General features: G+C 39.9%; 1 protein-coding gene across 1 annotated transcript; it reads right to left on the bottom strand.

The window, feature by feature from the left end:
* Positions 1-75329: 75329 nt before the first annotated feature.
* Positions 75330-133411, bottom strand: CUL4B (cullin 4B). Its single transcript, XM_059679717.1, has 21 exons — positions 133258-133411; positions 131837-132382; positions 129634-129749; positions 101637-101740; positions 100219-100288; positions 98941-99014; positions 97298-97460; positions 97060-97149; positions 96678-96760; positions 95190-95257; positions 94140-94258; positions 92866-93058; positions 91352-91456; positions 89989-90099; positions 89450-89535; positions 88041-88148; positions 87079-87192; positions 86298-86403; positions 84588-84760; positions 82877-83029; positions 75330-76672 (listed from the first exon to the last, which is right to left on the bottom strand). Exons 1-21 carry the CDS (start codon positions 133283-133285, stop codon positions 76577-76579), a joined length of 2706 nt encoding a protein of 901 aa, XP_059535700.1. The 5' UTR covers positions 133286-133411; the 3' UTR covers positions 75330-76576.
* Between the last annotated feature and the right edge of the window lie 10768 nt (positions 133412-144179).

Here is a 144179-nt window from a genome sequence, read left to right as displayed (position 1 = left end):
TAGCAGAGCCAAATGCTAAACACTGAAAGTTGCAGTGGAGAAATATTAGTTATTTTATTATAAACTAGAGGCCCAGTGCACAAAATTCGTCCAAGAGCAAGCCTTCACAGCCCTGGCCGCCCTCTTAGCCCCAGCCACCCTTACAGACCCGGCTACCTCGGCCCTCGCAGCCCCAGGTTCATCCATCTGGAAGGTCGTGGGGATGGTCATTCCACTGTTCAGCTGTTCAGTCGATTTGCATATTACCCTTTTATTATTATAGATGACAACACTCAGGAGAATGGGAAGCTGATGTTCAATACCCCCAACTGCCTGATGGCATGTAGGTTACAGGTAATAAAGGGCAAAAACACAATACACTTGTATGTTAGGGGTTTAGGGTCGTACTGGGTGCTGATTGATCAGAGGTGAGGTAAAGGTAATAAATCATTTCTTCTAGTCTTGAGGATAGTTCTGAGATCTGTTCCTGTGTCCTTCTATCTGGTTTCTTTGGAAAGTAGCCAGGGGATCATTCCACCTGAGGGACTGGAGCCGAAACATAACTTAGGTCAAGATGTTATCTTTAGCCTGCCAGAGGTCCAGACCTTGACACCATTAGTCAGGACTGAGTTCTGTCTTTTGCTGCCTCATGGGTTACTGATTTTGGGGCAGGGGGAAGGATAGGTCTCTGGGGGGGTATATATACATATACAGAAAGAGACATGATTTGTAGAGCTATGATTTCAAGCTAAATTTAATCAATGTCATAAGGACCCTCAATTTCATAGACAATGAAATGTTTGAGTCAGAGGAAGGAAATTAGCAAAGATACAGAGATTTATAATTTTAAAATGATAAATATGAATTAACTCAATGAATGAGTGGCCCTAAGGTGTTGCTGTCACCTACTTGCCATCTTATGGCTTTTTTTTATCTTCATTCTCTCTCTGCCATTTTTCCTTTCTTGACTCATCCTTGTTTAGTTTCTTCTATACTCCTTTTACCTTTCTCTTTTTATAAAATATATTTTTATTGATTTCAGAGATGGGGGGAGACAGAGAAAGAGAGATAGAAACATCAATGATGAGAGAGAATCATTGATCGGCTACCTCCTGCATGCCCCACACTAGGGATCTAGCCCACAACTCGGGCATGTGCCCTGACCGGGAATTGAACTGTGACCTTCTGGTTCATAGGTCAACATTCAACCACTGAGCCATGCCAGCGTGGTTCTCCTTCTAACATGTTCCCCTTTTCTAGATAATGCCTTCAAACTGTGGCAGTACGGTTATCATTTAACCCCAATGTAGAGGTCACAGTGAGCTCAAGGGGCTGCCAACCCTTGACCAAGAGCTCGCTGGGTGCATAGGGACATGTCATTTTGAATTATTAGTTTTCCCCAGGAGGATTCTTCTCAAATCCCCCTTCCCCATCCCCCAACACCACCATCAAAGATCTAGTCTAACCTGCTAAAATGAAATGATTCTCAACTTTGAGCATGCATCAAAATTACCAAGGGGCTTTTTACAATACAGATTACTAGGCCCCGATATGGAGGTTGAGCAAATCTGGGGTGAGACATGAGAATCTGCATTTCTAGCAATTTCTCAGATGATCCTGATGCTGCTGTTCTAGAAACCACACTGAGAAACCAGGCCCCAAACTCATGTCCGTGGTTAACTGTCCTCTAGGGATGGGATTAAGAGGTGGGAGAGAGGGGACTTTTATTACCTTGTGCTGTATTGAAATTTTTACAGCAATTGGATTGTGTTTGTAATAATGATTTTTAAATTAATGTATACAAATCATTAAAAATTGAAATACTTTTACCTAGCTGGCTTGGCTCAGTGGTTGAACATCAACTTATAAACCAGGAGGCCACAGTTAGATTCCTGGTCAGGGCACATGCCAGGGTTGCAGGCTCACGGGAGTCCTCCCACCCTCATACCCCCACCCCCAACCCCGTGCAGGAGGCAGCTGATGTTTCTATCTTTCTTTCCCTCACACTTCCTCTCTGAAATCAATAAAAATGATTTAAAAAGATTGAAATAATTTTAAAAGATATAAAATCTAAAGGAAATACCCTTTCCCCTCCCTTGGACCCCAGTCCCACTCCTCAAAGTAATAACTGTTGCCTGGTCTGCATGGTTCAGTGGTTGAGTGTCGACCTAGGAACCAGGAGGTCATGGTTTGATTCCCAGTCAGGGCACATGCCTGGGCTGTAGGCCTAACCTTGGCCATGAAGAAAAATTTAAAAAGTTGTTCTCTAAAGCCACTTGGTGTCCTTAACCAATTGCATCTCTGCTAAGAAGCAAGAGGCATTGTTGGCTGAATGAATAGAGGTATGTTTCAGCCCTGAGATATTTGAGTTGAATAGCTTGATATTTATTGAGCATTTCTCTGATGATTTTTCCAGTTACCCTTGAAATTTCTGTGTATTGTGTTTTTGGGAAGTGAGGTGTGTTCAGTTTTAAAATCTAACAACTACTTTTGGGGACTTGCCCACATCTCTGGGATTTGAATGGGGGTTTGTGTCCCATTTTGCTGTCTTTTAAGTTTACATTTAACATGTTTTTCTGCATCCCTTGCCCACCGGGGACTCCTGTTTGGCTCCTTAAAGTTTGCTGCTTAGCGTGAAAGTTCAGCAGGCAGGTGATCATGCTGCAAGTTCTTGTTGGCCTTCTGACAAAGGGAGTGGTCAGTGAAGGCCATCGCTACCTTGAGATCTGCAAGGCTGGGTGTTTTTGGTACCTGCTGTCCACAGATCTCCTCTGTTATCAGAATACTTTGCCAGTGCACTAATCTCCTTAGAGATAAAATTCATTAGCGTGGTAGTAAATGTTAATTTTCTTTTGCAGAATATACGTACCATGTCTGAATTAATTATTAATATCTAAACTATTTCATTCTTTAACACCCTTCATTTGCTTTGCCTACAGCCTATTCAGTTCCTTTGTTTGGCAGAATTCTGCAAAATGTGTGTCACCCACTACTGAGCTTGTTCAGCCCCTGATGTAATTGTATTGACTTGTTGATGGTGGTAGTTTGTCCTAAAATGTGTGTAGAAAGCAGGTATTTTATAATAAATTGTTGTGTAATGCATGCTCTGTGTGAAATTCAAAGAGAAACCCAGATTCAGTGATTAACAATGCCAAAAATGCAAGTAACTAGCCATTGTTCAAATAACAGTGGTGCTATTTTTCTTTTGTGGCCTTTAGACTTCTGTTGCCCTAAAATTCCATTTTATTGAAAACCCATTTTCCACCTGGTCTTTCTTGACAGGGTTTTTTTTCTTTTTCTACTTTAAGCAGTTTCTAAATAAAATTCTGTATTTCAAGAAAAAAAAAGCAATAACTGTTAATAGTCTCTTTTTTTACATGCTCAGGTAAAAATATGCATATATCTGCATATATATATATATATATATATATATATATATATATATATATATATACTTTTTTTTAATTAGACAAATGCGAGCCTGCTCTTCATATTGTTTAGTGGCCTGCTTTTCTCACTTATTTACATATCTTGAAAATGTTCCTTAAAACTTATATGGCTTTACCTCATTCTTTTGGATGGCTTTAATTATGTAGCTGTATCACAATTTATAAAAATACCACAAATATTCTTAAACTCCTGCTTCCCCAAATTCCTACATTTGTCTGCAGCATAACCACGTGGTTAACATAGAGATTGCATGACAGCACACCACCATTAATATAGGGGAATTTTAATAAACCATTTGGATTTATGGCACTGATTTGAAAACCGGATACTTCCCATAAAATAAGCTTTGCTGGTGTGACCAGATCAAAGCGGGGCCCAGCAGTTGGGATGCTGAAGTGGATTTTTGGAACCCATTCAGCCATCAGATTGTCATGCAACCTTAGGAAATTCACTTCCTGCTCTTTGTGCATCTGATCTCCCTCTCAGCACACACATGAAGACTATCCTGCCCTAGCTGGTTTGGCTCAGTGGATAGAGCGTAGGCCTGGGGACTGAAGAGTCCCAGGTTTGATTCCAGTCAAGGGCACATGCCCAGGTTGTGTGCTCGATCCCCAATAGGGGCCATGCAGGAGGCAGCCTATCAATGATTCTCTCTCATCACTGATGTTTCTAACTCTCTCTCCCTCTCCCCTCCTCGCTAAAATAATAAAAATATTTTTTAAAAAGATTATTCCTTGACCCGCCCCCAAGCCCACTTGGAGGAGACAGAGACATAGTCAGCTGATGGCAAGCAGTTGCTTCTTATAAGAAGAAGGAGTTAAAACACTAGTTGATCTCTGTGTGTATCACTTTAATCTTGTAAAGAGGGGCAGTACAATGTAGTAGTCACAAACCAGGGCTCTGCCATTGGGCTATTTGGATTTGATTCCCGCCTCTACCACTTAATAATTGTGTGACCTCTGGGCCTTAGTTTTTTTATCCATGAATAAAGATGATAATAATTGTGCTTATCATGGAGGATTATTGTAAGGATTAAAGGGGGTGCCTGGAAAACACTGACATGTAGTAAGAACTCAACAAATATCCTCATTACTGTTATTATTAGTAATAATTGCAGTGTTCTTTTCTCTCCCTGTTAGTGTGTCACAAAGCTAAGTAAGTTCTCATTGGTGCTCACTGATTAAGAGAGGGCCATTGTTAATATTATTTGGCCATAAAAAAAATGAAATCTTATCATTTGTGACAACATGGGTGAACCTAGAAAGTGTGCTAAGTGAAATAAGTCAGTCAGAAAAAGAAATACCATATGATCTCACTTATATGTGGAATCTAAAGAACAATATAAATGAACAAACAAAACAGAAACAGATTCAGAGATACAAAGAACAGACGGATGGCTGCCAGAGGAACAAGGGGTTGGGGGACTGGGTGAAAAATGTGAAGGGATTGAGAAATACAGATTGTTTGTTACAAAATAGTCATGGGGATGTACAATACAACATAGAGAATATAGTCAATAATATTGTGGAGGTGGGGGCAGAGTGGAGGTGGGTCAATAGGGTAAAAGGGGGACATCTATAATACTGTTAACAATAAATTTTAAAATAACATTATAATTACTATATATGGTCCTAGGTGGGTATTGGAAATGTCAGGAGGAACACTTTGTGAAGTTTATGATTATCTAACCACTATGCTGTACATTTGAAAGTAATACAAAATAATATTGAATGTAAACTGTAATTGAAAAAATTAAAAAATTTTGAAAATGGATAGCTATTGGTATCCTTTATATTTTAACATTATTTCTATATAAATGTAATATATGTCCAGTGAAGAACATTTGAAAAACACTGCTAAGCACAAAGAAAATAATTAAAATAACCTGTAGTTCTACTTCTGCCTAAAGCATTCGTTCTCCTTCTCCTTCTACCTCCTCCAACACCAGGCTGGCTTTTGCTTCTCCTTCAGGTGACATGACTTTCTCCAAAGAAGCCTTCTTTAACAAACCAAGGATGAAATTTGGGAGGTTTCACCTAATCCCTGGACTTCCCTCATCATGGCATTCATCATACTGTAATTGTCTGTTCGCTGGGCCAGAACCCATAGCAGCCTGTGAACTTCTTTAAGATTGAGAACATGGCCACTAGTCTATTCTCATAGTAAGTGCTCAGTAAATGTTTATTGAATTAATAAATAAATGGCAGGTCTAAGAATAGGTTCTGGCTTTTGGAGACTATATTACCTAAGTGCTGAGCTGGTGGAATGGCCTTCCCAGCAATTTGCCCCATCTGTCTCACATCAGCGAAAGTGGCAGGATATATGCCTTCTTTCCACTAGACTTGGCAGCTGACTGTTGACATACTTCTGACTTCTGCTTCTACCACTTTCTCCTTGTCTATAATATATTTCTCTCTTTAACTCTCTCTTTACTGTGTTCTCTCTCTCTCTCTCTCTCTCTCTCTCTCTCTCTCTCTCTCTCTCTCTCTCTCCACACACACACACACACACACACACTTGTATACCAGCCTTACTTATCTCTCCATTGTAATCTGCACATTCTCCTTCCACTCAGTAGATTATGAAAGGAGAGTGATCCCAGGATATTGTGACTCATGAAACTGAAGTGATGTGTTGCTTAGGAAATAATCATATTGTTCTCTTCCTTTGCACTAGTGGTTTAGAGGAGAGAGTTCAAATTCAGAAATCATTACCTACTCTTTATGACACTATTGATGATGACAATGACCTGACTCTGCAGGTGTAACTGAGAAGGCTGCAGCCAACTCTTTGCCTTAAGATGGCAGCCATTAGCTGTGGACTTTTGATATGGAATAAAAGACATTTTAAAACAGAAGAGTCCCAGTTTTCAATGGTCTCAAGACTTGAGTTTCTCATCTAACCCTATAGAGACCTGCAAGCCTGGACAATGATTGTGGGGTGCTTTGAGGCCCTGGCTCCATTTTATAAGCTTCTCCACCTTACCCTCCCATGGAACACTCAAGTTTCACAAAGCCTGTCTAAAACCGTCTTCATCTGCATGGAAGCATGGATCAGAGTGTGGAATCTTGGAGGGAAGGAGGGGGAGGGTGGGTGGGTGGGAAGTAATTAACCAAAGACCTTCTATTCATATATGCATAACCCATGGACACAGACAATAGTGTGGTGAAGGCCTGGGGCAGTGGGCAGGAGCGGGCTGGAAGGGGTCAGTAGGAGGGGGGGGGAGAGATATATGTAATACTTAAAACAATAAAGATTAATAATAATAATAAAAAAACTATCTTCACCTGATAACTTCTTTCTAACTCAGCAGCTGCACATGCACTCAATACTTTTAATTTGCAGTATGGGTGTTTTTTTTTATACTTGCTAACATCTTGCTTTGTAATCACATATCTAGCCATTTATTCATTTAAGCAATAAACTTTGCTTCTCTTCATCCATGTCCGTTACCTTGCTTTTCTTCAGTTACAGTCCCACTCCAGGGCCTTTATACCAGCTGCTTTCTCTGCCTGGAACATTCTTCCCTCAGATGTCCAGATGGCTAACTCTCACTTCCTCCAAGTCTTTGCTTACCTGTCACTTTCTTAATGAGGTCTACCCTGACTACCCAATTTTATACTGAAGCATACACATGCATGCACTTTTCAAACTCTCTTTTCTTGCCCTTCTTTCATAGAACTTATCTCCTCCTAACATAAAATATAGTTTACTTATTCTTATGTTTATTGTTTAGGGTCTCTCTCCTCCCCTCCCCAATTAAAGTGCTGGTAATACAAAATACAGAGACTTGTGCCTCTTATGTTCACTGATATATCCTGAGCACCAAGGACAGTGTCTGGTGCATAGTAGATACTCAGTAACTATTGTTGAATGAGTGAATTAATTCTCTTTTCTGTGCTAATGTTAGGCCAGATCCTGGGGTAGAGTTATAAAAGAATAAGACACTGTGTGACTTAGAATCTACCTGGCCAATATTGCACATGGGTTTGATTTTATTGTACTTGGCTGGGCTGTAAACACTTGAAGGCATAAGCATTCTTACTTTCCTCCAGTACCCTGGAGCTCAGCCCCTCCCCCCCCAAAAAAAACCCTAATTGCTAGTGATTGCCCATTATCTTCAAGTTGCCTCTACTCAGTGGAGAGGAACGAGTGGGAAGGGAGTTAAATCATTCCTTTCCCTGATGGAGGAACTTGTGGATATATATGATGTTGAAGTGCTTTGGAAAAACACAAAAGATGCTTAGAACAACAGTTTATAGGTTTAGAGCTATTTCAAATATACATTTGTATGAAACCCTCAAACAACTCCCAAATTAAAAAAAAAAAAAAGTTCAGGCGTTCTTTATCTTTAGCAAACCCAATAAATGTGAACTCAAAAACTTCTGCAGGGGAGCAGAATCTGCCACCCCAAAATGTGCCACTTTGGCATGTGGATTGTTTTGAGCAGAAGGCACTTAAAACCCAGCAGACTCAGGAAATGCTTCTTACCTCCCCCTGAACTGCCTAAAATGATCTAGATATGGGTCCTGTACCCAGTAGAGGGCTATTACCAGAGATAACTTTTTATACCAGAAAGACTTGTGTGCATGGCATGGCAAACATTTATTTATCAAACATCTGCACGTTCCATCTTCCTGTGAATTGTTTTCTTCCCCCTTTGAAGCCCCAGAGTCCTACCCCCTTCTCCTTAGCTCAGGATGGCATATAAAGTTCAATTGCCTGACTGCCTGTGGGTCTCATATTCTTATAGGACACCTATGTATACTAGTAAAATTAAATGTTTTTCTCCTGTTAATCTGTCTTATGTCAATTTGATTATTAGGCCAGCCAAAGAGCCAATAAGGGAAAAGTTTTTGTTATAGGCAGTTAGATATGAGCAGAGCAAGGACTATGGGCCAGGTACAGAAGGTCACCAGGGCAGAAAGCCCCAATGTCTAGGAATGTGGAAAACTGGGAAAACAAGAACCTCACCCCCAGGGTAACCTATCCTCCCCTAGCATATCACTAGTCATGTGGTTAGACCCCCTGACCCTTTCCTCCCTAAAGATAACACCTAGGCCTCAGTTGTATTTCAGTTTCAGGCTCAGTAAAGCAACAAAACCAGACAAGTGAAGAGGTGGCTGCCTGAAGACCAGCTGCATTGACTAATGACCCCTGGCGCTGACCAATCAGTGGAGACCACAACCCTGAAAGAGCACATCTGGAAAGCTGATGAATTATGAGTCCCTCCACTGAGACTTCCCCTAAGATTCCACCTACAAGAGAGATAAATACTCTCAGGATGAAAAGCCCAGCATGCACTTTCCTCCAGGGGAGCATGCCTGAGCCATTCCCCTCCCCCTTCTTCCCTCTAAGCCCTAGAATCTAAGGGACCCCATGAGAATTACCACCAGGGGAGCAATGGGCAGTGGCAGTTCATCCCAGACTAACCCCCTGAACTTGTGTCCAAGGCCCCCTTTTCTCTGACTTCTGAGTGAGCCAAACCAGCCCAACCTAGGCTCTCCTGTTACTTCTTCTATGCATCTTCCTTGTTTCACTGTCCAAGTATATTTTTGTTGTGGGCAATAAATTCTAACTTACTTTGCTACACTTTGTCTCTTGATTGAAATCTTTCCTTCCAAAAGACAAGAACCAAGATCTTCTTGTCATCTCGCCAGTAACAGGTCTGGAGTAACTATTCACATTTCAAAGGCTGCCTCACTACACGAAAGAATTTACAACAAAGTTATTTTAAACCAGAGGCTCGGTGCATGAAATTCATGCATGGGGGGGTGTCCCTCAGCCCAGCCTGTACCCTCTCACAATCCCGGACCCCTTGGGGCATGTCTGATTGCAGGATGGGGCCTAAACTGGCAGTTAGACATCCCTCTCACAATCCGGGACTGCTGGTTCCTAACCACTGGCCTGCCTGATTGTCCCTAACCACTCTGCCTGCCTGCCTCATTGCCCCTAACCACTCGCCTGCCTGCCTAATCACCCCTAACCACTCGCTTGTCTGCCTGATCGCTCCTGCCTGATTGCCCCTAACTGCTCACCTGCCTGCCTGATCTCCCCTAACCACTCGTCTGCCTGCCTGATCACCCCTAACCATCTCTGTCTTGGCCCCTGCCATGGTGGCTTCGTCCAGAATGACATCCAGAAGGTCGTTTGGCTGTCCAGTCTAATTAGCATATTACGCTTTTATTATTATAAATACTTGGCTCAATTGAAAATATCGAAGTTGGATGTTTCAAAATAGAAGATTAAATGATGCATGTTACATTCAGACAACAGACTATTAAACAGTCATTAAAAGTTATGCTCCAACTCATAAAACTTAACAAAAGGAAGATAAACAATCCAATAAAAAAAAAATGGGCACAGGACCTAAATAGACACTTTTTGAAAGAGGATACAAAAAAGGCCAAGGGACATATGAAAACATGCTCAAAGTCACTAATCATCTGAGAGATGCAAATCAAAATGACAATGAGGTATCATCTCACACCTGTCAGAATGGCTATCATCAACAAGTCAACAAACGAAAAGTGCTGGTGAGGATGCGGAAAAAAAAGGAACCCTTGTGCACTGCTGGTGGGAATGCAGACTGGTGCAGCCACTGTGGAAAACAGTATGGCATTTCCTCAGAAAATTAAAAATGGAACTCCCATTTGACCCAGTAATACCACTTCTAGGAATATATCCCAAGAAACCAGAAACACCAATCAGAAAGGATACATGCACTCCTATGTTCATAGCAGCACAATTTACAATAGCTAAGATTTGGAAACAGCCTAAGTGCCCATCAACAGATGAGTGGATTAAAATCTGTGGTACATCTACACAATGGAATACTATGCTGCTGTAAAAAAGAAAGAATTCTTACCATTTGCAACAGCATGGATGGAACTGGAGAGCATTATGCTAAGCAAAATAAGCCAGTCAGAGAAAGATAAATATCACATGATCCCACTCATTTGTGGAATATAATGAACAACATAAACTGATGAACAAAAATAGAGCTAGAGAGAAAAAAATAATACTTTAGAATATAATAGAAGTAATCCTGTTATTTGCAGATTTTTAATATTGCCTACAACTTTTGTGATATCATACTATGTTAGTACAGTTTTGGTAATAATATACTTAAAATCGTTTTTCTTGAGATATTGTTTATTGCATGTATTATTATATTTAAGATCATTTTTCTTAAAATATTAATGTCTATTGCATGTAACATTATTATATTTAAAATCATTTTTCTTGAAATAAAAAAGTTAAAAAAAGTTATGCTCTTAATACAATGGGAAAATGCTAACATTGTAATGAAGGAAAATAAGTTGGAAATACTGGTGAGGATGTGGAGAAAAGGGAACACTTGTATCCTTTTAGTGGGATCATAATTGGTGCAGCCACTCTGGAAAATGGTATGGAGATTCCTCAAAAAATTTAAAATAGAGCTGCCATACAATGCAGCAATACCACTTCTGGGTATTTACCCAAAGAAAACAAAAATATGAATTTCAAAAGATATATGCACTCCTATGTTCATTGCAGCATTACTTACAATAGCCAAGATATGGAAGTAACCTAGGTGCCCATTGATATAGGAATGGATAAAGATGTGATACATAGCCCTAGCTGGTTTGGGTCAGTGGATAGAGTGTCAGCCTGGGGACTGAAGGGTCCCAGGTTCCATTCCAGCCAAGGGCATGTACCTCCGTTGCAGGCTCCCGGCCCTGGTCAGGGTGCATGTGGGAGACAATCAATCGATGTGTCTCTCTTCTCTCTCTCTCTCTCTCTCTCTCTCTCTCTCTCTCCCTTCCACTCTCTCTAAAAATCAATGGAAAAATATCCTCAGGTGAAGATTAAATAAATAAATACAATTTTAAAAAGATGTGATGCATATAGACAATGGGATATTATTCAGCAACAAAAAAGAATGAAATCTTGCCATTTGCAACAACATGGATGCACCTAGAGCAGTGATGGCGAATCTTTTGAGCTCGGCATGTCAGCATTTTGAAAAACCCTAACTTAACTCTGGTGCCGTGTCACATATAGAAATTTTTTTGATATTTGCAACCATAGTAAAACAAAGACTTATATTTTTGATATTTATTTTATATAATTAAATGCCATTTAACAAAGAAAAATCAACCAAAAAAATGAGTTCGCGTGTCACCTCTGAAACACGCGTCATAGGTTCGCCATCACTGACCTAGAGGGTATTATGCTAAGTGAAATAAGTCAGACAAATACCGTGTGATTTCACTTATATTCGAAAGCTAAAAGAAAAGAAAAGAAAAGAAAAGAACAAACAAAACAGAAACAGACTCAAAGATACAGAGAACAAGCTGATGGTTGCCAAAGGGGAGGAGGTGGGGGGATGGGTAAAAAGGGGAAAAATTACAATGGTTTTAAAAAATCCATAATAAAAAGACTGGAAGGCAAGACATCAAATTATTAATAAGGATAATTTCCAAGTGTTGAAATTATAAATAATTACCTTTTTGTCTTTTGAATTGTCTGGTTAGTCACATTTTCTAAAATAAATATGTATTATTTTATTATAAGATTAAAATAAATTTAAAAAAACAAAAATCATGTTTTAAGGTCTAAAAATTCAATTTGCACAACATTTTTCAGAATTGTCATTATTGGAGTATACCTGTGGAGGAGACAGAAAACAATTCCAAGAAAACTATCAATTCTTTATCTAATTCGTTTATTTGCTTAGGAATAGGTCTGTAATACTCCAGAACGAAAGTAGGGGGGGGGGGAGGAGGCGGGGAGAGACACACCTGATTGATGATTCTTTTAAGGAAATGTGTGGCAGTTCCTCCCCTGGGGAATGAGGGAGGAGACTGTGTCAAGTGATTATTTAAATCCCTATATCATTTTGCGGGCTTGAAATGAATTAAATAGGTGATTTATTTGTTATTTGTATCAAATGGGAAATTCTGCTTAAATGTTAAAACTGGTAGGTAGAGTTATACTAGTACAAGAAAAGGTGAAGGCGGTGATGACAAACCAATAAAATAAAGGAGGCTGAATGTAGAAATCGCTGAGTCGAGAGTCAGGAAGTCACGTGAAGTTTTAGTAAAAACGAAACTTAACCAGAAGTAGTTGGCTTTCCCTCCCCTTCCCACCTTTTTTTGGTTTTGTTACTGGCGCCCAGAGCCTCCGTTCAATCTATTCTTTGGATCCTGGACTGGGCGGACCTGGGCCGGCCAGAGCGAATGGGTAGGGGAAGGAGGGGGATCTGGGCTGGCAAGCCGCGCCAGTGGACTGTCAGCGTTTCAGGAACGCGAACACACCGATCTGGGTGAAACATTAGCTTTTTGTCTTTCCTGCTTTTGGTACCCTTGGAGAGCTGGCTGCAGCTGTGGAAAACCGCACTATCAGCCAGCGGTCAAGGAGACCTTGCTCCGCAAAGAAACTCATTGCACTCTGACAAAGTGACTTGGACACTCTGTCGCCTCTAGGCATTCTTCCAGGAGCTTTCTCCCCCTAGAGGCCCGACCTGTAAATGCAGTTTGTTTTTACAGTGCGATGCTGCTTTAGTCTTGGCGTTGGCGCCAAGAGTAGCATGTAATCCTTACCAGTTAATGATGGCCTCTCAGAGAAAAGAACAATAAAGTGCTGTCCTTTATGTCTAAAGTTGGTGCTTCTGAGTTCACTGGCAGTAGTTGCTTTGAAGTTTTTCTCCCCAGTACTGACTCACCTGTTAGCCTTTATGACCACAGGAACCTGCACCAAAGCCTGGTGCTTTCCTGGGTTGGCTATAGATGGATGACTTCGACACAATAGACACCACCATCATTTTGTTATAGGCAGTCAGATAGACATGAGCAGAGCAAGGATGATGGGCCAGGTACAGGTCACCAGGGCAGAAAGCCCTGGGTGCCTATCAACTGGCAAAACAAGGACCTTGCCCCCAGGGTAACCTTTCCTCTGCCAGCATATCCCTGGTAATGTGATTTTGGACACCCCTTCTCCCCCCGACCTTTCCTCCTTAGAGATGACATCTAGGCCTCAGTTGTGTTTCAGCTCCAGAACTAGAAAAGCAGCAAAACCCAGTGGGTGATGCCAAGACCAACTGCATTGACTAATAAGCCCCCTGCTCTGGCACCGACCAATCATCGGAGACCACAAACCTGAAAGAGCACACTCAGAAAACCGATGAGCATTCTACTGAAAACCTCCCCTGAGCGCTCCCCTAACATTTCAACCTACAAGCTAGAGAGAAAAACACTCAGTACAAAGAACCCAGCCTGCGCTCTCCCTCTGGGGAGCACACCCACACCGTTCCAATCCCCCTCTCTTTCCCCCACAGGCACACATCCCCTAACTCTGTGGTCGGCAAACCACGGCTCGCGAGCCACACGCGGCTCTTTGGCCCCTTGAGTGTGGCTCTTCCACAAAATACCACGTGCGGGCGCGCACGTACAGTGCGATTGAAACTTCGTGGCCCATGCGCAGAAGTCGGTATTTTGTGGAAGAGCCACACTCAAGGAGCCAAAGAGCCGCATGTGGCTCGCAAGCCGCGGTTTGCCGAACCGCAGGTTGCCGACCAATGCCCTAACTTCTTAGGGACCCCAGGAGACTTGTAACCCGGGCAGCAATGGGCAGCAGCAGCTCCTGCTGGGCTAACCCTCTGAAACTGTCTCCAAGGCCCCCTTTTCTCTGACTTCCCAGGAGCTAAAGCAGCCCATCCTAGGCTCTCCTGTTGCTTCTTCTATGCTAAGCCCTTCCTTGTGTCACTGTCCTGAGTGTGCTTTTGCTGCTGCCAATGAATTCTTGCTTGCTTTGCTGCACAGTCTCTTGACTGAATTTTTTCCTTCAAGAAGAACCTAGGTCTCCTTGTCTTGGTAGTAACAATTTCATGCAGTTACATATGTCATAACTTATCAAATCATACACTTTAAATATGTGTTGTTTATTGAATGTCTATTATACCTCACTAAGGCTTTTCTTTTTACTGTGAAGTAACTGTTCACATCTTTGCTAAATTTTATTATTAATTTGTAGGACCTCTTTCTATACTCTAAAAAGTAATAATTCGTATAATTACAGTAAATAGTGTCTTCAGACTATTATTTTACTTTTTATTTATGATGTCTCTTGTAAAAACAGAAGTTTTGAACCTGAAAAATAATCTGGCAATCTTTTTCTTTATGACTTCTGGGCCAAAGAAATAAGTGAAGGTGTAAGGCTTGTTGATCACTATTTATAACACATTTCCCCCCTCTTTATTTAATCCATCACCTTACCCCCTCCCTTTGGCAATCATCAGCTCATTTTCATAATGTGTCTGTTTCTGTTTTGTTTGTTTTGTGTTTTAAAATGCCACATATAAATGAAATCATACATTTGTCTTTCTCATCTGATGTATTTCACTTAGCATAATACCCTCAAGGTCCATCCATGTTACCACAAATGGCAAGATTTCATTCTTTTTTTATTGCTGAGTAATATTCCATTGCGTGCATGTGTCTGTGTGTGTATATCACATCTTTGTACATTCATCTGTTGAAGGACATCAGTAAGTCCATATAAAAGGAAAACATTCAGAGGATTAAGTAATAAATGATAATTAACTGATAAAATATAAAAATATATTTCCCTTATCTATGTCATTGACTAATGAAATATAATACCTATTATCTCCTTTTGGTGAGTTAACAGTAATATATTTTAAAGCCTCATATTTCTGTAAATATAGGCACATGGTTTTACTTGCACAGTTTTTCCTAAATGAGGGTGTTCCATTAATATTTTATTTACTACTAGAGGCCCAGTGCATGGATTCATGCATCGGTGGGGACCCTTGGCCTGGCCTGCGGGGATCAGGCTGAAACCGGCTCTCTGACATCCTCTGAGGGGTCCCAGATTGCGAGAGGGTGCAGGCCAGGACAAAGGACCCCACCAGTGCAAGATCGGGGCCAGGGAGAGCCTGCGGGAGGGCCCCAGGGCATGTCTGGCCCATCTCACCCAGTTCTGATCAGCTGGACCCCAGCAGCAAGCTAACCTACCGGTCAGAGCATCTTCCCCCTGGTGGTCAGTGTGTGTCATAGCGACTGGTGGAATGGTCAAACGGACTGTTGGACACTTTGCATATTAGGCTTTTATTATATAGGATGGCTGTGTAAACACAAAGCCATCATGCCTCAAAAAAAGAAAAGAAACAAAACATCACAGCACCAGAGTCAGAGGAGCCTGGCCAGAGAGTCAGGCTGGCCTAAGTCTGAACTCAAGCTGCCATTCATTAGCTATGGGAGCAGAAGCAAGTTTCTTTTCTCTGTGGTTCATTTTCCTCCCAGAGTCCTGAATGAATCAGGGTCAGCAGAGGAGGAGCAGAAAGAGACATCATTTGGTGGAAGCCTTGACTCTAGGTGGGCCTCAAATCTGGGCTGCTGCCTGGTTGTAAATTCGTGTGGAATTGCTAGGAGAATGGGCATCACAAAGTTGATCCTAATTGAAATTCATGGAACCCTAGCACTAGATGTTGGGAGGTTAGTGAATGTCTTCAAAATTTGAACTCTTCCCTAGCCATGAGAAACTTTAAGGAATCCTATCTAATAAAAGAGAAACATGGTAATTGGCGTACGACCGATACCCTTTTCATTGGCTAATCAGCGAGATATGCAAATTAACTGTCAGCCAAGATGGCGGCCGGCAGCCAGGCAGCTTGAAACTAACATGAGGCTTGGTTGCCTCAGTGATGGAGGACGCCAACGTTCCCCGCCTGCCTGCCGCTGCCTCTGAGCGGGCAGTTTAAGAAACTCTGTAACAAATACGCCCAACTTCAGCCAGCAGATTGGCAACATTGTAAGCAAAGGCCAGAAACCTACTTTCAGCACCGGAGGGAGGCCGAAGAGCTGGAGCCAAGCCTCAAGCTAAAGCTGGCCCAGAATTAAAAAAAAAAAAAAGGAAAAAAAGGAAAAAAGGAGCGTTTGGGAGTTCAGTCACCCCCAGCCTGAAAACAGCCCTCAGCCCCTCACCCAGGCTGGCCAGGCACCCCAGTGGGGACCCCCACCCTGATCCAGAACACCCTTCAGGGCAAACCAGCCGGCCCCACCCATGCACCAGGCCTCAATCCTATATAGTAAAAGGGTAATATGCCTCCCAGCACCGGGATCAGCGGAGCCGTGAGGCCTCCCGGCACTGGAATCAGCATGACAGGCGGCAGCGCCCAAACCCCCTGATCGCCCTGCGGCTCTGTGTGTGACAGGGGGCGGGGCCACAACCTCCCTATCCACCCTGCTCTGTGCCTGACAGGGGGGAGCTCCCCCCCCCCACGGGCCCTGCTCTGTGTGTGACGGGGTAGAGCCATAACCTCCCCATCGGCCCTGCCCTGAGTGTGAGAGTGGCGGCGCCCCAACCCCCTGATCCGCCCTGCTCTGTGGGTGATAGAGGGCAGCACCCCAACCCACTGATGGGCCCTGCTCTGTGCGTGACAGGGTACAGAGCCCCAACCCCCCTGATGGGCCCTGCTCTGTGTGTGACAGGGGGTTGCTCCACAACCTCCCCATCGACCCTGCCTTGAGTGTGACAGGGGGCGGCGCCCCAACTCCCCAATTGGCCCTGCTCTGAGCCCGACCAGGGGCTGCACCTAGGGATTGGGCCTGCCCTCTGCCACCCGGGAGCAGGCCTAAGCCAGCAGGTCGTTATCTCCCGAGGGGTCCTAGACTGCGAGAGGGCACAGGCCAGGCTGAGGGACCCCCCCTCCCCCCCCGAGTGCACAAATTTTTGTGCACCGGGCCTCTAGTAAATGAGATAATAGTGAAAGCTTAAAACTGTACCTGATACCTGGTCAGTACTATACTAAGTCAATGGTACTTGCTTTCATTTTGTTACAAGAGACCTGGTGCACAAAATTTGTGCATGGGTGCGGTCCCTAGGCCTGGCTGGTGATGGAAGTGCTAGCATCTGGCACAGCACTGGGCAGCACCTGGGCCCCTGGACCCCCACATGCCACCCTCTGCTGAGTCATTGGGCCCCTGAACAGCTCCCTCAGCACCTGGGTCAGCACATGTCATAGCAAGCAGTCAAACTACCTGTTGAATTCCCAGTTAAGGGGATAATTTGTATATTAGGCTTTTATTATATAGGATTATTATTGGTGGCGGTAAAACCACCTACATCTTAGTATTGTGAGCAGAGTACTAATGAAATAAAGCAAGTGAAGTTCCTAGAAGAGAGCTTGAGGCATAATGATATTAATTCTCTTTCCTCTTCTCATTCCTTACTTTGAAATGTTCACCTCAAATTCAGCCCACTCCATGAAGCCTTCCCTGTTTCATGTCCCCCACCTCAACTCATATGGCTTTTTCTGTGCCCATGGGTCAGGATACAGGGAAGCATGCTGTGGGAGACCTGGATTGGGTCACTAGGCACTATGCTGCAAGGAAGCATCCAAGTTTGCACTGAGATTGCCCTGGACTTTGTGGACTTAAAAAAAATTCCAACTTTATATATACATATATATGTATATATTATTGATTTCAGTGAGGAAGATAGAGGGAGAGAGAGAAGCATTAATGCTGAGAGAGAATCATTAATTGGCTGCCTCCTGTATGACCCTTACTGGGGATCAAGCCCAAAATCCAGGCATGTGCCCTGACTGGGAATCCAACCATGACCTTATGGTTCATACATCGACATTCAACCACTGAGCAACACTGGCCAGGCTCAACTTTATACTTTTAATATAGAAAAGTTTAAAGAAGAGTACAATGAACATCTATCAGTGGTTCTCAACCTTCTGGCCCTTTAAATACAGTTCCTCATGTTGTGACCCAACCATAAAATTATTTTTGTTGCTACTTCATAACTGTAATCCTGCTACTGTTATGAATTGTAATGTAAATATCTGATATGCAGGATGGTCTTAGGTGACCCCTGTGAAAGGGTTGTTCAACCGCCAAAGGGGTCGCGACCCACAGGTTGAGAACCACTGAATAATTCCAACTAAGATTTAATATCAACATAACCTTAACATAAAATAATTTTAAATGTTAACACCAAAATAAAATATATTTTCAGTATTATTTTATATTGGTTTTAGGTGTACAGCATAGTGATTAGACAATTATATGCAAGTGTTCCCCCTAATATTTTCAGTACCTACCTGGCACCACACATAGTTATCACAATAGTATTGACTGTATTCCCTATATTGACTCTTCTGCAACTACCAATTTGTATTTTTTAAATATATATATATTTTATTGATTTTTTACAGAGAGGAAGAGAGATGGATAGAGAGTTAGAAACATCGATGAGAGAGAAACATCGATCAGCCTCCTCCTGCATACCCCCCACTGGGCATGTGCCCGCAACCAAGGTACATGCCCTTGACCAGAATCAAAGCCAGGACCCTTCAGTCTGCAGACCGGCGCTCTATCCACTGAGCCAAACTGGTTAGGCCAACTTGTACTTTTTAATCCCTTAACCTCTTTCACCCAGTCCCCCCAACCCCCTCTCCTCTGGCAATCACCGGTCTGGTCTCTGTATCTGAATCTTTCAATTTTGTTTGCTCGTTTATTTTGATCTTTAGGTTCCACATATAAGTGAAACCATATGTTGTCTTCCTCTAACTGATTTATTTCACTGAGCATAATATCCTCTAGGTTCGTTCATGCTGTTGCAAAAAGTAAGATTTTATTCTTTTTTATGGTTGAGTAATATTCCATTGTATATATGTGCCACTACTTTTTTTATTCACTTGTCTATTGATTGGCACTTAGATTGCTTCCATTTCTTGGCTATTGTAAATAACACTGCAATGAACATTGGGGGGTATATATTCTTTTGAATAAGTGTTTTTGGGTTTCTTCAGATAAATACCCAGAAATTGAATCACTGTGTCAAAAGGCAGTTCCATTTTTAATTTTTTGAGGAAACTTCATACCGTTGTCTGTAGTGACTGCACCAGTCTGCATTCCACCAAGGGTGCACAAGAGTTCCCTCTTTTCCACATCCTCACCAACACTTGTTTGTGGATTTATTGATGATAGCCATTCTGAAAGGTGTGGGGTGATATCTCATTGGGGTCTTTATTTCTGATGATTAGTGATGTTGAACATCTTTTCATATGTCTATTGGCCACCTGTATGGCCTCTTTGTAGAAGTGGCTATTCAGGTCTTCTGCCCACTTTTTAATTGTTTTTTTTGTTTGTTTGTTTTTCTGGTGTTGAGTTGTATGAGTTCTTTATAAATTTTGGATATTAACTCCTTATCAGATGTATCATTGGCAAGTATATTTTCCCATTTAATAGGCTGACCTTTCATTTTGTTGATGGTTTCCTTTGTTGTGAAAACACATTTTAGTTTGATGTAGTCCCATTTGTTTGTTTGTTTTTTCTTCTGCTTCCCTTGCCCAAGAAGATATATCATTAAGAAAAGATATATCAGCGGAGCATACAGATGGAGGGGGAACGATGACTACAAACAAGATGGCCTTCTTCCCCGACCTGACCTCCTTCCCAGGCACTCACATGCCCTCCTGTCCAAAACCCTCCGCGTGTGTGGTACCTGACCAGAGTCGCAGTCTGTCTGCTGCCTTCCCGCTGCCATTTCTACTTCTCAGGAACAATGGAAAGGTGAAAAGGAACGAGGACTACAAACAAGATGGCTGCAGAGGGGCGTACAACCTGACTAGTAGCCAATCTCATGAGAATAGTCATGGGGGAGAAACCAAGATGGCGGCATAGGTTAACGCCGGAGATTGCTGCCTCGAACAACCACTTCAAAAAACAACTAAAAGACAGAACAGACATCATCCAGAACCACAGGAAGGCTGGCTGAGTGGAAATTCTACAACTAGGAGGAAAGAGAATATCATACCCAGACTCAGAGGAGGTGCAGTGCCGAAGTGAAATACTAAGGTGTGGACTGCACGCACGGAGCGGGCTGGAGGCGGAGGGCGTGGTTGTTGCTTTCAATCAGGAGGGAGTTTCAGACTCTGAGCTCCAGATCCAGGCGAGTCTCTAGGGACCCAGACTCAAACGGGAGAAGCGGGACTGTCTGGCTTTGGTCGGAACTCAAAGGCAGCTTTCTCTCCGAGGTTTGCAGCGGTTGCTGGGACTCTGTGAGGCAGCCTGCAAAGTTTCTGTTAAATCAGCTGACAGTCGTATGGGTATTCCCTTGTAGGTAACTGGGTTTCTTTCTCTTGCTGCCATAACTGCTCACTCCGGCCCGCCCTGTAGATCCCCGGAGACCCGCCCTGCCCAAGCCCTGCGCAGAGCCATTTGCCAGATAGCCTCAGGCAAACGCTAGATTAGCACCGCCCTAGAGATCCAGCACAGAAGCTCTCCCACTGCAGACACAGCTGACTCTCATAGCCAGTTAGCCTGGAGGTCTAATCACCCCCAGTATTGCCGACAACAATCAGACAACAATCAAGCCTTAACTAAAACAAGACTGCCCACAAAGACCACTAGGGGGTGCACCAAGAAAGCATAAAAAATGCGGAGACAAAGAAACAGGACAAAACTGTCAATGGAGGATATTGAGTTCAGAACCACACTTTTAAGGTCTCTTAAGAACTGTCTAGAAGCCGCCGATAAGAATAGTCATGGGGATGTAAGGTACAGTATAGGGAATGTAGTCAATAATCTAATAACTATGTATGGTGTCATGGGTATGAGATAGGTATGAGATTTATTGGGATGATCATAGTAAATGATATAATCTCTACTCACTGGGGTGTATACCTGAAACTAATATAATACTGTATGGCAACTGTAATTGGAAAATAAAAAGTGATTAAAAAAAAAAGATATATCACCGAAACCAGTTTGGCTCAGTGGATAGAGCATGGGCCTGCGGACTGGGAGGTCCCAGGTTCGATTCTGGTCAAGGGCATGTGCCTGGGTTGCAGGCACATCCCCAGTGGGAGATGTGCAGGAGGCAGCTGATCGATGTTTCTTTTCTTTTTTTTTTTAATTAAATCTTTATTGTTCAGATTATTATATTTGTTCCTCTTTTTCCCCCCCATAACTCCCCTCCTCCCAGTTCCCACCCCACCCTCCGCCCTCACTCCCCACCCACTGTCCTCTTCCATAGGTGCACGATTTTTGTCCAGTCTCTTCCCGCATCTCCCACACCCCTTTCCCTCCCCAAGAATAGTCAGTCCATTCCCTTTCTATGTCCCTGATTCTATTATGATCACCAGATTATTTATTCACTTGATTCTTAGATTCACTTGTTGATAGATGCATATTTGTTGTTCATAATTTGTATCTTTACCTTTTTTTTCTTCTTCCTCTTCTTAAAGGATACCTTTCAGCATTTCATATAATACTGGTTTGGTGGTGATGAACTCCTTTAGCTTTTCCTTATCTGTGAAGCTCTTTATCTGACCTTCAATTCTGAATGATAGCTTTGCTGGATAAAGTAATCTTGGTTGTAGGTTCTTGGTATTCATCACTTTGAATATTTCTTGCCATTCCCTTCTGGCCTGCAAAGTTTCTGTTAAATCAGCTGACAGTCGTATGGGTATTCCTTTGTAGGTAACTGGGTTTCTTTCTCTTGCTGCTCTTAAGATTCTCTCTTTGTTTTTTGCTCTTGGCATTTTAATGATGATGTGTCTTGGTGTGGTCCTCTTTGGATTCCTTTTGTTTGGGGTTCTCTGCGCTTCCTGGACCTGTAAGTCTATTTCTTTCACCAGGTGGGGGAAGTTTTCTGTCATTATTTCTTCAAATAGATTTTCAACATCTTGCTCTCTCTCATCTTCTGGCTCCCCTATAATTCTGATGTTGGTACGCTTGAAGCTGTCCCAGAGGCTCCTTACACTATCTTCATATTTTCGGATTCTTTTTTCATTTTGCTTTTCCAGTTGGGTGTTTTTTGCTTCTTCGCGTTTTGAAACTTTGACTTGATTCTTGCGCTCCTCTGGTCTGCTGTTGGGTGTCTGTATAATATTCTTTATTTCAGTCAGTGTATGGTTAATTTCTAGTTGGTTCTTTATCACAACATTGAGGGTCTCATTAGATTTCTTGAGGATCTCACTACATTTATCGGCGGTCTCACCAGTCTTTTCGAGGGCCTTACTAAGTTTATCAGCAGCTTCTAGACAGTTCTTGAGAGACCTTAAAAGTGTGGTTTTGAGCTCTATATCTTCCATTTCTGACATTTGCGTCCTGTTTCTTTGTCTCCGCATTTTTTTATCTTCTCTTAGTGCACCCCCTAGTGGTCTTTGTGCTCAGTCTTGTAGTTAAGCCTTGATTGTTGTCAGCAATACCAGGGGTGATTTGACCTCCAGGCTAACTGGCTATGAGAGTCCGCTGTGTCTGCAGTGGGAGAGCCTCTGTGCTGGATCTCTAGGGCGGTGCTAATCTAGCGTTTGCCTGAGGCTATCCGGAAAATGGCTCTGCGCAGGGCTTGGGCGGGGCGGGTCCCCAGGGATCTACAGGGCGGGCCGGAGTGAGCAGTTATGGCTGCTCTCAGTTCCGTCCCTAGGGGCTCTGCCTCACAGAGTCCCAGCAACCGCTGCAAACCTCGGAGAGAAAGCTGCCTTCGAGTTCCGACCAAAGCCAGACAGTCCCACTTCTCCCGTTTGAGTCTGGGTCCCCAGAGACTCGCCCGGATCTGGAGCTCAGAGTCTGAAACTCCCTCCCGATTGAAAACAACAACCGTGCCCTCCACCGCCAGCCCGCTCCGTGCGTGCACTCCGCACCTGAGTATTTCACTTCAGCACTGAGCCTCCTCTGAGTCTGGGTATGATATTCTCTTTCCTCCTAGTTGTAGAATTTCCACTCAGCCAGCCTTCCTGTGGTTCTGGATGATGTCTGTTCTGTCCTTTAGTTATATCTCTGAAGTGGTTGTTCGAGGCAGCAATCTCTGGCGTTAACCTATGCCGCCATCTTGGTTTCTCTGATCGATGTTTCTAACTGTCTCTCTCCCTTCCTTTCTGTAAAAAATCAATAAAATATATTTTTTTAAAAAAAAAAGAAAAAAGAAAAGATATATCATTAAGAAAAGCTGGTGTGGCTCAGTGGATAGAGCATTGGTCTGTGGACTGAAGGGTCCCAGGTTCAATTTTGGTCAAGGGCACATGCCTGGATTGCAGGCTTGATCCCCAGTAGGGGGTGTGCAGGAGGCAGCCTATCAATGATTCTCTCTCATCATTGATGTTTGTATCTCTCCCTCTCTCTTCCTCTCTGAAATCAATAAAAATATATTTTTGAAAAATAGTGCTAAGGGAAATGTCTGATATTTTACTGCTTATGTTTTCTTCTAGGAGTTTTATGGTTTTGAGTCATATTTAAATCTTAAATCCATTTTGAGATTATTCTTGTATATAGTGTAAGTTGGTGGTCTCGTTTCATTTTCTTGCATGTATTGTCCAATTTTTTCAACACCATTTATTGAATATACTGTCTTAAGCCATTGAATGTTTTTACCTCCTTTGTCAAATATTAATTGACCATGTAGGCATGGGTTTATTTCTGATCTTTCTATTATGTTCCATTGATCTATGTGTCTGTTTTTATGCCAGTACCATACTGTTTTGATTACTATAGTCTTATAATATAGTTTGTTGATTATTATAGCCTTTGTAGCATAGTTTGCTATGAGGTTGCATAATGCCTCCAATTTTTTCTTCTTTCTCCAGATTGAGGTGGTTATTTAGGGTCTTCTGTGGTTCCATATAAGTTTTCTGGATTACTTGTTCTAGTTCTGTGAAAAATGCCATTGGTGTTTTGATAGGGATTGCATTGGATCTATAGATTGTTTTGGATAGTATGGACAACAAAGGAAACCATCAACAAAATGAAAGGTCAGCCTATTGAATGGGAAAATATACTTGCCAATGATACATCCAATAAGGGGTTAATATCCAAAATTTACACTGAGTGGCCAGATAATTATGACCGGCCACCTTTTGCCTTTAATACTGCGGCGATTCTTCTCCACGAGATGTTGAAAGGTGATGCGAGGAATCTGACATCATGTCTGATGAATAGCACTGTCCAGTTCTATGAGAATTGATGGTTGTGGAACCAGCTGCCTGATAGCTCTTTTAACTTCGTCCCACAGATGCTCAATTGGATTGAGATCTGGTGATTGTGGGGGCCACCTAAGCAAGGTAAAGTCTCCCTCAAGTTCTTTTTTTTTCAAATATATTTTATTGATTTTTTACAGAGAGGAAGGGAGAGAGACAGAGAGTCAGAAACATCGATGAGAGAGAAATATCGATCAGCTGCCTCCTGCACATCTCCCACTGGGGATGTGCCCGCAACCCAGGTACATGCCCTTGACCGGAATCGAACCTGGGCTCTATCCACTGAGCCAAACCGGTTTCGGCAATCCCTCAAGTTCTTAAAAGCACCCCTGCACAATATGAGCACCGTGGCATGGCACATTGTCTTGTTGGAAGAAGCCATCTGCATTGGGATACGCCATCAACATGATAGGATGAACTTGATCAGCAATGATACTTAAGTATATTGTGCTATTCGGATGTTTATAATGGTCTGGCCCTCTAGCAAGTTCAGCGCGAAATTATAGCTAATTTGCCTACAAACGTCAGGTGGTCATAATAATCTAGCCACTTAGTGTATTTTAACGATGTTAATTCTTCCTATCCATGAGCACTGTATATACTTCCACTTATTTGTGTCTTCTTTAATTTCTTTCTTCAGTGTCTTATAATTTTCTGAGTACAGGTCTTTTACCCCCTTGGTAAAAAGTATTCAGTGGTAAATTTATTCCTAGGTATGCGCGAGTTTTTTGGTGCAATTGTAAATGGGGTTGTTTTCTCAGTTTTCCTTTCTGATAGTTCACTATTGGTGCATAAAAATGCAACCAATTTCTGACTATTTTGTATCCTGCTATTTTACTGAATTCATTTATCAGTTGTAGTATTTTTTGGTGGAATTGTTAGGGTTCTCTCTATATAGTATCATGTTATCTGCAAATAATGACAGTTTTACTTCTTACTTTCCAATTTGGATGCCTTTTATTTCTTCTTCATGTGTGATTGCTGTGGCTAAGACTTCCAGTACTATGTTGAATAAGAATGGTGAAAGTGGACATGTCTGTCTTGTTCCTGATAATGGAAACACTTCTAGTTTCCCCCCATTAAGTATAATATCAATTGTGGGTTTGTGATATGTGGCCTTTATTATGTTGAAGTATGTTCCCTCTGTTCCCACTTCACTGAGAGTTTTTATCATAAATGGGTGCTACATTTTGTCAAATGTTTTTATGCATCTAATGATAGGATCCTGTGGTTTTTATCTTTCATTTTTTATGTGGTATGTCATGTTAATTGATTTGAGGATACTGTACCAACCTTTGATCCAATAAATAAATCCCAGTTGATCATGTTGTATTATCTTCTTAATGTATTGCTGAACTCTTTTTGCTGATATTTTGTTGATTTTTGCACTTATGTTCATCAAGAATATTGGCCTATCATTTTCTTTCTTTTGTAGAGTCTTTATCTGGTTTTGGAATTAGAATAATGCTGGCCTTGTAAAATGAGCTTGGGAGTCTTCCCTCCAATTGAATTTTTTTTTGAATAGTTGGGGAAGGATAGGTGTTAGTTCTTCTTTGAATGTTTGGTAAAATTCACCTGTGAAGTCATCCGGTCCAGGACTTTTCCTTGCTGGGAGTCTTTTAAATTACTGCTTCAATTTCTGTTGTTGTAATTGGCCTGTACAGATTTTCTATTATTCTTGAATCAGTTTTGGAAAATTGTATGTGTTAGGAATTTATCCATTTCTTCTACATTGTCCAATTTGTTGGCATATAGTTGTGCATAATATTCTCTTATACTATTTTGTATTTCTATAATCTCAGTTGTTACTTCTATTCCATTTATGAGAGGACCCAAATAAACAAAATCAGAAATGAAAGAGGTGAAATAACAACAGGCCCCACAGAAATACAAGTGATTGTTAAAAAATACTATGGACAACTCTATTCCAACAAACTAGACAACCTGAAGGAAATGGACATATTCCTAGAAAAATACAATCTCCCAAAACTCAATCAGGAAAATTCTAAAAGTCTCAGTAGGAGATAACTATGGAAGAAATTGAAGCAGTCATCAAAAAGCTTCCAGCAAACAAAAGCCCGGGGCCAGACAGCTTCACAGGGGAGTTTTACCAAACATTCAAGGAAGAACTAAAACCTATCCTCCTCAGACTACTACAAAAAATTCAAGAGGAAGGAACACTTCCAAGCTCATTCTATGAAGCCAGCATCACCCTAATACCAAAACCAGGTAAAGACAACACAATGAAAGAGAATTACAGGCCAATATCCCTCATGAACATAGATGCCAAAATCCTCAACAAAATTTCAGCAAATCGGATCCAGCAGTACATCAGAAAGATCATACACCATGACCAAGTAGGATTTATCCCGGGAATGCAAGGATGGTACAATATCTGCAAATCAATAAATGTGATACATCACATAAACAAATTGAGAGATAAAAATCACATAGTCATATCAATTGATGCAGAAAAAGCATTTGACAAAATCCAACAACCTTTCTTGATAAAAATTCTCAGCAAGATGGGAGACTATTCAATGGGCAAAAACTAATACCATTTCCCCTAAGAACAGGAACAAGACAAGGATGCCCACTCTCACCACTCCTGTTCAACATAGTACTGGAAGTATTAGCCATTGCGATTAGACAAGAAGAAGAAATGAAAGGCATCCAAATTGGAAAAGAAGAAGTAAACCTGTCCTTATTCGCAGATGACATGATACTGTACATAGAAAACCCTAAAGACTCCATCAAAAATTATTAGACTTAATAAATGAATTCAGCAATGTAACAGGATACAAAATTAATGCCAAGAAATCTATGGCATTTCTATACACCAATAATGAACTTATAGAAAGAGAGACTAAAAAAGCAATCCCATTTACCACCGCACCAAAAAAATTAAGATACCTAGGAATAAACTTGACTAAGGAGGTAAAAGACCTATATGCGGAAAACTACAGGACACTGAAAAAGGAGATAGCGGAAGACATAAACAGATGGAAGAACATACCGTGTTCATGGATTGGTAGAATCAACATCATCAAGATGTCCATACTACCCAAAGCAATCTATAGATTCAATGCACTCCCCACTAAAAAACCAATGGCATATTTCACAGACCTAGAACGAACTTTCCAAAAATTCATCTGGAATAAAAAAAGACCCCGAATAGCTGCAGCAATCCTGAGAAAGAAGAACGAAGTAGGTGGGATCTCAATACCAGATATCAAGCTGTATTACAAAGCCATTATTCTCAAAACTGCCTGGTACTGGCACAAGAACAAACATATAGATCAATGGAATAAAATAGAGAGCCCAGAAATCGGCCTGAACCACTATGCTCAATTAATATTCGACAAAGGAGGCATGAACACACAATGGAGTCAAGACAGCCTCTTCAATAAATGGTGTTGGGAAAATTGGACAGATACATGCAAAAAAATGAAACTAGACCACCAACTTATACCATACACAAAAATAAACTCAAAATGGATAAAGGACTTAAACGTAAGACGGAAAACCATAAAAATACTAGAGGAATCCACAGGCAGCAAAATCTCAGACATATGCCAAAGCAATTTCTTCACTGATACTGCTCCTAGAGCAATAGAAACTAAAGAAAAAATAAACAAATGGGACTACGTCAAAATAAAAAGCTTTTGCACAACAAAGGAAACCATCAACAAAACAACAAGAAAGTCGACTGCATGGGAGAACATATTTGCAAATGTTATTACCGATAAGGGTTTAATCTCCAACATTTACCGGGAACTCATACAACTTAACAAAAGGAAGATAAACAACCCAATCAAAAAATGGGCAACAGACCTAAATAGATACTTTTCAAGAGAAGACAGAAGAAAGGCCAAAAGACATATGAAAACATGTTCAAAGTCACTAATTATACGAGAGATGCAAATCAAAACGACAATGCGGTACCATCTCACACCTGTCAGACTGGCTATCATCAACAAATAAACAAACAACAAGTGCTGGCGAGGATGTGGAGAAAAAGGAACCGATGTGCACTGCTGGTGGGAATGCAGACTGGTGCAGCCTTTGTGGAGAACAGTATGGAGTTTCCTCAAAAAACTAAAAATGGAACTCCCATTTGACCCAGTGATCCCACTTCTGGGAATATATCCCAAGAAACTAGAAACACCAATTATAAAGGATATATGCACCCCTATGTTCATAGCAGCACAATTTACAATAGCTAAGATTTGGGAACAGCTTAAATGCCCATCAGCAGATGAGTGGATTAAGAAACTGTGGTACATCTACACAATGGAATACTATGCTGCGGTAAAAAAAAAAAGGAACTCTTACCATTTGCAACAGCATGGATGGATCTGGAGAGCATTATGCTAAGTGAAATAAGCCAGTCAGAGAAAGATAAATATCACATGATCTCACTCATTTATGGATAATAATGAATAACATAAACTGAAGAAAAACAGATCCAGAGACAGAGAAGCATTGATCAGACCGTCAAACCTCAGAGGGAAGGTCGGGGAGGGTGGGGGTAAGGGGGATAGACCAACCAAAGGACTTGTATGCAAGCATATAGGCCTAACCGATGGACACAGACAACAGGGGGGTGAGGGAATGATTGTGGGGGGGGGGGGAGGGAATGGGAGTAACAAGGGGATAAGGACACATATGTAATAACTTAATAAAAAAATTTTTTTAAATGGGAGGCCCAATTGGGAGGAGGACTTTCCCAAGGCCACACAGTAATAATGGATATGGCATGGATTCCAAATCTTCAAATCCTTGTGCCTTTTCTTCTAGGAAAGTCTTTTTGTATGTAATAATCTTTGTGCACATATACATTTTCCTGGGCTGTATATTCATTAGTAGATGTGTAATACCTTTGAGAGTTCAAAGACAAGAACATTTTATAATTGCCACAGGTTTTGTATTGTGAACTTACAGTTTAACAGCCTCCATCCTCTCTTGGACTGAGGGTTTTTGTTCTTTTTTATTTTTTTTTATTTTTATGAGTTATTTGAGCCAGACTGATGACAAGTGCCAGGAAGCAAAACCTCAACAGATTGAGAAAATGCTTTCCCCAAAATGGCAGTTTTGCGCTTTATGTTATACATTACAATAAAAAGAGAAGACGTGTGTTAAATGAAATACATTGATGACAGATTAGGGAGGCGGGAGAAAGCAAAGCAGGGGGTGGGGGCGAAGGGACTTCTGGGATTGGATAAAAACTAAAATGATAGAACCATACTTCTTTTACATAAGTTTGTACAGGATAGTTAACAGTCAACAATTAACATGATACAATAACAACTAGGGGGTTTGTGGTCTCCAGTCTTGTACAGTGCCTGTGCTTTGAGGAATTGGGAAAAAAGGAAATAACATTGTTATTGCAAAGGCATGTTTTATCAGGTAAGTTATCCTAATATTCAAGACGACAACAGACCCTGGCTTAGTTGATTTGAGTGTCATTCCATATACCAAAAAGTTGTGGGTTCGATTCCTGGTTAGGGTACATACCTAGTTTTAGGGTTCAGTCCCTGGTCATGGTGTTTTCGGGTGACAACCCATCAATGTTTCTCTCACATCAGTGTTCTCTCTCTCTCTCTCTCTCTCTCTCTCTCTCTCTCTCTCTCTCTCTCTCTCTCTCTTCTTGTCTCACTAAAAAGACAAAACAAAACAATAGCAAAAATCAGTCCCGCTGGTGTGAGTCAGTGGTTGAGCATCGACCTATGAACCAGGAGAGGTCAGCATTCAATTGCTGGTCAGGGCACATGCCCGGGTTATGAGCTTGATCCCCAGTAGGGAGCGTGCAAAAGGTAGCTGATCAATGATTCTCATCATTGATGTTGCCATCTCTCTCGCCCTCTCTCTTCCTCTCTGAAATCAACAAAAATATATTTTTAAAAATCAACAAAAACATATCCTCAGGTGAGAATTTTATAAAACAGATGACAAGCTTAGTTAAGGTGAAGATTGACTTTTGTTAAGGAAAAATACTTCCAGAGAACATGACTACTTGCCATGAACTGCCTTTAATTAAAAAGTTTAAAATTCCACCATCCTATGTGGTTACTTTAGGTCTCTGAGTTTGTAAGGCCGCCATACAGGCCTCTCCTGAGCTAGTCAGATTTAGTATGTGGCCCCTTTTCATCCATAGCTGATATGTATGGAAAGCATTAAAATGTGTATACACAGTAATTATACTTTTACGAGTTTACTCAATTGAGATGTGTGCAAAAATATGTTTGTGAATACTCAACAGAACATGCTATATTCTTCTTTTCTCACATAACACTATAGCATGAACATTCTCCATCTCAATAAGATATTCTTTATAAATATCTTTATTAAAAGCTGCATAATATTTCATATTGGAATGCCACACTATTTAGTCATCTCGCAAGTGTTGAATATCCATTATTTCTGAAATTTCATCATCATAAACAATGTTGCAATGGATATCTTCTCTGCATAATTTTCAGAACAGAATCACTGGGTAAAAGGTTGGGTGCACTTAAAATATGGATGCATATGTTTAAATTTCTTTCAAATTAACTTCGAGTTTTAACTCAATTTCCATTAGCAGTATATATGAACGATATCACTGAAACTTTATTAGTATTTTTAAAATAACTTTAAAAAATATTTTATTGTTCAGAGTACTATAGATGTCCACCCCCAACCCCTTGCCTTCCCCCCCCCCCCCAGGGACTTTGTCTCTCTCTTTTTTTTTAATATATTTTATTGGTTTTTTACAGAGAGGAAGGGAGAGAGACAGAGAGTCAGAAACATCGATGAGAGAGAAACACCGATCAGCTGCCTCCTGCACAGTCCGCAGGCCGACGCTCTATCCACTGAGTCAAACCGGTTTCGGCAAGGGACTTTGTCTCTTGAAGTGATGAGTGTTGAATGCCAGAGGGCGCTCTTGCTTCAGGCTATCAATTTAGTTTCAAGCAATGGGAAGTTACAGAAGCAGCGAGTTTCAGGAAAACTGAGTTTTCCTCTCTCCCTCTCTCCTTTCCTCCTTCTCTCTCCCCTCCCTCACACCCTTCCACTCTCTCTAAAAATCAATGGAAAAAATACCATCTGGTATGGCAGGGACCATAGACCACAGTGAATGGGGCAATGTTTCTTGAAGTGATGAATGTTGAACACCAGAGGGCGCTCTTTCCTTAGGCTATCAATTTAGTTTCAAAGGACAGAAAGGTACAGAAGCAGCAAGTTTCAGAAAGATTGAGTTTCCCTCTCTCCCCCTCCCTCCCTCCCTTCCACTCTGTCTAAAAATCAATGGGAAAAAATTCTCCGGTGAGGATTAACAAAAAAAATGTAATCAATTTTTTAAAAAGAAGATTGAGGAATCGCTGGGTGATAAGACAGTTCCATTTTTAATTTTTTGCCACTTCTGGGAATATATCCAAAGAAACCCCAAACACTAATCTGAAAGAATATATGCAACCCTATGTTAATTGCAACACTATTTACAATAGCCACGATTTGGAAGCAGCCCAAGTGCCCATCAGTAAATGAGTGGATAAAAAAGCTGTGGCACATTTACACAATGGAATACTACTTGGCCATAAAAAGGAAGGAAATCTTACCTTTTGTGACAGCATGGATGGACCTAGAGCAGTGATGGTGAACCTATGACATGCGTGTCAGAGGTGACACGCGAACTCATTTTTGTGGTTGATTTTTCTTTGTTAAATGGAATTTAAATATATAAAATAAATGTCAAAAATATAAGTCTTTGTTTTACTATGGTTGCAAATATCAAAAAATTCTATATGTAACACAGCACCAGAGTTAAGTTAGGGTTTTTCAAAATGCTGACACGCCGAGCTCAAAAGGTTTGCCATCACTGACCTAGAGAGTATTCTGCTAAGTGAAATAAGCCAGTCAGAGAAAGAGAAGTGCCATATATGATTTCAGTTATATGTGGATTCTAATTTTAAAAAATAAACTAACAAAATAGAAACAAACTCATAGAGAATAGACTGACAGTTGTCAGAGGGGAAGGGGATTGTGGGGCTGAGTGAAAAAGGTGAAGGGATTAAGAAAAAAACACCTCATAGACACAGACAATAGTATGGTGAATATCAGAGGGGACAGGGCTGCGGGAGATAGAAGAGGTTAAATCGGGAATAAATCATGACGGAAGGAGAAGACTTGGGGTGGTAAGCACAATATATAGATGATGTAATATAGAATTGTACACATGAAATATATGTAATTTTATTAACCAATCTCACCTCAATAAATTCAATAAAAAATAATAAAAGTAAGACCAAGGAAGGCAGAAGACACTGTCACTGTAGAGGCAGTGATAATAATATTAAATCCATGGGAGACAAATTAGAAAAGAAAGGAGGCCAAATAGGACTACATCAATGTATAAAACTTCTGTTTCATAATAAAAGTCTAAGATTAAAAAGTAATGTGAGCCCTGGCCAGTTTTGCTCAGTGGTTCAATTCCCAGTCAAGGGCATGTACCTTGGTTGCAGGTTCGATCTCCAGCTCCAGTCAGGGGGCATGTAGGAGCAACCATTTGGTGTGTTTCTCTTTCTCTCTTTCACCCTCTCCTCCTTCCCTCCCACTATCTCTCTGAAGATTAATGGGAAAAATATCCTTGGATGAGGATTTTTTAAAAAGTAATGTGAAAAAAATATGTGAGTATGTGAGTATATGTATATATACACATACATACAGCCTATGCAAATCTATGAGACCACAAATTTCCAACAACCAAAGTATATCAAGTTCATATTAGATGAAATGATATAGGAATAATAATTGGCAATATTTATTAAGCATATTCTATGTGTTAGTTATCTTACACTACCTCATTAACACTTAAATCTATGAGGTAGGTGTAGAGAAGTGTCCTCATTTTACACATAAGAAAACTGAGGCTTAAAAGCCTATATAATAAAAGGCTAATATGCAAATCAACTGAACAGCAGAACAACTGGTCACTATGACACACACTGGCCACCAGGGGGCAGACACTCAATGTAGAACTGCCTCCTGGTGGTCAGTGCGCTACCACAGGGGGAGCGCTGCTCAGCCAGAAGCCCTGAGCCTGGATCATGGCTGGAAAGCTCAGTGGCAGTGGCAGGAGTGGACCTAAGGTGCAAGAGGGTGCAGGCCAGGCTGAGGGACCTCCTCCTCCAGTGCACAACTTTTGTGCACCAGACCTCTAGTTTTAAGTAATTTGCCAAAGTTTACACTACTAAGTAAAAGAATCAGTCGAGACTCAAGTGTCTCCCTTCAAAGTATTCAACTACTCCTCACTTCCTCCCCATGGCTTATAAGGCCCAGTGAAGCCTGGCTCCCACTTACCTCTCCAGTCTTCCTCATCACAATTTGTACAGCAGGACAGAAGTACTTTCAGTTCCTTGAGCAGGTCATATTCCCTGCATAGAATCCTCTTCCCTTCATCTTTATCTGAGTCAATCCTACTCATCCTTCTGGTCTCAGCTTAGACATTATTCCCTCCAGAAGTCTCCTCTGCTTTCCAAGTCTGGATTAAATAACCTGCTTCTGTGTTTCTATAGTTCCCCATCATATCAGCACACTGCATGCCAAGTGCACGTTTCCTGATCTGTGCCCTCTGTTAGATTGAAAATTTGAGGAGAGCTGAGACTAGGTTTGTCTTGCCCCCACTGCATTTCCGGCTATTGACACAATGCCTGGCATATAGTACGTTCCCTATATGCTGAAACGCCTCTACTTGAGATATTTCTCTTTTTTTATTTCTTTATTGAATTCAGAGAGGAAGGGCGAAAGGGAGAGAGATAGAAACGTCAATGATGAGAGAGGATCATTGATTGGCTGCCTTCTGCATGCCCCCTACTGGGGATCGAGCCTGCAACCCAGGCATGTGCCCTTGGCTGGAATTGAACCTGGGACCCTTCAGTCCACAGGCTAATGTTCTATCCACTGAGCCAAACCAGCTAGGGCTACTTGAGTCAAGTCTCTGCCACCAGCAGATAGTTATTGACTCTCATTTTTGTCTCTGGAATTGGTGTTTATCAGACATGTTTGCAGTGATTTTGCTTAGGTTTGAGCAGTTTAATGAACATTATTAACATATATCTGATATGTTAATACATACAAAAGCAGTGAGAGTGTTGAAAGTTCCAGTAGGAAAAATCATAGGGATACAATAGAAATGAAATTAGAATAAATATGTATGAAAATTACCAGTGTTGCACAAAAATATACATGGATAATTGAAGAGCAGTGAACATTCTAATGAGAAAACACTGTATCATGCAACGTGTGAAGAATGCTGTGCCTATGATGATCAAAAGACTAAGAACCATGTATTTTTTTAAATATATTTTATTGATTTTTTACAGAGAGGAAGGGAGAGAGATAGAGAGTTAGAAACATCGATGAGAGAGAAACATCGATCAGCTGCCTCCTGCACATCTCCCACTGGGGATGTGCCCGCAACCCAGGCACATGCCCTTGACCGGAATCAAACCTGGGACCTTTCAGTCTGCAAGCCTACGCTCTATCCACTGAGCCAAACCGGTTTCGGCAAGAACCATGTATTTTTGACTAAGGAAATGAGAGTCCTATGCTATCTCTTAGAATACCTTATTGAGGGGGGCGGGGGGAGTGGTGCAGGGTGGAGCTACAGGTTTTTGCCCACTTTCCAGACATCTTTTTTAACCCTTTTATGACACACTGCTATCCTGAGCTTCTCTGAAAACTATTAATGTGAAATCTTGAATTTAAAGATGTAATGGCAAAGGGCTGGGATAATCAATCTTTATGAAGAAGGTCCACATCCTTAAAAAAAACTGCAGTGAATTCCTTCCCATTGTGCACCACCTTGGTCTATTTGTATAGGCTTTTTACAACATATTGTCATCTAGATTTAGTACTGGTATTATTACTTTCTTTTAATGTTTTTTGTTGGTTTTTAGAGGGAGAGGAAGGGCGAGAGATAGATAGAAACATCGATGAGAGAGCAATTTCATCAATTGGCTGTCTCCTGCATGCCCCCTACTGGGGATCGAGCCCACAACCCGGGCATGTGCCAATTCCAGGAATTGAACCAGTGACCTCTTGGTTCCTGGGTTGAAGCTCAACCATTGAGCCACACTGGCTGGGCTATTACTACTTCTTGAGTGCCTATTAGAGGTTTGGCACTTCTGAATACTATCTCATTTAAGCCACAATGTACCTGTGAGACATAATATTTATCCAATTCTACAGGTTAGGAAATGAGAGCTCTGAAAGGTTAAGTATTTTCCCCATAGTCACACAACTTTGAAGTGTTTATGTTGGAATTGGAAGTATCATTTGTTGGGTCTGACATGCTTATTACACTACACCAGTGTGCCTACCCTGTTATCTAATTTTATCTTCACAACAATCATGTGAATGAGGGTAAGAAAATTATTTCCCCCATCTATACTAATAAAAGTATAATATGCTAATTAGACCAGGTTGACCGGCCATCTTCCAGACGTCCAACTTCCTTCCAGACAAAGCCGTGGTGGTGGGGGCCGAGGCAGAGGCAGTTAGGGGTGATTAGGCTGGCAGGAGAGGGCAATTGGGGGTGAGATCAGGATGGCAGGGGAGGGCAGTTGGGGGGCGAGTTGAGGGCGGCAGGGGAGGGCAGTTGGAGGCGAGATCAGGCTGGCCAGGGAGGGCAGTTAGGGGTGATCAGGCACACAAAGGCAATTAGGGGTGATCAGGCCAGCAGGGGAGAGCAGTTGGGGGCGAGATCAGGCTGGCAGGGGAGGTCTATAGGGGGTGAGATCATCCCCCCCTCCATGCATGAATTTCGTGCACCAGGCCTCTAGTTTTCAGATGAAAGCAGTGAAGCCCAGAAATTATCAAGGTCCCACTACTAAGGTAATAATAAAGATAGATGTAAACTAAGAGCTTGTGTCTCTAAGTCCAGTGCTCTTTCCATGTCACCATACCTTTATTTCCACATTGATTTGTTACAGGTTAATGATAGGAGCCTTTACAAGGGTTGGACCTTCTTAATGGCCAAGGTGTATGTGCCTGGGGTGAGGTAATGAAGGGGCTGACTTGGTGGGATTATGAAGGGTCAAAATCCAAGTGGCCCCAGCCCTTGAATTTTATCCCCCAGCTGCCCTGGCCTTTGGTAACATTCCTAATCTGTCCAGTAGAACTTGCCCATTGCTGACCTTTAGTCTTGAGTTGCAACCTATGGAATATTATTCAGCCACTAGAGGCCTGGTGCATGAAATTTGTGAACGGGGGGAGGGGGAGGGAGTCCCCTCAGCCTGCACCCTCTTGAATCTGGGACCCCTTGGGGGATGTCTGACTGCCAGTTTAGGCCCAATTCCAGGGACCGGGCCTAAACTGGCAGTCAGGAATCCCTCTCACAATCCTGGACCACTGGCTCCTAATCATTCACCTGCCTGCCTGCTTGGTTGCCACTGACTGCTCCCCCCTGCTGGCCTCATCAACCCTCACTGCCTCTGCATGCCGGCCAGGTCACCCCCAACTGCAACCCCCCGCCAGCCTGGTCACCCCTAATTACCCCTCCCACCAGCCTGGTCACCCCATGCAGCCTGCTGTTCAGTCGTTTGGTCATCCCTTACTAACCCCCCTGCCGGCCTGGTCGCCCCACACAACCTGCTTGTTCAGTCATTTGGTCATCCCTCACTACCCCCCCCCTGCCAGTCTGGTTGTAGGCAGCCATCTTGTGAGGGCGTGAGGGTCAATTTTCATATTACCTCTTTATTATATAGGATGATTAAGAAGAAAATCCTGCCATTTGTGATAACAGGGATGGACCTTGAGAATGTTATTCTAAATGAAAGAAATTAAACAGAAAAAGACAGACTTTCAGCTATAAAATGAGTAAGACCTAAAGACCTAATGTACTAGTAAAACATGGTGACTATAGTTGATAACACTGTATTGTATAATTAAAATTTGCTGAAGGAATTTAAATGTTGTCACCAAAAAGAAAAAGGAATAAAAGATAAATATGTGAGGCGATAGATGCATTAATTAATTAGATAGTGGGAGACCTTTCACAATGTATACATATATCAAATCACCACAATGTACATGTTAATGTCATACAATTTAGTTTGTCAGTTATATCTCATTAAAGCTGGAAATTTTAAATTTAGTTATTATTTGAAGAAGATGTCACATGAGAGTATGTCTGCTTTAATTTTGACTGAGGACCAATCTGAATATGAAGAATCAACATGTGCAGTGTGCAAATAAACATTTAAGGGCTGACTGTACAACTTTTAAAACTTCCCATCCTGTTCATAATATATAATAGAGAAAGAGAATATTTCTAAATATTTATTTGGAAAGTATGTGGCCATGCTATGTATCATGGAAGGAGACAGGAGGGGAGTATTTTTAATTTTGGTTTCCACATATTTATTGTTAATATGTAGAAATACATTTGAATTTCACTTGTATCTTGCAATTTTTCTCAATTCACCTATTAGTTCTAGAAGATTTTTTGTAGATTCCATGAGATTTTCTGTATAGACAAGCATGTTATCTTTAAATAAGGACAATTTGCCCTAGTCGGTTTGGCTCAGTGGATAGAGCATCAGCCTGTGGACTGAAGGGTCCCAGGTTCAATTCCAGCCAAGGGCCTGGGTTGCAGGCTCGATCCCCACTAGGGGGCGTGCAGGAGGCAGCCAATCTCTCATTGATGTTTCTATCTCTCTCCCCCTCTCCCTTTCTCTCTGAAATAAAATATATTCTAAAAATAAATAAATAAGGACAATTTTATTTTTTCATTTTTAAGCTGTATTCTTTTTATATCTTTCTGTCTTAATGTGTTGTATTTTCCGTGCTGTGTTGAATAGTGGTGAGAGTGAACATCTGTGGCTTCTTTGTAGACTAGAAGGAAAGCAGTCTTTCTTTTTTTTAAATTAAATCTTTATTGTTCAGATTATTACATTTGTTCCTCTTTTTCCCCCCTTAACTCCCCTCCTCCCAGTTCCCACCCCACCCTCCGCCCTCACTCCCCACCCACTGTCCTCTTCCATAGGTGCACGATTTTTGTCCAGTCTCTTCCCACATCTCCCACACCCCTTTCCCCCCCCAAGAATAGTCAGTCCATTCCCTTTCTATGTCCCTGATTCTATTATGATCACCAGATTATTTATTCACTTGATTCTTAGATTCACTTGTTGATAGATGCATGTTTGTTGTTCATAATTTGTATCTTTACCTTTTTCTTCTTCTTCCTCTTCTTAAAGGATACCTTTCAGCATTTCATATAATACTGGTTTGGTGGTGATGAACTCCTTCAGCTTTTCCTTATCTATGAAGCTCTTTATCTGACCTTCAGTTCTGAATGATAGCCTTTCTGGATAAAGCAACCTTGGTTGTAGGTTCTTGGTATTCATCACTTTGAATATTTCTTGCCATTCCCTTCTGGCCTGCAAAGTTTCTGTTGAGAAATCAGCTGACAGTCGTATAGGTATTCCCTTGTAGGTAACTGAGTTTCTTTCTCTTGCTGCTCTTAAGATTCTCTCTTTGTCTTTTACTCTTGGCATTTTAATGATGATGTGTCTTGGTGTGGTCCTCTTTGGATTCCTTTTGTTTGGGGTTCTCTGCGCTTCCTGGACCTGTAAGTCTATTTCTTTCACCAGGTGGGGGAAGTTTTCTGTCATTATTTCTTCAAATAGGTTTTCAATATCTTGCTCTCTCTCATCTTCTGGCACCCCTATAATTCTGATGTTGGTATGCTTGAAGCTGTCCCAGAGGCTCCTTACACTATCTTCGTATTTTCGGATTCTTTTTTCATTTTGCTTTTCCAGTTGGGTGTTTTTTGCTTCTTCACATTTCGAATCTTTGACTTGATTCTTGCGCTCCTCTGGTCTGCTGTTGGGAGTCTGTATAATATTCTTTATTTCAGTCAGTGTATGCTTAATTTCTAGTTTGTTCTTTATCACAACATCGAGGTACTCATTAGATTTCTTGTAGATCTCATTAAGTTTATCGGCAATTTCTAGAAACTTATTGAAAGACCTTAAAAGTGTGGTTTTGAGCTTTGTATCCTCCATTTCTGTCATGTTTCTTTGTCTCCGCATTTTTTATGCTTTCTTGGTGCACCCCCTTGTGGTCTTTGTGTGCAGTCTTGTTGTAGTTAAGCCTTGGTTGTTGTCGGCAATACCGGGGGTGATTTGACCTCCAGGCTAACTGGCTATGAGAGTCAGCTGTGTCTGCAGTGGGAGAGCCTCTGTGCTGGATCTCTAGGGTGGTGCTAATCTAGCCTTTGCCTGAGGCTATCCGGCAAATGGCTCTGTGCAGGGCTTGGGCAGGGCGGGTCCCCGGGGATCTACAGGGCGGGCTGGAGCGAGCAGTTATGGCTGCTCTCAGTTCCGTCCCTAGGGGTTCTGCCTCTCAGAGTCCCAGCAACCACTGCAAACCTCGGAGAGAAAGCTGCCTTCGAGTTCCGACCAAAGCCAGACAGTCCTGCTTCTCCCGTTTGAGTCTGGGTCCCTAGAGACTCGCCCGGATCTGGAGCTCAGAGTCTGAAACTCCCTCCCGATTGAAAACAACAACCCCGCCCTCCGCCTCCAGCCCGCTCTGCGCACACTCCGCACCTGAGTATTTCACTTCAGCACTGCGCCTCCTCTGAGTCTGGGTATGATATTCTCTTTCCTCCTAGTTGTAGAATTTCCACTCAGCCAGCCTTCCTGTGGTTCTGGATGATGTCCATTCCATCTTTTAGGTGTAATTTGAATTGGTTGTTGGAGGCGTTAACCTATGCCGCCATCTTGGTTTCTCTCCAGAATGGCAGTCTTTCAACATTGTGATGTAAGCTGTCATCTTTTTGTAGATATTTTTTTTTATCAAGTCGAGGCAATTCCCTTATTATGCTACATACTGAGAGCTTTGGGGGTTTTTAAAATCATAAATGGGTGTTGAATTTTCTCAAATGTTTTTTCTGTGCCTATAAGATTTTTCTTCTTGAGCCTATTGATATGGTGGATATCAGTGATTGATTTTTGAGTGTTGAATCAGTCTTGAATATCTGGAATAAACTTCATTTGGTAATGGTATATGCCTGTTTTTATAAATTATTGTGCCGGGAGCCGGTCCATGCTTGCTGTTTCAAGGGACCTGGCATATATGGCATACTGTTCTTAATATGTTTGCTCACCTTCTTGGCACTATGTGTTTTAACCAAGGTCTCTGAGAAAGGTTGTTTCCCCAGGTAGGGATTTTCCCCTGAAGTTAGGGAGGGAATAAAACCCCTTAACTAAGTGCCAGGCGGGTAATTAATCACTTTAACTACAAACAATCATGCTTAAGCTGCATAATCTTTACTCCCTGGAATGGAGATAAGAAACGCCCTAACCTTTGTAATAGAAATTGATAGGATTGAATCAACTGGTATAAATACAGATGTAACAAGACAGAGAGAGACAGAACTTAGAAGGGAGCCAAGAAGACAGAACCTACAAGAACCTAGAGACAGAAGAACTTCGCTGGAGAGAACATGGCAAAAGATCCTGGACAGGACCTGGCTACAGAACTTGGTTGGAGAACCTAGCCAGAACCTGGCTGAAGAACCTGGCTACAGAATCTGGTGACTGAACCTGGCTGGAGAACCTGGAGAACCTGGCTGGAGAACCTAGCGAGAGAACATGGCAAGAGATCCTGGACAGAACCTGGCTGGAGATCCTGGATAGAACCAGGCGAGAGAACTCAACCATGCTGGTCAACTGAACGCTGCCTCTGTGTCATTCCTTCTTTGCCGACTCCGTCCACACCTTTGGGGACCCCTGGACCCGCTGGGGTTGGACCCCAGCATTATTGTATTTAATTTGCTAATATTTTGTTGAATAATTTTTGTGTCTAAGTTCCTTAGAGATACCGGCCTGTGGTTTCTTTATTCTCCTTTCTTTCTTCTTTCTCTTTCTTTCTTTCTTTCTTTCTTTCTTTCTTTCTTTCTTTCTTTCTTTCTTTCTTTCTTTCTTTCTTTCTTTCTTTCTTTCTTTCTTTCTTTCTTTCTTTCTTTCTTTCTTTCTTTCTTTCTTTCTTCCTTCCTTCCTTCCTTCCTTCCTTCCTTCCTTCCTTCCTTCCTTCCTTCCTTCCTTCCTTCCTTCCTTTCTCTTTCTTTCTTTCTTTCTTTCTTTCTTTCTTTCTTTCTTTCTTTCTTTCTTTCTTTCTTTCTTTCTTCTTTCTTTTCTTTCTTTCTTTTTCTTTCTTTCTTTCTTTCTTTCTTTCTTTCTTTCTTTCTTCTTTCTTTCTTTCTTTCTTTCTTTCTTTCTTTCTTTCTTTTTTTCTTTCTTTCTTTCTTTCTTTCTTTCCTTTGTTTTTTTTCTTTCCTTTGTTTCTCCTTCCTTCCTTCCCTACTTCCTTCCTTCCTTCCTCTCTCCTCTCTTTCTTCTTGTACTGTCTCTAGCTTTTGTACCATATTAATAGTGACCTCATAAAATGAATTGAAAAGAGTTTTATTTTCTGGAAGAGATTGTGTAATTTGATGCAAACTCTTAAAATTTTGGTAGAATTCTCCAGTGAAACTTTATAGTCCTGGAGATTTATTTTTGAGAGCTTTATAATTATGAATTCAATTTATCTAATGGTTACAGGATTATTCAAAATATATGGTTACAGGATTATTCAAAATATCTATTTCATCTTAGTTGTTTTTTTTAAAAATATATATATTTTTTATCTTTAAATTCTTTATTAGTTAAGGAATTACAAATGTGTCCTCATTCCCCCCCCATTAATCCCCATCCTCCCCCCCCCTCATGCTCCCATCCCCCTGTTGTCCATGTCCATTGGTTTGGCTTATATTCATGCATACAAGTCCTTTGGTTGATCTCTTCCCCTTACCCCCACCCTGCCCTACTTTCCCTCTGGGGATTAATAGTCTGATTGCTGTTTCTCTGTCTTTGGATCTGTCCCTGTTCATCAGTCTATGTTTTTCTCTATAGTCCACAAATGAGTGAGATCATGTGGTATTTATCTTTCTCTGACTGGCTTATTTCACTTAGCATAATGCTCTCCAGTTCCATTCAAGCTGTTGCAAAAGGCAAGAGTTTCTTCTTTTTTACCTCAGCATAGTATTCCATTGTGTAGATGTACCACAGGTTTTTAATCCACTCATCTGCTGATGGGCACTTAGGCTGTTTTAATTGATTTTAGAGAGGAAGGGAGAGGGAGAGATAGAAACATCAATGATGAGAGAGAATCATTGATCAGCTGCCTCCTGCACACCCCAAATTGGGGTTTGAGCCCGAAACCTGGGCATGTGCTCTCACCGGTAATTGAACTGTGACCTCTTGGTTCATAGGTCGATGCTCAACCACTGGGCTAAACCAGCCCAACTCATCTTAGTTCAGTTTTGATAGTTTGGGGATTTGTAGTTTGTGGTTTGTAGTTTGAGAAATTGGTCCATTTCTCCTACGTTGAATTTATGAGTGTAAAATTGTTCATAGTATTCACTTGTTATCCTTTAAATGGGTAATAGGATGTGTAATGATACCTCCTGTTTCGTTCCTGATATTACTGATTTGACTTTTTTTACACTTTATTTATTGATGAGAGAGAGATCGAGATCAATTTATTGTTCCACTTATTTAAGCATTCATTAGTTGTTTCTTGTATGTGCTCTGACCAGAGATTGAACCCACAACCTTGGCATATCAGGATGATACTCTAACCAACTGAGCTACCCCGCCAGGACTGTGTCTTTATTTTATTTTTTAAAATATATTTTTATTAATTTTAGGGAGGAAGGGAAAGGAAGTGAGAAACATTGATGATGAGAACCATTGATTGGCTGCCTCCTGCACACCCCCTATTGGGGATGGAGTCTGCAACCCAGCATGTGCCTTGACCAGAATTAAACCCGGGACCCTTGAGCCCACAGGCTGATGCTCTATCCACCGAGCCAAACCGGCCAGGGCATGCGTCTTTATTTTTATAGTAGGGGCCCAGTGCATGAATTTGTGCACCTTGAAAGGAACTATGGGCCGTGAGGCTGCAGAAGTCACAGGGGTGGGTCTTGGCCCATCCTCCACAACCCAGCCTGGCCCCTCCTGCCATGGCCCCAGTCCCGTCTGCCAGCAGCCCTGATCCTGCTGCCGCCACTCCCACACAGTGACAGCGCCAGCCCCACTCGCACGATTGGGGCTGGTGCCAGCAGTGGGTGTGAGCGGGGCCAGCACTGTCAGTGGGTGAGAGCAGTGGCTGCTGCCCTGATTGCCCCTCAGGGGCACGGGGAGGTGGAGAAGCCCCCAGGGGCGATCAGGGCCGGTAGCTAATGATGCCAAGTCATCAGGACCGGCACCAGGCACCGGCAGCGGGTGCAAGTGGCAGCCCTGGTGCCAGCTGCAGGTGGGAGTGGGGTCAGCACTGGCAGTGGGTGCAAGCAGCAGCTCCTGCCCTGGCAGCATGTGCAAGTGCTGGGCTAGACTGTGGCGCGTGGGAACAAATAATTTTCAGTAACCACCAGAGGTTTGCCCCGATGACAGCAACCAGTGCCCCACCTTGGTTTGGCACCCCCGCTCACCTGCTCCACCATCCCGCTGCGGCCAATGCCCACCATGTTCCACACATGCCCCCTGGTGGTCAGCGCACATCATAGTGATTGATTGCTTGTTCACTTGTTCTGCCATTTGGTCTATTTGCATATTAGCCTTTTATTATATAGGATTTATCAGTCTTGACAGAAATGTATTGAGTTTATTGACTTTTTGTGTAGAACTGGGCTTTTGTTTCATTGATTTTTTTAAATTGTATTCTTTTGTTGTTGTTAATCCTCACCTGAGGATTTTTTCCCCAAATTCTTTTCAGAGAGAGTGGAAGGGAGGGGGGAAAGAGAGAGAGAGAGAGAGAGAGAGAGAGAGAGAGAGAGAGAGAGAGAGAGATGTGAGAGACACATCAATTATCGTTGCCTCCCACACATGCCCTGACCCAGGGGTGGGGAGCAAACCCTCAACTCAGGTACTGTCCTTGAGTGGAAATCAAACCCACGACCATTCAGTGTGAAGTCTGATGCTCTAACCACCAAAACACTGGCCAGGTTCTATTGTATTCTTATTTTCAATTTCATTGATCTCTACTCTTTTTTTATTTCCTTTTTTCTGCTTACTTTGGGTTAATTTTGCTCCTTTTATTCTAGTTTTTGAGGTAGGCACTAAGATTATTGATTTGAGATTTTCTCTCCCTTCTAATGTTTTCTGCACATGGTGTCTCTAGGTGGAAGAAGGGTTGCAGACCCGGTGGGGAAGAAGAGTGCTTCTCAGGCAGGTTTGGTGGGATTTTCAAGTTACTGCCTCAGAATGCAACTTCTCTGAGAGGGGGAAACGAGTTTGAGGCCTAGCAGGAAAGGAGAGGGCTTCTACTCACTGCATATTGTTAGTGGGGCTTCTAATCTTCTCCCTTCTGGTTCTGATGGGCTTGTCTGGTGGTGTCAGTGGGACTTCCTTTTGATCCAGGGGAGGAATAACCATAGTTGGACTACCTTCTGTCACTAGATTAATGATCAGAAAAGGTTAGGCCTGTATCACCCTCTTCTGTTGGGGGCATCTCATAAGATGCTCTGCTGATGTTCCTCTAGTCCTAGGGTCCCAAACTAGTTCAACTTCCTCTTACTTCCTTTAAGGATTCTCCTTTGGTAACTTCTTGTGTTATTTAGTAGGGAAGTGTATGTAGAGATTAATCTATGCCATCTTGTCTGGACTTTAAGTCCAGACAAAATTACTATTATAATTTTTAAATTATGTTACCTGAAGCCTCAAGAATAAATGTAGTTTCCCTATGTGTCTGTGAGAAGTAACAAGAGTCTTAGAGAATGCCAAAATACAAAGGAATAAGAGGTAGTTTATATAATAATAACTGTAGTCTAGGACTTTGTATAATGACAAGTATAGTTATGACAGAAGCATCATTCTGCATAGGAATTATATGAAAAACAAACCTTCCTTTTGAGATCAAGTATAAGACAAGGATTCCGATTATCACCACTTTCATTCCACACTGTAATGCAAATTCTAGCCTGAAGCGTAAGACAGTAAAAAGATGCAAAAGTTGTAATGCTTGGAAATGAGGAAACAAAACTCTAATTTTTTGCAAATAATATGATTGTCTGACTAGATCATCTACAAAATAGAAAGATAAAATTTTAAACAGTTTGGCAAGGTTATTATATGTAAAATTAATATACAAAAATTAACTATGCTTCTATATGCCAACCACAAACAGAAAAATGACATACAAATCCCTTTAGAATAGCATAAAAACCAAGTATTTAAGATTAAATCTAAGAAATGATGTGTAAAATCTTCATTGAAAATATCATAAAAATGTATTAAAATGTTTTAGTTTAAAGTACAAAAACAGATAGCTGGCAATATTTGACCTGCAAGCCATAGCTTCTTCTTTTATTATATTTTTATTGATTTCTGAGAGGAAAGGAGAGAGAGAGAGAGGGGGGGGGGGAGAAACATCAATGATGAGAGAGAATCATGGATCGATAGGCTGTCTTCTGCACACACCCCTACTGGGGATCGAGACCACAACCCGGGCATGTGCGCTGACCAGGAATCCAGCCGTAACCTCCTGGTTCATAGGTCGAAGCTCACTCACTGAGCCACGCTGGCCAGGCAATTCATAGCTTCTTGATCCTTGTTCCAGAAGAGTTGCTTTCAAACTTCAAAGTGCACCATAATCACCAATAGAGCTTTTGAAAACACAAATTTCTTAGCTTTACCCTCCCATAGATTCTCAAATTTAGTAGGTCTGGAATAGAGCCTAAAATGTGCATTTCTAATAAATTTCCAATTGATAGTGATGCCATACTTTGAGAACCACTTCTGTAGAGGAACAAAGTGAGAGGATTTTCTTTACTCAATATTAAGATATATCATAAAGCCATAGTAACTAAGATAGCATTAGTTCATAGACAGCAAAAATACCAATGGAACAAACTGAGCATCTAGAAATAGACCCACATGTACTAGTATATGGACACTTGAAATATGACTGAGTTGGTCCTGCAGATCAGGGGAGAAACACAATTTTCCCTGCAATAAATTGTGTTCAATTGGATTTCAATATTGAAGAAAAAAAAAATTGAAACCTGACCCTAACCTCACTCCATACTCCAAAAATCTATTCCAAGTGGATTATAAATCTAAATGTGAAAGTTAAAACAATAAAGCTTCTGGGAAAATATTCTTAAGACCTTGTGGTAGGGAAATATTTCTTAATATACCAAAAGCATTAACCATGAAGTAAAAGATGAATAAATTGGACTAAAGTAAATTAAGAACTTCTGTTCATCAAAAGACATCAAGAATGTGAAAATGCAAGCTATCATGTATAATACAATAGCCACTACCCATATTTGGTTATTGAAAATAAGAGATGTGACTTATCCAAATGGAGATGGGCTGTATGTATAAAATACACTCTGGGTTATGAGATCCTAGTATAAAAATGTAAAATATCTCATTAATTTATTTTTACATTGATTACATGTTGAAATGAAAATAGTTTGGATATATTGGATGTAATGGTTAATTTCCCATGTGAACCTAACTGGGTCATGGTGACACTGTTGTAATTACCTAGTTATGAATAACTGGAAAGGAGCAAAGGAAAGACCAATTAGACACATGCCCAGTAAAATCTGGGTGAAGTATGGAAGGTACTTTTCTGTCAGTCACACCTGGGAACAGGTCATTGGTAGATGTGGCCACTGCAAGAGTGCGAAGATTCAAGATACTTATCTCCTAAATATGGAGCCCTCCCTCTTGCCTCTTGCCTGGCTGTGGCACTCTCACGCTCCAGCATTTGCCCACATGGCTTCCAGCCATGTGGATTCTACACACAATGGACTGATGGACTGTAGCTAGCCTAATGCTGTACCAGACCCAGTTCTACCATGGAACAGAAACTGAACACTGGCTTTGTTTCTAGCTCTGCTGAATCCCCAGCTGCACCTCTTCCAGGACTGGATTAAGGGAACTGGGACTTTAGAAACTGAGGGATATAATTCCATGCAAATGAGGATCACTTACACTCCCATGCGAATCTCAGAAAATTATTTTTCTTGAGGTATCATAAGGACTCGACCAAGAGCACCCAGTGGGGAAGGGGATATTCCCTTCCACTGGTGGACACCCCACTTCCACTAATAACAATGGGGTGCCCAGATATTTGGTCAAACATTATTCTGGGTATGTCTATGAGGGAGTTTTTTGGGTGAGATTAACATTTGAATTGGGAGACAGAGTCAATCAGATTGCCCTTCCTAATGTGGATGGGTCTCCTCCAACTAGTTGAAGGCCTGGATAGAACAAAAAGGCTAACCCTCCCAAGAGTGAGCAGGAATTTCCTCCTGCCTGACTGCTGGGGTAGGGCATCTACCATATTATTGGACTTTTGACTCTCTACCATATTATTTTGAGTTTTGTATTAACTTTGCTTTTTCAAAACTTATTTTCCTGCACCCTTTCTCTGACTCTACTGGATTGATCACATTTTCTCTCCTACTGGTTTGGCTGTTATAAATTCTATTTCTTATTTGATAGCTCTTAAAATATTTTTTAGAAATGTAATCTATCCCTAGCTGGTTTGGTTCGGTGGATAGAGCATTGGCCTGCAGACTGAAGGGTCTTTGGTTTGATTCCAGTCAAGGGTAATAAAAATATATTTTAAAATTTAATCTATATATAGTCACATTTTTTTAGTGTACACTTGCAAGTTTTGACAAATGCATAGTGAAACCACCACAACGAAGACAGAGTAGTTCCATTGCTCCCTCAAATTCTCTTACTATCCCCCTTTGTTATCCTCACCCAATATTTTTCCATTGATTTTTAGAGAGAGTGGAAGGGAGGGTGGGGGAGGGAGAAAGAGAGAGCAGAGAGAGAGAAATATCAATGTGAGAGACATATCAATTGGTTGCCTCCCACACACGCCCTGACTGGGGCTGGGGATCAAACCTGAAACCCAGGTATGTGCCCTTTACCAGGAATTGAACCCATGACCCTTCAGTGTGAATACCAATGCCCTAACCACTTAGACACACTGGCCAGGGTCCCTTACTATCCCTTTTTAGTTAAGCCCTCCCCCATGCCAACCCATGCTAATTATTGATCCGTTTCTACTTCTGGTTTTGCCTTTTGCATAATGTAATGTAAGTAGAATTATACCATATGCAGCCTTTTGATTCTTACTTAGCAAAGTGCATTGGAGATTTATTCATGTTGTTGAATATATCAATAGTTCATTCCTTTATGTTGCCAAGTTGTAATGCTCCATTGCACAGAGGTACTACTGTTTAGCTATTCACCAATTGAAGGACATTTTGTTTTAAGTTTTTGGCAATTATAAATAAAACTACTATAAAATATTTATATACAGGCTTTTGTGTACATAAGTTTAAATTCCTTGGGTAAATTAGGAGTGGTGTTTCTAGTTATTCTTAAATATTAATATGCATAGTATCTTTATCCTCCGTCTGCACAAAACAAAGACCTCAATAAATTTAAATTCCTAACTCTCCCTTTCCATCTTCCATGTTAGCTTGTTTAGTATTTAAGTGCCAATCTTATTTTTACATTCTCCAACAAAATTAGTCTAAAAATAACAATTACTTAATCACAATTGCTTCTTGCACCCCATTCCTTTCATATAAATAGCACATTTTAATAGTCTGCTTTGGATCAATAAATTAGAAATTAAATGAACAGAATGTTCTAGTATTATAACTTGATAGCCCCAAAATATATGATTGGCTGATAAAATCTAATGATCTGTTCTATGTGGGAGTTATATATACGGATCTAGAACAATTAACTTTTCTATCCACTTCAATTGTGAAGGAAATGATCCTCTGTTTATTACTGCCTACATAACAGTAGAGTGAGAAGGCTAATACAGCCCCATGCTTTTAAGAGCCTTGAGGCTTTCATGCTACTTGTCTTTGGTTAAAACATATGACCTATTTATACCTAACTTCCTCTTAGAATAATCAAATACAAAACCATGTTAAGCAAAATACTCGATATTCTTAATACATTATGAAGTATATTAAGAATTTAATATTTTTGAAAGTTAGATAAAAGGGAAAATGTTTGTATAGTATCTTTCTACCTCATAATCATAACTCCTTAACTCAAAGAGGAATTAGAAACAAATCTTTGAAATATGCCAACTCCACATCCTGTATTGCAGTTAAGTGTTATAGGACAGAAGCCTCATTCATCATGTAGGTCTGATTCTAAGAAAATATGCCTTTGCTTTTGTGTTGTCTTTAAAAATCTAGCAAATTTAGTACTGCCCTTTTAGGTATAATGTTAACCATTGTGATGAATTTTCAGACAACTAGTAGTAATTATCTTTCAAAAATATTTTCAAGACATAAACACACCAATGACCCAATGATTTAAACTTAATAAAAACTTTCTTACTGTCTGAAAAATGTTTTAAAAATTACTTCCCACATATAGTGATAAACAATAAGAAAATGGTTTTATGCATAGTAGGGACTTAACACAAAACAGTTGAAAACTTAAAAACTCACTCTTTGAGATATATATAGTTTTCAACTTAATGCCTCACTGCCTACTTAAGACTGATCAAGAAACATGAAAAAGATTTACCTCTATGATAATGGACACACAATGTATAAAGACATAATTTGTGAGAATAACTACATAAAGGAGGAAGGGTAGAGGTGTATATGAGCAGAATTTTATATATTACTGAAGCTAAGATGGTATTAATTCATACAAGTTTGTAGTAAATTTAAGATAGCAAGAACAATCCTCAGGGTTACAACTAGGAAAATAACTAAAAGATATACTGAAAAAGGAATGAAAAGGAAATAAAAATGGCATACTACCAAAAAAATCAAATACAAAAGAAGGCAATAATAAGGGTATTGAGGAACAAAAGAAAGACATAAGATATATAGCAAACAAAGAGCAAAATGGCAGTTCTTCATCAGTAATTATTTTATTTTTTTAACTGATTTCAGAGAGAAAGGGAGAGGGAGAGAAAGATAGAAACATCAATGATGAGAATCATTGATAGGCTGTCTCTTGCATTTCCCCTACTGGGGATCAAACCTGCAACCCAGGCATGTGTCCTTGATCGGAATTGAACCCAGACCCTTCAGTCCACAGGCCAGCACTCTATCCACTGAAACAAACCAGCTAGGACATCAGTAATTATTTTAAATGTAAATGGATTAAAGTCTCCAATTTAAAAAGGCAGAGGTTGAAAGAATAAATTTAAAAAACATTTAACTATATAGGCTGTCTAACAGAGACTCACTTTATTTTTACATTAATGTTCTTTTAAAAAATCTATTTTTACTGATTTCAGAGAAGAGGGGAGAGGGAGAGAGAGATGGGAACATCAGTAATGAGAGAGAATCATTGATCGGCTACCCCTTGCACGCCTCCTATTGAGCCTGCAACCCGGGCATGTGCCCTTGACCAGAATTGAACCCGGGACCCTTTAGTTCGCAGGTGACACTCTATCCACTGAGCCAAACCAGCAAGGGCATATCAGAGACTCACTTTAGATCCCATGACACAAATAGGTTAAAAGAGAAAGAACGGAAAAGATATTTCATGCAAATAGTACCCAAAAGAGAGCTAGGGTGGTTTTACTATTATCAGGCAAAACAGACTTTTAAGTAAAATAGTGTATTATTACAGCCCTAGCTGGTCTGGCTCAGTGGATAGAGCATCGGCATGCAGACTGAAAGGTCCTAGGTTTGATTTTGGTCAAGGGCACATGCCCATGTTGTGGGCTTAATCCCCAGAAGGGAGCATGCAGGAGGCAGCTGACCAATGATTCTCTCTCATCATTGATGTTTCTATCTCTCTTTCCCTCTCTCTTCCTCTCTGAAATCAATAATAATATATATGTTTAAAAAACTATTATTATAAAAGACAAATATTATACAAGGTGAGCAAAAGTAGGTTTATGGTTGTGAGTATGCAAAACACAGTTTATTCTTGTATTATTGATGGGGAAAATGAGACAATTTTGGGGGGCTAGCAATCTGAATCTGTGCCAGTAACCTAATGTACATTTTTGATAGCCTATAATTAAGTCACTGCCCCTTTCTTCACAATCTGGTCTTGTAAGACCAGTTTACCTAAGTACTACTCCCATTTTACAGAGGCCATAAAACATGAACAACCCCTGGAAGGTGTTATCAGCACTGGCACCAGGCCAGGCCTTTTGGTGTGGTCTCACGGCCCCCATCCCAGCACATGGGGCTTTTTGCAAAGCCCGCGAAAGGTCCGGAAGTCCCATCCCATATTTAGAGGACAAAGAAACCAAAGAGTATAAAGGGAAAGCTTCCTCCATATTGATTTGCTCAGGATTTGGAGAGAAACAGTCTCCCCTGAGTCCTGTACTAGTACATGAGAAACAACTAAAAATAAATGGGTTTTTCCTGTACTCCTGTGTATTTTTCGGTCGCCTGGTAAATTCTGTAACATTATTATTTATTAGTTATTGTGTTATTGTGTGAACAACTGTAAACCTACTTTTGCCCACCTCTGTATATTAAAGGCCAATCTATGAAGAAGATATAACAATAATATATATACATATACACACTATCAAGAAGATATAACAATAATATACATACATATACACACACACACACACATAGCTAACAGTCCCAACATATATGAAGCAATAATGGACAGAATTGAAGAAAGAAACAAACAGCTCTATAATAATAGTTGGAGAATCTAATATTCCACTTTCAATAATGGATAGAGCAACTAGGCAGAATATCAATAAGGAAATAGAGAACACCATAAACCTACTTGACTTAGCAAATATATATAGTACATTCCACCAAAAATGGCAGAATAAACATTATTCTTAAGTCCATATTAAATATTCTCCAGGATAAATCATGTTAGGCCACGAAACAAGTCTCAATGAAATTTAAAAACACTGAAATCATATATAGTATCTTCTCTGACCACAATGGGACATAATTAGAAATCAACAACAGAAAAAAACCTGAAAATTTCACAATATGTGGAAATTAAACAACGAACTCTTAATCAATGGATTAAAGAAAAAGTCACAATGGAGACTAGAACATACTTTGAGATGAATGAAAATAACATACTAAACCTTATGAAATGCAGCAAAAGCAGTGTCCAGTGGGAAATTTATAGCTATAAATGCCTGCACTAAAAACAAAAGATTTCAAATCAATGAACTAACTTTATACCTTAAGGAACTACAAAAGAAGAGCAAAATAAACCAAGAGCTAGCAGAGGGAAGTAAATAATAAAGATCAGAGTGAAATAGAGAACCAAAAAAAAAAAAGCAACAAAGACAAAAGTTTGCCGGAAGCTGGTCCATCTTTGCTGCTTGACACAGTCGCTGCAGGGAAGAAACATCTGCACAGCATATGTTTCAAGGGAGCTGGCGTATATGGCATACTGTTCTTAATATGTTTGCTCCCCTTCTTAGTGCTATGTGTTTTAACCAAGGTCACCTCTCAGAGAAAGGTTGTTTCCCTAGGTGGGGATTTTTCCCTGGAGTTAGGGATTAACAGGACTAAGGAAGGGAATAAATCAGTAAAACCCCTTAACTAAGTGCCAGGCGGATAGTTAATCACCTTAACTACGAACAACCATGCTTAAGCTACATAATCTTTACTTAGGATAATCTCCTTCAGTTACTTCCTTGTAGCTTAACAGAACAGTAGAGTAGTGACCTTGGAATGCACATAACAAACGCCCTAACCTTTGGAATAGAATGGATAGGATTAAAATCAAATGGTATAAATACAGATGTAACAGGAGAATAAAGAGAGAACCTGGCTGGAGAACCTGGCTGGAGAACCTGGCTATGCTGATCAACTGAACGCTGCCTCCGTGTCAATCATTCTTCACTGACTCCATCCATACCTTTGGGAACCCCCGGACCTGCTGGGGCTGGACCCTGACAAAGTTTCTTTTTTAAAAAAAAGATCAACAATCTATCAACAATAAATCCACAAATGGCAAGTGTAGACCAGGACATGGAGAAAAGGGAACCCTCGTGCACTTTTGGTGGGAATGCAGATATGTGTGGAATCTAAAGGACAAAATAAACAGCTTTGGCCAGGTTGCTCAGCTTGTTAGAGTATTATCCCAATACACCAATGTTGTGGGTTTGATCTCCTGGAGGGCACATACAAGAAGGAACCAATGAATGAAAAAAACAAAATTGCCTGGCCAGTGTGGATCAGCCCGGATTGCGGGCTCAATCCCCAGTGGGGGTGTGCAGGAGACGGCCAATCAATGATTCTCTCTCATCATTGATGTTTCTATCTCTCTTTCCCTCTCCCTTCCTCTGTGAAATCAACATACTTAAAAAAAGAACTAGCAATTTGTAATTACAAAAGTCACAGCAATATAAAGTACAGCATAGATAATATGCTATATAATAAAGAAGGAATATGCAAATTGACCATCACTCTGCCACAAAGATGGTGGTGCTCACAGAGGAGGCGGGGTTTCCTTAATGAGCTTTAACGAGCAATCAGCAGGGACCTGAGGCTGTGCCCCCCTCCTGTCCCCGTGGGGCTTGATGGGACCTCAGGCTGCGCCCCCCACCTGGAAGGGCTTGATGGGGAACCTCAAGCCAAGCCCCCCGCCCTGGTGCCAGGCTGAGGGACCTCAGGCTGCACCCCCCCACCTTGGTGCCAGGCCGGATGACCTCAGGCCGCGCCCCCCTCCCAGCGGGGCTTGACAGGGGACCTCAGGCCGCTCCCCCCACCCAGCGGGGATTGACGGGGGACCTGAGGCTGTGCCCCCAGAAGTGGGGCTTGACGGGGGACCTGAGGTTGCGCCCCCCATTCCTGGTGCCAGGCCAGGGGACCTGAGGCTGTACCCCCCATCTGGCGGGGCTTGACGGGGGACCTCAGGCCACGGCCCATGCCTGGCAGAGCTAGACAGGGGATGTCAGGCCATGCCCCCCTGCCCAGCAGGGCTTGACCTGGGACCTGAAGGTGCCCCCCTCGCCCCAGTGCTGGGCCAGCGGACCTTAGGCTGCGCCCCCCACCCCTGTGCCAAGGCAGGGGACCTCAGGCCATGCGCTCCACCCAGCGGGGCTTGTTGGGGTAACTCAGGCTGCGACCCCCCACCTTGCAGAACTTGACAGGGGACCTCAGGCTGCGTCCCCCACCCAGTGGGGCTTGACGAAGGACCTCAAGGCATGCCCCCAGCCCCAGCACCAGGCCAGGGGACCTGAGGCTGCACCCCCCACCCAGCAGGGCTTGACAAGGGTGGGACCAGCCAGGTCTGGATCTAGCCCAATGGGGGGGGGCGGGTCTGGGTCTCATGTGATTTTGAGGCACATGTGGGTGGGTGGGGACTTGACTCTGGGTCTCATGGTGCTCCCCAGACTCTGACAGGAGGAAGATTTTCATATTCATTTTACTAATTTTATTTCATCTCTGACACTTCTATTATAGAGAAAGGGCAAATAGCAATATTAAAATATTTCCTCTAATTAATCCCCTTTTAATGTGCATGAATTTCGTGCACTGAGCCACTAGTAGTCAAATATTGTGATAATTAGGTACTGTGCCTGGTAGGTACTTGCAATATTGGCGTGGGGAGACTTTGTAAGGCATATGATTGTCTAACCCAGCCGTGGGCAAACTACGGCCCGTGGGCCGGATCTGGCCTGTTTGAAATGAATAAAACTATTGAAAAAAAAAAAAAGACCGTACCCTTTTATGTAATGATGTTTACTTTGAATTTATATTAGTTTACACAAACACTCCATCCATGCTTTTGTTCCGGCCCTCCGGTCCAGTTTAAGAACCCATTGTGGCCCTCGAGTCAAAAAGTTTGCCCACCCCTGGTCTAACCACTATGTCATACACCTGAAACCAAATAAAAATAATGTTAAAAGGAAACTGTACTTAAAAAGAAAAAAAAAAGCAACAAAATTGACAACCTTTATCTAAACTAAGAAGAAAAGAGAACAGTTATATTAAAAAAAAACAAAACCAAAAGCCGAACCGGTTTGGCTCAGTGGATAGAGCGTCGGCCTGCGGACTCAAGGGTCCCAGATTCGATTCTGGTCAAGGGCATGTACCTTGGTTGTGCGCACATCCTCACTGGGGGGCGTGCAGGAGGCAGCTGATCGATGTTTCTCTCTCATCGATGTTTCTAACTCTCTATCCCTCTCCCTTCTTCCCTGTAAAAAATCAACAAAATATATATTAAAAAAAAAGAAAAAAAAAGAAAAGAGAACAGGCTCAAATTACTAAGTTCAGAAATAAAAGTAGGACATTACTATCAACCTTAAATAATTGAAAGGATTATAAAAGAATGCTATCAACAAATTAGACACAGCTGAGGAGACAATTTACAACAAGGACAGAGGATGCCTAGATAGAATAGGAATGGGGATCTGGGCTTCAGAGAAACAGGCCAGTGGGCCGAGATGGTGAGGAGGAAGCTGTGTTGCACTAAAGCCACAACCCTTGGCAACAGGCGTAACATCCAACTGTGGAAAGGAAAAGCCACAGGGCTGCTGGTGGCCAGGAAATCTGGACCTAAGACCATAGCCACGAAGCCAGAAAGGTGGCCTGAGCAGCAAGATGCTGGGGGGAGAGAAACCCACAGTTTCATGGTTGTTTTGGTTTGGTTTTGTCCTTGCATTTATTCACTAAACCCAGAACACAGGACTTTTCAATTGCAAACACTCACCCGAGACTTAGGTGCAGGGAGAGAGGCACAGACTTGAGGAGAGGCTGGAGGGAAGCAGGGCAGGAAGATGTGGCCAAGAATACTGCATTGGGACATTCTTAAACTTCCAAACCTAAGGGGCCATTTCTCCCTGAACAGCTAGCCCCTCCCAGTAGCCTCAAGGCAGGTAATACAGCCTGACACACCCTGCCTGCATTTTGAGCTATAGAAAGGAAACAAAGGCAGAGGCCAAGTTTATGGGTCTGAATAGGCCCAAAGAGCCATCAGTAATTGGATTGGAAGAGGGGCCTGTCCACCCACTATTCTGGGAACCAGACTCATGAAAAACTCCAGGTTTCCAGTCAACCCCATTGGTTTCCCTACAAGGATCTCTTAACAACCAAGGCCAGAATAATATTTTGGGCCACTCATGGAGGAGTACCTCTGGGTCAGGAAAAAAATACCCATTTTACTCCCTGAAAGTGAAAGAGCACCAACCCCACCCAAAGCCCTGTCAGAAACAGACACTTGAGTGATTAAGACTAAGAGATGGCAGACAGGCAAAGAGAGCAGATTGACCCCACCTGCTTTCATCCAAGGCCTATGGAGACAGACATAATCAGAGGACCTGTGGATCACTTGGAGCTTCCAGCAAGAGGCTAAAAGCCAAAAGACAATGCTTGACAGAGGCCAGCACCTAAGTACCTAACAGGAAGCCTATAATTAGCAGACAGAAGAGTGGGGTCCTAAATCAGCTCCCATGGGGCATTAAAATTTGGCTGAAGCAAATGACACTTCAATTTTTTATTTTTTATTGAATTTTTATTTTTCATTTTATCCTATTTTTTTTACTGTTTTGCACTTTTTTCTTCCTCACTTCTAGTTCCTCCCAGTTTTCTTCTCCTGTCCTCATTTTAGTTAGATTTCTCTTTCCCTTTTCCCCCCCTTTTTAAAATGGACCTTATCTGCTTCATTGATGTGCTAGTATTGTAGTCTCTATTGGGTTATTCATATATCTAACTTCCTCTTCCCTGATCCTACTCTATTTCTCCTTCTATTTACTACTCAATTTTTTATTTTTTTCTCTCTTGCTTTTTTCTCCTAATTTTTACCTTGTTTCACTTCCTAGATATAGGCCTATATGCCCTCTCCTCTAGTCTTCTTTTCAAAAAGAGAGAAAAATTTTTTTTAATTTTTTTTTCCTTCTCATTTCTTTTCTCCCTCCTCTATTCTAAACCATGGTCCTTCCTCTATTCATCCAATTCCTCAACATTATTTTCTCTATTTAAGCTATGCATCTACAGATTCTGCACTGGCCTTTTCTGGGTGTTTTTTGTTTGTGCTTTGGGTTTATTTGTTTTGTTGTGCTTTCTCCCCATAGTCTTTCTTTTTTTCCTTTTCTCTTTCTTGCTATCACTCTTGTTCTCTTTTCTATTTCTCAATTCTTTTTTCTCTGGTGGTCACTTTTATTGGGATTATAAGTGTTTTGTGTACATTCGTGTTCTGTTCCTTCTGTGCTGTGTCTTATCATGTTGTATTTTGTGCTATTCAGTCAGCACCTCCACAACGGTTGGCACAATGTGGTAAGGAGAAAGCCACATAATCAGACAACCTGAGAAGAGACTCCATCCATGAATGGGACAATAACATTCAAGACCCAACTACATCAGGAGAACCCAAATATGTCAAGTAGGAGGCCTCCCTAGAACTCCCAGCCCAGAAGATCTGAGAGACTGCACCACTGGGTCCCACAAAAGATCTACTACATAAGACCAATTTTAAAAAATAGCAATTTTATCTAATACATAGAAACACTTACAAAAGAACAACAAAAATGGAGACAAAGAAACAACCCCCAAATGAAAGAAAAGGAGAAATCACCAGAAAAGGAACTAAAAGAAATGGAGGCAAGCACTTTGTCAGATAAAGAATTCAGAGTAAGCCCTAACTGGTTTGGCTCAACGGATAGAGCGTAGGCCTGTGGACTCAAGGGTCCCCGGTTGGATTCCGGTCAAGGGCATGTACCTTGGTTGCGGGCATATACCCAGTAGGGGGTGTACAGGAGGCAGCTGATCGATGTTTCTCTCTCATTGATGTTTCTAACTCTCTATCCCTCTCCCTTTCTCTCTGTAAAAAATTAATAAAATATATTTTTAAAAAAAGAATTCAGAGTAATGGTTATAAGGATGTGCAAACGTCTGGATGAGGAATTCACCAACATGTGTAAGAATCAAGAGGAAATGAAGAATGACATAGCTAAAATAAAGAACATAATAGAAGGTTTCAACAGTGGACCAGAAGAAGCTGAGGACCTGTGTGAAGGCAAGAGCTGGGGGTGGGAGCAGCCAGAGAAAGGTCAATGGGGGGGGCAGGAGAAATGAGACATATGTAATTAATTCAACAATAAATAATTTAAATTTAAAAAAAGCTGAGGATGGAATTAGCGAGTTAGAAGACAAAGTAGAAAAAAAAACGCCTAAGCAAAGCAGCATCCGGAAAAAAAAGCAGGAGGAGAGTCTCTGGGACAACACGAAACAGAACAACATCCACATAATAGGGGTGCCAGAAGGATAGGAAGCTGAACAAGGAATAAAAATCCTATTTGAAGAAATAATGACAGAAAACTTCCCTGACTTTGGGAAAAAAAAAAGTCACACAAGTCCAAGAAGCACAGAAAGTCCCAAACAAGATGAACCCAAGAAGACTGATACCAAGACACATCATAATTAAATTGGCAATTGTCAATGACAAAGTAAGAATCTCAAAGGCTGTCAGAGAGAGACAGAAAGTTTCCTACAAGGGATCTCCCATTAGACTATCAACTGATTTCTCAACAGAAACACATTAGGCCACAAGGGAATAGACAAAGTGATGCAAATCAAGGGACTGAATCCACGAATCCTCTATCCAGCGAGGCTTTCATTCAACATTGAGAGTGAAATCAGGAGCTTCGCAGACCAAAAAAGGCTAAGGGAGTGTATTACCACCAAGCCAGCAATGCAAGAAATGCTAAAGGGACTTCAGTAAAAAGAAGAAATAGAAAGAGAAGAAGGAACACAGGCATAAAGAATAAAAATGGCAACAAACAAGTACCGATCAATAATAACCTTAAACGTAAATGGATTACATGCTGAATTAGTAAAAAAAAAAAAATGACCCATATATATGCTGTCTACAAGAGACCTACCTCAGAACAAAGGACTCACACAGACTGAAAATGAAGGGGTGGAAAATTTTTCAGGAAAATAGGAATGAAAAAAATGCTGGAGTAGCAATACTTATATCTGACAAAATTGACCTCAAAGTGAAGGCTGCAACAGGAGATAAAAATAATACTAATGTGATCTTTAACAAGATGATATAACTCTGGTAATATTTTTGTACCCAATACAGGAACATCCACATATATAAAAAAAAAACTTTTGGAAGATATCAAGGGAGAGATCAACTGCAATACAATCATAGTAGGGGACTTTCATACCCCATTGACATTATTTGATAAATCTTCAAGACAAAAAATCACCAAAGAAAGAGCAATTCTGAATGACTCACTAGATCAGATGGAACTAATAGACATCTTCAGAAAATTTCACTGCAAAGTTATGGAATATACATTCTTCTCAAGTGTACATGGGATATTTTCAAAGATAAACCACATATTAGGATTCAGGCTAAGTCTCTACAAATTCAAGAAGACTGAAATCATATCAAGCATCTTCTCAGATCACAATGGCATAAAATTGGAAATCAACTACAATAAAATAAAAAAAACAACACATGGAGGCTAAATAGCATGCTATTAAACAATGAATGGGTTACCAAAGAGTTCAAAGAAGAAACAAAAAACACCCTGGAAACAAATGGCAATGAAAATACAACTATCCAAAATATATGGGACAGGATGAAAGCAGTCCTGAGAAGGAAGTTCATAGCACTACAGGCCTACATAAAAAAAAAAAAACACAAAAAATGGTAATAAATTATCTAACACTACAACTTAAAGAACTAGAAAGAGAGCAACAAGAAAAGCCCAGAGTAAGTACAAGGGAGAAAATAATAAAGATTAGGGCAGAAATAAATGACACAGAGACCAATGAAACAACACAAAAAAATCAATAGAACCAAGAGCTGGATTCTTTTGACAGGATAAACAAGATTGATGAACCTCTAATCAGGCTCACCAAGAAACAAAGAGAGGACTCAAATAAACAAAATCAGAAATGAAAGGGGGGAAGTAACAATCAACCCCACAGAAATACAAAGAATCATGAAAAAGAATTACGAACAACTTTACTAAAAAACTGGACAAGCTAGATGAAATGGACATACTACTAGAAAAATATAATCTTCCAAAACTCAATCAGGAAGAATCAGAAAACCTGAATAGGCCAATAACTACCAATGAAATTGACACAGTAATAAAAAACTTCCAGCATACCAACACCCAGGTCTAGAAAGCTTCACAGGGGAGCTTTACTAAACATTCAAAGAAGAACTAACACTGATCCTCCTCAAACTATTATAAAAAATTCAAGAGGAAGGAAGAATTCAAAGCTCTTTCTATCAAGCCAGCATTACCCTAATCACAAAACCAGATAAACACACCATAAAGAAAGAGAAATACAGACCAAAATCCCTGATGTACACAGATGTAAAATCCTCAACAAAACACTAGCAAATCACATCCAGCAAACATTAAAAAGATCATATACCATGACCAAGTGGGATTTATTCCGGGAATGGAAGGCTGGTTCAGTATCCACAAATCAATAAATGTGATTCATCACATAAACAAATTGAGAGACAAAAACCACATGATCATATCAATTGATGCAGAAAAAGCATTTGACAAAATGCAACACCCTTTCTTGATAAAAACTCTGAGCAAAGTGGGAATAGAGAGATCATACCTCACATAATAAAAGCCTTATATGATAAACCTACAACCAACATCATATTCAATGGGCAAATACTAAAACCATTTATCAAAAACAGGAACAAGACAGGGATGACAACTTTCACCACTCCTATTTGATATACTATTGGAAGTGCTAGCCATAGTGATCAGATAAGAAAAAGAAATAAAAGGCATCCAAATTAGAAAAGAAGTAAAACTGTCCTTATTTGCAGATGACATGATATTGTACAGAGGAAACCCTAAAGATTCCATTAAAAAACTACTAGATTTAATAAATGAATTCAGCAACGTAAAAGGATACAAAATTAATGTCAAGAAATCTATGGCATTTTTATACACCAACAATGAACTCACAGAAAGAGTAACTAAAAAAAATCCCATTTACCATTACAATAAAAATATTAAGATACCTAGGAATAAACTTAACTAAGGCAGTAAAAGACCTGTACCTGGAAAACTACAGGACGTTGAAAAAATATAGAACAAGATATAAACAAGTTGAATATACCATGTTCATGGATTGGTAGAATCAACATCATTAAATTGTCTATACCAGCGGTCACCAACCAGTGGTCTGAAAGGTTGACCCAAAGCAATCTATAGATTCAATGAAATCCCCATTAAAATACCAATGGCATATTTCACAGACCTAGAACAAACTCTCCAAAAATGTACATGGAATAAAAAAAGACCCCAAAATAGCCGCAGCAATCCTGAGAAAGAAGAACAAAGTTGGAGGGATCACAATACCAAATATCAAGCTATATCACAAAGCCACTGTTCTCAAAACTGCCTGGTACTGGCACAAGAACAGACATAGACCAATGGAAAAGTGTAGAGAACCCAGAAATCAACCCCAGCCAATATGCTCACTTAATATTTGAAAAAAGAGGCAAGAGTATACAATGGAGTCAAGACAGTCACTTCAATAAAGGGTGCTGAGAAAATTGGACAGATACATGCAAAGGAAGGAAATTAGACCACCAACTTACACCATACACAAAAATAAACTCAAAATGGATAAAAGACTTAAAAGGAGGATGGGAAACTATAAAAATTTTAGAAGAATCCATAGGCAGCAAAATACTAGACATATTGCATAGCAGTATGTTTAGGGATACATGTCCTAGGACAATGGAAACTAAGGAGAAAGTAAACAAATGGAACTCATCAAAGTAAAAAGCTTCTTCACTGCAAAAGAAACCATCAACAAAACAAGAGAGCCCACTGCATGGGAGAACATATTTGCCAATGTTATATCTGATAAGGTTTTAATCTCTAAAGTTTATAGAGAACTCATACAACTTAGCATAAGGAAGATAAACAATCCAATCACAACATGGGCAGAGGACCTAAACAGACACTTTTCGAAAAAGGATATACAGAAGGCAGAGAGACATATGAAAATATGCTCAGTCACTAATCACCCGAGATGCAAATGAAAACAATAATGAGGTACCACCTCACACCTGTCAGAATGGCTATCATCAACAAATCAACAAACAACAAGTGCTGCTGAGGATGTAGAGAAAAAGGAACCCACATACACTGCTGGTGGGAATGCAAACTGGTGAGCCACTGGGGAACAGTATGGGGTTTCTTTAAAAAATTAAAAATAGAACTCCCATTTGACCCAGTAATCCCACGTCTAGGTATATAGCCCAAGAAATCAGAAATACCAATCAGAAAGGATATATGCACCCCTATGTTCATAGAAGCACAATTTACAATAGCTAAGATTTGGAATCAGGCTAAGTGCTCATCAGCAGATGAGTGGATTAAAAAATAGTGGTACATCTACCCAATGGAATACTACACCACTGTAAAAAAGAAGGAACTTTTACCATTTGCAACAGCATGGATGGAACTAGAGAGCATTATGCTAAGTAAAATAAGCCCGTTGGAGCAAGATAAATATCACATGATCTCACTCATATGTGGGATATAATGATCAACATAAATTGATGAACAAGAATAGATCCAGAGACAAATGGTGTGAGGGGGCGATTACAGAGCAACCAAAGGACTTGTATGCATGCATATTAGCATAACCAATGGACACAGACACTGGGGCAAGTGGGGGCTTGCCAGGGTGGTAATTGCTGAGGGAAGGGGGGGTGTCAATCAAGGTAAAAGGAGACATATGTAAAATTTTAGACAATAAATTAAAATAAAATGTTCCAAAAAAAGTGGTACATCTACATAATGGAATATTACACTGCTGTAAAATAGAAATAACTCTTACCATTTGCAACATCATGGATGGACCTGGAGAGCATTATGCTAAGCAAAATAAGCCAGTCATAGAAAGGTATCACATGATCTCACTCATTTGTAGAATATAATGAACAACATAAACTGATGAACAAAAATAAATCCACAGACAATGAAGCATTGAAATGACCATCAAACCTCAGAGTGAAGGCATGGGAAGAAAAGGGGGAGAGTAAGAGACCAACAAAAGGACTTGTATGCATGCATACAAGCATAACCAATGGACACAGACAATAGGGGAGTGAAGGCATGTGTTGGGAAGGGGTGGGCTGGGAGAGGTCAATGGGGGAAAAAGAGATGTATGCAATACCTTCAACAATAAAGATATATATATATATATATATATATATATATATATATATATATATATATATATATATATATATATATGAATGCTATGTACAATTTTACACCAATTAGATAACAAAGATGAAATTAACAAATTCCTAGAAACAAACAAAATATTAAAGTTATTCAAGAAGAAATAGAGGAGAAACCAAGATGGGGTAAATACCTGAAATTGCTGCCTCACACAACCACTTCAAAACTACAACTAAAAGACAAAACGGGTATCACCCAGAACCACAGGAAGGCTGGCTGAGTGGAAATTCTACAACTAGAAGGAAAGAGAAAAGCAAACTGAGACTCAGAGGAGGTACGGAGGCACACATGGAAAGGGCTGGCAACTGAGGACGCGGTTGTCTTTTTCAATCTGGAGGGAGACACAAGCTCCCAACTGCTCTGAACTGCAGTTCTGGGTGAGTCTCTGCGGACCCAGACTCATAAGGGGAGAAACTGGACTGTCTGCCATCAGGCAGAACTCGAGGGCGGCTTTCTCTCAGAAGTGCTTGCAGCGATTACCATGGGACACTGAGACCCAGAGCCTCTTAGGGCAGGGCTGAAGATCAGCCATAGCTGTTTGCTCCACCCTGTTGATTCCCTAAGACCCCATCCCACGCAAGCTGTGTGCAGAGACTTTTGCATATGAATGGCCTGGCCCTTTGCAATCTAAAATTACCTAACAAACTGCAGCTGGGCTTCATTGGGGCACCTCCAAACCCTAAACAAAGAAGAGGAATCTGCAGATCTCTCCATAGCTCCTGCTGGGTAGCCTCAGACAGAGGCTAAATTAGCACTTCCTTAGAGATCCAAGAGCCAGTGTACCCAGTGGTCAGAGTGGGACCATCCAGATTACAACTCCTCAGATCCATAAGGGATGCACTCAGGGGGCAGGCTCAGAGAGCACCAAAGCCCCAATGAGGCAAGTCTTGCCATATAAGGGTGTCTTCAGCACAGAAGCTCTCCCACTGTAGACACAGCTAAATCTCACAGCCAATTGGCCTGGAGGTCAATTCCTCCCAGTGATACCAACAAAAATCAAGGCTTAATGTAGTTAAGACTGTGCATAACGCCCACAAAGGAGTTCACCAAGAGTGTCCACCTCAGGTAATTGGGGAGGCTGAGCCACTGGGCCCTATAGGACACCTAGCACAGAAAGCCACTCTATCAACACAGGGAAGCAGCCAAAATGTGGAGACAAAGAAACAGGTCACAAAAGACAGAAATGGAGGAAAGCAAACTACTGGATATAGAGTTCAAAACCACAGTTATAAGGGTTTTGAAGAATTTTCTAGAAACCGCCAATAAATTTAGTGAGAACCTCCATAAATCTAGTGAGACCCTCGAGGATATGAAAAAGGACCAACTAGAAATTAAGCATACACTGACTGAAATAAAGAATATTATACAGACTCCCAACAGCAGACTAGAGGATCGCAAGAATCAAGTCAAAGATTTGAAATACGACGAAACAAAAAACACCCCACTGGAATAGCAAAAAGAAAAAAGAATCCAAAAATATGAAGATAGTGTAAGGAGTCTCTGGGACAACTTCAAGTGTACCAACTTCCGAATTATGGGGTGCCAGAAGAAGAGAGAGAGCAAGATATTGAAAGCCTGTTTGAAGAAATAATGACAGAAAACTTCCCCTACCTGGTGAAAAAAAATAGACTTACAAGTCCAGGAAACACAGAGAACCCCAAACAAAAGGAATCCAAAGAGGACCACACTAAGACACATCATAATTAAAATGCCAAGAGCGAAAGACAAAGAGAGAATCTTAAAAGCAGCAAGAGAAAAATAGTCAGTTACCTACAAGGGAGTACCCATACGACTGTCAGCTGATTTCTCAATAGAAACTATGCAGGCCAGAAGGGAGTGGCAAGAAATATTCAAAGTGATGAATAGCAAGAACCTACAGCCAAGGTTACTTAACCCAGCAAAGCTATCATTCAGAATTGAAGGTCAGATAAAGAGCTTCACAGATAAGAAAAAGCTAAAGGAGTTCATCACCACCAAACCAGTATTATATGAAATGCTGAAAGGTATTCTTTAAGAAGAGGAAGAAGAAAAAGGTACAGATAAAAATTATGAACAAATACATATCTATCAACAAGTGAATAAAAAAATCTGATGAACAGAGTAAACTGGTGAATATAACAGAATCAGGGGCATAGAAAGGGAGTGAACTGACAATTCTCGGGGGGGGGGGGGAAGGCGTGTGGGGGGTGCGGGAAGAGACTGGACAAAAATCGTGCACCTATGGATGAGGACAGTGGGGGGGGTTTAGGGCAGAGTGTGGGGTGGGAACCGGGTGGAGGGGAGCTATGGGGGGGAAAAAGAGGAACAACTGTAATAATCTGAACAACAAAGATTTAATTAAAAGAATAATAAATAGAAAACCTGAACAGACCTGTAAGAGATTGAATCAATAAACATGAACTTCCCCATAAAGCCAGGACCAGATGGCTTCACTGGTGAATTGTATTAATATTTAAAGAAGAAATAACACTAATCCTTTTCAAAGTCTTCTACAGAATAGAAGAGGAATACTTTGTAACTCATTCTTTGAGGCCAACATTACCCATTACAAGAATACTACACACCGACACAGAACCTAGACACAGAACCTACATAGAACCTAGAGATAGAAGAACTTTGCTGGAGAGAACATGGCAAAAGATCCTGGACAGAAACTGGAGACAGAACCTAGCGAGAGAACATGGCAAAAGATCCTGGACAGAAACTGGCCACAGAACCTAGAGACAGAACCTAGCGAGAGAACATAGCAAAAGATCCTGGACAGAACCTAGCGAGAGAACATGGCTGAAGAACCTAGAGACAGAACCTGGCTACAGAACCTGGATAGAACATGGCAAGAGAACCTGACTAGAACCTGGTGACTGAACCTGGCTGGAGAACCTGGACAGAACCTGGCTGGAGAACCTAGCGAGGGAACATGGCTACAGAACCTGGCTGGAGAACCTAGCAAGAGAACATGGACACAAAACCTGGCTGGAGATCCTAACCAGAACTTTGCTGGAGATCCTGACCAGAACTTGGCTGGAGATCCTGGCTAGAGATCCTGGCTAGGCTGCTGATCAACTGAACGCTGTCTCTGTTTAATTCCTTCTTCGCCGACTCCGTCCACACCTTTGGGGACCCCTGGACCTGCTGGGGTTGGACCCCAGCAACGTCTGGAAGGTCATTTGGCTGTCTGGTCTAATTAGCATATTACACTTTTATTAGTACAGATAGTTATATCTGTCAACTATTACTTGCAGAGAGCCTTTCAGAATTTTCATGCCTGTTTTTGATGAAAACTAATGAAGTATTATAAGCTCTTGACTGAGTGCATGTGTATAAGAACTATAGTTATAAAGTACAGAAAAGGGGCACCTTTACAGAAGGATGCTTGGGATGTTTTTTGTCTGGTTGAGTTATTTTCAATTGTATAATCAGAAGTTTTTTTTTCAGACCTATGATGATTGAGAGTTTAAATTTTTGCTAAACTGCTTCAGGAGAAAAATGTTGTTAGCATAGAAGTTAATAACGTGTAAAATATATACTGACAATAAAATAAAATTTTAAAAAGATAAATGAAAAGCATTGGTCAAGAATTAAAGGAGGCAGGAGAATAATTTTCAATGGGTAGTTAAACTGTTTGGATCTGTGACATATTTGGAATGAGATGGAAATTTAGGCTAATTTTGTTATAATAATTTATAGTTAAGTAAGAGTGTGAGAAATTTAAGAACAATTACCATTAGGATGGCTGCTTTAAAAAAATAAATGTTAGCAAGGTTGTGGAGAAATTGGAACTCTTGTGTACTGTTGGTAGAAATGTGAAATGGTGCAGTTGCTACGGTAAAGACCATGGATCCTCTAAAAATTAAAATAGAACTACTGTATGACCCAACAATTTCACTATATATATATACACACAATATATATATATATATTGAATTGAAATTCATTTCATATATAGTGAATTGAAATTCAATTCATACATATACATATGTATATATATACATATATATGTAAGTATATATATATATGAATTGAAAGCAGGATCTCAAAGATATATTTGGACAACTGCATTCATAGCAGTATTATTCATATTAGCTAAAAGGTGGATACAATCTAAGTGTCCATTGACAGATGAATGAATAAGAAAAATGTGGGATATACATACAATAGAATATTAAGTCTTACAAAGAAGGGAATTCAGACATGGATGATTCTTGAAGACATGCTAAGTGAAATAAGCAAGTCACAAAAAGATAAATACTGTATGATTCTACTTATATGAATTACTTAGACTAGTCAAATACATAGAGACAAAGTCGAATGGTGATTGCTGGGGACAGGGGAGTTGTTAAATGGGTAAGAAGTTTCAGTTTTACAGATGAAAAGAATTCTGGTTATGGATTGTGGTGATAATTGCAAAACAATATGAAATATGTTTAATACTACTGAACTGTATACCTAAAAAGGTTAAAATGGTAAATTTTATTATGTATTTTACCACAATAAAAAATTGGAAATAAAATGAAAGGTAAATACTGAAAAAAAAAAGAATACTACACACCAATACCACTTACAAAAATGCAAAAATCCTCAACAAAATTCCAGCAAACCAAAGCCAGGAACATATCAAAAGGATTATATACCATGATCAATTGGGATTTATGTGAGGAATGTAAGGGTGGTTCAATGTATGAAAAATCATTAATGTAATAATAATTCCTCCTTATACATGGGGGATATGTTCCAAGACCCCTAGTGAATGCCTGAAACCGAGCCCTACATATACTATTTTTCTCCTATATAAACACTTACAGGAAGCACTTTATGGCTTCTCTCTGGCATATCCAAATTGTCAGCATCACTACTCTTGCACTTTGGAGCTATTATTAAGTAAAATAAGGGTTCCTTGAACACAAGTACTGCAATACTGCCACAGTGGATCTCATAATATTGACAGCTACTAAGTGACTAATAGGCAGATAGTGTACACAGTGTGGATACACTGGACCAAGGGATGATTCATGTCCTGAGTGGGAGGGAGTTGATGGTACAAGATTTCATCATGCTACCCAGAAAGGTACACAATTTAAAACTTATGAATTATTCCTGGAGTTTTCCATTTAACGTTTTCAGGCTGCAACTGACTATGGGTAACTGAAACTGTGGAAAGTTAAGCTGTGGATAAGGGTATACTACTGGACACCAATTTAATAGAACTAAGGGAAAAAAACTACACAATCACTTCAATTGATGCAGAAAAAGCATTTGATAAAATGCAACATTCTTTGGTGATAGGAACACTAAAAAACTGTGAGTAGATTAGAATCATCTTCAGCATGATAAAGGGCATTTATGAAACGCCTACAGCTAATATCATCTATATATATCTATATATACAAAAGGCTAAGTGACCAAACAGAACAACTGGTCACTATGATGCACACTGACCACCAGGGGGCAGACGCTCAATGCAGGAGCTGCCCCTGGTGGTCAGTGTGCTCCCACAGCCAACCTTCCGTGGTCCCTCTCCTGAGCTGGCCAAACCTCCCACGGTCCCTCCCCCTGGCTGGCCAGCCCCGTCAGCCCCAATTAGGGAGGCCAGCCAACCTCCTGCGGCCGCTCTCCCTGGACAACCTATAGCGGTCCCAATCGCTGGCCAGTCCAAAGGACCCCACCCATGCATGAACTTGTGCACCGGGCCTCTAGTACTCAATAAGAAAAGACTGAAAGCTATTCCCCTAAAATGAAGAAAAAGACAAGGATGTCTGTGTTAGCTACTTCTATTCAATACTGCATTGGAAGCTCCAGCCAGAGAAATTAAACAAAAATAAATGAAACATAACCAAATTGGAAAGGAAAAAGTAAAACTATATTTATAGGCCAGAGATTTTTCACTCTTTTTTCTCATGGCACACATAAACTAATTACTAAGTGAAAAGAAGTAAGTCCCCCTTTCCCTTAGTAATTGCATGTTTTAAAATTTTTGGGTGTGCCATGGCACACCAGTTGAAAATCAGTCATAGGCAACAAAGATGCTATATATAAAAAATCCTTAAATTTCCACAATACATTAGAACTAGTAAACAAATTCAGCAAACTTGCAAGATACAAGATTAACACACACGAATTGTACACATTAGCAATGTAATTTCCATTTAACATAGCATCAAAACAAATAAAATATGTAGGAATGTATTTAACCAAGGAGACGCAAGACTCATACAGTGAAAGCACAAAATATTGAAACAATTTTTTAAAGAACTAAAACAAATGGTTTTAAAAATGGAAACCCCTGGCCAGTATGGTTCAGTTGGTTGGGCATTGTCCCATGCACTGAAAGGTTGCAAGTTCGATTCCTGGTCAGGGCACATGCCTGGGTTGTGGGCTCGATCCCCAGTACAGGGCATGCAGGAGGCAGCCAATGAATGTTTCTCTTTCATCAAAGTTTCTATCTCTCCCTCTCCCTTCCTCTCTCTCTCTCTAAAAAAAAAAAAAAAAAATCAATAAGAAAATCTTTAAAAATGGAAAAACATTTTGTGTTCACAGTCTGGACGACTTAATATTTTTAAGATGGTAAAACTCCCAAACTGTCTATAGATTTATTGCAATCCCTATCAAAATCCTAATGGCCTTTTTTTTGCAAAAAAAAATGGAAAAGTTGATCCTAAAATCCATACGGAATACCAAGGAACCAAAATATTTAAAACAATCTTGAAAAAGAAGTTGAAGACTCGCACTTCCCAATTTCAAAACTTACTAAAAATCAATAGTAATCAAAATAGTGTAGTATTAGCATAACAATCCATATATAAATCAATGGAATAGATGAGAGCCCAGACATAAACCCATAGAAATTATGGTCAACTAACTTTCAACAAAGGTGACAAGACCATTCAATGCAGAAAAGAATAAGTCTCTTCAACAAATGATGTTGGGACAACTAGATAGCCACCTGCAAAACAATAAATTTGGACACTTACTTGATACCATATGCAAAAATGAACTCATGAGATTAAAGACCTAAATTTAAGAAATAAAACCAAAAACTCTTACAAAATATAGGTGTAAATCAACATGGATTCCGATTTAGTGATGGTTTCTTAGCTATGACACCAAAAGCACGAGACAAAAAGAAAAAAAAATAGGATAACTGGATTTCATTAAAATGAAAACTTTTGTGCATCAAGAGACCATCAACTATAATTGAAAAATAAATTTTAAACAGGGCACTTTAAAATGAGTGAAAAGACAACTCACAGAAGTGGAGAAAATATTAGCAAACCATTATATCTGCTAAGGGTCTAGTATCCCTAATATATAATGAATTCTGCTACATTGTCAAATTCATGTATTAAGTCTAGTAGCTTTTTGATGGAGTCTCTAGGGTTTTGTATGTATAATATCATGTCATCTGCAAATAAGGACAGTTTTACTTCCTCTTTTCCAATTTGGATGCCTTTTATTTCTTCTTCTTGCCTAATTGCAATGGCTAACACTTCTATAATGAATTCTTACAACTCAACAACATAAAGACAAACCATTTACAAAATAGCCAAAAGACTTGAATAGACACATTTCCAACGAAAATGTACAAATGGCTGACAAATACATAAAAAGATGCTCAACATCATTAGTCCTTAAGGAAATTCAAAAACTACTTTATGCCCACTAGGATAGCTGTAATAGGAAAAACAGAAAAAAACAAGTGTTGATGGGGGTGTGGAAAATTTTAAATTCTTGTACATTGCTCTTGGGAATGTGAAATGGTGTAGCAGCTATGGGAAAGTTTGGTGGTTCCTCAAAAAGTAAAGCATAGTACTGCCAATATAACCTAGCAATTCCACTCTTGGGTATAATACTACAAAGACATGAAAACAGGGAACTGAACAGATATTTGTATACAAATCATCTTAACAGCACAATTATCAAAAGGAGGAAACAACCCAAATGTCCATCAACATAATGAATAAAATGTGGTGTACACACACACACACACACAATTATTGAAGCATAAAATGAAGTACTGCAACATGCTACATCATGGAGGAAACTAGAAACATCAGTGCTAGGCAAGAGAAACCAGACACAAAAGGTCACACATTATATGATTCCATTGATATGAAATATCCAGACTAGGCAAACCATAGACACAGAAAGCAGATTAGTGTTTTCTAGAGGCTGGGTAGCTACTGTGGAGTTAATGCTAAATGAGTAAAGGGTTTCCTTTTGGGATGATGAAAATATTCTGGAACTAGAGAATGGTGATGGTGAATGTACTAGTCACTGAATTGTACACGGTAAAATGATTAAAATGGTAAAAATGGTAAATTTTACATTGTATTTTACAATAAATTATTTTTAAAAGTTTTACAAAATTTTCTTACAAAAATTAGAGGATGTGAGAATCTGTTCTATTTAGTTTGTAAAACTATCAAATTTTAATGTGTCTCTACAGCATATTCTTATATTCTATATCAAAAAGGTTCTACAAGCCTTAGCCACTTTGGCTCAGTGGACAGAGTGTCGGCCTGCAAACCAAAGGGTCCTGGGTTTGATTCCGGTCAAGGGCATGTACCTTGGTTGCAGGCTCCTCCCTGACCCAGGCCCTGGTCAGGGCATGTGCAGGAGGCAACCAATAGATGTGTTTCTCTCACATCGATGTTTTTGTCTTTCCCTCTCTCTTCTACTCTCTTTAAAAATCAATGGAAAAATATCCTAAGGTAAGGATTAAAAAAAAATAGTTCTACAAAAAAAAATTAGATTTAATTTTTTACTATGCCAGACAAAAATTCTAAGGACTATCCTATATAATAAAGAGCTAATATGCCAGTGATGGCTAACCTTTTGAGCTCGGCGTGTCAGCATTTTGAAAAACCCTAACTTAACTCTGGTGCCGTGTCACATATAGAAATTTTTTGATATTTGCAAACATAGTAAAACAAAGATGTATATTTTTGATATTTATTTTATATATTTAAATTCCATTTAACAAAAATCAACCAAAAAAATGAGTTCACGTGTCACCTCTGACACGCGTGTCATAGGTTCGCCATCACTGTAATATGCAAATGGTTGTCACACTCTCACGCTATAATGGCTCAGGGACTCAACACTGGTGAGAGAGGAATGGGGACCAGCCAGGCACAAATGAGCTCACAAGAGAGGAATGAGGACCAGCCAGGCTGCAGCCTGGGAGAGGGACAAGTTGCCCGCCCCTTAGTCCTGGGTGCCAACACCTGTGGCTGCAGTCAGAGAGAGGGACAAGCCACCTGCCCCGCTGTCCTGGGCGCCTGTGGCCCAGGCAAAGCCACCTGCCCACGGTCTCCTGCAGCTGCGGCCAGCCCAGGGGAAGCCAGCCCGGGTTCTGGGTGCCTGCGGCCAGCCACAGGGAGGGAACCCGGGTCCCAGGTGCCTGCGACTGGCTGGAGGAGGGAATCCTGGGTCCTGGGTGCAGGGCGAGGCAGAAGTGGCTAGGGGTGATCAGGCCAGCAGGGGAGCAGTTAGGGGCGATCAGGCAGGCAGGCAGGCAGGCAGGCAGGGGTGGTTAGGGGCGATCAGGCACACGGAGGTGGTTAGAGGCAATCAAGCAGGCAAGCAGCGGTGTTAGGGGTGATCAGGCAGGCAGGTGAGCGGTTAGGAGCCAACGGTACTGGATTGCAAGAGGCAGTCAGACATCCCCTGAGGGGTTCTGGATTGGAGAGGGTGCAGGCTGGGCTGAGAAGCCCCCCATGAACAAATTTTGTGCACTGGGCCTCTAGTTAAATATAGAAATATATTATACGTTCAATAAAGAAATGCCTTTTTTTTAATAGCAAGGAAAATAATTAAAGTGTTAAATTTGAACCAAGTGTTTCAAGGTGAACAAATCTCTTCATTGCTCAAATGCAAATTTTTTTTTGTAGGAAACTGAAAAATATTAATGGGGTATTAGCATGGATACTATATAAAGCATAATTATCCAAATTCCCATTAGTAATGCTCCTTTCTTTTTAATGAACAATTTGTTTTGGCAATTTTCTGTAGATGAGAGAACAGAACATGTTCAAAACACTCCTGTCATTCACAGCATTAAACAGAATGATTTTCAAAACAAAATAAAAACATCTACTGTAAAAAAGAAAAACCTTATGAATGCTGAGATTAAAAAAAACAACTTCTGAAAATCTTCAGCAGCAGATGCCTAAATAGAATAAACTGATTTCCTGAACTGTACACACATATACAAGATAAGACTTTCCAGTATGGCAAGACACCATGTTGAGGACTTTCAACAGACTCAGGAACTGGGTTCTAAAAGGCTTCTTAATTTCTGGTTTGGTAAAATTCTTCAGTAGAGTCTTACTGTGAGAGTATATGGCCTAGAACTCATAATAACAGAAAAGGTAGATCAAGAGCCATAACTAAAACGAAAGTATTTAACCTTTTATCTTCCCCTCAAGGTAAAGCTAGAGTAGTTTCATATTGACTTTATGCAACTGTTTGACTTTGAGGATTTGAATGAAAGAATGTTTATACTTCTATTTGATTTTTCTAAAATGATATTTAAGAGTATCTAGCCACCTTGAGGATTCCTGGAAATTTTACTCACCCTTTACCATACCTCCTCCCTCTGCACATTCCTATGCTATTACCACTAAACCACCAAAAAAATTAACTTTTTAAAAAAATAACAGAATTGATGTGAATCCAGTCAAAGAAATCACTAGGAAGAGTTTAGGGTCTGCAGTTTTATAACTTTCTTTACAATATCTGAATTTTAAAGGTCTTCTCTAGAAACTTTTTTTAAATAAAACTTTTATTGGAGAAAAATAGAACCACCACGTACACAGGAAAAAGAACACAAAAATTCAACCGATACAGAACTGAAAAGTCACAGTTACCCAATGTTTGCAATTACTTTTCAATTTCTTAAACAGTTCTACTCAATTTGTTTTTAATAGCCTTGCCAATTTTTCAAATGAACCAGCATCAAGTTTTCAAACATTAAGAGCCTCAGAAAAGGGACCAGCTTTCAAGATGATGAAGGTGGCACCAAGAGTCTCCTCCTAACAGGACTGATTCTATATAATTTCGTAAGAGTAACTACCAAGTCTTGTGTAACTATCTACATATCTCAGAGACCATCAGGGATGAGTTAGAACACTGATGTAGATGGTCCAATATGGAGAAAAGGCAAACAAAATAGTTGTATTTCCCGGTCAGATGACCTCATATAAGGAAACACCAGAAGAGCTGAGAATATAAAGGTAATGACTGTTCAAAAGAAAATTAGGAAGGCATTCAAAATACCACATATTGTTACATAACAGTGTGCACACTGACGCAATTAGAGAGACACAGGCAACTGTGTTAAAATAACTGTTCACAGGTCTTTAAGAATTCAAGAAAATAATACCAGACACAAAAACCAAGTCTCTGGCTAGAACCTAGGTATTCTTCCTACCTAATGACTCCAAATAGTAAAGGAAATAAACTACTGCAAAAACAGTTCTAATTTTTAAGAACAAGAACAAAATTTTCTGCTTTTCCTTTGTGATCGATTAATTTCAAAACTTCAAGAAAAAACAAATACAAAAGAAAACAAAAACAAAAAACACCACTGGTGGTAAAGATAAGCCTTTTACTCACAAGATCAATTTGAAGAACAATACTTTTGCTATATTCTGTATAATCTGAATAATCCTAGGATATTCCCCTGAAAAGTAGGTGCCTGGTCATTGTAAGAATTCTTCAAACAATTTTGAAAGAAACAAGATCAGCATGAAATAGAATTTGAAATTCCAAACTAGTGGATGTGTGGAGAAAATGAGAGGACCTTTACATCTAGGGCTATAGGAAGTTAGAATAAAAATGACAGTAAAGGCTTATTTACCAACAAAGAGTTAGGGTGCTTCCCCAAAAAAACTTTGGTAATAAAAAATAGGAATGCTAAATCCTAAAAAGCCTGTAACAATCTACAATTGGTCCAAGTTAAACACAAAACTGTTCAAGCAACATTAAAGTCTAAAGGAAGTTGAAAACTACCTGATGAATTTTTAGTTGTGTAAAAATTTACAAAATATGCGGGTTTTGGTCTCTTTTGCAATGTTCATATTGTATTCATTTTTACTATGAAGAAAGTTGGATTTTTCTCTCCTATTTTGTTCTTCTAGTACAAATGATCAGCAATTTTCTATTTCAGCTATTTTTATAAGTACCTGTTAATTAGCACAGTAAACTCAAGGCTAAGCCATATACACACATCTCACAGCCATAAATGGAACATTTGAGGATGTGTATATACAAGAGATTATATAAGCAACTGTCCCTCTACTTGAAAACTTGTTTCCAAATAAAATTTTCAAAGCATCCCTTTGAGTGTAACAGAACATTACTTAGTAAAATGGAGTTAGTTGCGACAACTTATTTTTCTTTTCAAGGGAAATCACAAAACAGGTGAACAACCAAATCCAGGGTGGTTTTTCTATTTGATAAATACATCCAGAACTCTGTACAGTAAATAAAGTTTGCATGCAGTTTAAGTATCTTTAAATGACATATTAAGCAAATAAACCTTTGCTTCATAATTAACGGTGTATAAGAACCCCCGTTTTTAATAGCCACAGGGACCTCTTCCCTATTTCCAAAGAGGAATCATAAAGACCAAATACTTTCTTAAGAGTTTTCTGCACATCATACTAAATAACATGCAAAGAGTTTAACAACATTCTTCTTAAAGGTAAGTATTACTCTTTAAATGGGCATGTTAACCACTGAAAATGTCCACTCAACTATTTTCATTACACTGCTTCATTTGGTCATCGGTAGTATAAAAGAATTCAAACAATATAGGATCAACATGTTTATCGACTGGCTACAGCATGAAACACAAAATGCTCCAAGGCCAAACTTTTATGCAATATAGTTGTACTGATTTGGGTTTTCTTTATCTCTTTCCATGTAGTCCCGGTCAATTAAGGATTCTATTCTCTTCTTTAGATCAGCAGGCTGTAAGAGAAAGCAAATTTTCAGTGCAAAGCTCATAGTCACTGGCTCAAGTCCATTTACCAACACTCCATTAAAAAAGGAACAGCCTGCCCTAACTGGTTTGGCTCAGTGGATAGAGCGTCGGCCTGCGGACTGAAAGGTCCCAGGTTCGATTCCAGTCAAGGGCATGTACCTTGGTTGCGGGCACATCCCCAGTAGGAAGTGTGCAGGAGGCAGCTGATCGATGTTTCTTTTTCATCAATGTTTCTAACTCTCTATCCCTCTCCCTTCCTCTCTGTAAAAAACCAATAAAATATATTTTTTTAAAAAAAGGAACAGCCCTAGCTGGTTTGGCTCAGTGAATAGAGCTTCAGCCTGCAGACCAAAGGGTACCAAGTTTGATTCCGATCAAGGGCACATACCTTGGTTTACAGGCTCTTCCTTAGCTTGGGCCCTGGTCAGGGCGGGTGCAAGAGGCAACGAATTAATGTGTTCCTCTCACATCAATGTTTCTCTCTGTCTTTCCCTCTCTCTTCCACTCTCCCTAAAAATCAATGGAAAAATATCCTCTGGGGAGGATTACAATAATAATAATAATTTTAAAAAGGAACAGTTTGGTTGTTAATCTCTTTAATGTTTAATTTCCACTTTTTGGTTTTGTTAATCCTCACCTGAGGCTTTTTAAAGTATGTTTTTATTGATTTCAGAAAGGAAGGGAGAAGGAGGGGGAGGGGGAGGGGGAGGGGGAGGGGGAGGGGGAGGGGGAGGGGGAGGGGGAGGGGGAGGGGGAGGGGGAGGGAGAGGGAGAGGGAGAGGGAGAGGGAGAGGGAGAGGGAGAGGGAGAGGGAGAGAGGGAGGGGGAGGGGGAGGGGGAGGGGGAGGGGGAGGGGGAGGGGGAGGGGGAGGGGGAGGGGGAGAGGGAGGGGGAGGGGGAGAGGGAGAGGGAGAGGGAGGGGGAGAGGGAGAGAGGGAGAGGGAGAGGGAGAGGGAGAGGGAGAGGGAGAGGGAGAGGGAGAGGGAGAAACATCAATGACGAGAGAATCATTGATTGGCTGCCTCCTGCACACCCCTTACTGGGGATTGAGTCCACAACCCACGCATGTGTCCTGACCAGGAATCGAACCATGACCTTCTGGTTCATGGGTCAACGCTCAACAACTGAGCCACATTGGCCAGGCACCTGAGGATATTTTTTCCATTTATTTTTATAGAGAGTAGAAGGAAGGGAAGGGAGGGAAAAAGAGAGGGAAAGAGGAAGAGAAAGAGAGGGGGGAGGGAGGGGAGGGGAGGGGGGGAAGAGAGAGAGAGAGAGAGAGAGAGAGAGAGAGAGAGAGAGAGAGAGAGAGAGAAACATTTATTGATGTGTCAAGTGTCAATTCCTGACAGGGATGGGATGGGGTTCGAACCTGCAACCCAGACAAGTGCCCTCAACCTTTTGGTGCTTTGGTCAACATTCTAATCACCAGGCAACACCAGCCAGGGCTAATTTTTACTTTTTAAAATCTCAACTTTTTAAAAGATAAAGTATAATGGAAATAAACCAGTTAATGAATATTTTAAACTATACACATACTGTCACACCTTGTCATATTACTATACAACACTTTCTATTTTAAAGAGGTCTTCTAAGAACCAGCTATTCTCTGCCCAAATACAAGAAAATTACCTCATAACTTCACATGAGAAATACATTATATGTTTAGGGAGACAAAATGCTATTTAATTTTGCCAAGATAGTTTGAAAAGACAGGTAAACCTGAAATTTGGGCAAAAAATAGTTCTCAAAGTCAGGTTGCATTCTTATTTTTAAAAAATGTACTGGCGCCCAGCATTGTGGCTCAGTGGTTGAGCGTTGACCTATGAACCAGAAGAGTCACAGTTCGGTTCCAGGTCAGGGCAGAGGCCCAGGTTCTGGGCTCGATCCCTAGTTTGGGGCGTGCAGAAGGCTGCTGATCAATGATTCTCTTATCATTGGTGTTTCTTTCTCTCCCTCTCCCTTCCTCTCTGAAATCAATGAAAAAATATTTTTTTAAAAATAAGTACTTGCCCTGGCCAAGTGGCTCAGGTGGTTGGAGCGTCATCCCATACACCAAAAGGTTGTGGGTTTGATTCCTGGTTAGGGCACATACTTAGGTTGTGCACTTGATCCCTGGTTGGGGTGCATATGGGAGGCAACCAATCAATGTTTCTCTCTCTCTCTCTAAAAATCAATGAACGGCCGAAACCGGTTTGGCTCAGTGGATAGAGCGTCGGCTTGCGGACTGAAGGGTCCCAGGTTCGATTCCGGTCAAGGGCATGTACCTGGGTTGCAAGCACATCCCCAGTAGGAGGTGTGCAGGAGGCAGCTGATCAATGTTTCTCTCTCATCGATGTTTCTAACTCTCTATCTCTCTCCTTTCCTCTCTGTAAAAAATCAATAAAATATATTAAAAAATAAAATAAAATAAAAAATAAAAATCAATGAACATATCCTCTAGTGAGGATTAAAAATAAATGTGCTAAAGAACAAAAAAACTGTGCTGCAGAAATCACTATGTATAAGAATACCACAACAGATGGCTTAATGAGTGAATTATCCTATATAAAAAAGGCTAATATGCAAATCGACCGAATGGCAGAACGACTGGTCACTATGATGCGCACTGACCACCAGGGGGCAGATACTCAACGCAGGAGCTGCCCCCTGGTGGTCAGTGCGCTCCCATGGGGGAAGCACTGCTCAGCCAGAAGCTGGGCTCATGGCTGGTGAGTGCAGCTCGCAGTGGACATCCCCCAAGGGGTCCAGGACTGCAAGAGGGCACAGGCCAGGCTGAGGGACCCCCCCCCTCCCCTCCGCAGTGAACTAATGTCGTGCACCCGGCCTCTAGTTATCTAATAATCCAGATCTTCGTATTCTAGGTTTAACGTAAGATTTAACTGTTAACCTACTATAAATAATTTGGATTTTTGAATCCTGCTTGTGGTTAAAAGAATTTCAAAGCTATATTCTTAGCTAGCTCTTGGATGACAAAATTCAAGTGGCTTTTGTATCTCGCCTATAAAAATATAATCTTTCTTGCTAACAGAGAGTTTTCAGATTGTGTATAATCACCAATTAATCAAGAAGGTTAAAGAGGGAAAGCAGTGTGATGGGGCAGCCAAAATTTCAGCCATAATTATCACCCAGTAAATTCCAAGGTTTGAAAATCAAAATGGCTCTCTCTTAATTATGGTGAACCTAGACTATTACCACAGTATTTATTTTAGTGATCCTCTTACCTTCTCTAGCATCAGTGATCTCTGGCTGGAAATGAATGGTTGTTAGGCAGAGCATGAGGGTGACAGTGTGGTGATGAGGCAGCAGTATTAGGTATGGAGAAGACAGAAAGCCTACTTTATTAGCATTAATAGCTAATGAGCACTTATTATGTTGCAGGCCCAGTACTAAGTTTTTTTACATATATTATCTAATTTAAGCCTCACAATAATCTACAAGGTAAGTACTACTACTATCACCACTTTATAAAAGAAAAAACAAGCCCAAAGCTCATGAGGACATCAATAGCCAAGAGTCTAGCCAAACTCTACCAAGAGTTTATCATCACAAGTGTTTGGAAATTGTATGAAACTTGGAAAACAGTGCAGTATACCACCACATTGTCTAAGCCTCCTTATTACTGGGCATTTATACTGGAATGTCCATTTAATACCCAATTTCAGTTTGCCAGAACCATTGCTAAACTTTTCAAAAGATGGCTTAATGATAGCTAGTTATCTATATAAAGTTTCTAATGGATACTCATATAAGCTAACTAAACAAAAGATTTAATTTAAAATGACCAGATTTGTCAAATACCAAGCTATTGAGATACACACACACACACACACACACACACACACACACTTATGTATACGTGTGTGTGTGTGTGTGTGTGTGTATGTGTATATATATATATTTCTTTCCAATTACAGTTGACATTCAGTATTACAGATAGTCCTTGGGTTACGTCGGACTTGATGTACGTCGTTTTGTGGTTACATCACCATCTCCATTTATAAAAAAAAAAAGTTCTGTCATTTCAACGTATGTACATATGTGCTTTATTTTTTTTATTATTTATTTTCCACAAGTAAAGGTCAGGAATTGTTATCTTTCTTTTAAAATTTTTTTTACTGTTTCACTTCATTACTGCTGTGTATGTGCTCCATGTGAGTGACATAGGTGCTTATGTAGGTGGGTTCCAACTTACGCGAAAATTGGGTTACATCGCGCTGCAGTAATGGATCTCCAATGTAACTCAAGGACCTACTGTATTTTATACTAGAGGCTCAGTGCACAAATTTGTGCATGGGTGGGGTCCCTTGGCCTGGGCTGGCAATGGGGCCAATCAGGGCTGTCTCGCCCAGTCTCGATTGGGGCGAATGGGGGTGGGCCGGCCGGCTGGAGAGGGACTGCAGGAGGGCTCCAGGGCATGTCCAGCCCGTCTTGCCCCATTCTGATCAGCCTGACCCCAGCAGCAAGCTAACCTACCAGTCGGAGCATCTCTCCTCTGGTGGTCAGTGCGCATCATAGGGATTGGTCAAGTGGTCGACTGAACGGTCGACCAATCGGTTGAACATTTAGCAAAAAAGGTTTTTTTTGTTTTGTTTTTTAAATATATTTTATTGATTTTGGAGAAGAAGGGAGAGGGAGAGAGATGGAAACATCAATGATGAGAGATAACCATTGACCGGCTGTTTCCTGCACGCCCCCTACTGGGGATCAAACCTGCAACTCAGGCATGTGCCCTTGACTGGAATCAAACCTGGGATCCTTCAGTCCACTGAACCAAACCAGCCAGGGCAAGGGGGGGTGTGGGTGTGTGTGTGTGTGTGTGTGTGTGTGTGTGTGTGTGTGTGTGTGTAGTTTCAGGTGTACAGCACAGTGGTGGTTAGACGACTGTATAATTTATGAAGTGATCTTCCTAATAATTCTAGTACACACCTAGGACCATACATAGTTATTACAATATTATTGACTATATTCCTTATGCTATTACAAGGTATTTCAAGGAGAAAAAAAATAACGAAAGTAACAAAGAAGCTCAAAAGAAGAAGAATAAATGAACTTGAAAATTTCAAAGACTCATTTAGCAGCTAAACTTCCAGGCATAAGAGCTTTTATAAAATGTTTTTCCTCTTTTGTCACAGCTGCCCACATATGACAACAAAGGTTTTTTTAAATCATATATATGAACATGAGAAATTAAAACTTCTGTCCTTTGCCCTAGCCAGTGTTGCTCAGTTGGTTGAGCATTGTCCTGTGCACCAAAAGGTCAATGGTTCGCCCTAGCCAGTTTGGCTCAGTGGATAGAGCGTCGGTCTGCAGACTCAAGGGTCCCAGGTTCGATTCCAGTCAAGGGCATGTACCTTGGTTGCAGGCACATCCCCAGTAGGTGGTGTGTAGGAGGCAGCTGATCGATGTTTCTCTCTCATTGATGTTTCTAACTCTCTCTCCCTCTCCCTTCCTCTCTGTAAAAAATCAGTAAAATATATTTTAAAAAAAAAAAAGGTCAATGGTTCAATTCCTGGTCAGGGCACATACTCAGGTTGTGGTTTTAGTCCCCGGTAGGAGGGGCGTGCAGAGACAGCCAATTGCTGTTTCTCTCTCTCTTCTCTTCTTGTCTTCTCTCTCTCCCCCTCCCTCCCCCCCCTCTCTCTCCCTTCCTCCCTAAAATCAATTTTAAAATATTTTTTAAAAAACTTGTGTCCCTCCAAACAATGCTGAGGCTTTAATCTATGTTTGTAAGATTCATGTTTGAAAATATGTATTCTTTTATATATAACTAGAGGCTCAGTGCAAGAAAATTTGTGCGCTGGGGAGGGGGTGGTGTCCCTCAGCCCAGCCTGAGGCCTCTTGCAGTCCGGAAGCCCTCAGGGGATGTCCAACTGATGGCTTACGCCCGCAATCAGACATCCTTAGCACTGTGATGGAGGCGGGAGAAGCTCCCACCACTTCTGTTGCACTCGCCAGCTGTTAGCCCAGGTAGCATCTCTGGCACCTCCCCCTCAATCACCCCTTCGCCACCTCCGCCAGTCGCTACTGCCCCCCAATTGCCGTCCCCTCCCTCTGCCCATTGGCACCCACCTTGGCTGGCCTGATGGCTGCTTGCTGGCCGCCCCCAACCATTCTGCCATTCAGTCAATTTGCATATTATGCTTTTATTATATAGGACAAGCTCAATATAAAAACACAGAAGTACCTACCTTTACTGGAAATTTCAACTGGTTGTACACTTCTGAAACCAGGAGGTTGTGGCTAAGTGTCTTCCTCATCTTCATAATTCGAACAATTGCAGCATCAATTTGATACTGTCTGTCTTGAAATACTCTTTCTGTAGTGCTTGCTTGTTCCTCAACCTAACAAAAAAAGTTTCACTTAGGAATTGTATCTCAAGGTAAACTTGATTACTTACACTAATTGTATATTTTAGGAACATGACACTGTTAATGCACTAAATATGCTGAATTATCTAAAGGACCTTTATAAATACAGAAAATGACAGGAAAAAAAACATAACTTCTTTCTGTCCTAATTATATTGCCCTGTACCTATGAAGTAATGTCAATATTAGTTAATAAAAAATACAATCTTTGAGTTGTTTTCCTAGAAGTAGACACCAAATGATGCTGAACTTGTCATTTTCTTTTATTCTATCCTTGAAATCTCTAAATGTGTCACAAGGGGTTGTTGAGTAGATTTCTGTATGACATTAGCTTGACATTAGCTTCTCTGTAAAAATGATTGACTCTGACCTCTGACTCAAAGTATCATACTAACAAGCTAAACTAACAGAGTCAAACTATTTCTTAATAATTTTTGTACCCTGCTGGTGTAGCTCAGTGGTCGAGCGTCAACCTATGAACCAGGAGGTCATGGTTCGATTCCTGGTCATGGCATATGCCTGGGTTGCAGGCTAGGGAGTGCAGGGGGCAGCCAATCAATGACTCTCTCTCATCATTAATGTTTCTACATCTCTCCCTTTCCCTGCCTCTCTCTGAAAAATAAATTAAAAATTTTTTTGAAAATAATTTTTTGGCACTTACATCAAAAGAATAATTTGGGCTTTTTGCCAGCAATTTCTTTCTGATACATCATAAATGTTTAAAAAGGACACAGTCATCTTCTAAGTGAATATCGCACCTTTGATGTGAATGTGAACAAAACAGGAGCTTGCCTGAGATATTGACCTCTGTCCCACATTAAAACTTTTTCTGGTTTCAATTAATGAAAGTCATACAAATTCAAAAGGCAAAAACCAACAAAATATTCACTGTTAATCACAGAAATACTAAATCATTCAGATTTTTCATCAAGCAAGTTGACAAAAATTTTAAAAAGAAAATACAATCTTTAGTGCGGTTGAGGGCACTGTTAAGTCAGGCAGTCATGCTGCCAGACAAGAGTGTAAATTGGTACAGCCTTTCAGAAACACAATATGACATAATGTATTAAGATTCTTCAAGTGTTCATACTCGTCAACCCAAAAGATCTACTTCCATGAATTTATCATAAGAGGAGGCTCAGAGAGATTTTTAGGTACAAAGAGGTTTCTTACAGTTTTATTTATAAATACTAATACTAAAAATTTCTTAGCCCTGTAAAAGAATATTGTATGGCCATCTGCCATTTTATCAAGATATTTATTTAATGGCCTGGAAGAAGTCTAAAGGTTTAATATTAAACACAAAAAGCAGGATATAAAACTGTTAAATATCAAGTCTGTGTGCACCTCCCTTGCAAAAAAAAAAAAAAAAAACCCGCAAAATACTGAAATACATTGAGCTAAATAGAGATAGCCATAGAAAATATTAACACCAGTGGTAGTAGTATAGCTATAAAATCTTTTTTATAAATTTTTATCATGAACACATATAATTCCAGTGCATTAGGATGAGGAGAATGTAAAAGAAATACCGTTTCTTTCATTTGGATTTGGTTGATCTTTATCCTGAAAAGTTTGTGTTTGAAATCATCATTACAAATGAACTTGTCACCATCTTCGATATCTTTGCCCTTCGGATTTTTTGCCAGAACTCTAGCTTTGCCACAGGCCAAAGACTGCAGTGTTCTCCTTAACTCACCATCCTCTGAAGAAGAAATAGTGGCTTAGTCAATTATAATAGCTCACCAACAAGAATAGCTACATTCAACCTCAATGTAGCTTCCACCCCATCCCTCTATTAATATTGTTTCCTTTTTACTCCATGGTCACCAATGACTCCCTCTGTATTTCATCTAATGACTTCTTTTCCTGGTCATCCTCTAAAGACTTCAATTAACATTCCATGTGAATTAACTACCAAACCTTCAGAAATTTTATCTCACTTCTCTCCAGTCCTTTATTTATTTATTTATTTATTTGTTTGTTTGTTTTTACAGAATGGAAGGGAGAGGGATAGAGAGTAAGAAACATCGATGAGAGAGAAACATCGATCAGCTGCCTCCTACACATTACTGGGGATGTGCCTGCAACCAAGGTACATGCCCTTGACCGGAATCGAACCTGGGACCTTTCAGTCTGCAGGCCGATGCTCTATCCACTGAGCCAAACCGGTTAGGGCCAGTCCCACATTTAAAGGACACCTCCACCTGGCTGTTTTTACTATCATCTACTCCAGTATGTTCAAAATTTTATTCATCTTCCCCCCCATAAAACTGAGTCTTCTTTCCAACTGTTAGTCATGAATCTACCAACCTATTCGGGTGAGAAACCCTGCAATTATCTTTCTTCTCCTTCATCCTCCACTTATCTAGTAAGTTGTTGCTTCCTTAGAAATGCCTCTTCTCCATTCTCATTGGCCTCATTCTAGTCTAAGCCCCTATCATTTTATGACAGAATTACCCCACTAGTTACTGGACTGGAACCTCTTCATCTTTCAAGCTGCCCTACATAAGTCACTTCCATTATGTCACACACTTGAGACCCTACAATGTATTTCACTTGCTAGATTTGTAAGTCTCTACCCATCTTACCCTTACTTTTTATCTCCCTACTAGTAGCCCTGCGCACGAATCAGTGAGCCAGTAGCTCGCTGCTGCCCTCCTGTAGCTCTCCGCCAGCTGCCCCACCCTCCTCCCCATAGCTTGCTGCCCTGCTCACTCCTGTAGCTCTCCACTGCCTGCTTGTATCTCACTGCCTCACCCTCCTGCTGATCTGCGATCCTGTCTTTATGCGGTCGGTTGTTACATAACCATTTGCATATTACATCTTTATTATATAGGATTCTGTGCTGCAGTTAAACTCTTCATGACTCCTGCTCACACTGTACTCATTGCTACTTCCGAAAGTCTTTTCTCACAATTATTTCCACTTGCAGCATATGCTTTCTCCCTAAGTAAAGCTTGAAGGTCCAACTCAAGTCCCACCCCTTTCATAAAGGCTTTCCCAAATGTACCAGTCCACAGTGATCTCTTGCTTTGCCAAATTCCTAATACACTGAGAGTCAGCACCACAGACTGGTACTTGAAATTATTTCAAGTGTCATTTCCCCCTTTCCCAGTGGTTACATTATGAGTGCCAAAGAGAGGGATTATTCCTTTATATCCCCCCAGAGCTCTTAACCTAGCAGAGTGCACAGGGTAGACACTGAATAATGCTTGCTAATCAACTGATTCAACACAAACCTATTCCAGTAGCCTGCTTGATCTCTTCTAAACTGAACTCCTCTCCCTCATTAAACATCAGCAGCACCAGTGTTTGAAAAAGAGAGACTTGGAGTTCTTTTTTACCCTGTTAGAGAAACAGCAATGTTTAGCCATCATTTTTAAAATATATATATATATATATAAAGCATTAATAAAATAACTACTCTCTTACAGGGAAAGCATTTGTTTTTCAATTATTGGACTTAGAAACATGGATTAACAGTATACAGAAAAGCCAGTATGTTCAGTATTGGGCTTAAGTCTTACCTAAAACAGGAGGAAGTATTGGGTGACGTTTCTAAAGTCTTTTTTAAAGCCCCATAATTAAAACTAAACAACGAAGTAATGAAAACTAATAACTTAGCCTTCTTATTTGTCATTACAGATATTTATCATGAGTACCAAGAAATCACTATTTCAAATGCATTTTTGACTTTTTTGATTCAGGTAAGTCATGAAAAGCTGCAGGAACTCTATTCTCGAGCTCCCAGCAACAAGAAGTTTTCCGTCAAGAAGTGGCAGTGGATTCTATTAGTACATCCACGGGTGGGGAAAGAGTGGATGAAAGGGGTACTGTTCTTGGTTTTGCAGCAGGGTCAAATCAACTGTGGAAAAGACCAAATTCTTATAATATACAGAAAGCTGTGACAAGCTATCACTGTCATATAGACATCAAAGATACAGTTATAAACAAGTTAGGAGGGATGACCTCAATATCAAAGATGAACATGAAAATTAAGTTTGGGGAATATCCACTTACCTCTTTAAATTCTGCCTTTAACACACAGTGTCCTAGGGTTGACTGCCATTGAAGTTTCCTGCCACTATGTTTGCCTAGGTAAAATGTCTTGAAAATCTCCTGAAGTTTTACCATCTACAGTAAACAAAATAAAAGCTTTATTTAAGCTGTTTCCAATATCACACATTCACCACTCTTTATATTTACCTCATGTATACTAATTTCTGGATGTTTTTAAGACTATCCAATAGGTTCACTGATCACTGATATAAGGCAATGGTCCCCCAGCTACCAAATCTAATGGCATTTATCAGTCTTCACACTCTTGCTTTAATCATTCCCTCTTTGGAACATTTACCTCCAATGCCTTTGGTGCCTCTGCACCATGCTAGATCCTCTCTCTCACTATTGCTTCTTCATTGTTTTTCTTCACAGGTTCCTCTTCCAACCACCTTCCAAATGACAACCCTTTCCAAAGTTCTGCTTCAGCCATCTTCTTCCTGTTTCTACATTCTCCCTCCTAATGAGAGAGATCTACTCCCTGGGTGTCCATGATTATCTCCCTGGAGGATTTTCAGTTATCTATCTCTCTAGTATTAACCCCTTTTCTAAGCTTCAATACTGAGGTTCAACATTTTCCCAAGGAGTTAGGATGGATTTACTCAAGCCCTCGTCACTCAGCAATCCAATCCCCAGGTGACACATGAGCAAGACTTTTTGAGAGCTGAGCAGAGGTGAGTACAATCTTGGGAAATGAAAGAAGATCCAGGGGAATCAGCCCTGAACCCAGAAACTTGGCATCTTTATGCTCTAATAATATTAATATAAATAGAAGAGTAAAATATTAAAACAGCTGGCATTCTGCACTGGTGTGCTTACTGACACAAACTCTTATTAAAAGTATCTATTTTTCAATGACAAACAAAATAGAAGTGTTATGTATTTCTATGCTTATAATTCAAGTCCTAAACAGCAATTCTTACCTCTGGTGGTAAATGGACTTCCATAGGCACATATGTTGGCCAATAACCCATTGTCAGGATATTTACAGTTAATTCAATATTCCCAGGTACATTCTGGTTCTGCATATACTACAATAAAATCAAACACACATACTGAGATTTTAAAACTGAAAATGCAAACATTTCATTTCACAATAATGACCCATTCAAGAAGTTCCCCATTATAAAATTACATGCAAATACTGACCATCACTAAAATAAAAGTCAACTATTAAAGGACTAAAAATGAAGCCTATATTAAATGCACTGCAAAAGTGCACTGGTTGCCCTAACCGGTTTGGCTCAGTGGATAGAGCATCGGCCTGCGGACTGAAAGGTCCCAGGTTCGATTCTGGTCAAGGGCATGTACCTTGGTTGTGGGCACATCCCTAGTAGGGGGTGTACAGGAGGCAGCTGATCGATGTTTCTCTCTCATCGATGTTTCTAACTCTCTATCCCTCTCCCTTCCTCTCTGTAAAAAATCAGTAAAAATATATATATAGTTTAAAGTGTACTGGTTAACATTTTGTTACAATGGCACAAGGCCACATGACCTCATTAGAAGCATTATCAACTTAAGTGGTCTCTCACATATAGCTGGGCTGTTATAGGATCTCTTCTCCATTGTTTTCCCCATACCACCTGCAGTCCCCACCTTTGGAGACCCCTATGTGGTTTGGAACACCTTGCAGCAACCCCCATTCCTCACCCCACCAGCCAGCCCAAGTCTCCGGTTTTTCACTTGCAAACAGGCGATGACCTGAAGTGGGGAAGGAAGAAAAAGGGGAAAGGGCAAAGCAGATAAACCCTATTCTGTAGCTACCACAGGACCCATGATCCTATTGATCTTGATCTTTCTCTTGAGTCTTCAATTCTCATTTCCCACTGTAGCAATATAGTGATAAAAAAGTCATTATTAAAACCCTAAGAGAAGAAAATCTCATTTGCTATCACTATTCCTATGCCTTTAAATATTTGAAAACCACCTATCACAACATCTGCGAAACTGTGGATCTAGCTTCTCATTGCCAATGTCCCCAAAGGCCTTACACAACCACTCTGTCACGTCTCCTCCCTCTCCATTGCCAGCTTTCAACATGTGAATCATCAACAATGATTAGATGCTAGAGAAAGTCCTGTTCTCATTATCTAGCTATAGCTTTTCTTGTTCTGACTTCAGCTCAATACACTTTATTTCTATTTTTGTGTTATCTTTGGTATACATTGAGAATATTAAAATAGGTCAAATATACTTACATTTCACTTAAGTTGCTATGAAATATTTATAAAAACATGTTTCTATTTATCCTTTTCAATACAAACCACAGCAAGTAGATAATTAAATATATTTAAAGGTCAAGGAATGAAGTAAGAGTTTAACTCACTTTTACCTGTTTGAACTGAATCATGATGTCTTTAGAAAGTTCCATGTCCTTAAACATCCCTTCAAGTTTGCTGGTGAAAGCAGCTCCACATTCTATTTAAGATGTTTATACATTTATAACATTACAAAGTGGTTAGAAACAAGGAATTTAAAATTGAAAACATGATTGTAAAACAAAGTAATAGCATGAACTATGATCTGTAATTATTCAGAAGAATAAAAAAATCCCTACCCTAAAGTGTATATGCCCCACTAATTGAGAATCAAACTCTAATCCTATAGTAGTAACCTTATCTCCTACTTAGAAATAAAATAAATGGGAAATTTCTTATACAAATAATAAAAACAAGAACAATCTTTTATTTTTTAAAATCACAACAGCTATGGACATGTTTCCAAAAAATAGACTGGAAACCTCAAGAGCTTACTCAATTTACATTTTCATCATATGAACATAGAATAATTGACAAAATAGTAAAAATTAAGCTAACAACTCCCCCCCCAGAAGTCAAAGAAGAAAATGAACAGAAAGAATGACAAACATACCATGTTTAAGTTTGGAGAGCATTGATTTCTCAGCATCTACAGATGCACTCTTCCCAACTAGCAGGCGTTTGGCTAAATCTTTCTTATAGAAGGCCTCAAAAACATCCTTGCCTATTTTAAATAATAAAACACTCCAATTAAAAGTTCTGATAAAATTGTTTTGAAGTATTTAATAAATCACACTATTACTCCAAGTTATTTAAATTTATACATTTTATCCAAGTTCACTAAATGCAAGAAATATTAGAGGCAGACATTTGTATCAGATGTTTCAAAAGTTCCTTGTGCCCTGGCCAGTATTTCTCAGTGGTTAGAGCACTGGCCCATGCACTGAAGTGTCGCAGGTTCAATTCTTAGTCAAGGGCTCAGGCTCTTATCTGGATTGCAGGTTTAATCCCCAGCTTTGGTAGGCATGCGCTGGAGGCAACCAATCTCTGTCTGTCTGTCTGTCTCTTCCTCCCTCCATCCCTTCCTTCTACTCTCTCTATATCAATGGAAAAAATACCTTAGGATGAGGATTAACAAAAATAAAGTTCCTTGCTACAAAGAATTAAGACTGCATTAACTTTTCTTTAGAAAAGTTTTAGTCACCCTAGCCAGTCTGGCTCAGTGGATAGAGTGCAAGCCTGCAGACTAAAGGGTCCCGGGTTCAATTCTGATCAAGGGCAGGTACCTAGGCTGCAGGCTTGATCCCTTGGCCCTGGTCAGTGTGCGTGTGAGAGGCAACCAATTGATGTGTCCTTCTCACATTGATGTTTTCCTCTGTCTCTCCCTGTCCCTTCCACTCTCTCTAAAAATCAATGGAAAACTATCCTTGGGTGAGGATTAAGAAAAAAAAAATTAAAAATAAATTTATAAAAAGAAAAACTTTAGTCAACTAGTAGCTCTAGCATCAATAATCTAGAGCAGTGGTTCTCAACTGTCTGGCCCTTTAAATACAGTTCCTCATGTTGTGACCCAACCATAAAATTATTTTCGTTGCTACTTCATAACTGTAATGTTGCTACTGTTATGAATTGTAATGTAAATATCTGATATGCAGGAAGGTCCTAGGCGACCCCTCTGAAAGGGTTGTTCCACCGCCAAAGGGGTCGTGACCTACAGGTTGAGAACCGCTGCTCTAGAGATTACAACAAGTAACAAAAATCAAGGCTACTAATAATGGAAAAGTCAAAACACAGGGCAATTAAATAATATTCCTCAAGCATCCCACTGAATTAAATGCAAGGAATGTAATCGAATTTTAAATATCCCAAATACAATTTTACATTAACTCCCAAATAATATTCCTTCCAGGTTGACTTTACTTGCTAATTTCTCTGTTGAGCATTTAAAAAAAATATTAAAATAAAAATAAACTTACCATAGATAAATCTAAAGATGATCATAATTTTATCCAACATTTTTTCAAGTTCTTCATCTGTAGCTTCTTTGTTGCCAGCACGAAGCTTTGAATCTACATACTTAGCTAAAATGGGGGGAAAGTTTGTTGTTTAGTGATCATAGATATCCTTATCATACTGGGCATTACCTATACCCAAACAGAAGTATGATATACTGAGTTTTTCCATGCTTCAGAGGTATACATGCATTTCTTTAAACAATGTCACAGAGTTAGCAAATATTTCAGTCTTAACTCAAATCCAAGTCTTCTGACTCTAGAGCAGTGGTTCCCAAACTTATTTGGCCTACCGCCCCCTTTCCAGAAAAAATATTACTCAGCGCCCCCTGGAAATTAATTTTTTTAAAATTTTAATAGCAATTAAACAGAAAGATATATGTATTAATGTTTCTACCTTTTTTGTAAAATATAGTAAAGAAAGGTGTAAATTAGAAATATTGAAGTTTGAAATTATGAAACTTTATTGAACTCAGAATAGAAAGGTAATACAAAAAAAGTTAAAACAAATGCACCTGTGGCCATCACCGCCCCCCTGGATCGCTGCAGCGCCCACCAGGGGGCGATAGCGCCCACTTTGGGAATCACTGCTCTAGAGTGTCCATTTTACAATGATGGTAAGCAACCTTAAACACTACTTTTCTATTAAAACAAACCATATGAATTACAGAGTTGAAGGCAAAAAAAAAAATAAGTAAAAGTAGTACACCAATGAAATTTTATCTTTTTCGCAGAAGACCCTAGACCAGCCGTGGGCAAACTACGGCCCGCAGACCGAATCTGGCCCGTTTGAAATGAATAAAACAAAACAAAAAAAGACCGTACCCTTTTATGTAATGATGTTTACTTTGAATTTGTATTAGTTCACACAAACACTCCATCCATGCTTTTGTTCCGATCCTCCGGTCGAGTTTAAGAACCCATTGTGGCCCTTGAGTCAAAAAGTTTGCCCACCCCTGGGTTAGACCTTCTCAGAGTACATCCTCTTCTGACATTAAGGGGTACTTAGGTGGGAAAACCTGAGAAACACTACAGTAAATCACACCCTTACACTAAGTGGGCCCAGATTATTTGGTTTGTTTTTGTTCTGGACATTTTCCTTTTCTCACTGGCAATTTTAATTTCTGCTATACTTTCTTGTAACCCTAACTGTGAGCCTCTAAAAATAGCACCCTGGCCCTCTAAACTGCTGTGGGCTTATAAAACAGATCTCAAGCTTATGATAAACAAAAATAAATAGGGTCCAATGTACTGTCTTACAATGAAAGAACATTATGTTTGACAGGTTGACTTTGAATCTTTCTTTAGTTTCAAGAATTAATATTCCTTACATTCAGATTCTTAGAAACTACCAGCTAAGCAACATCAAATAAATGGTGTTGTTATATTGCCATCCTGTCAAAATTTCAGATTAACTGAAATTTTATGAATAAAAGAAAAACATTTAATAACTGGAAAAAAAGAGACTAGAAAAGTACCTATTAGTTCAGCAGGTTTGTTCGGTCTCTTGTTAATGAATGTTTCAAATGCTTCTTTCATGGCGTTGATAAATTTTTCGTTCTTCAGAAAACAGATATCAATAATATGGTCAACCTTATCTTTAAAATCCAGCAATTCTTGAACCATGGTTTTATCTTTTTCAGGATTAATTACAATTGTGCTGCCAAATGCCTAAACAACAAAAATTACCACTTTTTACTAAAATTGAATTATCCACAATGAAAACAATCCCCAAATCATATTTTAAGTACGTATACATATTTTTAAATCTCAACAAGTAAAATAAAGCTGTTTTTGAAGTCAGGAAAAAATAAAGTGATAAAACATCTACACTGATACCATTCCTCTGTACCACAAAATAACAAATGAGCACTGGGTATATAATATCATAATGGGACATGATTTTAAGTCTCTAGGCTCTTTTTCATACTTTTAAAGAAGTCAACTTTAAGTTTTATAAAAATGGCAATCTGCCTTCAGTGTAAAGATTTAAGAAAGGGAAGGAAATTTTGGATCCAATAAAAGTCCTCTTTCCACATTCACTGCTATAAGCACTGTAGCTAGAAATTATAGCCAATATCAAGAAGGTAAATGTTTAATTGCTGATTTACCACACAGCTATCATTCTCAGGTTGACTGCTCTCAGAACACCCATTACTTAAAAAATATTGGGCCCAACCAGAGTGGCTCAGTTGGTTGAGTGTTGTCCTGTGCACTGAAAGGTTGCCAGTTTGATTCCCAGTAAGGGCACATACTGGGTCTGATCCCCAGTCAGGGCAACCAATCGATGTTTCTTTCTCACATCAATGTTTCTCTCTCTCTTTTGCTCCCTTCCTCTGAGTATGTCCTCTAAGGATTAAAATTTTATTTTATTATTTATTTATTTATTTAAATTCTCACCCAAGGATATTTTTCCATTGATTTTTAGAGAGAGTGGAAGGAAGAAGGAAAGACAGAGAAATATTGATGTGAGAGAAACACATTGATTGGTTGCCTCCTGCACGCACCCCAACCAGGGCCCAGGCTGGGGAGGAGCCTCCAACAAAGGTATGTGCCCTTGACCGAAATTGAACCCGGGACCTTTTGGTCCACAGGCCGGTGCTCTATCCCACTGAGCTGAACTGGCTAGGGCTAACATTTTTTAAAAAATACTGGCTCTAACAAGTACTAGTAAGAAATACTTGCTGATCTGCACTCTAGGTGTACAGATTATAAACCGTGATGGAGAAAAAATAATCACAATTGTTGGTACCTTAATGTATTCAATCCACTGCTGCAAGAGAACCTGAACTCCCCCTCGAACTCTACTAAAGAGCTGATATAGAAGAGATAAATCTTGAATTCGGTTTTCATCAAGAAGGTTATTTAAACCTGAAATTTGAAACATTTTGGTATTTAAAAAGTAAACAAAAATGACAGATATTTTTATGAAAATTAAGTTAAATTATTATTGCAATACTGGCCTGAACTATGACTAGTCTGTGAATTTTATATAGAGATTTGCTTTAAATTAAACCCAAATAGACAATCACCTTTCCAAGTGAAAACTAAATATAGGAAACTTCAGCCTATATAAAAATAATTGTGTAACTGTTTGTACCATTTAGCATGGTAGATCAGATGTTTAAACCAATTTATAAAAACAAATTTGTATAAATGCACATTATAAAAATCTCGTATCTTTAGTAGCCATACTATATCTGGCATTAGTGTACATAGCTATATATCAGAGTATTAGATACTGCCTCTAGTATATCAAGAACCATACATTAATAGTCCAAGTTTAAATGAGGTTCTAATGTATTTGATTTTCGGAATGAAGTAACAGTATATTCAAGTTCTAAAATATATCCATTTTACACAAAAGAAAAGATGGTTGAAAAGTCAGACGTTTTACCTATCACTGGCATTATCAAAGTAAATGCAGGGTATACTCTAAGATCACTTAGTAATGTTTGGTAGAAGTGCTTAGTGTTATATGCTACGAACAAAAACACTTTAATGCAAAACGGAATGCCTTTCCTTACTGTAGTGTTACAAATTAAATCAAGAATTCCCAAATTCCCACTGTTTCTTCACCAGTGTTGGTGGACCTCTCTCATCTTAGCTCCTGTATCTTAAGTTAAGGAAAGGAGCACCTCTTGAAACTTCACTGTGAATAGGAAAAAAAGGTTGTATCCATCCTTAGAAGTGCAGCCACCACAGCTATCAAGCTTTTAAAAGTGCAATCTTTAAATTTGTTTCAATTGTTTTCTGCTATCTGACTTATAAATTGTAATCTGATTTATAAATTACCAATTACCTTTCTGAAGAATTGCTGTCAAGTGTTCACCTAGAAGTTGTTTTTCTACAGTAGCGATTAATGACTTCCTACAAAGAAAAAAAAAAGAGTTTAGAATTACTGAGATTTGACTTTTCTGAAATTTTAAAACCTCTTCTGGGTGAGAAAAATCAAATAGCTTATTTTATGTTCATTTTAATATTCCTGTCTTATGTATAAATTTATTGATGATCAGCATTACTCTATGCCTAAAAGAAGGAAAAGACTGCATATTTCAAAACTTGATTTACATTATGAAATAAGCTAGAGGCCCAGTGCACAGATTCATGCACATTGAAAGGAAATTAGAAGGTGGCTGGTGGGGTGGGACTGGGCGAGACAGGCTGGACATGCCCTGGAGCCAACCTCCTGCAGTCCCTCCCTGGCCACCGCACCTGAGGCGGCAATGGGGATGGAAGGGCATCTGTAGCGTGAGCAGGGTCCCTCTGGCAGGTGTGGTCCCTCAACTTGGCCTGCAGGGATCAGGCCAAAACCAGCAGTCCGACATCCCCCAAAGGGTCCCAGAATGCGAAAGGGCACTCTGCAGTTGCTGTTGCTTGGCAGCTCCTGCATTGAGTGTTTGCCTCCTAGTAGTCAGTGCGCATCATACCTACCAGCCAGTCAGCTGGTCACTTAGCTTTTTATATATATACTAGAAGCCCATGCACGAATATTCATGCAATAGGCCTTCCTTCCCCTGGCTGCCGGCACCGGATTTCCTCAGGCACCCAGGACCCAGGCCTTTGATCCCGCCACAGCGGAGAAGCCAAGCCTCGAGGCTAGGCTTTTCCCCTCTGGCCGCAGCAAGGCTTGGCTTCTCCTCTCCGGCCGCAGCGAGGCTTGGCTTCTCCGCTGTGGCCACAGCGGAGAAGCCAAGCCTCTTCAGTCTTCAGTCTTCACTCCGGCCGGAGCCCTCAGTCTTTGCTCCGTGCCTGTGTATGCAAATTAACTGTCATATTTGTGGGGTTAATTTGTATAGTCACTCTGATTGGCTGGTGGGCATAGCGGAGTGACACTAATTTGCATGTTTCTCTTTTATTAGTGTAGATATATATAGATATATCCAAGGTCTTGCTGTGACTGCCTTTTTCACGTTTCTCTGCTTTTATTAGGAAGGTAAAGAAATTATCTATGCTGCTTACAGGAACTCCTTATTTTGGTAATATATAGGGGAGCACAGAAACAGTTTCTACTATGCACACCCACTGAATTTTAATCGGCCCAAAGATTTCAAAGATAACCAGCTTCTAACATTATTTTTAAAATACATCCTAAACACATACACACAACCAATAATCATATCCTTAACCTTAATCAAATAACAACTTGAAGCTTGTATTATAAAAACAATTGTTAAGCAATCTCAATTCACACCTGAAAATAGTTAGTAACATGGTTGGGATGCCTAAAGTGCCTTAAGCAATTTGACAACACAGGTTAAGGCTATTAGGCAGAGCTTGTCATACTTACTGGGTGGTCTGATCTAAGTAAGTAATAAGTCTGTCTGCTTCTTCTTCTAGACGTTTGTTAACATGATGAAGATATTCAGGAACCTACAAAGATAGTTTTTTATATTATTGTTTTCCTCCCCATAAATCATTCAGAAAATGTCAAGTCCAAAAGATCCTGGAAGCAGCCCTGCCAAATGTGGCAGGGTTGAATCATATGTAAAATTATAGGTAGAGTTTATGATCCAGAATTCTGGCCTTTAAGAAGAGAGAAAAGAAAGGAGCACCTAAGTGAGAGAAAAGCATCACAATGTTGGGAAGATAAATGCAAAGGGCAGCTTATGTTCTATAAGTAAGGTCTATTGTGAGATACAGTGGATTTATTAATCATGATTTTTAAATACCTCTCTTTCCTGCATTAATTTTTGGCCTTCAGCTGCGTAAAGCCGGTTAGTTTCTTCCAAAAATCGTTGTTCAAAAGAATCCTGATAAATCTGGGAGGGAGAAACAAAATAATGGAGTTTATTTATTCATTAGCTACTTATTGAATGTTCTTTATGTAAACATTACTATTAATTTGGTTTTTACACATCAAACTAGGGATAAACATCAGCTCTGTAGTAAGTGAAGTAGTTAACTTACTTGCAAGTCAGAGAGCATGCTTAAAAGGCTTCGGAGTAAACTTCTATCAATTGCTTCACCATTCCTCTCTCTCTCAATCAACAGAAGAATGCCATCAATTGTCTTAGTCTGGACTTTTTGATCACTTATAATATGAGCCCTAAATAACTCCAATCCCATGTCCCTAAAATAAAAATATAATCTAAATTAATTGACGGCAATACCACTTCTGGAGAGACATACATGTTAATTAGGGCTCCAGGCTTTGAAACAGCCATTGTAAAATTACATGATAAAATCCACACATTGAATCTATATATATATAAAAGCCTAATATGCAAAGTGTCCCATTGGAAGTTCAACCGACCAGGAGTTTGATCGCTCGCTATGATGTGCACTGACTACCAGGGGGTGGCGTGGAATGAAAGAAGGCCCTAGCTGGCAGCCAGGGAAGGCCCCAGCTGGCAGCTGGCAGCTGCTAGGGACCCTACCCATGCATCAATTTCGTGAACTGGGCCTCTAGTTTTAAATAACATTATTAAACTAAAGTATACAGGAAACTCATTTTGTCTCTGATGAGAACTAAGGCTAAACTCCTATCTTCCTCCATAACTAAGTTTTGTTATATTATCTCCTTTGGTGGGTTTCTTCCTTGATCAAATTAAGAGATAAAATTAGTTCAAAGTTATAAAATGGTCTTCACTGTACTGTTAATGAAGGCTTAATTGGTCATTTGTCATCTGGCTTTAGTACTCAAAAATCAGCAACTCTGATAATTGCTATAGGTAGATGCTAGGTACACATGGTGGGGGAAGAGCTCATTACACTATTCTATTTTCCTGTATAGCTGGAATTTTCCATAAAATTGTTAAAAGATAATGAGCATCCCTGGCTGGTTTGACTCAGTGGATGGAGAAGTCAGCCCTCAGACTGAAGGGTCATGGGTTCGATTCTGGTCAAGGGCATGTATTCAGTTGCAGGCCCCAAGCAACGAATCAATGTGTCTCTCTCACATCCATGTTTCTCTCTCTGTTTCCCCCCCCTCCCTTCCACCTTCTCTAAAAATCAATGGAAAAATATCCTTGGGTAAGGATTAACAACAACAAAAGGATAATAAGCACATTTTTGATCAGCAACAAAATAATATACTCATATTAATTCTTTAATATATACATATATATCTCTATTTATCTATCTATCTATCTATCTATCTATCTATCTATCTATCTATCTATCTCTATATCTCTATATCTCCAAAGTCTTGCAATGGTTGCCTTTTTCAAGTTTCTCTGCTTTTATTAGGAAGGTAAAGAAATTACCTGTGCTGCTTACAGGAACTCCTTATTTTGGTAATATATAGGGAAGCATAGAAACAGTTTCCACTATGCAACCCACTAATTTTAATCGGCCCAAAGATTTCAAAGATAAACTTTAATTCCCATAGAAAAACTTTATAAATTATTATAGGCTCAGTGAATGTTAGCTCTCTCTAATATTAGCATAAAACATAAGAAGGTAAAACTGCTATAAATATGTTTTAAGAAGCCAAATGTGAGGTTTTAGGAGAATATTCACAGTATCACTTAATCTCTTCAATTAGTGTAATTAAGATTTGACAATGGTTTGTAACAAATCTTTTCAAAATATTTTTCTAGCATCCTTACCAAATGGACGGTAGCATTGAATTCTGAAGAACGTAAGTTCTATCCAGAAACAAAAAAATGCTCCTGATCATGATCTGTCAATAAAAAAAAGAAATCAAGCAATTTTTATACTTTGTGAGGCTGAAATACTTGCAACTCAATAAAATAAGAATAAAATTGCAGGATTCGCTTTAATATATACTAGACTACTAGGATCAAACATACAGATGAACAGATATACCATAGAATATGCCCATACCATTTTTATTAAACTACTCTATTATCTTAATCCTTCTGTAGTTTCCAGAAAAGGGGCACTTAAAATGATCCTATGACTTCTTTGTAACTTGAGAAGTAACAGAGGTCCTGGTGGGGTAGTTCCGTTAGTTAGAGCATCATCCCAATATACTAAAGTTGCAGGGTTGATCCCTGTCCCGGACACATACAAGAATCAACCAATGAATGCATAAATAAGTAGAATAACACATATATATGTATTTGTGTGTGCGTGTGTGTGTGTGTGTGTGCTCATGCACACACACACAGACAGCCCTCGGGTTAGGTCGGACTTGACGTACGTCATTTCATGGTTACGTCGCCATCTCCCATTTATTTATAAAAAAAAAAAGTTCAGTCATTTCAACATATGTACATATGTGCTTTATGTTTTTTTTTATTATTTATTTTCCACAAGTAAAGGTCAGGAATTGTTATCTTTCTTTTACATTTTTTTACTGTTTCACTTCATTACTGCTGTGTATGTGCTCCATGTGGGTTCCGACTTAATGGCGAAAATCGGTTACATCGCGCCATAGGAACAGATCTCCGATGTAACCCGAGAACCTACTGTATGTATATATGTGTGTGTATCTCGTTCTAAAATCAATAAATTTTAAAAAAGAGAACTGAAAATAGAAAACAGGGAATCAAGCCCTGGACGGTGTAGTTCAATGGTTAGAGTATTGGCCTGGGCACCAAAGAGTTGCAGGTTCAATTCCTGGTCAGGGCACATACCTAGGTTTTGGGTTTGATCCCCGGTCGAGGCATGTACGGGAGGCAATCAATCAATGTCTCTCTCTCTCTCAAATCAATGAACATTAAAAAAAATTAAATGCTTGCTTAGTTATAACTTGCATTTTCAAAACAGAAAACAAAGCCAAAATTAGTTTCCAATTCAGAAGAACAGATACTGAGGCAGGCCCCTACTTCATAGCTTTTAAAACTAACATTCCCGTATTTAAAGAAATTTATTTTTTAACTACAATATTTAGCTGAAATGTAGTACTTTTTACAGCTTACCATTTGTCTACAGTGGTTCTGCCAGCATCTGTCAATTTTCTTTAGAAAAAGAACACTATCCAAAGAATCCGTGAGATGTACGTCAAGGACATTTTAAAGTGCTTAGTACAAGTGGCATGTGCAAAGTAAGAGCACATTTGTCTTAAATTTGGAATACCTTACATACTAATGAAACTAAATAGTACTTAATTATAGAAAAAAATGCTATTTCTTGAACTGTAAAAATATTGTATCTCACTAAAAATACCTAAAAAACCAGTCTTGTCCTAGCTGGGTTGGCACAGTGGATAGAGTGTCGGCCTATGGACTGAAGGGTCCCAGGTTCAATTCCAGTCAAGGGCACAAGCCTGGGTTGCGGGCTTGATCCCCAGTAGGGGGCGGCGTGCAGGAGGCAACTGATCTATGATTCTATTATTGATGTTTCTCTCTCCCTCTCCCTTCTTCGCTGAAATAAATTAAAATATATTTTTAAAAAAACAAATCTTAAACATAATTGAGCATTGTGTTTTCAGTTTGTAATTTCCTTAAATTATCGTTCCTCAAATGGAAATTTGTTAGGGCTAGGAAAGGGTAAAAATGCAAGAACATTTTATTTACATTAATACCACATATTAGACTTAGATCCTAATTAAAGCTAAAAAAATTTTCTCTAGAAGCAAAATAAAATTAAATCTACAAAACACAGCTACAGTGGAACCTCAGTTTTCAAACTTACTTCATTCCAGAAGGCTGTTCAAGAAGCAATTTGTTCATAAATTGATTCATTTTTTTCCATTAGAAATCATGTAAATTGAATTAATCTGTTCCAGACCCCAAATGATTCTCTTTTAACCTTATATACAGTACATGTCTAATGTATTGTTTAAATATCTATAAATCAACACTACTCTTCTTAAATTTATCAAATCAGCCCTACAACCCTTAAAGGAATCACTTTCAGCTCTTGTTCTATAGGTGTCTTTCAGGTCAACATGCAGCATCTTTGCTTTTCCACATTATCACTATCTGAAATGCTGTCACGGGCTAACTGCTTTTCGTTTATCCAAATCAACAATGGTTTTTCTACCTCTCCAATTGCGCATGATCATTGTTTCTTTCACACCCTTAGCAACATTTAGCATTCTCGATGGCCTCTTTATGTTTTAAAATTGTACTAATTGTGGAATTTCACCAGCAACAAAAGCATTCTCTCCTTTGTACAAGCATGAAAGGGTTGTCAGGTCAAAAACCAAGGAAGTTGGTTCAACAACCAAGATACTATTTTTGTAAACAACTTGGTTGAGAACTGAATTATTCAAGATGGGAGACATTGGAGAAATGAGGTTTGACTGTATTCCATTTCAAGCTGGATTAAATAGGGAAGGATAGGAAGAGAATAAATGATAAAAATACAAGATGTTTTGTTTTTAAAAGGATATTCTCTGAACTGATGAATCTGTGCTTTGATGTGATCTTCACAAATCTGTCTCAGCTGTTTGTACAAGTTTGCAGAAATCTTGTAAGAACAGAGATTTTCTACAGCCTGTAAGATTAAACACACACATGCTTAAGGGAAGAACACACATAAATTTTTATTATTTTGGTATTTCTACCATGTAAGCTTATTTAAAAGGGTTGAACGTCCATTTAAAACACAAAGTAAAACAACAATATATTAACAATGTGGTGGTGAACTTTTTCAATAACCAATGTACTATAATTTATTGATTATGGCTGTAAAGGTCTTAAGGATGGGGGGAATCAAGCCAAGCCCCGCCCCCCGTGAAGACATTCAATGTATAACAACTGCTACATATAAATGCTGTCTTGTTCTTTAAAATGTCCATTGTTTTCATAAGCATAAGTCCATTTTGAGCCTAAAAAATAATTTCACCAATTTTTCATCGGAAAGGTTGGGCCGTCTGACCACCACTGAATAAAATTTAATACTTTGGTTCTCCTGAACAAAACAATGCAGAAATTACTTCTAGCAGTATTTTAAGTATGATGTAATTAACCACTAAGAATTTTTCTCCAACATTTCAGTTTTAAAATATTTAAATATAGGTTTCAAAATCTGAACTGAATAAACATTAATTATAAAACAAATGACTGTATTTTTACTTCATTCTAATAGTTGAATTGGTCTTCTTTTATACTCAGCTCCTAAAAGGACAAACTTCAGATTTCAATGAGTTTCTTATTATGTATATCAAAAGACTTTCAAATTTAAAACAACAGCCTGGGTAAAACTCTTTTGATGAGCTCCGATATAATCTATAATTCCAACTAGTTATAACTTAAGTATAACATCAGGATTCCTGTCTTACCACAACAGAAAGCAAAAATTCATTAAAATTGACTCTAAAGGAGCATCTAAGTTCTGTTGGTTGGAGTGGAATTTTATAAATATGTAGTCATATTGCCAGTATGCAGGTCCAATAAATGAATTAGCAAATGAAAAGGAAGCTTAAAGGAAACCACTATACCATTGAAGGAAAGGAGTCACAACTTATAGGAAACAGCAGTCCAATTAGATCCAGCAGCTAAGGAAGAATAAGGTGGCCATTTTCCATGGGGCCTTGGGTTAGGCCACAAATGTCTAAAAGGTGTCTTTATATTTATTTATGTGCTTTCTGTTCATATTGGTCCTCTATGGACTCTCCCCCTTCCTCCTTTAAGATTCTTCTCATTGTATCAAGGTGATCCTTTTGAGTGACTCATTTTCTCAGCATTTCTCATTTTCCTCTTAGATTCTGTCTTCCTACTTCATCTTGTCCACATTTCTCACCCATTTCCAGTACTTCTCCAAGTCCTATTTCTCCATTCCCTTCTGCTGTATTCCTCCTCCTCCCACATAGTAGTCCTCAACACATCTATTTATCTTCTCACACAAGATACCATATTCTCTCACTACTCAACTAGGTCCTACTTCTTCCAATAAAGGTTTCCTTAATTGACTCAGAAGCTAGTAACTCACCTGGCATACCACATTGACATCACTGAGTCAATACCACATGTATTCATGTGTATATCCTGTCCCCCAAATCTCCTTAATGACAGAAAGAGACCGTGTGCTCAAGTCTCTACTGATACATGTTTGTTAATACTTTTTGGGCTTTGAACTAGGTGAATATAGTAAATACTAAAAAAAAAACAACACTAATATACATCTAACTCGCAACATGTCCTGCACATGGAAGAGGCTTTTATGGTGTAAGGAGAAAACTGGCCAGAAAACATACAATTACAATACACTGTGCTAGATGCTGTGACAGGGATAAGCATAGAGGTGAGACCTCTAATCCAGTCTTTGGGGCAGAGGCAAGTCAGGAAAGATTTTTTCAGCAGAGGTAAAGTCCAAAAAGACCCAGAGGGAAATGGATAGAGAGCTAGTGGGAAAAGTGAGAAATAGGTAAGTAAGCTGGGCTTTAAATGCATACAGCCTCACCTGTGTTTAGTTGAAGGGTGGTTTAAGATGTTGCAGGAAAGGACAGTAGGAATGGATACAGCTCTCGGAAGATGGTAGTGTAGGTAAACGCCTGTACTTGCCACCTCTCTCACAACCACATCAAAATTACAACTAAAATGCAGAACAACCATCATCCAGAACTGCTGGAAAGCTGGCTAAATGAAAGTCCTACAACTGGGAGCAGGGAAGATGGTGGCCGACAGGACAGCAGTGAGCAAGATAGTGTGAGTGAGTGCAAGAGTGAAAGGTGAGTGCGTAGATGTGCAGGGAGTGTGTGTATTTGTGAGTGAGGGACAGTTATATTCCATAGGACGGTTGGGGACTGGCAGACCAGGCTCCCCTGGCCAGGCAGCCTCTACCACCACTGCAATCTCTCCCAGAGTGGCCGGCTCTGCCACAGAGACCGTGCCATCTTGAAGAGGAGAGCGGCTGTGATAGGAAGCCTAGCTTTACCTTTACTCTGGGAGTCCTCAGATACCACCTGGGACCCTGCAGCCACAACGCCCAAGGACCAGCTGCCTCAGCTGCGAACCCATGAACACTGAGGCTCCAGCCTACCTGGCCACAGGCGCCTAAAAAGTTTGTCCAGGGGGAGACAAGGTGGCAGCTGAATAGACGGATGGGTCCTGTGCCTTCTAACAGAGGAGACAGAAGAAACAGCTGAATCGAATAAGAACCACCCGAAATTGGGGAATTAAACACAGCTGGTGAGGTAATCCATGGATGGAAAGGTCAGAGATCACCTGGAGAGAGGTGAGATTGGGGATCTGGGCTAGAGGGAGAAATGTGTGCAGCCGGGACTAGAGTCTCAGAGAGAGAATGCACTGCACCAAATCCCTGTCTCTTGGGGTCAGTGTAGCCCTCAAATGTAGCCTTCTCTTGAGGTCAGTGTAGCCCTTCGAATGTAGCAGTCCACAGGGCTGCTGGCAGTGGGGGACTCCAGATCAAAGCCCACAGCCATGGGATACTGCACCCAGAAAGGCAGCCTAAAGTTCTATACCAGTTGCACAGTGCCTGGGGAAGAAAGGCGCAAGGCAGCATGGTTGCTGTCTTTTAAACTTTTTACTTGTGCGTAGGATCTTTTGATTAAAAACACTTACCAAGACTGCAGGGGAAGGTGGTTTTTGTGGAAACTGGGAAGCAGAATAGAGAGGAGCAGGAAGCCAGCTCTGGGACAGTCCATCCCTCAATACTGAACATTTTTCTCCTGAAGACAAGGCTCCTCCTAGCAGCGCAGCCGCACCCAGTCTTGAGAGCAGCAGGGAAAGGAAGACTCTAAATATCCCCAGGGAGCCCTGGGGGACTGGATTCAGGGGCCATTTGGTCCCAGAAACTAATACAGAAAAACCGCCACCTAGGGGCCATGTCAGAAATAGGCACTTGTGTAAAACAACTAAAAGCAGGCAGAAAAACAAAGTGGGCAGACTGATTCTGTCTGCTTGAAACCAAAGTCATGGCAGAGGAGCGGTGGATCACTGGAAACTTCAACACTGTGCTATCTGACAAGAAACTGAGATGTGGCAGGCAGAACAGCAGAGAGGGGTCTTAAAGCAGCCCCCATGGGACATTGAAGCTCTGATGAAGCTAATGAACTTCACTACTTCACTTTTTTGTTATCTTTTACTTAAGAAACTAAAAATTTTTTTCACTTTATTTTATTTTTTATTACGTTTATTATTTTTTTACAATTTTTTAAATTTTTATTTTTTTGGAGTAGTGTTCTACATTCTATTTTTATTTTTTTATCATTATTTTACTCTATCTCAATTTTTCCTTTATGCTAACACTTTCTTCCTCACTTTTCCCATTTTCATCCTGTTTCTCTTCTCCTACTTTAGCTTTTCTGTATCCTTCCTTTTTACTGTTAAAAATTGATCTACTTGATGGGCTTTATTGACGTATTACTATTAAAGTAGTCTCTGTTGGCCTACTTATACACCTAACTTCCTCTCCCCTGCTTCAAGGACATACACACTTCTCTTTTCTCTTTCTTCACTACTCAATTTTTTTTCTTTCTTTCTTATTGTGTGTTTGTATTTTTTGTTTTTTATTTTATTGCTTTTGTTTTTTCTCTCCTCGCATGTTCTCTTCTTCTACTAATAGCTTAGTTTCAATCACCAACTCAGGCCTATCTGCTCTCTAGTTTCCTTTTCTAGAAATAGGTGAATACATAGATTAAGGGGGGGAAAATTTGTATGTATATATTTTTTCATATATATATATATATCACACACACATAAACACTAGAGGCCTGGTGCACAAAATTCATGCACATGGGGGGGGGTCCCTTAACCAGCTAGAATGCTCTCACAATCTGGGACATCCCTCTCACAATCCAGAACTGCTAGCTCCTAACCGCTTGTCTGCCTGCCTGCTTGATCACCTTTAACAACTGTGCCTACCTGCCTGATCGCCCCTAACCACTGTCTGCCTGCCTGGTTGCCCCTAACTGCTCACCTGCCTGCCTGATCACCCCTAATGGCCTCTGCCTCGGCCCCTGCCACCACGGCTTCAACTGCAACGATATCTGGAATGACATCTGGAAGGTTGTTTGGCTGTCCAGCCTAATTAGCATATTATGCTTTTATTATTATAGATTTTTAATATATTTTTAAATTAATTTTTTCAATTATTATTTTCTACTTCTTTTCTATACCCTAATTCTCCTTCCCCTGGTGATCACCTTTACATGGGGTTATTGGTATCATGAATACATTTGTGTCTTATGCCCTCTATGTTGTGTCTTATCGAGTTGTATTTTGTGCCTCTAAGTCAAGGCAGCAGGAACACAGGAGAAAAGAATAAAAATGGCAACAAGTATCTATCAATAATTACCTTAAATGTAAATGGAATAAATGACCCAATCAAAAGACATAGGGTAGCTGAACGGATAAGAAAACATGACCCATATATCAGCTGTCTACAGGAGACCCAACTCAGAACAAAGGACTCACACAGACTGATAGTGAAGGGATGGAAAATTTTTTTTGAGGGGAATGGAAATGAAAAAAAAAAGCTGGGGTAGCAATATTTATATCTGACAAATTATACTTCAAAGTGAAGGCCATAACAAGAGATAAGGAAGGCCACTTTATAATACTAAAGGGAGCAACTCAACAAGAAGATATAACTCTGGTAAACATGTATGTACCCAATACAGGAGCACCCAAATACATAAAAAAAACTTCTGGAAGATATCAAAGGAGAGATTTCCAGCAATACAGTCATAGTAGGGGACTTTAATACCCCACTAACACCACAGGATAAATTCTCTAAACAAAAAATCATCAAAGAAACATCAATCCTAAATGACTCACTAGATCAGTTGGATTAATTGATACCTTCAGAACATTTCACCCCAAAGCCACAGAATATACATTCTTCTCAAGTGCACGAGTCATTTGCAAAGATAGACCACATATTGGGACACAGGCAAAGTGTCTTCAAATTCAAGAAGATAGAAATCATATCAAGCATCTTCTCAGATCACAATGGCATAAAATTAGAAATAAACTACAAAACAATGAAAAAAATCAAACACGTGGAGGCTAAACAGCATGCTATTAAACAATGACTCGGTCACCAAAGAGATCAAAGAAAAATAAAAAGCATCCTGATAACAAATGAAAATGAAAAGACAATAATCCAAAATCTATGGGACACAATGAAAGCAATCTTGACAGGAAAGTTCAGAGCTCTACAGGCCTACCTCAAAAAACAAGAAAAATGGTAATAAATTAGCTAACCCTACAACTCAAACAGGTAGAAGGAGAGCAACAAGAAAAGCCCAGCATAAGCAGAAGGCAGGAAATAATAAAGATCAGAGTAGAGGAGAAACCAAGATGGCGGCATAGGTAAACACCTGAAATTACTGCCTCACACAACCACTTCAAAACTACAACTAAAAGACAAAACGGGTATCACCCAGAACCACAGAAGGCTGGCTGAGTGGAAATTCTACAACTAGAAGGAAAGAGAAAAGCACACTGAGATTCAGAGGAGCTGCGGAAGTAAAGTGCAGAGGTACGGAGGCACGAACAGAAAGGGCTGGCAACTGAGGACATGGCTGTCTTTTTCAATCTGGAGGGAGACACAAGCTCCCAACTGCTCTGAACTCCAGATCCGGCGAGTATCGGGGGACCCAGACTCATATGGGGAGAAACTGGACTGTCTGGCATTGGTCGGAACTCGAGGGCGGCTTTTTCTCAGAGGTGCTTGCAGCAATTACCGCGGGACACTGAGACACGGGGCCTCTTAGGGTAGGACTGTGGATCTGCCATAGCTGTTTGCTCCGCCCTGTTGATTCCCTAAGACCCCGCCCCACCCAAGCTGTGCGCAGAGGCTTTTGCATATGAATGACCTGGCCCTTTGCAATCTAAAATTACCTAACAAACTGCAGCTGGGTCAGAGAGACCCAGAACTTCCAAAAGAAGGCCCAAGGTCCCACAGTAGCTTGCATTGCTTCACACCTGGGCCTCATCTGGGCACCTCCAAACCCCAAACAAGGAAGAGGAAACTGCATATCTCTCCGTAGCTCCTGCTGGGATGCCTCAGGCAGAGGCTAAATTAGCACCTTCTTAAATATCCGAGAGCCTGTGTACCCAGCGGTCAGAGTGGGACCTTCCAGATTACAACTCCTCAGATCCATAAGGGACACACTAAGGGGGCAGACTCAGAGAGCACCAAAGCCCCACTGAAGCACGTCTTGTCCCGTAAGAATGTCTCCGGCACAGAAGTTCTCCCACTGTAGACACAGCTGATTCTTACAGACAATTGGCCTGAAGGTCAATTCCTCCCAGTGATACCAACAACAATCAAGGCTTCACTACAACAAGACTGTGCACACAGCCCACAAAGGGGTGCACCAAAAGTGTCCACCTCAGGTAATTGGGGAGGCTGAGCCACTGGGCCATATAGGACACCTAGCACAGAAAGCCACTCTATCAACACAGGAAAGCAGCCAAAATGCGTAGACAAAGAAACATGTCACAAAAGACAGAAATGGAGGAAAGCAAACTACTGGATATACAGTTCAAAACCACACTTATAAGGTTTTCCAAGAATTTTCTAGAAACCGCCGATAAACTTAATGAGACCCTCAAGAAATCTAATGAGACCCTCGAGGTTGTGATAGAGGACCAACTAGAAATTAAGCATACACTGACTGAAATAAAGAATATTATACAGCCGAACCGGTTTGGCTCAGTGGATAGAGCGTCGGCCTGCGGACTCAAGGGTCCCAGGTTCGATTCCGGTCAAGGGCATGTGCCTTGGTTGTATGTTTCTCTCTCATCGATGTTTCTCTCTATCCCTCTCCCTTCTTCTCTGTGAAGAATCAATAAAATATATTTAAAAAAAAAAAGAATATTATACAGACTCCCAACAGCAGACTAGAGGATCACAAGAATCAAGTCAAAGATTTGAAATACGAAGAAGCAAAAAACACCCAACCGGAAAAGCAGAAAGAAAAAAGAATCCAAAAATATGAAGATAGTGTAAGGAGCCTCTGGGACAACTTCAAGTGTACCAACATCCGAATTATGAGGGTGCCAGAAGAAGAGAGAAAGCAAGATATTGAAAGCCTATTTGAAGAAATAATGACAGAAAACTTCCCCTACCTGGTGAAAGAAATAGACTTACAAGTCCAGGAAGCACAGAGAACCCCAAACAAAAGGAATCCAAAGAGGACCACACCAAGACACATCATAATTAAAATGCCAAGAGCAAAAGACAAAGAGAAAATCTTAAAAGCAGCAAGAGAAAAAAAGTCAGTTACCTACAAGGGAGTACCCATACGATTGTCAGCTGATTTCTCAACAGAAACTATGCAGGCCAGAAGGGAGTGGCAAGAAATATTCAAAGTGATGAATAGCAAGAACCTACAACCAAGATTACTTGACCAAGCAAAACTATCATTCAGAATTGAAGGTCAGATAAAGAGCTTCACAGATAAGAAAAAGCTAAAGGAGTTCATCACCACCAAACCAGTATTATATGAAATGCTAAAAGGCATTCTTTAAGAAGAGGAAGAAGATGACAAAGGTAAAGATAAAAATTATGAACAACAAATACATATCTATCAACAAGTGAATCTAAAAATCAATGAATAGCCCTGACCGGTTTGGCTCAGTGGATAGAGCGTCGGCCTGTGGACTGAGGGGTCCCAGGTTAGATTCTGGTCAAGGGCATGTACCTTGGTTGCGGGCACATACCCAGTGGAGATTGTGCAGGAGGCAGCTGATCGATGTTTCTCTCTCATTGATGTTTCTGACTCTTTATCCCTCTCCCTTCCTCTCTGTAAAAAAAACAATAAAAAAAATCAAGTGATTAAAAAATCTGATGAACAGAATAAACTGGTGAATATAACAGAATCGAGCATAGAAAGGGAGTGGACTGACAATTCTCGGGCGGGAAAGGGGTGTGGGGGTGCGGGAAGAGATTGGACAAGAATCATACACCTATAAAAACAATACAGAAAATCAATGAAACCAAGAGCTGGTTCTTTGAAAGGATAAACAAGATTGACAAACCTCTAGCCAGACTCACCAAGAAGCAGAGAGAGAGGACCCAAATAAATAAAATCAGAAACGATAGAGGCGAAATAACAACAGACCCCACAGAAATACAAATGATTGTTAAAAAATACTATGGACAGCTCTACTCCAACAAACTAGACAACCTGGAGGAAATGGACAAATTCCTAGAAAAATACAACATTCCAAAACTCAATCAGGAAGAATCTAAAAATCTCAACAGGCCAATAACTATGGAAGAAATTGAAGCAGTCATCAAAAAGCTTCCATCAAACAAAAGCCCAGGACCAGACGGCTTCACAGGGGAGTTTTACCAAACATTCAAGGAAGAACTAAAACCTATCCTCCTCAGACTACTACAAAAAATTGAAGAGGAACACTTCCAAGCTCATTCTATGAAGCCAGCATCACCCTAATACCAAAACCAGGTAAAGACAACACAATGAGAGAATTACAGGCCAATATCCCTCATGAACATAGATGCCAAAATCCTCAACAAAATCTTAGCAAATCGGATCCAGCAGTACATCAGAAAGATCATACACCATGACCAAGTAGGATTTATCCCAGGGATGCAAGGATGGTACAATATCCGCAAATCAATAAACGTGATACATCACATAAACAAATTGAAAGAAAAAAACCACATGGTCATATCAATTGATGCAGAAAAAGCATTTGACAAAATTCAACACCCATTTTTGATAAAAACTCTCAGCAAGGTGGGAGTAGAAGGATCATACCTCAACATAATAAAAGCCATATATGACAGGCCCACAGCCAACATCATACTCAATGGACAAAAACTAACACCATTTCCCCTAAGAACAGGAACAAGACAGGGATGCCCCCTCTCACCACTCCTGTTCAACATAGTACTGGAAGTGTTAGCCATTGCAATTCGGCAAGAAGAAGAAATAAAAAGCATCCAAATTGGAAAAGAGGAAGTAAAACTGTCCTTATTTGCAGACGACATGATATTATACATACAAAACCCTAGAGATTCCATCAAAAAGCTACTAGACTTAATACATGAATTTGGCAATGTAGCAGGATAAAAAATTAAACCCAAGAAATCTGAGGCATTTCTATACACCAATAGTGAACTTTCAGAAAGAGAGATTATAAAAACAATCCCGTTAACCATTGCACCAAAAAAATTAAGCTACCTAGGAAAAAACTTAACTAAAGAGGTAAAAGACCTCTACTCAGAAAACTACAGGACGTTGAAAAAAGATATAGAGGAAGACATAAACAGATGGAAGAACATACCGTGTTCATGGATTGGTAGAATCAACATCATTAAAATGTACATACTACCCAAAGCAATCTATAAATTCAACGCACTTCCCATTAAAATACCAACGGCATACTTCAGAGATCTAGAACGAACTCTCCAAAAATTCATCTGGAATAAAAAAAGACCCCGAATAGCTGCAGCAATCCTGAAAAAGAACAAAGTAGGTGGGATCTCAATACCAGATATCAAGTTGTATTACAAAGCCACTGTTCTCAAAACTGCCTGGTACTGGCACAAGAATAGGCATATAGATCAATGGAATAGAATAGAGAGCCCAGAAATCGGCCCGAACCAATATGCTCAATTAATATTTGACAAAGGAGGCAAGAACATACAATGGAGCCATGATAGTCTCTTCAATAAATGGTGCTGGGAAAATTGGACAGATGCATGCAAAAAATGAAACTAGACCACCAACTTACACCATACACAAAAATAAACTCAAAATGGATAAAGGACTTAAATGTACGACGGGAAACCATAAAAATTCTAGAAGAATCCAAAGGCAACAAAATCTCAGACATATGCCGAAGCAATTTCTTCACTGATACAGCTCCTAGGGCACTTGAAACTAAAGAAAAAATGAACAAATGGGACTACATCAAAATAAAAAGCTTCTGCACAGCAAAAGAAACCATCAACAAAACAACGAGAAAACCCACTGTGTGGGAAAACATATTTGCCAATGACATATCTGATAAGGGCCTAATCTCCAAAATTTATAGGGAACTCATACAACTTAACCAAAGGAAGATAAACAATCCAATCAAAAAATGGGCAAAGGACCTAAATAGACACCTTTCAAAAGAGGACATCCAGAAAGCCAAGAGACATATGAAAACATGCTCAAAGTCACTAATCATCCGAGAGATGCAAATCAAAACAGCAATGAGGTACCATCTCACACCTGTCAGACTGGCTATCATCAACAAATCAACAAACGACAAGTGCTGGAGAGGATGTGGAGAAAAAGGAACACTTGTGCACTGCTGGTGGGAATGCAGACTGGTGTAGCCACTATGGAAGACAGTATGGAGTTTCCTTAAAAAACTGAAAATGGAACTCCCATTTGACCCTGTGATCCCACTTCTAGGAATATATCCCAAGAAACCAGAAACACCAATCAGAAAGGATATATGCACCCCTATGTTCATAGCAGCACAATTCACCATAGCTAAGATCTGGAAACAGCCTAAGTGCCCATCAGTAGATGAATGGATTAGAAAACTGTGGTACATCTACACAATGGAATACTATGCTGCTCTAAAAAGGAAGGAACTCTTACCATTTGAAACGTCATGGATGGAACTGGAGAGCATTATGCTAAGTGAAATAAGCCAGTCAATAAAGGAAAAATACCACATGATCTCACTCATTCATGGACAATAGAGACCATTATAAACTTTTGATCAATAATAGATACAGAGGCAGAGCTGCCTCAAACAGATTGTCAAACTGCAGCGGGAAGGCCGGGGAGGGTTGGGGGGCAGGAGGTAGGGGGGTAAGGGATCAACTAAAGGACTTGTATGCATGCATATAAGCATAACCAATGGACATAAGACACTGGGGGATAGGGGAGGCTAGGGAACTGTCTAGGGCGGGGGGATAAAATGGATACATATGTAATACCCTTTGTAATACTTTAAGCAATAAAAAAAATAAAAATAAAAATAAAAATAAAAAGAATCATACACCTATGGATGAGGACAGTGGGGGGGGGGGTAAGAGTAGAGGGTGGGTTGGGAACCAGATGGAGGGGAGCTATTGGGGGGGGGGGAAGAGGAACAACTGTAATAATCTGAACAATAAAGACTTAATAAAATAAAATTTAAAAAAAGATCAGAGTGGAAAAAAATGACAACAGAGACCAAATACACAATATAAAAGATCAACAAAACCAAGAAATGGTTCTTTAAAAGGATAAAGAAGATTGATGAACCTCTAGCCAGGCTAATAAAAAAGCAAAGAGAGAGGACCCAAATAAACAAAGTCAGAAACGAAAGAGGTGAAGTAACAACTGATTCCACAGAAATTCAAAGGAATATGAAAAAAAATACTTTGAGCAGCTGTATTCCAACCAACTGGACAACTTAGACGACATGGACATATTCTTAGAAAAATACAAGCTCCCAAACCTCAATCAGGAAGAATCAAAAAACCAGAATAAGCCAATAACTACTGAAGAAATTGAAGCAGCAATCAAAAATCTTCCAGCAAACAAAAGCCCTGGTCTGGATGGCTTTACAGGGGAGTTCTACCAAACTTTCAAAGAAGAATTAAAACCAATCCTTCTCAGACTTCCAAAAAATTCAAGAGGAATTCACACTTCCAAGCTCTTTCTATGAAGCCAGCATTATTCTCATCCCAAAACCAGATAAAGACACCACAAAAAAAGAGAACTACAGGCCAATATCCCTGATGAACACAGATGCTAAAATACTCAACAAAATTCTAGCAAATCAGATCCAGCATTACATTAGAAAGATCATACAACATGACCAAGTGGGATTTATTCCGGGGATGCAAGGATGGTACAATATGTGCAAATCAATAAATGTGATATATCACATAAAAAATTGAGACAAAAATCACATAATCATATCAATTGATGCAGAAAAAGTACTTGACAAAATCCAACACCCTTTCTTGATAAACACTCTCAGCAAAGTGGAAATAGAGGGATCATACCTCAACATAATAAAAGCCTTATATGACAAACCTACAGCCAACATCATACTCAAAGGGCAAAAACTAAATCCATTTCCCCAAAGAACAGGAACAAGACAGGGATGCCCACTTTCACCACTCCAGTTCGATATAGTACTGGAAGTGCTAGCCATAGCAATCAGACAAGAAGAAGAAATAAAAGGCATCCAAATTGGAAACGAAGATGTACAACTGTCCTTATTCACAGATGACATGATACTGTACACAGAAAACCTAAAGACTCCATCAAAAAACTACTAGACTTAATAAGTTAATTTGGTAAAGTAGCAGGATACAAAATTAACACCCAGAAATCTATTCTCTTTTTATACACCAATAATGAACTCACAGAAACTAAAAAAAAAAAAAAAAAAAAAAAAAAAAAAAATCCCATTTACCATTGCACCAAAAAAAATCAAGATACCTAGGAATAAACTTAACTAAGGACGTAAAAGACCTATACTCGGAATACTACAGGACATTGAAAAAAGAGATAGAGGAAGATGTAAACAAATGGAAGAACATACTGTGTTCATGGATTGGGAGAATCAACATCATTATAATGTCCATACTACCCAAAGCAATCTACAGATTCAATGCAATCCCCATTAAAATAACAGCATATTTCAAAGATCTAGAACACTCTCCAAAAAAATTCATCTGGAATAAAAATAAAAAAAAAAGGCCCTGAATAGCTGCAGCAATCCTGAGAAAGAAGAACTAAGTTGGAGGGATCACAATACCAGATATCAAGCCATATTACCAAGCCACAGTTCTCAAAACTGCCTGGTACTGGCAGAAGATCAGACATATAGACAAATGGAACAGAACAGAGAAACCAGAAATCAACCCAAGCCATTATGCTCAATTAATATTTGACAAAGGAGGCAAGAGCATACAATGGAGTTAAGACAGTATCTTCAAAGAATGGTGCTGGGAAAGTTGGTCAGATACATGCAAAAAAATGAAACTACATCACCAACTTACACCATACATAAAAGCCAACTCAAAATGGCTAAAGGACTTAAATGTAAGACAGGAAACCATAAAAATCTTAGAAGACTTCATAGGCAGCAAAATAGCAAACATGTCGTAGCAATATCTCTATTAATACAGCTCCTAGGGCAATGGATACTAAGGAGAAAATAAACAAATGGGACTACATCAAAATAAAAAGCTTCTGCACAGCAAAAGAAACCATCAATAAAACAACAAGAAAGCCCACTGCATGGGAGAACATATTTGCCAATGTTATCACTGATAAGGGTTTAATCTCCAAAATTTATAGGGAACTCATACAACTTAACAAAAGAAAGATAAACAATCCAATCAAAAAATGGGCAAAGGGGAGAACCAAGATGGCGGCATAGGTTAACGCCGGAGTTTGCTGCTTTGAACAACTACTTCAAAAGTGAAACTAAAACACGGAACGGACATCACCCAGAACCACAGGAACGCTGGCTGAGTGGAAGTCCTACAACTAGGAGGAAAGAGAAACGCACACGGACACTCAGAGGAGGCGCAGTGCTGAAGTCAAATTCTGAGGTGCGGAGTGCGCGGAGCGGGCTGGCGGCGGAGGGCGCGGTTGGCGTTTTCAATCGGGAGGGAGTCGCAGACTCTGAGCTCCAGATCCGGGCGAGTCTTTAGGGACCCAGACTCAAACGGGAGAAGCGGGACTGTCTGGCTTCGGTCAGAGCGAGTGCTGGGACTCAGAGAGGCAGAGCCCCTGGGGACAGGACTGAGAGCCGCCATAACTGCTCTCTCCGGCCCACCCTGTTGATCCTGTGCGACCCGCCCTGCCCACGCCCTGCACAGAGGCATTTGCCGGATAGCCTCAGGCAAAGGCTAGATTAGCACCTCCCTAGAGGACAGAAGTTCTCTCACTGCTGACACAGCTGATTCTCATAGCCACTTGGCCTGGAGGTCAAACCCTCCCTGGAATTAGCTACAACAATCAAGATTTATCTATAAGACTGCAAACAAAGACCACTAGGGGGTGCACCAAGGAAGCATAACAAAATGCGGAGACAAAGAAACAGGACAAAATTGTCAATGGAAGAAATAGAGTTCAGAACCACACTTTTAAGGTCTCTCAAGAACTGTTTAGAAGCTGCCGATAAACTTAATGAGATCTACACGAAAACTAATAAGACCCTCGATCTTATATTGGGAAACCAACTAGAAATTAAGCACACACGGACTGAAATAACGAATATTATACAGACGCCCGACAGCAGACCAGAGGAGCGCAAGAATCAAGTCAATGATTTGAAATGCGAGGAAGCAAAAAACATCCAACCGGAAAAGCAAAATGAAAAAAGAATCCAAAAATGCGAGGATAGTGTAAGGAGCCTCTGGGACAGCTTCAAGCGTACCAACATCAGAATTATAGGGGTGCCAGAAGATGAGAGAGAGCAAGATATTGAAAACCTATTTGAAGAAATAATGACAGAAAACTTCCCCCACCGGTGAAAGAAATGGACTTACAGGTCCAAGAAGCGCGGAGAACCCCAAACAAAAGGAATCCAAAGAGGACCACACCAAGACACATCATCATTAAAATGCCAAGAGCAAAAGATAAAGAGAGAATCTTAAAAACAGCAAGAGAAAGAAACTCAGTTACCTACAAGGGAATACCCATACGACTGTCAGCTGATTTCTCAACAGAAACTTTGCAGGCCAGAAGGGAGTGGCAAGAAATATTCAAAGTGATGAATACCAAGAACCTACAACCAAGATTACTTTATCCAGCAAAGCTATCATTCAGAATTGAAGGTCAGATAAAGAGCTTCACAGATAAGGAAAAGCTAAAGGAGTTCATCACCACCAAACCAGGATTATATGAAATGCTGAAAGGTATCCTTTAAGAAGAGGAAGAGGAAGAAAAAGGTAAAGATACAAATTATGAACAACAAATATGCATCTATCAACAAGTGAATCTAAGAATCAAGTGAATAAATAATCTGGTGATCATAATAGAATCAGGGACATAGAAAGGGAATGGACTGACTATTCTTGGGGGGGAAAGGGGTGTGGGAGATGTGGGAAGAGACTGGACAAAAATCGTGCACCTATGGATGAGGACAATGGGTGGGGAGTGAGGGCGGAGGGTGGGGCGGGAACTGGGAGGAGGGGAGTTATGGGGGGAAAAAAAAGGGAACAAATGTAATAATCTGAACAATAAAGATTTAATTAAAAAAAAAATGGGCAAAGGACCTAAATAGACACCTTTCAAAAGAGGACATTCAGAAAGCCAAGAGACATATGAAAACATGCTCAAAGTCACTAATCATCTGAGAGATGCAAATCAAAACAACAATGAGGTACCATCTCACACCTGTCAGAATGGCTATCATCAACAAGTCAAAAAACGACAAGTGCTGGAGAGGATGCAGAGAAAAGGGAACATTCATGCACTGCTGGTGGGAATGCAGAGTGGCGCAGCCTCTATGGAAGACAATATGGAGTTTCCTCAAAAAGTTAAAAATGGAACTCCCATTTGACCCTGTGATCCCACTTCTAGGAATATATCCCAAGAAACCAGAAACACCAATCAGAAAGGATATATGCATCCTTATGTTCATAGCAGCACAATTTACCATATCTAAGATCTGGAAACAGCCTAAGTACCCATCAGCAGATGGATGGATTAGAAAACGGTGGTACATCTACACAATGGAATACTACGCTGCTGTAAAAAAGAAGGAACTCTTACGATTTGGGACAGCCTGGATGGAACTGGAGAGCATTATGCTAAGTGAAATAAGCCAGTCAATGAAGGAAAAATACCACATAATCTCACTCATTTATGGATAATAAAGACCATTATAAACTGATGAACAAAAATAGATACAGAGGCAGAGCAACATTAAACAGACTGTCAAATAATAAAAAAAAGAAAGAAAAGCAGGAATGGCAGGAACATCTAAGGTGAATTTTGAAGGTCAGGTTGGAAGAGAACACTGCTTCTCTAATTTAGCTTTAACTCCTTAACTAACATATAGACTAGATCCAGTAATTTCCCTTCCTTAACAACTTTTCATGGAGCTCTTCAAGTACTATTACAGAGAACTTCCACAATAGGCATAAAAAATACAAAGAACTGAACAGTGCAATGTAGTGCATGGCCTACTATCATTTATGCAAAAAAGAGAAATGAATAAAAACAAACACAGGTGTTTTTACATACATAAAAAAAATCTCTGGAAAGATACCCTCTGTCTAGTAATGTTTGTGGAGAGGGAAACTAGCTGGGCATTGGGAGGTGGGGTGGAAGTGAAACTTTTCACTACATAATCTATAATACTTCGGGGGCTTTGAACCAGGCAAATATATTAAGTATGGAAAATACTTAAATACTTGCCTTATTTAATAAAACCCTTTCTATCTCCCTGCCCCACACCACACTTTTTATTTTAGCATGACATTCAAGGCTTATGTACTGTTTTAGCTCATGTCTGTTTATAATCTTCTACACACTCTGTAATCTAAATACTGCTTTCCTCACTTTTTAGCAAGGTTTGTTAGGGACAGTTATGTGTGCTAGAACAGTATCTTCCAAAATTTTTTGAGAAGCCCCAGTAAGAAATACATTTTATGTCATGATCCACTGTACCTAAAATAAATGTATGTGCCCTGGCCTGTGTGGTCAGAGCACAGGCCTGGGTTGCAGGCTCAATTCCCAGTAGGGGGAGTGCAGGAGGCAGCCAATCAATGTTTCTCTCTCCTCCTCCCTTCTTCTCTCTCAAAAAATCAATACTAATTATTTTAAATAAATAAATAAGTAAATAAATGTATATAAAACAAAATCTTCGAAACTACACTGAATCATTATTATGGGTTATATTCTCTGATATTTTCTATTTTATTTCTTAAAAAATCTGCTAGTCACAAACTACTAATGTCATGAACATACTAGGATATAAGCACCTTAAGGACAAGAACTAAGAGGTCACTATGTGCCCATGGCTTCTGCCCAGCTTTGCACACAGGAAGCAGTCAATGACTCAATAAGGATTGAGTCTTTACTAAGCACTCTATCCTATTAGGTGCTGGGATAGAAGCATGCATAAGTTAAATCACTACTTAGGAGTTTGAGATAAGTTCTATTTTATACCAGATATTTGAAATGCACTTTTAGATATGTACTATTATTTTACATTTTACTGAACACTTTGGAAATCCCTGGAAGTTTGATCTAGAATAATTATTACAAAAATAATCTCATTTCACAGGCAACTATTTGTATTAAACAGATTTTAGGTAGAGTTATACAATTCCTTTAAGTAAAACTATCTTTTCACTGAAGCTCACAATCATTACTGGTAAAAATGCTGCCTTAAATCCTTTTTTAAGGTAATTGGGTATAAAATAAAAACATTCTTCCTCCAGCCCTAACCAGTTTGGCTCAGTGGATAGAGTGTCGGCCTGCGGACTGAATGGTCCCAGGTTCGATTCCAGTCACGGGCATGTACCTTGGTTGCAGGCACAACCCCAGTAGGAGGTATGCAGGAGGCAGCTGATTGATGTTTCTCTCTCATCGATGTTTCTAACTCTCTATCCCTCTCCCTTCCTCTCTGTAAAAAATCAATAAAATATGTTTAAAAAAAAACATTCTTCCTCCAAATCCTAGTCCCCCCCCAATCCACACATGTCATATCAAAAATGTGTTTTCCTAAAAGAAGAAAAAAATCACTCCAAAATATATATATATGGGAAGTGAAATGCAAAACTATAAAAGGTGAAATTTGATGCTTTGAGGAACATAGAATTTAAGAAACAGCAAAAGCAAAGGTTACATTTGGAACAGGGAAGGAGTAGAAATGAGGGTGAGATTAGAATAAAAAAAGATTACTAAAATAAGGATAAACAATACAAAGATACAAAAAATAAAGAATTAAACATAGTGCCCTGGCTGGGTGGCTCAGTTGATTGGAGCATCATCTCCTATACTAAAAGGTTGTGGGTCCAATTCCCAGTCAGGGCACACACCTAGGTTGCAGGTTCAATCCCTGGTAGGGGGCAAACGGGAGGCAACCTATAGATGTTTCTTTCTCTTTCTCTCCCTTTCCCCCCTCGCTCCCTCCCTTTCCCTCTCTAAAGTCAATAAACATATCCTTGGGTGAAGATTAAATAAAAAAGAATTAAACATAGTAAGGGAGGAAATCTAGAAGTTTTTCTGATTTAACCATGCCAGAAATAAGAAAGATAGTAAATACCCACCAGGGTGTTGAACTCTGGTCATTGGGCTAATGGGTTGCATGTTGTTTTTCAACCCATATGTTTAAAAAAGCAAAATACATCAAAAAACTTTTCAACAACTGATACAGAAATAAAACCTACATTAACTCTCTTTTTACATCTAATAAAAATGACTAACAATCACTCTAGCCGGTTTGGCTCAGTGGATAGAGCATCAGCCTGCGGACTGAAGGGTTCCAGGCTCTATTCCGGTCAAGGGCACCTACCTCAGGTGTAGGCTTGATCCCCAGCCCCAGGTTGGGCATGTATGCAACCAATCTATGTGTCTCTCTCACATCGATATTTCTTTCTCTCTCTCTCTCTCTCTCTCTCTCTCTCTCTCTGTCTCCCCCGTCCCTTATACTCTCTCTAAAAATCAATGGGAAAATATCCTCAGATGAGGAATAAAAATAAATGTTTTTTAAAAAAAAGATACAATGTATCAAAAACTAAGAATTTGCAGAAAAGAAGACAATGAAACCTAAGTTATTTTTTTTACATAGAGGAAGGAGGAGTTAATTAAGACTACGATTATCAAGGCCTAAGAATTTATAGTTGCACATTTTTTAAAGTAGCAGGGATGGTATCTTTTAAATATATTTTTTATTGATTTCAGAGAGGAAGGGAGAGGGAGAGAGAGATAGAAACATCAATGATGAGAGAGAATCATTGACTGGCTGCCTCCTGCATGCCCCCTATTTGGGATCAAGTCCACAACCTGGGCATGTGCCCTTTCCAGAATCAAACCCAGGACCCTTCTGTCCACAGGCTGACAATCTATCCACTGAGCCAAACCAGCTAGGGCAGCAGGGATAGTATTAATAATTCAGTAAAAGGAGGAGCAATACATTCATCTATTAGTGGATACGTAGGTTGTTTCCATATCTTGGCTATTGTAAATAATGCTGCAATGAACATAGGGATGCACATATATCTTTCTAAGTTGGTGTTTTATTTCCTTTAGATAAATACCCAGGAGTGAAATCACTAAGTCGTATGGCAGCTCTTTTTTTTTTTTTTTTTTTTTGGTTAATCTTCACCAGAGGATATGTTTTCCAACTGATTTTTAGAGAGTGGAAGGGAAAGAGAGACAGAGAGAAACATCGATGTGAGAGAGACAGATTGATTGGTTGCCTTCCACACGTGACCCAACCAGGACCAGAGATCAAACTGCAACCCAGGTACGTGCCCTTGACCAGAATTGAACCTGCAACCTTTCCGTGCGAGGGCCAACATTCTAATCACTGAGCCACACTAGCCAGGGCTGGCAGTTCTATTTTTAAGGAACCTTCATACTTTTTTCCCATAGTGGATACACCAATTTATGTTCTCCCCAACAGTGCAGGAGAGTACCCTTTGCTCCACATCATCACTAACACTTATTTGTTGTCTTTTTGATAATAGCCATTCTGACAAGTATGAGGTGATATCTCATTGTGGTTTTGATTTGCATTTCCCTAATGCAGTGATTTTCAACCTTTTTCATCTCATGGCACACATAAACTAGTTACTAAAATTCTGTAGCACACCAAAATATATATGTATATTATAAAATATTGAAAATTGCTGCCCTACCCTAGCCGGTTTGGCTCAGTGGATAGAGCATTGGCCTGAGGATTAAAGGGTCCCAGGTTCGATTCCGGCCAAGGGCACATGCCCCGGCTGCTGTTTCAATCCCCCTAGTAGGGGGTGTGCAGGAGGCAGCCAATCAATGATTCTCTCTCATCACTGATGTTTCTATCTCTCTCTCTCCCTTCCTCTATGAAATCAATAAAAAAAATATATATTAAAAAAATGGAAGCTTGTTCAAAAAATTTGCTGCCCTAATGATTAGAGATGTTAAGCATCTTTTCATGTGTCTGTTGGTCATCTGTATGTCTCCTTTGGAAACAACCTAGGTGTTCGTCAATAGATGAATGGATAAAGAAGATGTGGTACACACACACACACAGGAAAATTACTCAACCATAAAAAAATGAAAACTTGCCATCTGTGACAAAATGAATTGACCTAGAGGATATGATGCTAAGTGAAATAAGTCAGAGAAAGACAAATACTGTATGATTTCACTTATATGTAGAATCTAAAAACAAACAAAAAAAATAAAACAGAAACAGATTCCTACAGAAAACTGATAGTTGACAGAGGTAAGGGGGCTTATAAGATGGGTGAAAAGACTGAAGAGGGCTAAGAGATGCAAACTTCCAGTTATAAAATAAATAGGTCATGGGGATGTAATGTACAGCTTAGGGAATATAGTTAATAATACTGTAATAACTCTGTATGGTGATAGATGGTAACTAGACTTATTGTGGTGATCATTTTATAAGGTATACAAATGTCCAATCTCTATGTTGTACTCCTAAAACTAATATATCAACTATACTTTAATAAAAGAGGAGCACTACATAACATGATAGACTAAGTTTAAAAACACCAACAGTGACAAGTTAAAAGTACATAAAATACAATATAGAACATATCCATCTCTGCTAAGAATCTAACTGCTCTCCTATAACCATTGGCTGGTTAATTAAACAACCAGATTTTACAATGGATAATAACCTATATGCTGAAATGGAAAAACTATTTGCTTCCAGTCTTGTGGTCATTTACTCAATAAATTAATCATTAATAGAAAGGCTCATTATTTAAGAGTTATTTCACAAAAAGCTAACCAAACAAGAGTTCCCGTTATTAATATAGACAAAGTTATTTTCATCAGAATTAAAGTATGGACTAGGCTTGCCTCTAAAGATAATAGCTAGGCATTTATATTAAGAATAAATGTTGCCCTAGCTGGTTTGGCTCACTGGATAGAGCATCAGCCTGTGGACCGAAGGGTCCTGGGGTTCGATTCCTGCCAAGGGTACGGTACCTTGATTGCAGGCTCCTCCCTGGCGCGAGCCCTGGTCGGGGCTCCTGCAGGAGGCAACCAATCGATGTGCTTCTCTCACATCAATGTTTCTCTCTGTTTTTCCCTCTCTTCCACTCTCCCTCAATGGAAAAATCTCTTCGGGTGATGATTAACCAAATAAATAAATAAATAAACAAACAAACAAACGTTACACTTGCATATATAAAAAACTGAAAAAATACAGATGTAACCAGCTCCGAGAATGGTAGATAATTTAAAAACACTACACAGCTATTCATACAAAGGCTGAAAATATGAGGAAAATAACCCCATTATCTAAAATATTACTTAGTAAAAAAAAAATCACATACCAATGCCAAAATTCCAATTATTAAGCTACCACATGTAAAAACAAGATACATTCTTGAGAAAGTGCAGAGGGACACTGTTCCTAGAGATCTCTTCTCTCTTTTTCTATTATTTTCCAATTTGGCTAATGGTATCTACTGATACATATTTAGAATGTAATCTATCCATTCAGACAGCTGTTCTGGCTCAGTGTGGATTTAGAATTTGAAAACATGTGGCTTTAGAGTTGTATAATAAAATGTAATATAAGACAGGTATCTTTTTTAAAGACTCAAATATTTATATTATTATTATCATCATCACCATCCATGACACCAGAATATATAGCAGGCACCATAGTAAGTACTTTTTCACAGTATTTTATTTATAATTAAACAACCTTGCTATATAGGTTGTGTTAGTTTTCCCCATTTTTTAAATGAGGAAACCAAGGCTTAGAGAAGTAACTTGCCTAAAGTTATCATGAATGGTTGATCTCTAATCTAAAGCAGGCTGATCAACTAAAAAGAAGTGCATTTAACCATACTCCTATCTGTAGTCAATTAAAAACCAACTAACAAAAAAAAAATCCAAACCAAAACAACATTAACCATTGCCTCACTCTTACGGGGTTCCAGGTTGTCAAGGAAAGATTATTATTATACTCAGGTAATAATGTCATTTAAAAATAACTTTTAAAAAGATAACAAAAATAAATACATAAATAAATAAAAATAACTTTTATCCCTAGCCAGTTTTGCTCAGTGGATAGAGCACTGCCCTGCGGACCAAAGGGTCCTGGGTTCGACTCCAGTCAAGGGCAAGTACCTGGGTTCCAGGCTAGATCCCAGACCCCAGTCTGTGCGCATGTGGGAGGCAAACAATTAGTGTGAGAGAAACACATCAATATTTCTCTGTCTTGCCCTCTCTCTTCTACTCTCTCTCTGAAAATCAATGGAAAAATATCTTCGGGTGAGAATTACAAAAATAAAATAAAATAAAAATAAAAATTACTTTTAGACTGGGCCGGCATTGTTCAGTGGTTGAGCATCAACCTATGAACCAGAAGGTAGAAGTTCAATTCAGGGTCAGGACACATGCCTGGGTTGTGGGGCTCGATCCCCAGTGTGGGGTTTGCAGGAGGCAGCCGAACAATGATTCTCTCTCATCATTCATGTTTCTCTCTCTCTCCCTCTCTGAAATAAATAAGTACATATATATATTAAATATATGTATATATTTAGTATATATATATATTAAAATCACTTCTAAAAGACTACCTCTGCATACTGCAAATGCACTCAGAAAAGCATGTTCTTTTCCAGAAATTAAAAAAATTAGGAGCAGTACATGCAATCCACATTAGGGACTTTCATGCTTAAGCTTTAAAGCAAAATGATTTTACAAACAGAAAAAAGTTCTGCATAGATATATGTCATATAAATGGTGACATCAGGAATAGAGAGAGGGTTGGATGGATAATGAAAGGTTTGGAGAACTTTTGTTTGGTACACTATATATTTCTATATTGTTTCAATTTTAAATTACATTTCAACCAGTCAAAATCAAACAAACACCTGAAATACAGATGGTATGAAATAATTTTACTTCCTTTATCCTTTTTTGAGCTCGAACATCTCAAAATAATCTTTCTGAGAATCCAAAGAAGCATTTATAAAATTATGATAAAAAACAACAAAAGATCTTTCCCTGCCAATAGAGCTCTTGCAAACATGGTGAACGTTCCTAAAACCCGCCGAACTTTCTGTAAGAAGTGTGGCAAGCATCAACCCCACCAAGTAACACAGTACGATAAGGGCAAGGATTCTCTGTATGCGCAGGGGAAAGCGGCGTTATGACAGGGAGCAGAGTGGCTATGGTGGGCAAACTAAGCCGATTTTCCGAAAAAAGACTAAAACTATAAAGAAGATTGTGCTGAGGCTTGAATTCGTTGAACCTAACTGCAGATCTAAGAGAATGTTAGCTATTAAGAGATGCAAGCTGCCAAAACCGGTTTGGCTCAGTGGATAGAGCGTCGGCCTGCGGACTGAAGGGTCCCAGGTTCGATTCCGGTCAAGGGCATGTACCTGGGTTGCGGGCACATCCCCAGTAGGAGATGTGCAGGAGGCGGCTGATCGATGTTTCTAACTCTCTATCTCTCTCCCTTCCTCTCTGTAAAAAATCAATAAAATATATTTAAAAAAAAAAAAAACAAAACAAAAGAGATGCAAGCATTTTGAACTGGGAGGAGATAAGAGAAAGGGTCAAGTGATCCAGTTCTAAGCTTCATATTTTGTTTTATTATATGACAATAAAATCGATATGTTCAAAACAACAACAAAAGAGCCCTAGCAGGTTTGGCTCAGTGGATAGAGTGTCGGCTTGCAGACTAAAGAGCCCTGGGTTCGATACCAGTCAAGGGTACATGCCTGGGTTGTAGGCTTGATCCCCAGTAGGGGGCGTATGGGAGGCAGCTGATCAATGATTTTCTCTCATCATTGATGTTTCTCTCTCTCTTCCTCTCTGAAATCAATTAAAAAAAATTTTTTTTTAGAAAGAGCTAGACACAACTGCTTTTGAATTTAGTATAGCAGCTATAGTAAATTACTATGAAAAAAGCAAATAGTGAAAAGTTATAATACTGCCCTAGCCAGTTTGGCTCAGTAGTTAAGAGCTTTGGCCTGCAGACTGAAGGGTCCCAGGGTGTGATACCCAGTCGGGGGCATGCAGGAAGCAGCTGATCAATGATTCTCTCCCCTCACTGATGTTTCTCTCTCTCTCTCCCCTTCTCCCTTCCTCTCTGAAATCAATAAAAATATATTTAATTAAAAACTATAACACTGATTTTAGGTATAAAAATGCAATTGAACAATAGCAGGTAATATTTCTGAAGTACAAGAAACAAAAAACATAAAAATGTAAGTTATGTGCTCTTAAAACACAAATGGATTTAACAGAATCAATGTATCAGAAAAAATATTTTTGAACCCAAAAGCTCTAGAAAAATATTCAAGGTAAAGTAACAAGGTAAATTAACAACCAAAATCAATGTCATAAATATGAACTAAAGAAAGTACATCGTAAGTGCCCATCAGCAGATGAGTGGATTAAAAAACTGTGGTACATCTACACAATGGAATACTTCGCTGTGGTAAAAAAAAAGAAGGAATTCTTGCCATTTGCAACAGAAAGCAGTGAAATAAGCCAGTCAGAGAAAGATAAATACCACATGATCTCACTCATTTGTGGAATATAGAGAACAACATAGACTGATGAGCAGGGACAGAGCCAAAGACAGAGAAACAGTGATCAGACTATCAATTCCCAGAGGGAAAGTAGGGGAGGGTGGAGGTAAGGGGAAGAGATCAACTAAAGGACGTATATGCATGCATATAAGCCAAACCAATGGACACGGACAACGGGGATGAGAGCATGAGTGGAGGTAAGGGAGGTTGGGGGTTAATGGGGGGATGAGAACACATTTGAAATACCTTAACCAATAAAGAAATTAAAGATAAAAAAAGTACATCATAGAAATTAAAGATGCTGTACACAGTGTATCCAAATAAACACCCTATATATGCACAAATGAAAAAAAAATCACCTTTGATAACAGTCTTTTCTCCTAAAGTAAAAATATTTGCTTTAAACACTGCACTATTTAAAGGGCTATGGTGTATTAGTGAGGCAGCATGGAAGGGAAAGTGCACTAAAGTAGAAATAGAAACATGGGCATCTTCGTTTGAGTCCCCTGCTGTATCAATATATGACTCTGGGCACATTATTTAACTTCCCTGAGACTCAGTTTCCTCATTAGTAGAATAAGGATAATAATTACTACCCTATCTACTTCACAAAGGGTTTCTATAATGCTTAAATGAGATAAGAGACGAACCTTTATAGGCTGCCATGTGCACTCTACGAAGATATTAGACCACATGATCTCTTAAGGCCTAACTCTTAATTCTGTAATTTTACTTTTATTGTTGTACAAATGAGGAGCCATGTAAGGAATCTACCAACCTAGCCAAATGAGGTGGGTTTATCCTGAAGCAATAGCTGAGATACTACTACTACTACCTGACACATAGCATTATAATACTTAAGGTATCAACACTGTAATGCTTATGGTATTACACAGCATTATTACCATGTGTTGGGCATTGTTCTTATTGTTTTGCATGCATTGACTCATTTAATTTTCACAGCAACAGAAAATGGTGATCTCACCACTGACAAATCACAAGTGAAAAGGCCACACTGGCTTATGAAATAAGTTTGACTTATATTTCTATATATCATAGTGCTTCAAGGTATTTTTCACATTTTATTTGATTCTTATAAGCAACCCATGAGGTAAATAGGACAGGTATTTTCCCCCCTATGTTCCAGAGGAGGAAACCAAAGCCGGGTTCTTGCCCAAGATCAAAAGGGTAATTGCATCAAAAGTAGATCCTAATCTAGGATTTTTCAATCACCATACTACCTCTGCAACTAAAATGTACAGATGAGCCCTGGCTGGTGTGGCTCAATTGGTTGAGTGTCTTCTCATGTACCAAGAAGTAACAGGTTTGATATCCTCTCAGGGCACATGCCCAGGTTGCAGACTTGAATCCCAGCAGGGGCATGCAGGAGGCAGCCAATCCATGTTTTTCTCTCTCCCTCCCTCTCTCTCTAAAATCAGTAAAAACATATTTAAATAAATAGATAAAATGAACATATATGAAACTATGAATTATGATCAACCCAACATAATTTCTTACAAGCTACTTATTAATGTAAAAACTCTAACTACTGGACTCTGAAATATTTGAATACAAAACTGTTGCTATAATGCGAAATAACTTCTTGAATTGGTTGTGTCAAAAATATAGTATGGCAGCCCAGCTGGCATAGCTCAGTGGTTGAGAGTGGTTGAAGCAGGAGGTCATGGTTTGATTCCCAGTCAGGGCAGTAGCCCGGGTTGCAACCTCAATCCCCAGTGTGGGGTGTGCAGGAGGCAGCTGATCAATGATTCTCATCATTGATGTTTCTCTCTCCCTTCCTCTCTGAAATCAATAAAAATTTTAAAAAAATACAGTAAGGCATCCCTGGCCAATGTGGCTCAATTGGTTGGAACATCATCCGGTACACCAAAAAGGTGGCAGGTTTGATTCCTGATCAGGGCACATACCCAGGTTGCACGTTCTATCCCTGGTCGGGGCGCATTCGAGAGGCAACTGATCTATGTTTCTCTCTCGCTTCCTTTCCATAAGATCAATTTTAAAAATTCAGTAGGGCAAAATAAGTTGGTAGCAAGATGTCTAAATTATTAATTGTTCTTAAGAGTATATTTAAATTAAACACTTCAAGTACAGACCCATTGCTAAGCATGAAAAACAAACCTGGACTTCACGCCAAGTTGCTAGGCTACAACCTGCAGCTCATTTTTTTGGGTAAGGTGTGTCCCAGAAGGTAAGAAGAACATAAAAAAAAAAGAAATGTCAAAAGGCTAACAGGAAGGAGGTAGACAAAAGTATATGGAGAATATCTGCATTTTTTTGAGGCCTTTCCCATAGGTGAGTAACACAACTTAGCAAATACAACAGAAGGACATGTCACCAGAAATCATCTTTGGGATTCAGGTACAGGTAAAACTCTATTATATGAAAGTACTCCTAATTGTAAATCCTAATCAGAAGGAGATAAGCCCAATTTATACCAATATGACTGTACCCATAGCTTATTAAAGTGTGCATAAAATAAGAAACTGTAATTTGAGGGGAGCCAAAAGGCTACATAAGGACCCATATTAGGGAGAACACTTCGTAAAGTATATGATTGTCTAACCACTATGCTATACACATGAAACTAATACAGAATAATATTAAATGTGAACTAAAATTGAAAAAATTTCTAAATGTAAAACCATAAAGTAAAAGTCATATACATCCACCTCAGTTTACACTGACCAAAGCTGGTTATCCACATTAATACATACCTGATAGAGTTCTTCTAAATTGTACTTAATCGAAGTACTATTCTGGATAGCTTCTACTGCTTCTTTCAGTTTCTGCCATGTTTCATCTGTGTAGTTTTCTGGTAATTTAGGCTTATCTAGATAATATATAAAAAGTTGGTATCAGAATAATATGTAGGATAGAGTAACACAACTTATCAGAGCAACAGAAGGATCCATAAAATACAATAATATTACTACTTTTTAAGGGTAAATTGTGATCTTTATAATTATTACACCTGAATATTAAAGTAACTGCTGTATTTAGGCTTAGTATAAAGAATAAAGTTTGAAATAGGAGAATACTACTTAAGTCATTTTGAGTCACCTTTTAAAACTGAAAGTGAGGTTTCTTTCTACTATTGACTGTATTGTTTCAAAAAATAAAAATTCAAGAATGACAAATAAAAAAAGCAATCCTAATCTTATTCCATCATGTGTAAAACCTCAGTCAGTCAACATGAATTTTATACCTGAGTTTTAAAATACTGAGAACCCAAGGTACTTTATAAACATCTTAATTTTTCTAATAATGCCTTGAGCAAGGTATCTTTTTCCCTATTTTGCAACTGAGAAAACTGAGGCTGGAAGATTTATTTAGTAAGGTTTGCCCAAGGTCACTATAGTCAGTCAGTGGCAAAATTGGGATTCTAATCCAAGTCTGTTTGGCCCCCACATTTATGCAGGGTCTACATAAATGGAGACAACCATTTTTAATTCAGGTTTGAATTTAAACTACATTTATAAGCACAGTGAGATTTTTAAAAAATCAAAACACCCCAATGACTTCAGAACCTATGTAGTATTTTCAGAAAGGAAAGGAACATATTAATCCAGGCTTTAAATTTCCTTTATTAGCAACGAGTATTTTTTTTAATTAAAACATCTAAATGCCTTAATAATGTGTTTTCTATTTAAGAGGGAGAGAAAAAAATCCAAACAAAATCTCTGAAACCAGTATACAAATGCATTAGGATCATAGCTCATCCCTTAAAAAACCCTTGGCTATTAAATCGATGTATTTTAAGTGAAACAGTGAACACATTAGTCAATTGTAATTTATATCTACTTCAGAAAAGTCTACTATTAAATTAAGAAGATTACAACACTCTTGAGAGCCTGGAAATGGAAGAGGAGTGACAGAAAAGAAAAGGTTAAAAATAAGCACTATAACCCCCTACTTGAGACAAAATAGAGCATATTCCTGATTTCTAAATTAATGTTGAAAACGTAAGCATGGGAAATCTATTTTCCCAATATTGATATTTAGTCACAAGGCACTAATCTGGTAATTACTTTAGTTCATTCATTTACTTCTCCATTTAACAGTTTAGCATCTATTACTTGCCAGTTAAGAGTGTTGAAAAAGTCAGAAAAATAGAAACACAGCCAACAGATGCAAACTAATTCAGCTCAATTGACATTTTTTAAATCGCTAATTTTATACTTGTATCAATGTATTCCTAATACTCTCAATCACATATATCAAACAGAAAAATGAACACATGTTCTGAAAAGCTGCAGGTCAGTACTTTAAAACCCATTTTAATGATAAAATATAGGTATAGTAATTTTTCCTATCTTTAGACTAGTGGTAAAGAGAGTTACTACTTCTGTGTATATACAGCATTTTTCACTTCCAAACCCTACCTTTGGAAAGAAATGCAGAGATCATAAATATTTTTCTGCAAATATTGCTTCCACAGTGAGTTTCAAGAATACAGTATTCAACATTATGAATCTAACTATAAATCTTCAAGCATGAAATGATCATCATTGCTACCTGCATTTCTAGAAACTGGAGAATGTGGCCTACTGGAGCACAAAAATTAAAAATCCTAGCAGTGCCAAGACTATGTACCTGAAATAAAGAAAGCTCTTTAGAATATAAATCTCTCACCTGTAAAATCCGGATCACTCATACCGAATGTCAATATTATAAGGAATAACAGATTAGCTACAATAAGCTGAGATAGATCTCAAAATCCTGCACAGAAACACCCAGTGTATGCTTCAGCACCAGGATACCAACCACCCCCCACCCAAAAAAGGACCTCCCTCCACCTCATTGATTATGCATAAAACATTAGGCCACCTCTATTCAGTTTAATATATTAACATAAATAGGCACGTGACCGCTCAAGTGTCAAATTCTTAGGTGATTATGGATTTTAGCCTTGGTTACCTTTAAAGTTCTTGATCACTAACTTCTTGGCAGAGCCAGGCTTGCTGTTAGCAAAGCTAGAGACGGTGGTAGAAGATTTAGCCAGGCCGTTAGCGTGATGCCCTGAAGCCACAGAAGAGATTAATATACTCTTATTTTTAACTTGCTGCTGCTGAGATGTTGCAGCAGTTGGTGAAGATGAGGAGGAGGAGGAGGAAGATTCCTCAGCCATCTTCGCATCAAATCCTACAAACTCCAGGGTGTCTTCAAACCGCAGCTTCTTCTGTATCGGTACGTGGCTGGAAGCAGCTAAGGAAACCCCCACGCAGAAAGACGAGGTTGAAGGGGATGCCGAATCCCTAGGTGGTAAAGGAGGAGTAGAGGAGGAGGGAGAGGTGGAATCAAAGTCGTCTCTCTCGTTACTACTGTTACTGCCGCTGCTGCTGCTGCTATTTAACTTTCTCTTCTTGGCAGAGGTGGGCGGAGTGGTGCTGGTATTACCATCAGTGGCAGATCTGACCTCCTGAGCAGCAGCAGCAGCAGCTGAGGTATTGGGGGAAGAAAAACCTGTTGGAAACATGAAAATAGCGCGGTCAACAGGCAGAGGAGCATCAAAAACCTACGTTTATGTGCGTGCGTGCGTGTCGGAGAGAAGGTGGCAATGCTAGAGGGGGAAGGGAAGAAAGAAGAGAGGAGAAACACAGAGGACAAGAAGGAAAGTGAAGGGGGGGTTACACCGGGGGGATGGGAGGGTTTGGGAAGGCGGATAGGCTGACACCAGGAGCGAACAGAACAAGGGGGGGAGAGCGAATGAGAAGGCAGACAGGTAAACGGCCAAACCGTCCGCCTTTCCTGCTTTTCGGTCTCTCTCTTCCCCCCCTTGCTGCAGGAGCGACTCAGTGAGTCTGTGAGGCGGCAGCTCCTCCCCCCTTCTCTCCCTCTAGGAGGGAGGGGAGCTGCCCTGGTTGGGGGGAGGGGGAGCGAGCCGGGGCTTGTTATTGTCGAGAGCACGAGAGGCTAAAGATGGCGCTACTTCCGGTCACGCGGCACAGAGAGCGGGGCGGTGTCAGAACCGGAGAGTCGGAGCGGGGTGGAGAGAAGCACTGCGGTCTCCAGGGGGGCGGAGGAGCTGGCAGGCGGCGGGAAAGCAGCGACCGAGGTGCTCTAGAGGCTGGGACTCTAGGGCTCTCGCTCGCTCTCTCCCCTCGCTCGCTCCCCTCACTCTCCCGCCCCGCCGCACTCTCCCGCCCCGCTTCACTCTCCCGCTCCCCCTTCTCACTCTCCCGAGCCCCCTTTCACTCTCCTGCCCCCCTCTCACTCTCTTGCTCCCTCTTATTCCCTCTCACCCCAAGCCAGGCAGCGCTCTCCTCACCCTGCTCCCGGACAACTCCCAACGGCTCCTTAACGGTCCCGCGGGAAGCTCCGTGCCGCAGCGCTCTTACCGGAAGTGACTGAAGAGATACTTTTCATAGCTCCAGATTCTGAAGCCCCCAGGTCCGCAGGACTTGGGGGGTGTGGGGGAGGGGAAAAGGGGTGAGAGCTTTGGACCCGGCGGCGGGGGCGGGCCTTGGGACACCTTCGGAGCTACTGATTGGAGCGTTGTGAGCGCAAGGCCAGCGCGGGGCGGGGGGGGGGGGGAGTAAGGTGGTGGGAGACGGGATCCGGATGGATCCCGAAAGGGAGGGAAGGTGGTGACTGAGGGGCGGGGTGAGCTGGATGGGAAAATAGGGGAGGAGGGAAAGAGGGATGGAGAAAGGGAGGAAGTAACGAGTCAGGGAAGGGAGAATGGAAACTTTGAAAGAGATAAAGGAATAAGGAGGAGTTGCAAGGCACGGGAAGGAGTAAGCCTAAGTGGATAAAAACATGTCACTGTGTTTGCTGCTAGGGAGGAATGTCAGCACAGGAATGAGAAAACAGTTTAGATAGCAAGAAAAGGAGTTTTTGATTTGGTTGAGCTGTGAATTGTTTCGCTTATGTCAAGGACACTAATGACTCAATACTGAATAGGGCCTGAGTTTTTATATCTTTCTCAGATATGTCGCTGCGAACCTTTTTCCCTTCCTACCAAGAACATTTTATAAGATGGCAAGCCAAAGTTAAAGGCGCATTCTAAAGCTGAAAAACAGGAAGGTAACTAACATCACCCCCCCCCACACACATACATACACACAATTCCCAGGACCAACTCGACCCCATCAGTCATTAACCCGAGAGTTTAAAGAGTAAACAAAGTCACTTAATTTTACTAAATCTCAGCTCATATACATTGTCCAAAAGAAGAAATTTTAGGAGAATATTTGTTAAAAAATATTAAAACAATGTTTTCTATCATTGTATTCTATGACCCAAAGTTTTGATTACTCATAAGAACAAACCTCTTAATTTTTTTTAATTTTTTTTAATTTTTTTTAATTTTTTTTATGGTACAGAAAACATTTAATAGATGTAGAATAAACAGTGTACAATAAACAGTGATCATATCTTGCCCTCTTTCTTTATATTTTCATTTTTTAAGAAATAAGGAAACACTAGGGCTGGGTAGCTCAGTTGATTGGAGCATCGTCCAATACACCAAAAAGTTTCAGGTTCGATTCCCAGTCAGGGCACATACCTAGGTTGCTGGTTCAATCCCCAGTCATGCAAACCTCTTAATTTTGTTAAATTATAAACCTTGTAAATTTCCCTGCTGGGAGTTTTTATTTAACCTGAGAACATTAGGGGACAGAGAACACAATGTCGAATAAAGCTAAATTTGCCAATCTGTTGATTATTCTAACTGGAGAAACATTCAACAAGCATGTATTGAAAGACTTTATATGCCAGAAGCTATGTCAGGCCCTGCCAGTGAAGTAAGAGAATTTCAAAACTAATTTCCATATACAACTCTAACAGGTGTACAAAGTGCTGTGGAAATAGGTGAAACAAGAAATTTGGGGGAATTTTGTAATGGAGTTTCACAGAATTGACATTCATGCTGGGTCTCAAAGTGGGAGTTTCCAAAAAGATAAGAGGAGAAAGAAGGTAAAAGGCATTTTAGGCGGTGGAAAACAGGCAAAGGAGGGAGTTGTGAGAAGGTGTTGCCTATTTATAGAAATATGGAAAGTGTAGTGGGGCTGGAAAGTAGGATGTGTCTGGTTGGAAGTAAGGAAGGTGAGGCTCAGGAGTGCCTGGCACAAAAAGTCAAAAATTTGGGAGTCTACCCTGTAGGCTGGAATGGACAGCATGAAAACCAGCAAGCAAGCTGGGCTTTTAAAAGCAGGGAAGTGACGGATTGTGGGTGGAATAAAAGCAGTTTGTTCCCTGGCTAGTGTGGTTCAGTAGTTAGAAAGTCAGCCCTCAGTCTTGGGTTTGATTCCTGGTCAAGGGTATGTACCTGGGTTGCAGGTTAGATCCCTGGTCTGGTGTGTGCAGGAGGCAACCAATTGAAAAGTCTGACATAGAGTTTCTCTCTCCTTCGCTCCCTCCCTTCCATTGTCTCTAAAAATCAATGGAAAAAGAAATGTTCTTGGGTGAGGATTAACGAAAAAAAAAATTCTTTTTTAAAAAGCAGTTTGTATCCTATAACTTGTGATAGACCTATCAGAACCCTAAGAATAAATTTTCTAACTTTGTTTGCATAGGCTCACTTTATTCTTTTTGATTGTTTTTGTTTTCACTTTGCTTTTGTCTTGAAAATTCCTTAGTTAAAATGCAAATCCTACTAGAAAAGGTACCATAATGGGCCATTATCAGCTTTGTGTTGTTTGATGAGCCAGCTGAGAGCAAGGCTCTATGGAATTTAGGCTCCTGAGCCACACAAAAATAGGAAGATAGAGGCCTGAAAGAGGGAAGATAGACTCCTGTCTGTTTTTAATGTAGTGCCTAATATGTGACTGTAAACTCTTAAGACCAAGGAAGGTATCCGAAAATATTAAATCCTTCCTTATTGTGTCTCACATTTCACAGGATGCTGAACATGTGTATATGCAGAGTAAATACTTATTGAATGGAATATTTCACTGAATGAGAATAAAATAATGTCATGGAGGACTAACTGGTTAATTTTCGGGATTATGAACAAGGTTGTTCTAATTCATGCAGTTATATTCCTAAAATGCGTGTATGGATGGATCAGCTGATAATGCCCTAAAAGTACCTCTACTGGAACGATTTGCATTTTAACCAAGAACTTTGCAAAACAAAAAAGTGGGTCCTGGTCTAATTCATGAATTATATTCCTTAGAATGATGTATGGAAGTGCTAGCTATTTTTAAAATGACAAATATTAGTGCAACTGAAAGGCAATGGACATAAAGATAAAAGAAAACTGGTTTGCCACACGAAGATAAACTTTTATAAGTAACATAAAGGATAGGCTGAGGCCTGTTAATATTCAACTACATTCTAGTAATAATAGCTCCTAATCTGACATGGTTATCTAAATCCTTCACTCTCTAGAGTTGTGTGTTAGTTATGAAAGCACAGATCCGTGGCTCTTGAGCACTAATTTCAATGGTCCAATAGTCCAACCTACTATTTAAGTTTTCTGTGAAATAGCCTCAAGTGAGTTTTGTGGAAAAAATATTTTTTCTTAGTAATTAATAATAAACTTCCTTTTGACACTTTATAGCCTCATTTTACTTTGTGCCAGGTTAGTCCTCGATAAATAGCACACCTTAATATGTGTGTTATTTTAATAGTGATTTTTTAATTTGATATTTACATTTTATGGCACAAACCAACTTAGATATTATATGATGTGTGAGGACCAGAACTTTGTATCTTCTTGGCCCCTTGAACCAATCTAAAGGAAGAAAAACCTCCCACATTGCTTTGTAAAACATTATTTACTTCAAGAATCAACTAACTGAGGCTAGCTAAAATATAAGTGTATATTCTATACACCCAATGTTAAACACATCCTCAACATAAAAATACATTTTTCAAGGCTGAAATCACTGAAACCACAATAATGTAGACATGCAGTGTAGGACACCATACAATTATGGCCATTATCAGACTAAACCAAATTGGGCACTAACCACATATTCCATATATTAGAATCTTTCATTTTGTGAGATTTCAATGCATAAATTAGAAACAGTAATTAAACTTTGCAATGCTGCCAAATAAGGTATAGTTATAATTGGCCTTGTTTTAATCAAGTAAATAAGTGTGTAGGTATTTATAAAGGTAAATACATGCATAAAGGAAGAAATACAATGAGGGCTAGTTTTTCTAAATTCCATTCCCATATTTCTGTAGGCATCTCTCTAAAAAGGCAGAGTGTAACTTGTTTCCCTGTTTTGATCAAGGAAATTCCCCTGGGTGCTTGATTCTTATCCAGATATCTCAGAGCAGGGGCTTGTCAAAGGACAGACACTCCTGGGAGCTTTGTTCTCCATGAGATTTTTGATAAAAATAAGAGATACTGCTTGCTCAGAATACCAAAGATGTTTCTGCAGCCGCATTTGTTTAAAACTGTGTCCAGAAAAACAACAACAAAACTTCTGGGTAAAAGGTAGCCCATGTTCTCTATTCACTTTTATGTAGGACCACTTTTGAAGCAGGGAAATATGGCAAAGGCCAACAAAACAGTGATGAGATGAGAAACATTGTATCATAATAAGGGCTTTGTTATGCTATCAACAGCAAGGGGCTGCTATGAGATGACTGGGGAGGCCAAAGTTTAGGCAAAGATGATCCAGTTACACAATGTGAACTGACCCTTTATCCATCCTGGAATTGCTTTATATAAAAGACAAATTAATAAAAAATGCTGAACCCTTAGTGCTCAGTAAAATATAAATAAGCAACACAAATCTCATTTGTAAAAAAATCATTTATCTTCTATGTAAAATTGTTTCATCTACTGAAGAACTACTAACTCAGGTACATCAACAACCATTTGAGGACTTAGCTCCTTAGCTCAGAGATTTTATCTAAGGTCATACCCATGAGCTGTCTGGAAAGCAGGTTTAAGGACCAACAGGGCCAGGCCATTTGCCCTGGAGGTTTGGGAATGAGAGACTGAATTTGCCATAGGTTAACTTCTTCCTTTGGTGCTGCCAAGCACTTGCTTATTATGGGATTTCTGGGCCTATTTTTAACTTTCTGTTCACTTTATCAATGATTCTCGCAGTCCTTCCACCCTCACCTGCTTTAAGGTTTGATCTTCAAATGGCATTCAGCTTTTCTTTTTCTCAAGAGCAGGGCCAATTTAGGTTTAAATCAGTGGTTCCCAACTCTGACAGCACAACAGAATTGCCTGGGAGCTTTAAAAATACACCTTTGTTCAGGTCTGAACCTAGTCCAAGGAAATTAGAATCTCTGTGAGTAGGGTCTCAACTTTCAGTATTTTAAAGAGGCTATCTGGGTGTTTCTACATAAACCAGAGTACAGACCACAACTGAAGGTGAAGTACCATTGTGATTTGAATGGGGCTGATAAACCTTTGTACTCCCTTTAATGCCTAAAATTTAAATTACTTATTCATTCCATTTGATTAAAAAATACCCCCCTCTAGGAATCATTTTTTTCAGGTGCAAATTAGCCAGGGAGAATCTGGAGGTAAACAGAACTAGGAGTAGGCATTGCAGTGGGGGGTGGGGGTGGGTATAAAGTTACAGTCAAGCGAGGAAAGATTTCAGAGAGTACATTTTTGCTAACTTCACAGTATTGCCTGAGGCAAACCCAACTTTGTGAACTAAATATTTAAGACTTAGTCAAATTTGACAGCTCATTTTACCTAGCAAACCATCTTAGAAAATTTAAATATTTTTAATAAGCAAAACAAAGAGCAGACATTAGGAATGTAGGTTTTAAACTATCCATAAATGCCCAACTTCTGAACTATTACTTACCATATGGATGTTTCTATTGCCAAGTGATCTGTTTTTTCCTGATTCTATTAAATGTTCTTCATTCCCACCAATAGCATTATTTCTCTTGCCAACTCATTTGGTCATTCCACAAAAATGTATTGAGCAACTAACTACTCCAGGCAAAGCATGGTGCTAGATGTCATAAGGGAATACAGAACTAATACAAAATTCCATTTGCAATTGATTTTACAGGTTTTCCAGACACTTTTACACAGAATCTTATATTGTCCTCATAGGCACAGTGTGAGATAGGTCAAAGCCATCCCCATTTTACAGATGAGAAATAGGCTCAGGGAAGGAAGTTAAAACGACTCGACTTGTCAAAGTCACAAAGCCCACAGACTTAAACCAAACCTATTTTTTTCTAATTTCAAATACAGTACTTCTCATACTTTACAATTTAGTAAGCAGACATGCCAAAAAATTGTCTCAAATAATAGACAAGTTAGGAAAAGATGTTCAGAGCCCCACTCACCAGGAGAAAAAATGAGGAATCACAAAATAACTCCTTTATTGAGATGAGCCAAATCACAGTGTCCAAAAGGAGGCCAAGCTTGGATTCATTCCAGGCCATCCTTAAGTTGGAAGGACACAACAGCAAGAAGTGTACATTCAAGGAGACAGTGGTGCCCTGGCAGGTTGCTCAGTGGTTAGAGTATCATCCCCTCCTCACCCTAGGGTCTCGGGTTCTATTCCTGGTCAAGGGCACATACCTAGGTTGCAAGTTCAATCCTGGCCCAGTCGGAGCTCCTGTGGGAGGCAGCTAATCCATGTCTGTCTCTCACACTGATGCTTCTCTCTCTCTCTCTCCCTCCCTCCCTCCCTTCCACTATCTCTAAAAATCCACTCTCTCTAAAAAAATCAATGGAAAAAATATCCTTGGGTGAGTATTAACAACAAAAAAAGGAGTCAGTGGCAATTTGGCTCTAGGAAATTAGTGGGTTCTCTGGCTGGACACTCAGCCATTGGCTGATCTCCACCGGGAGTAGAAATCAGCTCCTTCTACTGGCCAAATCCAGGCAAACACTGGATAAACACTGCCTGAGGACCCATTATGATCCAGTCACTGAGCATACAAAGACAACCCTTGACCTCAAACAGTTCGCAATTGGCCTAGTGGGTGAGGAAGACAGTTACAGGACTGAGAGATAAAAGCTGCTAGGAACCCAGAGAGAGATACCTGCACAGAGGTAAGGTGGGTGGGGTAGAGGAAGGGTAGGAGTTGGGAGAAGAGTTTCCAGAAAGAGTAGTTCAATTTAAATCCCTGATGATGAGTGGGAATTAGCCAGGCTAGGGGAGTAGGAGGGAGCAGGGGGCACAAAGAAGGAAAACAGGGAGCATGCTTAAATCCTTAAGGTGAGGGAGAATAAGGCATATTCAGGAAATTTCAAGGAGACTAGTTCTTAGGGAATAGTTTCATTCTTTTTTTTTAAGTTTCTTTTTTTCCAGTTTTTTTTTTATTTCAAGAAAAACGATTTAAAATATAATAATGTTACATGCAATAAACATTAATATCTCAAGAAAAACTTTTAAATATGATAATGTTACATGCAATAAACATTAAAGAAAAATGATCTTACATATAATATTACATGTGATAAATATTAATATTTCAAGAATAAAAGGTTTTTAAGTATATTAATATTATCAAAACTGTACTAACATAGTATGATATAAAAGTTGTAGGAAATATTAAAAATCTGCAAGTAACAGGATTACTTCTATTATATTCTAGTATACTTTTCCCCTTTGGCTCTATTTTTGTTCATCAATTTATGTTGTTCATTATATTCCACAAATGAGTGCGATCATATGATATTTATCTTTCTCCGACTGGGTTATTTCGCTTAGCATGATGCTTTTATTTTATTTTTTAAAAAATATATTTTATTGATTTTTTACAGAGAGGAAGGGAGAGAGATAGTTAGAAACATCCGTGAGAGAGAAACATTGATCAGCTACTGAGTTTGTGCCCACAACCAAGGCATGTGCCCTTGACTGGAATCAAACCTGGGACCCTTGAGTCCACAGGCCTACGCTCTATCCACTGAGCCAAACCGGTCAGGGTACCATGAAGCTTTTAAAGTCTATTTTGTCGGATGTGAGTATTGCTGCTCCAGCTTTTTTTTTTCTTTTACATTTACATGGAAAAATTTTTCCCATCCCTTCACTTTCATCCTATGTGTGTCTTTTGTTTTGAGGTGGTCTCTTGTAGACAGCATATAGTTGGGTCATGTTTTTGTATCCATTCAGCTACCCTATACCTTTTGATTGGAGCATTTAATCCATTTACATTTAGGGTTATTATTGAGGCACTTATTCATAGCCATTTTAATTCTTTATGGCTAGGTTTCTCTGTCTGTTTCTTCTTCTCAGTAATCCCTTACAACAATCCCTTTAGCATTTCTTGTAATGCTGGCTTTCATTCTTAACCAGAAACTTTGGAGTGCTAAGGAAGAAAATAAAGGCAGCATCCCAGTCTCAAATCCTGTCATGTAAGTGATTTTTAAAAAAATTTTTTTTAATTGATTTGAGAGAGAGAGAGAAATGGAGAGGAAGAGGGAAAGAGAAACATGGATAGGTTGCTTCCCCCACGCATCCCAACCTGGGGTGGAACTCACAACCTTTTGGTGCATGGGACTGCACTAAACCAACTGAGCCACAACAGCCAGAGCTATAAAGCAGTGATTTTCAACCTTTTTCATCTCATGGCACACATAAACTAATTACTAAAAATCTGCAACACAACAAAAAATGTATTTTTTGCCGATCTGACAAAAAATAGGTGTGATTTTGATGATTTACAAAAAATAATAATTACCTACCCTTTTTGCTCCAAAGTGATTTTTATTTCTCCCATCACCTTTTATCCCCTCTATGCCCTCTTCCACCTCAACCTATTCCCTTCCACCCCCACCATCACCGCGCTAATGTCCATGTCCCTGCATTCTCTCATTTTTTTCTTTTTTGCTCAATCTTCCCACCCCACCCCCACCCCCCGTTGTCTGCCTGCTCTCTATCATGAGTCTGTCTCTATTTTGCTTGGTAGTTCAGTGTGCTCATTACAGTCCACATATGAGTGAAATCATATGCTGCTTATCTTTCTCTGACTGGCTTATTTCACTTAGCATAATGTTTTCCAGGTCCATTCATGCTGTCGCAAAGGGTAAAATTTTCTTCCTTTTTATGGCAGCATAGTATAGTATTCTATTGTATAAAGGTACCACAGCTTTTTTATCCAATCATCTACTGATGGACACTTGGGCTCTTTCCAGATCTTGGCTATTGTAAATACGTAGGGGTACATATATTCTTTTGAATTAGTGTTTTGGGCTTCTTTGGATAAATTCCCAGAAGAGGAATCGCTGGGTCATAAGGCAGTTCCATTTTAAAAATTTTGAGGTAACTTCATACTGCTTTTCACAATGGCTGCACCAGTCTGCATTCCCACCAACAGTGCACCAAGGCTCCTTTTTCTCCACATTCTTCCCAACACTTGTTGTTTGTTGATTTAACGATGATAGCCATTCTGACAGGTGTGAGGTAATAGGTCATTGTGATTTTATTTACTAGTGGCCCGGTACACCAAATTTGTGCATATTAAAAGGGGATTAATTAGAGGAAATATTTTAATATTGCTATTTGCCCTTTCTCTATAATAGAAGTGTCAGAGATGAAAGAAAACTAGTAAAATGTATATGAAAATCTTCCTCCTGTCAGAGTCTGGGGCGCACCACGTGACCCAGACTCAAGTCCCGGCCCACCCATGTGCACCTCAAAATCACGTGAGACCCAGACCCGGCAGGCCCCACCCCCATTGAGCTAGATCCATACCTGGCTGGTCCCACACTTGTCAAGCCCTGCAGGGTGGGGTCGAAACCTCAGGTCCCCTGGCCCACCGCCGGGTGGAGGGTGCAGCCTGAGATCCCCCATCAAACCCCGCCAGAGTGGGGGGCACGGCCTGAGGTCCCCTGGCCCGGGTTGGAGTGGGGGGCACACCTTGAGGTCCTCTGTTTAGCCACACCAGGTGGGGGACGCAGCCTGAAATCCCCCATCAAGCCCCGCCAGGCCGGGGGTGCAGTCTGAGATCCCCCATCAAGCCCCACTGGCTGGGGGGCACAGCCTCAGGTCCCCTGGCCAGCGCCAGGAGGGGGTGTGCAGCCTCAGATCCCCCGTCAAGCCCCTCTGGGCAGGGGGTGCAGCCTGAGGTTCCCTGGCCCAGCACTGGGGCGGGGGGTGCACCTTGAGGTCCCCCGTCAATCCCTGCCAGGCGGAGGGCATGGTCTGAGGTCCCCTGTCAAGCTCTGCTGGGTGGGGGGCATGGCCTGAGGTCCCCCGGCCTGGCACCAGGGCTTGGGGAGCAGCCTGAGGTTCCCTGTCAAGCCCCACAGAGGGGGGTTAGCAGGGGCACAGCTTCAGGTCCCTGCTAATTGCTCGTTAAGGCTTGTTACAGGAACTTGGCCTCCACTATGGGCATAGCCATCTTGTGTTACAAAAACCCCCGCCTCCACTATGGGCGCCGCCATCTTTGTGGCAGAGTGATTGTCAATTTGCATAGTCCCTCTTTATTATAAAGGATTTTTCTTGAAGACTGTGTACAGGATGCTATGGTTTTTTTGTTTGATTTAATATATTTGTATTGAGAGAGAGGAAGGGAGAGGGATAAAGAGATTAGAAACATCAATGATGAGAAAGGAACATCATTGATCAGCTGCCTCCTGCATGCCCCCTAGCAGGGATCCAGCCTGAAACCCTGGCATGTACCCTGACCAGGAATCGAACCAGTGACCTCTTGGTTCCTGGGTTGATGTTCAACCACTGAACCATACCCGCCAGGCTCATTGTGGTTTTAATTTGCAATCTCTGATGATTAGTGACATGGAGCATCCTTTCATATGTCTATTGGTCATCTGTATGACCTCTTTGGAAAAATGTCTATTCAAGTCCTTTGCCATTTTTTTTTTAGTGTTGAGTTTTATAAGTTCTTTATAAATTTTGGATATTAACCCTTTATCAGATGTATCATTGGCAAATATGTTCTCTCATTCAGTGGTTTGTCTTTTCATTCTGTTGTTTTCCTTTGCTGTGCAAAAACTCTTTAGTTTGAAGTAGTTCCATTTGTTTATTTTTCTTTTGTTTCCCTTGCCTGAAGAGATACAGGGGGGCCTTGACTTACAAGTGTCCCGACTAACGAGTTTTTTGAGATACCAGCTGTCTCTCAGCCGATTTTTTGCATTGAGTTGATAGAGTAATTTGAGTTAACGAGCTCCTTAACGAGCTCCTTAAGGAGCTCGGTCTCAGAATGAATTAAACTCGTAAGTCAGGGGCCTACTGTATATCAGAAAAAAATACTGCTGTGAGAAATGCCTGAGATTTTACTGCCTATGTTTTCTTCCAGTATTTTTATGGCTTCCAGTCCAGCATTTAAGTCATTAATCCATTTCGAGTTTATTCTTGTGAGAGGTATAAGAAGATGGTCTACTTTCATTTTTTTTGCATGT

The sequence above is a fragment of the Myotis daubentonii genome, chromosome X, assembly GCF_963259705.1.
Source record: "Myotis daubentonii chromosome X, mMyoDau2.1, whole genome shotgun sequence".
NCBI classification, from domain to species: Eukaryota; Metazoa; Chordata; class Mammalia; order Chiroptera; family Vespertilionidae; genus Myotis; species Myotis daubentonii.
The sequence above is the reverse complement of the archived record's forward strand: the minus strand, read 5'-3'. Positions and strand labels throughout refer to the sequence as shown.

Excerpts from the sequence above, each read along its gene's own strand:
- CUL4B (XM_059679717.1), bottom strand. The coding sequence starts at position 133,285 with ATGAAAAGTATCTCTTCAGTCACTTCCG. Across the intron at positions 99,015-100,218 it reads AGAACCACTGTAGACAAATG|ATCATGATCAGGAGCATTTT; the intron begins GTAAGCTGTAAA and ends TTTTATTGACAG. Across the intron at positions 83,030-84,587 it reads AAATCCAAATGAAAGAAACG|GTTGAGGAACAAGCAAGCAC; the intron begins GTATTTCTTTTA and ends TTTTTTTGTTAG.